This window comes from Megalobrama amblycephala, linkage group LG2, assembly GCF_018812025.1.
Source record: "Megalobrama amblycephala isolate DHTTF-2021 linkage group LG2, ASM1881202v1, whole genome shotgun sequence".
Lineage (NCBI taxonomy): Eukaryota > Metazoa > Chordata > Actinopteri > Cypriniformes > Xenocyprididae > Megalobrama > Megalobrama amblycephala.
The window spans coordinates 15,391,261-15,513,156 of NC_063045.1; the positions used below are offsets into that span (position 1 = coordinate 15,391,261).

The following is a 121,896-nucleotide window of genomic DNA, read 5'->3' on the forward strand; positions in this document are numbered from 1 at the left end:
TATATGATTTTAAAACAAAGGCAAATGTGTTTCTCAGTGCAGCATTTGGTCAAAGCATTTTTACAGTTTAAACAGGTCACTTCCTGAAATCTCTCCAAAATACTTTAAAAATTCACATTCACAATTAATCCGAAAACATTTGAGTCAAATTATTACTCAAATTATGTACACTGTCACTCACCATGTGTATGGCACGTCTCTTATACTGTATCATTTACTCTGATAAACCATTGACATTCTCTGCAAAAGTTTTTTTTCTTTTTGTCACCCTTTATTATATCTTGTGTTTACCTTAAGCAAATATAATAATTTGTAAAAATCGACATGCAGGCAAAGACCCTGTATATTCTGCAATATACGGTTCCAATATCATAAATGTAACGATATGGAATATGAAAACTGACTGTACGATCTTCTCACCAGCAAACGCATCAGCTGTTACTGTGCATCTCTACATTAAACCGCATTCAATTATCCTGTCATAGCAGAGCATGATTTTGTAAATAGCAAGGAACAAATCAATGCAATAATCAATTGTGGTTGTGTCCAGATATATGAGCCAGAAATATCTGAACCCTTTTTGTCGTGTATAGCATACGTCCGCCTCATAACATTATCGTATCACTTAACCCCTTAGTTCATTTATATTTGCAATTAATATACCCTACAATAATACAATAAACATTAAGGCTTAAGTTGCATAAGGTTAAATACCAAACTTAACCTAGAATATATATATATATATATATATATATATATATATATATAATCAAACTTTGAGAGTATGACAACAGAAATAGTGAAAGGACCGTGAATAAAATTCTGCAAAGATGCAGTAAAGATTTGTGAGCGGCCTAATTTATTTTGCAACACTGCTTGCAAGGATCAATAAAGAAACAGTGATCCCAAGGATCAAGGATGTTTTTTCTAATGTCATAGTCCTATTCATCATTATAATACAATTTTAATTATATTATATATTTTATTCCTATATGAATATTTGCAGAGAAGTTAAATGGTGAAGTTAAGTTTTAAACTAAAGGTATTTTCTTGTTGTGTTGTTGCTTTGGGCCTATGTGTACGCAAACCATTTTTTTTTTTTTTTTTTGGCGCATCCAGAGATTAAGATCCAAGGAAATTCGACCAAGAAATGGTCTTTTTTGGTATGGTATATAAATATCTTCCGTTTTATTTATTGACTGCAAATAAATAAGTGGGCCGATGATAGTCAATTATAATGGCAATTCACTCTTTGTGAGCCTATTCTTAAAGAAAACAAATATATTACATTTATTACCCATCCCATTCTGAATGATCAATTTATTGATCAGCGACTGAGGCATTAATAATAGGCGTGAACCGGAAGTGATCATCTGGAATAAAAACAGTAAGCATTGTATTTATTCCTTAAAATTAATTTTAGCAGTGTGAGTTATCTGTTGTTATGCTCAAGTCTAGTGAATTACAAATGGTAGGCCTGTATGTAAATGGATTGAATGTGATACGTTTGCATGTTATCCATGCACAAGCAACACTTAAATACAAAACAAAGCAATATAGGCTACCTTCAACCTTGTCAAATGAAAGTGTTTATTATTTAGGCCTAAAAAACTGTGAATATAAAGTGAATATGAACGTCATTTTCCTTTCTTTGATTTGTTGCCTCACCTTCTTTCTCTGTGTTAATGTTTATATTTTTTCTGCTGTTCAAAGCGTTAATTACATCACAGCAGTTTCTGCCACAACAAAACTGCAATAGCCCATTTGGTTGATAATGACATTTCTTTAAACTTTCAAGCGTTTAACACAAATATGATATGATTAATCATGTGATCTCATGTCGTTCAAAAGGAATTTGACTATCTTATCTACTTGGGTTTGGGAAATCCATTAATATTTAACCATTAAGATGTCGCACACTGGCGCCAAGTTAAGCAAGTTTATCAGGAGAAACCGATGAATCATGTCCATAAAGGAATCCCCAATAATTCACAACAACACTGGTGTCGAAGTGTGCAGATGTGACCCAACATAAGCTTAAAAAACGCTATTTCGGTCTTTTATTTCAAGACAGCAGACAGATGAATTGTGAGAGTAAGTGAATCACCTATACTATAGGTGTCTCTCGATTGTACAACACAAAGTATTGGTGACGTCAGTCCTAGTCTTAAACTGTGTGAGTGTACACCCTTTAAAAGGCATTTGCGTCTTGATTGAAGATATTTTTATTCTCTAGTTCTTTAGAAAACACGTATATTGCCTACTGGTGTTTTAAACCAATCAGAAACCAATAGGCTGAAGAACCTGAAAAATGAAACCAACAAAATTATCTCAAGATCCCTAAATAACAAAAATTAGTTTTGGATAGGAAAAATTGCTTTTTGCTGAATCTAAGAATCACCGAAGAACCTTTATTTTGTGGGGTGCGCGCGGCCGTGCACACATCTTAATATATTGCGCGGTCACGAGACAGACACTCTCACTCGGTCAGCTTCGACTGTCAGTAGTAAGACGCGCGCCACGGCGATAGATACAAGCGTTTAGACACCAGGCGTACGTACATGTGCGTGGTGAAATGCTGGATTGACTAACACTGAAGATCTCGGGGATCAATGGCGCGCGGCTTTGAGATCGTTTAAAATTTATTGGAAAGGAGAGTGTGAGAAAAAAAAAAAGGAAAGAGAGAGAGAGGGGCAAAACAGTGTCTTTCAACAATGGAACTTACAATGGAAAACATTGGGAATCTGCACGGCGTGTCACACTCCCATCAAACGGGGGACTTGATGAACTCTCCTCACGCACGGCAGTCGACGACACATAGGAACTTGGTGTCATCGCACGGGAGGTCAGCGATGGTGTCCAGCATGGCCTCAATACTGGACGGGGCCGGGGAGTATCGCACGGACCATTCGCTGTCCGGTCCTCTCCATCCAGCGATGACCATGTCGTGCGATTCGAGCATGAGTCTGAGCAGCACTTACACCACCCTGACGCCGCTGCAGCACCATTTGCCTCCCATATCTAACGTCTCAGAGAAATTTCACCATCACCCGCACCCTCACGCTCATCACCATCCCGCGCACCAGCGTCTCGCCGCCGGGAATGTCAGCGGCAGCTTCACGCTGATGCGGGATGACCGGGGCCTCGCGTCCATGAGCAATCTATACGGGCACTACTCCAAAGACTTGTCCGGGATGGGACAACCTTTATCGCCTCTTTCCAATGGCCTTGGGTCTTTGCACAACTCTCAACAGACTCTGAGCGCGTACGGTCCGAGTGCTCACCTGGGGAACGACAAGATGATTTCCACGGGAAGCTTCGAGTCCCACGCTGCGATGCTCGGCCGGGGCGAGGAGCACCTGGCGCGGGGTTTAGGCGGGCATGGGGCGGGCATAATGTCTTCTCTCAACGGCATCAACCACCACCACCACCACAGTCACTCGCACTCTCAGGCGAACGTGTCGGTGCTCTCGGAGCGGGATAGGCAGGCAGCAGGAGGTGGCGGACAGGGCGGTGGGTCAGGGCAGGTGGAGGAGATCAACACCAAGGAGGTGGCTCAGCGGATAACGGCGGAGTTAAAGAGGTACAGCATTCCACAGGCCATCTTTGCCCAGAGGATCTTGTGTCGCTCTCAAGGAACTCTCTCGGACCTCCTGCGGAATCCCAAACCCTGGAGTAAACTCAAGTCAGGTCGGGAGACGTTCAGACGGATGTGGAAGTGGCTGCAGGAACCCGAGTTCCAGCGCATGTCAGCCCTTAGGCTTGCAGGTGAGTGAAGGTCACTGAAGTCTCCTCGTGCAAAAAAAAAAAAAAAAGGAAATCAAAACAGTCACACAAAATCTATATATATTTGTTTACCTTTATCTCCTTGCATTATCTTCATTTATGTAATCAATACTTTGTGCATGGACCTAATATTCTTTGTTCCTAATATTTGTGCTTGGTTTCTCACGGTTCATCTAAAGGCATCTGAAAGATAATAAAAATACAGACGATATGAATTAAACATTCAACATAGACAAATAAGCATCCTTAAATGAACTAGAAGAAAATATTTCAGAGGCATCTAAATATTTGCTATAACCTGAAAAGTAAAAATGAAAAACTGCTACTTATTTTTTATTATTATTACTGTTTCACTGTTTTGCACCAACCTGTCATCAAAAGTTTCTCAGCTAAATTTCTTTTCATAAATGTCCTCTTTTCATTTTTACTTCAAATTAAAACAATGTAGTCAACTGTGTAATCTTGACCTTAAAATGTGCCCACAGAAAATGTATACAACTGAATAAAAAACTGTGTGTGTAATGAACATTAGCCTACCTTTGATAATGGTTGGAATAGAGGCCGCTGACCAGTCAAAACCCATCGCCTCACGTCGTATTTCAGTTGTGGGTTCAATTAACCAGGATATAGTGGCATATTTTAGTTCCAGTCAATGCCCCGTTGAAAAGCACTTAATGGAATGTAAATTGTTCCTTTGCGCATTTAAAGTTGTTCTGGTAAATAAAGATTTAAACGCTATTCAATTGTCCTCTTAAGTGCCGTTGCTGTTAAAGCTAATTGGGCATCTTGATTTTTTTTTCTTCCACACCCTATTAAAAGGGAGTTACCCTAAACGGAAGACGAACTCTCCACTGCTACAGGTAGTAACTTAGAGGTATGGTAACTCAATGCCTTTCGGGTAAACTTAGTTTTTGACTTCAGTTCCACAGGCCTTACACTTTACAATGCATCCATATTACAAACAATTCATGACACTATGATTAATTACATGAACACTGTAAAGTGTGACCCTTAAAATAGACTATCTATCTATCTATCTATCTATCTATCTATCTATCTATCTATCTATCTATATATGTTTATAATATTTTAAATATTATAAGTATAAATTATTTATTTAAAAGATTCTTCTACAAACATTTGTTTTTAGTTAAATTACTGTTGTCTTGCTTAAATCCCAGTATTCCTGGAATAAAATAATACCTTTTATAAAATAAAAGCCCTTGCATGTTCCGAATCTATAGTAAATGTATCAATGAGGAATTACTATGCTATGCAAATAACAAAAGCAAGTGCAATTTAAATGAGCCATTATGCACAGCGCGCTTGTAGAAGTTGGGGGGTTGTGTTTCAGAGTCTGGGAATACTCGTTCACTACATCAATCAATAAATTCAAATTACTATTCCAAATTCATCACAGTCACAAAAATCAATGCCGTGGCACTGCTTGGCTAATGTGAAAATGCCCGTGTCTGTGAAATCATTTGGTATTGTTCTTCTGGAGAGCTGAAGAGGGTTTTTTTGACAGTAGACATAGTTCGTGCAAGTAAAAAAAACCAACGAGAATTGTTTTAAATATTTAATAAAAACGACAAATAAAAGCAGCATAGCCAATATAAGGCATATCAGATGGGTCGCTCGTATAATTCTGACAGAAAACGTGCAAACCTCAAATAATACGCAGTGCGCAATGTTTAAAGATTTCATTAACGATGAAAAACAATTCGTCTCAGCATCTGTGCTGTTTTCCACACTCCATCTCAATGTATTTGGCCCAATCAATACAGCGATCAATAAAGATAGCCAGTACATCTATCAATTATACCGGCTCAGCACTCTCTCCCATTGGACTCTGAATTTACCTAGCCTACTGTTTCGTTAGGAGGAATGATGTAGATTTTTCTGTGTATCGTATTCAGTCTCTCTTAGTCATATATGAGTGCAAGAATTAAAGTATAAAACAATATTAAAGTAAATCTGTAATTATAAGCAAATACATCACGACGGGAAGTTTTTTTCCTTAAAAAATTTAAACCAAATGTAATTTTAGGCCTATCCAATAAATTTCTTCAATAGCAAACATGAGAATTATACCCACCACATTGCCCATCTGACAATCAGTTAAACTAAATAGATAAGTTCTCTCGTATGAGCGCAATCAATCAATTTAGGATTGGTAATCCTACTACAAGTTACACACACACACACACACACACACACACACACACACACACACACACACACACATACACACACTTTTTAAGTGGAGTGTTTGCTTTTCACTCAACATCATCATCTTCCTCCTCATCAAAATGACTTCCAGTCTCGCCTCCAGTTCCCAGCCCACGAGGATGGACGCAATTGATTTAGGATTAGCGAATCGAGGCATTTTCAGGGGAGACGGATTTTGACAGGCCAAGAAAATGATCGATGCTGACCTTAATAATTGATAGAGCCAGAAGTGAAAAATGAAGATGCGGTCACCTGTTTTGTAAACACATGGAAGCCGTTTTTTAAAATATGATTATTCAAGGGTGTTCGAAGAGAATCTTTTACTCTCAAGCAAATTCCATGACCACGCCTGCACCCAATCCGATGTGATTTAAAACGGTCTTGCATCAGAGTTGGGGTCTATAACAAGCAGTGAATTTGTATTGATTTCAGTAGCTAGTTTTGCTATTTCAATAGCTTAATTGGAACCAAATTGGAGAAAATTCACTTTCGTCCCTTCCCACCTTGGCCTAGTGCATTATTCTAATTTCAAAGCTGTTTTCTCAATGGCGCGGATTATTTAATAACTTTCAAGGGTTCTAATTTTAAAATAATCTTTATGTTCTGTTGAGGTTCTACCCAGTTTATTTTCTAAAGCGAGCTAAAGATCAACTAGGCTATACTAAATATGTAAAACATAAATCTTAAACACTTATGTTTTTCGTGATATGTAAATCGAAAAATAGTGCTGTCTTGGTAATACTGTCCGATAGGCCTACTGATCCAAACTGAAAACGCTAGAGCAGCGAACTGTTGCTATGGTAACCTCCGTAAGCGAACTCTATATTTTAATCTAACTTTTGTGGTTAGCCTACTTAAAAAAAAATGACTCTAGGCGTACTTATTTATGAAAGAATACATACATGAGAATATAAGATTTTATGTATTATTTGCAAACAACGTGAATGCACACATAGCTTTTGCTAGAGACGTTACTATTCAAATTGATATGTCCACATACAGATATCTATTCTGCTTTACATCGTGATATTACAGTACAACCTTATTTGCCACCTTTTTTAAAATTCTGTAGGCTACAGTAAAGGCCATTATGGCAGTAATGTCTTATGTAAGCCCGTAAGTAGCCTAATTCACGTCCAAGTTCTAAACCACCTCCTTACTCCTGTTCTGTAAAATAACTGAGGACAGAGATGTACGCGCCACCATAAGATCTAACATTGTTGCTCTATAATGCTTGCAGTACTGTCTCCGCGAGCTTAGATTTTCATGATCAATCTCTGTGCTCGCCCGCCAAAATGGATCGATAGGAGAGAGTGACCTTTAAATCAAATTGCTAAGAGACCGTGCCGCCTAGGAGGAGAGCATCAAAGGGTTAAATTGCATTGCGTCACCACTAAATTTTACCAAGGGGGGGATTTAATAATTTTATCACAGCTGATATTCCAGAACAACGCCTCCAAATCGTTTGAGTCACGGCACAAAGCACTTGGGCTTGTTGTAAATATACTTCACTTTCCGCCTTATCTGATGCATATTATACTGACCTGAGAGCTAGTTCCGCTGTATGCAGTAATTTATTTCGCATCAACCCGTGCAAATCTTGCTGGTGCAATATTAAATTTAAATGGAGTGATAAAATTAATTTGCATTAACAATTTGCCATAATTCATGGTAACTGCTAATGGTATAAATATACAAGAATATAATTCTAATGGGCATTTTATATATATTTAAAAAAAAAAAAAAAAAAAAAATATATATATATATATATATATATATATATATATATATATGTGTGTGTGTGTGTGTATGCATTTTACATACAATGAATGCACAGCCTTTTATTGGCAAAACAAATGTAAACATTCAAACTTGCCAGTGTGGTCAGATACAAAACCAACAGGTATCCTCCAGAGGCTGAGAGACCGGCTGGTTTCTGACACATCTTGAGGCATCAAGGGCCATTTAACAGAGCAGTGACTCTATTGGTGTGCCATTACATCATTTACAGACACATTGAGCCCACAACCTGCTAAATTAGTCAATCAAACCATCTTGTAACAGCTGTGAAACCCAGAGCCTAACCACGTTTATTAGCACACCACCATTGATAGTTTTAGTCCGTCAACATTTTGAAATATTCTTGTTACGGTCTTACAAATAAAGATCCTAATAATGATCTTTTAGGACCATCTTCTTAATAACCCTTTAATAACTATTTTTGATGTACATGGTTCTTTGGAGATTAAATGATTATGTTCTTGATGGTTTTTCAGACCAGAATATTTTTGACTGGAATATTTTTTTAAAGAGAGTGCAGTTGTACATGTTCAATGACAGCTTGAGCCCACACAAGAAATGAAACCTATTGATTAATCCTGTGGTATTTTCAGAGGTTTTAAATGTTCTTTCAAGACTTTGTGCAGGGTGTTTAGTCCCCCAACCCTTCAGACCTCTTAAACCCACTTCACTGTAATTGTAGGTCAAGCAGTCTTTACAACCAAACACATTCCATTGTGTCGATATGCCTATAGAGCGGATGTTTGACTAAAACAACAGTTTTATTAGACTGTTCAATTATTGATCTCACCACAATAGTCATGTGTTATGATCATGTCAACATTAACAAGAAAGGCTTAGTTCTTAAAAGAACCTGCTTGTACAGTAGTTAGACCACAGGTTTGGCCCTTTACCTCGCCCACCACCCTCCTCCATGGCTAACTCAGCAGAATCGGCCCCTGTCAAAACATCGACCTTTGAGACGATTAGCACCAAGTCACGCTGATAAAAATGGCAGACATCCAATAAATCAAATCAGAGAAAAAGATCAAATCAATCCATGATAAGTCCTAAAGAAATGGTAGCCTACCAGTGAGTTGTTTAAAAGGTGAGAGACTTTTAAAAGTCATGTGCTTGTTTAGTCAGGCCACCTGATAGAGAGAGCAGCTGGAAAAAGGTGTAACATCATTAGTAATGTTTAAGAGAGACAACAAGCCTCACTCACAGCATAACCTACATATCAGCTGTTTACATTAGTGTTTCCCAACCCAGGCCCCCCAACAGATTATCTATTATTAGTTCTGATTTCCACGTTCTATTGTTAAATATATTTACACAGCACACAGGCATACTCATGCTAATCACACCCCTGCTTATCTACAGCAAAATAGTTGCTGATGATAACAATTCATGTTCATACAAGGGCAATTTCATGACACACTGACTTTTTAAACACCGTTGGATAGGCCTCTATGGGAGCCACTCCGCTCCCAATTTCAGCTCAGCCGCACTCTATGCATCGATCCTAGGCAGACTGGTCGGCTGAGCGGCGCGGCCAGTCATCGATCTCTGCACTCCCTCAGTCCTCCCACTTGAAATCCAAGAGAGCGCGCATACACCTCCAGCTTTCACAGGAGACACCATTTATTTATTTATTTAGAATTTGTGAAGTCAAGAACCCTTGGACTGAACCCTTGGAGTTTGGTTATTTTAGTTCCAATTAGCCGATAATGATGAAACCAAGTTTAACCCTCAAAGACAAGAACCTGCCATGGGCTTATGAAGCTAAATGTAGTCCTGTACTTCAAACATGAATGACTCTCTTTGATGAGTAGTACAATGTTTGCCCCATACATTTCACTGTACCTTCAAAGGCACACACTGTATTCTGCAATATCAATAATTTATCATATGGCAACAACTCCTATCATAAGCTTTGAACATATAAGAATCAGAACCATCTGAAATGCTGAACATAGATTGCTGGTTTAGACAATATATACTGCAGTTTATAAAGCTTATACAGACCTTATGCACCAGAGAAATGGGCATGCAGCCATCTTTAGAAAACTTCAGTTTTTGTGGTAACTCTATGGCATCACTGTCGAATAGTAATTAGCTGGTAAAGTGTATTTACAATGCTCATGATAATTTAGTTAATTACAATAAGTAATGTTTGAAGCAGATGTCATAATGTCAGTTAGACCAAGACGATTTTAAAATGAGCAGTTGATTCATAAATCCGTAAGATCTTACCTTCATGCTGTGGACATACAATCCAAAAGACAGAACACAACGAGCACAGTGCTGAAAAGGGGCGGGTCTTTATATAGTCTATACAGAATGTGAAGAATCACGCCATGTTGAGTTCTGGGTAATGGTCTCGTTTAGACGCCATATTAGGAGGACCGCGCTGCCTTTCTGCTAGTGAGTTCAAGGCAGTGTTTTGATTTTCTGTAGATCGTTCATACTGCATTGATAATTGCCATAACTCACATCATCATTCAGGGAGAAAATTCCCCTCCATGACCATGATAAAGTGAATATGTACAATGACAACAATAAAACTTTAGTTACATTTAAATGTTTCCAACAAAGAAATGGATCAATTTCTTTCAACATTTCTATCTGTACATTTCTACTATGTGACGGCCGAAGCAGCAGTGAGCGCCCAGCGTGTGACACTGTTTTCATGGTAACTGCAAAATTACAGTGAAAACATCAAATTATCATGCAATGCAATAAAATAGCTTCTTTTCCCTGCAAGCGAATGCCATGAAGAATGTTAATATTTAATTTAAAGGCACAAACAAAACATATGTAATAATTTCAGTATCGGTAGCAGAGGGCGATCCTCTTAAGATGGAGGCACCGCCCCAGAATGCAACGGTGTGATGTAGCTTCACATTATCTATCCCATAGATACATATAAATACATAGATGCCTCATAGCAGCTGTTTCTATGTGCGGTTATACGTATGCCGTCTGCCATATTGGAACGCTCAAAGCCAGTCCGTGAACATTCGAGAGCAAATTGACTGAGCGTCTGCAATCATAGTTATATGCATGTATAAATACCTGTATCTGCAATAGACTTTAGTATGATTTTCATAGGATTTAGTTTATCATTAATGAAGGCGTTAGCTAACACGACATTAAAGGTAGGGTAGGCAATTTTTTATAAACACTTTTTGTTATACTGATTGAAGCTTTCTTCACATCCTGATATCAATCAATAATATATGTGTTCTAAATATTAAAACATACATATTTCTTCTGTGGAAGTCTCAGGACCAAAAAATGTTCATTAATATGATTAATATGTCCTTCGTGCCTGTCAACATTTGTATTTCCATACCTCCACGCACCCTTCTAGCACAGACATCACACGACATCTGCGCATTCCATAATACTATGTAGAGCTGTAGACAAACCGAGCACCACAAAAAAAACAACAGACGCCTTTTACAAATGGCAACCAGTGACATTCTACCCGGAGCTGTTCACATCCTCGGACTTGGATTTATGCGTTTGTGTGTCAACACTGTCAACACCGAAATTAATCTGCAGCAGTCAGGTGGTACAAGTAAGAGCTCTGTAAGTTGTTTATGTTCATTATTATTGTAATGTTATGTGCTTTGAGATATGAGGTAATTTAACGCTGTCTTTCTCATGTCGCTTTGTAGAATCTGCTTTGTGTGTTTGTGTTTTGAAAGAGGAGTAGCTTTGGAGAGCACTCTGAAGGGTGATCTCATGCTTTCAAAGCTAGCTTGCTATTGTAAGCCTCTCCGAAATTGCCTACCCTACCTTTAAAAAGTTACCATAGTTTAAATACCTGTAATATTGAGTTAATAAATACATTTTTACAACCAGAAACTGAAAAAACATGTTGACCATTCCAAGATGGTGGATGCGTTGACATGTCTGGAGCAGTCGAATCTGGGGCCCTGTCCCAAATGGCACACTTATGCACTTACGGTCTTGTAGACTTAAATGGCTGCCGTGTGCGCCTTTATGTTCATGAGACCATAGGGTGTCCCATTTGTCATTTTAGGTTTCAGAAGGGTGCTCGCAAGCGGAGTTACGTCACGAAAGTACGGACTTGTAGGAAGACCGTGAGTGTTTAGGGTGCCATTTGGGACAGGGCCTACATACACATCTATGCTCTATCCACCTTTTTCCTAACTTTCCTAAAGCGTTTTAGATGGATTTAGATTTAATACACTGAAATGCACTAAGAATCTCTCGTTTTTCTCCCCAAATCCTCACATCTCTTTCCATGACAATGACGAAAATCACTTTGAATAACTATCAATTATTACTCAATGTTCTAGTTAATTAACATTTTTGATTAAGGCAACGTGTTACATAGGCCTAATACAGAAATATAGGCTAGTGATATTTAATACGTCAGCAATATTGCATATTCAGGAAGACATAATCAGGAGTTATTCGTGGTCTGTGGTAGTAATCTGTTAATGCTTTTACACTTTTAAATGTCCTTTAATGTTTGACGGTGGAAGGGTGAGTAATGTGATCTCATTGTACCCAGTTTTTGAAAATGCTTATTGCGTTCATGGAGCGAACCTTTTGCTAATTGTTTACAGTTTAGCCTAAATTATAATTCGCACAAAGCGTCATGGGGTGTATTGGAAAAAGGTGGATACCTTTCACTGTGGGTCATTATTCGCAAACACCTTGACTATTCACTTACTGCAAACTACATCTTTGTGTGTCTTAGTTCATAACATTTTAGAAGGATGATCAACATTTTCTTTGTTTTAGTAGGCTAATGTCTTTAATATCCTCTTCGTAAACAACACAAAGATTCTGAAGTAAGTTCATGGCTAATGATTTGCGATAATGTCACGGCTTCAATAGGTTGAGCTGTTATTTCAAATTACCTGAATATTAGCATACTGATCTTTCCTTATTGCATTACACTAAATTTAGTCGAGTATTTAGAGAGAGCCTTGAGCACAATCTTGTTTACAACAAGAGCTTACCAATTAACACAAAACTATTCTAGTAGACAAAAAAACAAAAAAACAAACACGGAAGCCTAAAATGCCAACTCAATTTTCTAACTCTAAGATATTCGTAACTGTGGTCTTGTTATTTATTCATTTTTATCAAATATTCAGATAAGCCTATTTTAGACAATGTGCAGGCTAAAGATTAGGCCTAGGCTATATAAAAGTTTTCAAACGTGTTCTTGAAAACAGCCATACAAGCATAAAAAGTGCTAAAAGAAAGATGAGGAATGGTTAGTCTAAATGCTCTCATTACAAAACGCATTTGTATATACACAATCGAATAGCTTAAGCCTAATTTATTAAAAATAAATAAGCATTCTGCAGACATTTGCGGTGAATACGGAGTAATTAAAAGACGTACCTGCGATTGGCTAATGTCTCACATCGAGACTAATTAACGCTATCATAGGTCATACATAAATGGATGCTTGCTGTTGTGATTTTTTTAGTCATTATTCTGAATCATACGGCAGTGTGTCCTCATTTGTCATTCCCCACACTGCACAGCACGCAGTGCTAGGCTATTATTGGTATTATTTCGAATTTAGACTTGGCGCCCCATTGGTACAAGGCAGGCATACCGTAGTTTCTGGCTCATTACCAGAACAATTTTCATGGAACTACAATTAATTAAATGAAATGAATTTCAAAAACGAATTATTTACGGATTTATCGATCGGTAGGGTATTGAACACCACAAGCCAACCCCGCTATCATCGGTGTGTTGCAAGGCATGCAAGTCAGAAACTATACACTGCTAGAGAACGTAACAGTCGTTGAAAAGTATTTTTGAGCATCTCAGAGATTTGCATACATGAACATCTTAGTTCACGAAAATGGTGCGCCTTTAATGTGAAAACAATGAAAAGCTGAAGCCGATGTTATCCGCAAAATTCTTTTTTAGGCTAGTCAACTCATCATAATGTATTTAACTATAATTATTATTTAAAAATGGATATTTGTAGAAACAGCATTAAATGATCTTTCTATGAACAGTGTCATGACCTTGAGTACAGTTTAATTAACTGTAGCCTAAATCTGTCAACCCTATAGCCGTCAAAGGCTTTCTATTTTACATTTAACCTTAAGGCACAACGCAACTTATTAATATTCAAATGGATTTCTTTTTATGACAATGATAAAAACTTTAAAAGATTAAAAATAACATTTTCAAAACACGAATGCACCATTTTTTTGTGGAACGACCGTTACACTCAACTGCTGTACCTGCAACAGCAGAGCCTAATAGATGAAAACCCTTCAATATTTTGTTTTGCGTAATTAATTCAAATATAGGCCTAACTATAAAATGAAGTTTATTTCCTTCTGTTTAAAGAAAGAAAGACTAGCCTACAGTGTGTTCTGTTTAGAATTTGTGAAATTTATCAGACGTGCTAATAACAAGCGAGAGTGTCAAAAAATCCCTCGGAATGCTTCAATTCACTCTTTGTCACTCATTGCCTTATTTTTTTTCTGTACAATATATTTGTGGTTCTGTCCCACACTCTGCTCACTGTAGCTCTAAAGTCTGCAGCTATCGATTTTTTCCTTTTCTACGCCGAGCTTGGTTCAGTAATCAGGGCCCCCTTCCCAACCGATCGATCAATATTGATTACAAAATCTTACGCCTGTAAACCGTTTACACCAGGGAATATCGCCAGCGACACCTGCTGGTTGACTCAGGTTATAACACCAAACACAGCTTTCTAGGTTTGTTGGAGTAGCCTACTGATGGGATGTGTGGTGTTGGAGAACTGAGAACCACTGTCAAAACGCAAATGACTTTCAAAAACAAAAGGCTCCAGTAAATCTTGCTGAAAGGTCGTCTACGTAAGATACGCTGAGGTCTGCTTTTTCAGGCGTAGTTATTTCAGTCGAGCGCCACAGACGACTAATAACAATTTAAAAGGCTTTAAAGCTTCATCATTCACTTTAGACTCGGCGCTCCGAGACACCTTTATGCGATAGGAATAATTTTATGCGAAAACAAATATTATAGGCACGTTAGTACCGTCAACATTTAAACGTTACACTTCAATTGTACAATGCATTTAATGGCGTGCGCGCGCGTGTGTAAACGGAGAGTGGCTGATATAGAATCTGAATATGATGGATGCGGTCCAGGCAGTTAGACGCCTGTAGTAAACAGATTTGACTGCGAGAGGTGACGTGATCAATGGGCCTCAACTCAGTGTAATTAGATACATGGCACCACAGTTTGGCTTCAGTCACTCCACAAACGCACACATATAGATAGATAAAATCGGAGTAAGACGCAAAGAGCTGCTGCTTTTAGATGACTTAGGCGACGGAGGTAAGAAATTAATGATCCATTCAAAAATAACGCTGAGAGAAGCAAAAGTTCTGTGAGTGCATTGGAAAACAAAACAATGTAAATAGGCGTAAATGTAAAATATATGAAATATTATGTTAAAAAAAATACCTAATATAATTGCAATTAAGTCACTTTGGTAAAAAAAAAAAAAAAAAAAAAAAAAGCCATCTGATCATCTTTTTTTTTTTTCACATAATAAAATTTGTACTTTCAAGCATCGTAAAACATTTCTTGGCATACTCATGTTTCCTAATGCTTTGGTACAACACTCGCAATGTTTACTGCCCTCAAGTAGGCAGCCAGAATCTCTCTCTGTGCGTTGCCAGGACAGATACAGGGAGGTGGTGGTGTGAGTTAAAGGGAGTTTGAAAATACCCTGCCTCTCTTAGGTCTGTGCCCTCCAGTGGCCTCTGTTTGAAGTCGCAGACTACAGACCTGCTGGAGGGGCGTTCAGTCCGAACTCTCTGTGGACGACCCCACCTCCAAAAACAGACACATACACACTAAAATAGGATGAGTCAATACCCCCTTGCGTCTTTCTTTTTCATTTCTTTCTCTCTCTCTCGCTCTCTCTTTTTCCTTCATTTTTCTTTCCTTCTTTCTTTCACTCTCTTTTCTTTCTTTCTTTCTCTCACACACACAAAGACCCCTACTTTTGTATAGCAGTCACTCGCTCTCCTACTGTGAGCGCAAACTGCATTAATATTGAATCAAACAGCAGTGTCTCCAACGACCAGGCTGAGGTGCTCACCGCTGGCCTGCTCTGTCTGCTCTCTTTAAAGGGATGATTTTTGACCTCCGGGGAGATAGAATGGATTTGTCTTAAATCACTATTAATCCACAGCCAAACAGGAGAGTCTGAGCATTTCGACTCCCTGCAAAGCCGTTCATCTGTGGAATTTGCTTTGAAATAGGGCATTTCAGTATGTAGAGCAAACATGAGGCTAATTAATTTTTTTCCTCTCCATTTTCTTTGTCTACTTCCCTTTCCCTGAACCTTTCTTATTTATCCTCCTGATCCCCACAGCCTGCAAGCGTAAGGAACAAGAGCAGCACAAGGAACGCAATATGGCACCCAAGAAGCAGCGCTTGGTCTTCACCGATCTGCAGCGTCGCACGCTCATCGCCATTTTCAAGGAGAACAAGCGGCCCTCGAAGGAAATGCAGCTGACCATCTCGCAGCAGCTAGGCCTGGAACTCAGCACCGTCAGCAACTTCTTCATGAATGCACGTCGCCGCTGCGTTGATCGTTGGCATGAGGAACACCATCACGGCCACGTAGCCAGCCCCGGCCAGCCAGGCACCTCCGCCACCACCTTCTCCAAGGCTTAAATCTGAACCCCTTTTTCCCCTGGGCGGCTGAGACTGGATTTTCATTCCTCACATAGTCACCCGTTGCGTGCCAATCAATCCCACTGCTGCCAAAATAAATGGCAAAGTTTCAAGTAAATGCAACCTATTACTTCTTTGGGACTGTTATTAAATCAAGCCAAACATCTCCACATGGAAAAGCACCACATCATATTCACATAAACCACAAAAAAAGTGAGCGGAAGTGATCTGTTAGTGCGCTCTTCATGCAGTTGAGGACAAACGAGCACTTTCACAGCTCACAGCACAGAAGGCTTGTTACTCAAGCGAGGTTGTCAAAGAAAGCCACCACCTGCATCATCACTCTCAGGCCCACAGCGGCACAATTCCCTAATGGCCAGTTGTTTCTCTGAGGCTCTCAGATCATATGCTAAGCTAATGAATTGAGAAACTAATCGATACAGACAGAAAGGCGAAGGACGTCGACCTCTATTGAAGGTGAAATGGAACAAGCTCCCGCAACAAGGACTTGCGCGTTCACCCAGCACAGCTCTCCATACGGTTTATTTTGCACAGATGGAAATGGAGGGCTGCCTGGGCAGCAACGTTTCACTGCACTTGTGGTTAATGCATGTTCACACAATTCAAAATATCCATAATGCAACAAGCGAATCAGTTGAGAACTGGCATCAGGTCTGGAGACAAAATACTGGACCATTTTCATCAATGGTCCACCCTTTCTGATCTCAAAAAACTATGACATTTCAGTTATGAATAGAATATTTTTCATTCCGTATAGATACAAAATAGGCCAAAGGTCAAGACAGGTACAGCCAAACACAACGAGAGGCACATTTTAAACGCGTGTGAAAATATTTGATACAAAATGGTACATTCACACACAAATGAAATATTACTGACAAATCAAATGTTATGTTTATCCTGTGAAGTGGACAAGGGGTAAACACAGTCCAAAATGTTACATAATATAGTGCCAATAATGTTTGCCTTAATATAAAAGTTCACATACCCTCAGCCAGAGTCCACACCCAAACCGGCATTATGTGCCATATAGCAACCAACAATCATCTTTTAAAAAGAATCAGAATCTTTTTTTTTTCTAAACAAAAATTATGAAAAAAAATTAATGCTTTAAATCATTCAGTACATGTGGTCTGTGATAAAACCAACTGAAAAGGTAGAAATATCTTTACAGCAACACAACAGAAACAGAAAACAAATCCTCTTTAATCCCCTATGTTTCTCTTGATCTGTCTCCTACTTCCTTTCTCTTCATAATATTAAAGCGGGTAATTGGTACAAAATATTTCTATTTCTTATTAAACTTGTGATCCATGCATATGTGAGGTATTGATCACTTGGAAAATTAAAAAAAAGAAAAGGAAAAAAAAAGGACTTTCTAAAAGAATAACCGAACTTCGGAGGACTGCAGCTGGACATCTCTGCATTGCATGTGAACTACCACAGGTCATAACGGAAGGAACTTTCACTGACCGTGAAACAGATATTGCTCTCTCGGCTCTGTTGAAGAGTAAACAAAACAAAAACAAGAATTCCACCCGAAATTCCTCCGTAAAACCTCGAAAAACCCTGCCAAAATGGGTGTGAAACAAGGGCACAACCTTACCTCCGTTGGGAGATGTTCAAAATCGAAGAGGAGTTTTTTTTGTGTGTCTTTGAATGCAACAGTAGCATTTCTGGAAATGTTGCAGGACTTGCTGAACAGATAAAAGTCGGCACTGTTAATGCAAAAATGCTCTGAGCATTGGAGTTATAAGCAGGCCCAGATGGAATCTGCTGAACTACGGTAGAAAATTCAGTGGAATTCTGCGGAATGAATTCAAACATGATGCAATGTGTAGCTGAAAGCATAATCAAATTAGCCAAAATATTTAATAAATGAATATTCAAGCAATGGCAGATGTGTAGAATTTTGTGAATGACTGGCAGTCAGATTCTGTGGAAAACTGAGGAAATCCTTCCACAGAATTATGTACGCAGATTCCGTGTGGGCCTGGTTATGAGCATTAAGAGGGAGCAGATTTGAGCTACATGAATCAGCGGGCATCTATATGTACATTAGCTGATAAAACTGACCTTTTGTTTGTAGTGAGAACCAGTGTGGCTACCTCACTGAGCTGGGTGGTTTGTGAAACAGCCACTGATACCAAAGATTCTTTGACCTGCCAATCCTGTGCTGCCAAAGGGAGGAATACACACAAATACCAAAACCCCAAAAGCATAACCAAAGCTGTTATAGGTGCAAACAAACAAACAAAAAGACAAATGGATTTAACACATAAGATGACATATACATACTCTCACAGTGCAGTCAGACTGCATAGCACCACACTGAGGGATGCGGCTGCTATGCAGATTGAGTTGAGTGCCTTTTTCCTTCAACAACGGGTGGGACTGCTCTGGAAGACACACACACACACACACACACACATACACACAGAATCACACGCACACACTTTTGGTCAGTTCACAAACAGAACGCGTTTAAGTTCCATTTCGCTACTTTTTAATTGTTTTTCTGTTTAAACTTGCGCTAGCCTACACTGACGTTTTTGACCGTTAAGCGTTACGAGGGTTTTCAGTGTCTCGCGCGGGACCGCCGCGATTTAAAGGTGCCGCGTCGATTTTAAAAACGCGTTTCGAGATCGTGTGCCATTTTCCATAAACGTAAAAACGCGTATTGTGTGAACAGCACCTTGCACAATTACTCGAACATACAAGTGTACACTATTATTTAGGCATACAGATATTGAAGCACGGGGTGATTTTGACGTTAGTTTAACATAAACTGGTGTTTAAGCACTTTATATTGCCAACTTTATTTATTGTTTCTGCACTATCACTTAACTGAAATTATTTGGGCTAAGAGCCCTGTAAAAACGCCCAGCTTTCTTTCGCGTTAGGCTTGTCTCTATTTTATTTGCCCTGTCATACTCGCAAAATATCTTTCAATGTTAGCATTGTTAGCATTTCTGATGTCATACACTCAGATTTCACTCAAAATGCCTCAGTACTTTACCCTACCCACATATGGTCTATTTTCATGAGCGCTAATATCTTAAATAAACTTTAATCTGTTCAACATGGTTCGCTACAACTAACATTTTACATTGATTTAGGTCTAGGACAGGTTTAAAATAAAATCCTGTTTTATACAGTTTGCTTATCAAAGATTTAAATAGCTGTAAGTGATTCAAGAGAAGAGGCCATTTTAGAAGACACATTGAACCATTTCCCTCTTATATTTCTCCCATTGGAAACCACATGGATTTGGCAGGAAGGTGTTGACAATTGATTCTGAAATACCTCAAATGTTTTGTGTAAAGTTTATGTAATTTAGATTAAACTAATGCTAATTACAATGAGTACACTAACACTGCTAAGACTAATAATAGTTAGTTTTTGAACTTGTGACTTGAAGCTTTATACTGTTAAATTGTGTTTTTGTTGGTGTTGTTGTTTGGTTCACTCATTTGCCAATTTCTTGTTTATTATTATTATTATTATTATTATTTTGATCGATGGTGGTACATAATTCTTTATAAAAGAAAGACATTTGAATGTTTATAATGAAAGACATGATGCGAAGGAAAAGGATTTGAGAGTGAAAGAAAAACAGAACACAGAAAAATGACAGAAAAGAGCAAAATCACAGTACGCTGAATTTCCAATATATGCATCAAGTTTTTTCTGATTTCAATTTCAGCATTTGTCAAACTTTGTTAATTTCTTTTCATTTAAAGCTAACTCGATTGTGTTAAGTGCTCCTAACATTAATTTAAAAGATAATGAAAAAACAAACTCCTCCCATTTAAAGTGGCGGGGACACTTTTTTCTGCATGATTATTGTATACTGTATAGAGTAAAGCTGGATCGACCTGGACCTTGGTGGGAGCGACTAGGACGAATAGACCCCGGGGAGGCTGGAGATGGGTGGGAAGGGTGGTAAAGGTGTTGGAGGGGTCTTTGTTTTGTAGAGTTTTCTGTCACTGTTGTTTTTCACTGGTTGTGTGCATGTATTGTTGCAGCCCTCTCTGCCCTCCTTGTATTTCTTTTATGTATATAACTCTTTAGTGGGGCATGACCGTTTATCCTGGGCAACTGAACTTGGTCATGGACCTAATGTACACACGTCTCCTCTTCTGAAATGTAATCTAGTGTGCATTTGTTTACATGTGGCGTGTTTCTCGATTTGGGTTGCACACCATTTCACGCAAAACTGGAACGCTACCAGCCAGTTTTTTTTTTGCAACAGACCCCTCCAACCAGAAATGGTCTCTCATCGACTGTAAAACAGCATTACGTACATCATGTTTCTCTCCGGGTCTGTCTGCAGATCCAACCCCCCCCAGTCACACTGTGCTCTTCCTCTTCTGTTACCTGTCAATCAATCAGAACCAAGTGTCTTTGTGATGGTAGAAGACAATCAGTTTCAAAACAAGGAGAAAAAAAATGGTAGAGAGAAGACAGGCTGAGAGGAGGAGAAGAGGAGAAAAGGAGGAGGAAAGAGGCTCATTGGTCACAAGTAGGTGACCACTGCCCTGTTTAGCTTGCTGTGGTGCTTACGATGTGCAACATTAGCTAACTTTGCATAGTAAATATATTTAACATCTATAAGAAATTATAGCCACCAAAAATGGACAATAAATGTAAGTTTCATGCTAATCGTGATGCTAACACTAATGTTCACTTTAGCATCTAGCTACATTGTCCTCTCATCTAACTACTCCCACACTACTGGACCAATTGAAAAGAGCTAGCGCAGGCAAGTGCTAACGTTTGCTCCAACAATGCTCTCTAATAACCACAAATCAGTCAATAGAGAGCTGCTGAGGCTGGTTGACTTTGCACAGAGAACTATGCAAAAAGAAAAGCCTTTACCTCAATCTTAATCAATGTCGCTGGTTCAGGCTCTTTTCCAGTTCCTCAAACTCCACTTCAGTTGCCAGGATAACTTGAAATGTTATGTACCTGCTAAACAAACATTTTAAACTAGTCTGAACTGGTTTGCTAGGATTGTTTAATCTGGTTTGTTTTTTGTTTTTTGTTTTTTAAATAGGTGCTTTGGGTGCTCGGCCGGCTGGGAGATTTTAGCAGTTTAGCATATTTGTCAGAATATTTTATACTGGAACACTGTATGTAGGAAAGAGTGTGCGCAAAGTTAAATGAAAACAATTACATGCACACAGACTCTCCTTAGAGCACATCTACCCAAGCCAAAGACTGATCAAAGGGTAAAGACAATCCAAAAAAACAATCAGTGTGTGTTTCTGAAGCTGTCACGTTGCGCTGGCTGACAATGATTCATGACAGGTGCAAGGATTCATGAATCTTAGCATTCTAAACACCTAGTAAAGAAAACATTGAAGGATAAAATACATGTCCCTGTTCAAAATCTTCCGTACAAGGACTTCTCCGTTTTAATATTCTGTTGAAGCTTCACATGCACACACAAACTTGTTCTCAGGCAGCTGTTAAAGGTTAAAGGGCATGTCATCAAGGAGAGCCTCATTCCTCCTCCTGTCCTACAGGGGGAGCCAGAGAGCCTGTGGAGCACTTTTCATTTAGTGCAAGTGGACAGGAGACAAATTGGAGTAATAACTGTTACAGAAAAAAAGAAAAAGAAAAAAAAAAAATCTAAAAAAGGTAAATTGCGTGTTTTGAAATAAAATAAAACCATTGTTGAACATTTTCACGCTATTGTCTGATTATTTATCTAGCCTGGATTTGTTTGCAGCAATAAACAGAAAAAGAGTACATTTTCAATTAAATATATTTATTTGTAAAATCTCTTTATACAAAAAAATACAAGTATATTTTAAAGACCAAATATTACAAAACTAAAGATCATGGGATTTACCCAATCATCTGTTTGGCTCTATCATGCTCACGGTACTAAGACAAAAATGCTTTACAACTTTTTAAAATGTACAAACCCAACCCAAAATGTACAAAAGATGTTATATTGGCAAAATGGTTGCAATCAATTGGATTAGGTATATGCTGGACCTCCATTTTGGAAATGCACCAAAAACCCCATGCTTGTGGACCACAGTACTTTGGTTACAATAATTGCTACTCACATTTCTGTCACATTTTTAGTGTGTGACAAAACACACTGAAGATGCTAGCATGATACATCACCACTATTCATTTCTCTATGTGAACCCTGTGGAGATTCTTTCTTCAGACCATCTGCTATAACTCTCCAGTCTTTTGGGGCGCTGCAGAGGGAAGCCCAACTCCTGTGGTGATTAACTTTCCAAAGCCTTTCCCTTGGGACACTGCATAGGATGAACGACGCTGAAAGGTGCCTCTCTGAAACCACGACTGCAGCTCAACAGACTCATTCTTTGAACTGTGTATCTACATGTGTAAAAAGGAAAATACGGTGAGCATAATCAATAACACGACATGTAATATATGTTAATTAGACAAAGTAAGGATCAACCTTATGTTTGTCAGGGTTTGTTAGCACAACCCCTAAGGCTCTTATGGTTATTGAGGGGAGGACAGCAACAAAGGTGGTCACAAATATGGTCAGCCAAACCTCAGGGGTACTGAAAGCATTTGGTGATGCTCCTGAAAATTCAAGATTCAGGTATTCAATGGGGGTTCAACATTTCAGAAATTCACTATAAAGACTTCTTATATTCTTACATTTTACAACTAAACAGTCTTTTTACACTGCCCTCTGGTGGCCTACATAAATGTGTTTTCATCTAGAATCGTGCAAAAATGTGAGGAAGGGTTCACATGAAAAACATGGAAATTTCAAAGAATTTCGAAACTGATAAAATATTTTAAATAAATTTATAATATAAATAAGGCTAATAATATTTTTTTCTAATATTCATTCTCAGTTAATCTAGAAATAAAATATTAAATCTGTTAAAACTAATATATATATATATATATATATAAGGTAAATAATCATTCATATTCATTTATATAAATATTTTTTAAATTTTCATTAAAAATAATTTTTCTAATATTGATTCTCAGTTCAAAATTATTTAATCAGTTAAAGTTATTTTTAAAATCTATATTATTATTTTTAAAAACCTTTCCAGTCATTTGCAATTACTGGATAAGTCATGGCAACAACTAAAATCATATAGAAATACACATTTTTGTTATTCTAAATTCTACATATATATAAAAAAAAAAAAAAAATATATAATAATATATATATATATATATATATATATATATATATATATATATATATATATATATATATATATATATATATATATATATAAAATGATAAATAAAAATAGCAGCTAAAATGGCTCTTCGCAATTGCTGTTTCCAAAAAAAAAAACCAGATATATAGAAAGTTTACTACTTGATTAAATAGGTATTTTGTCTCTTCATCTAGAGATATGCAATTTATATGAATAATGATCAGTTTACAGACATGATTACCCAGGAAAAAGTAGTCTTTAGGTGAGGCAGTGAAGAGACGAGCGCTATGGAGAGCCAGTGTGGACAAAAAGAACACCGCTAAACTAAAGATGACTGCTGCAATATTCCACTTGGTCCAGAATTTTGTATATAGAATAACCTAAAACCGACAGACACAAAAAAAAAAAAAAAAAAAAAAAAAAAAGAACACAATTTTCACAGGTGTTTTCTCTATAATTGTTTCTAATGCAAATATTGCAGCCTTTGCTTATGCCTTCTAATTACCTCGATGGTGGTGGTGAGCACCACAGACGTTTCCACCGTAATGGCCAAGGTCTGATAATCGAGAGCAGAGTACTGTAATATTCCCATAGGTACGAAGAAGAGGATGATGGAGGTGTAGAAGGAGTAGAGGAGTGTAACGGCCAGAACAAAAGGATTGAAAAGCTGCTTCTTGTGTCCAATCGAGTAGATCTCCGGCCAACGCAGACAGCTCTTGGCACTCACGTCCTATCCCAGAGTCAATGTAAATGGACAGACTGACAGATCAGCTTTTGGATTTGTTGTAATTGGTCAAAATGCTCAGTATTTGGCTTACCTGTTCAAAAAAGCCCATGCACTGTATAGGCAGAGATGTGTACAATGTTGTGTAGAGGCTAATAAACCAGCTCTCGTACATTGGCTGGAAAAGAGAGCAGAAGATGCAGCAAAATAAGCTACTCGTGTCATTTATTATCAGAGAAACAAAACAGCACGCTGATTTAATCTCGAACATATCTCAGTTTGACTGTAATAGCAGATATTTTCTCAGTGCGGTTAGGGTTGGTGGGTGTAAAGTGGATTAAGTGACCTAGTTACTCTATACCTGAGCGCTGAAGCCATTGTAGAAACTGTACCAGATGTGCACCAGAGCAAAAGCAGTGGTTTTGTAGAGGAAATAGCGCAGAAGGATGCAGATGCGATAGTAGGACCAGTGCCCGTGCACCAGCAGCAGCCTGCGGAGGAAGCTGAACTGCGCCAAAGCGAAATCTGCATTCTGCACTGCCTGACTTCCCTCCACACCGCAAAGACCCACGCCAATATGTGCAGCTGATGAATATCAGAGATTATTTATTAGCAATGTGCGAATTTGATTTATTTAGCTGTGAACTAACAAATAATGCATTAAAATAGTTTAAGGATTAATTCACTTTCAAATATAAATTACCTCATGATTCACTCACCCTCAAGCCATCCTAGGTGTATATGACTTTCTTCTTATTGATGAACACAATCAGAGAAATATTAATAATATAATACTCTGACGCATCCAAGCTTTATAATGGCAATGAACAGAGGTCACGGGCATGAGCTGAAGAAAGTTCTTCCATCCACATTCATCCATCATAAACATGTAATTTACACGGCTCCGGGGGGGGGGTTAATAAAGGCCTTCTGAAAGGTAAAAAAAATATATCCATATTTAACAAGTTATGAAGTAAAATATCTAGCTTCCACCAGACCGCCTTCCGTATTCAATGAAGAAAGTGTAAAACTCTTGCAGTTCAAAAAGCTTACGCTACGTTCTACACCTTACCTATTCAACTTACGAAAAAAGCTTAACTGACGTGATGCCAGTTTACACTTTCTTCGTAACTTGAATACAGAAGGTGATCTGGCGGAAGCTAGATATTTTACTTCATAACTAGTTAAATATGTTTTTTTTTTTTTTTTACACAAACGCATTGCTTCACTTCAGAAGGCCTTTATTAACACCCCGGAGCCGTGTGGAGTATGTTTATGATGGATAGATGTGGATGGAAGCACTTTCTTCAGCTCGTACTCTTGAACCCTGTTTACTGCCATTATAAAGCTTGGATACGTCAGGATATTTATTAATATTTCTCTGATTGTGTTCATCAGAAAGAAGAAAGTCATATAGACCTAGGATGGCTTGAGGGTTAGTAAAGCTTGGGGTAATTTTCATTTGAAAGTGAACTAATCCTTTAACTGTTTTGATCAAACAGTGAATTTCTCACTCTTGATCATGTTCACGTCATTGGCGCCATCTCCTATTGCCATGGTAATCGAAGTCGAATGCTTCCTGACCATCTCGACCACTTCGGCCTTTTGTGCCGGTGTCACGCGGCAGCACAGCACAGATTGGCACTGATCGGAGAGAGCAACAAACTTCGCCCCCCATTCTGGCGTTTTGGTCAAATCTAACTGTAATGTACAGAAAACAGATAGTAACACATATTGTGAGATATTATTGCAATTTAAAATAATGGTTTTCTATGTTAATATACGTTAATGAATTTTCTGCATCATTACTCCAGTTTTTAGTGTCACGTGATACTTCAGAAATCATTCTAATATGCTGATTTGATGCTCAAGAAACATTTCATATTTGGATTCTTTGATGAATAAAAATTTACTACTGTCTTCTATCTAGTCCTTTTTTGTCACTTTTGATCAATTTAATGCATTCTTGCTTAACAAAAGTATTAATTTCTTTTTTTGTTTTGATCTCACTGACTTTAAATGCTCACCAGTTCAGGACCCGAGATGACTAGCGCAGCTTTGCTCTTCACTGCTCTCTTGTCTGTGGTCCAAACCTCTGTCTCTTTAGACATGACACGAACATCTGGAGAAGGAGACTCTAGAAGCTGCCTGGAGATGATGACAATAGTCATGTTGTGTTATATACAACGTGTATGTGTATCAGAACATATTCGATGCTTAATAGACAGCTATATTGGCATTATCGTGGACCAAGGAAATGTCACTGTGGGTGTATATCTAGTGTGACGTGACAAAAAAATAGAAAGCAAGCAAAATGGCCAATTGGTTGTAAATCAGTTTGCATACTTCTACTATATGCTTAACTTGTGACAGGTAGCACACACACTTTCAGGCTGCATCCGAAATTGCATTCTTCCCTAATATAATAGTATATGCAATATGTCCGAATTCACAGCATTCATAAAACAGTAGCCGAAAAGTACCTTGATGACTTGCTACTTCAGCCGATATTCTGAAGTGCACCTCCAGAGGACAATTTATTAACCCACAGGAGAGTTGTCAATGAAATGCAGTGAAATTAGACAAATTACGCTGGTTGGCCACATGACAGTGACAACATGGTGAATGTAGTAGGTCTGAATGAAATCATACCACACCAAACATACCTTTTTTTAATTGTTGCAAAGTAATTCAAAAGAAGTACCTACTCCTACAGTATGCGATTTTGGAAACAGCCTGAGTATTGTATTGAGTTTGTATGCTTTGTGTGTCATGTTTTTGAATGAGAGATGGGGGTGGGATTAAATAAGTTTTCTTCTTCCCACTCCGTTTCAAGCTGATATAATATGATTTATTTATTGAAATGATCATAGAAACATGTACCATATTTTGTAAACATGTATGTTATATATATATATATATATATATATATATATATATATATATATATATATATATATATATATATATATAAATCTTGATATATATATTTAAAAATAAATAAATAAATAAAATAAATTTGCATGTATATATATATATCTCTTTGGATACATGCAAATTTATTTTATTAAATGTGTTTTTTTTTAGTTGCTCGAAATAAAGAAAGTATCTACAAAAAGTATGAGTCATAATATTGCGTTAATATTTATATGTTTAATATTTAATGTTATTTCATTTTTAATTATTTGTATTTTTTTAATTATTTATCATTTTTAATAATTATTGTTGTAATATATTTAAATTATTATAATAATAACAACATTTAATTATTACATTTATTAATAAAATTCATTAATACTTATTACTTGATATAATTATACATAAATTAATGATTTTGTTAATTTTATTAGTTAAAATAATAAATTGTATTAATTATTATTATTACCACATTACACATTACACATGGTACAATAAAAAAAAGTTTAGCATACCATTTTCAAAAAATTATGATGTGGGCCAAACTAATACAAATTTTGCTCACTATTTAGCTAGTTTGCAAATTGTGATGTAGCATTTGTCTTGTCGCATGATGCTTGTCACAGTCACAGCTGATTAGGACAAAAGCTCAGTCATATCATTAACATTTCTATTATGCTAATCTATTTTCTGACCTAAGCTCCTCCCCTTGAATCAGGACAGTGTCTGGATCCATCAGTTTGCACGCATATCCCACATTCACAGCCGTTTCTGCTGGTAAGAAGTAGCAGACAACATAAATTTCTTTTCATTTTGCTTCTTCAAACCAACTTATATGTTAAAACACAGCACCTGTTTTGTCTCCGGTCAGCACCCACACCTTCACCCCCGCCCTCCGCAGGGTTGCGATGGTCTCGGGCACACCTTCCTGGAGACGATCCTCAATGGCAGTCACGCCCAACAGCTACATAAAAGGATTGTTTTATAACAGAACGCAACATTCATTTGATCATTTGCCTTAAGTTGACTCCAGGGACAGATTTGTTTCATAATAACTCCCTCTGAGTACCGTTAAGTCTTTTTCCATTTGATCATATATGTCTTCGAGCACGGTCTCCTGGTTACCCATCGATGTGCCCGCCTGACTGAGGGCGCGGCTCCACTCCGTCCACAGGGCTTCAGGAACCGAGCGCACCGCCACACACAGAGTCCTCAGACAGCCCTGAGCAAACAGCTGCCACACATCCAAACACATGAACAACTGCGTCGTACGTAAGCTCTTACTCAACCACGTTTCCTCAAAGTCACCTCACCTCTAGTGCTCTCTCTGTACTCTCCTGAAGTGGCCAGTCCCTCTGAAGCCTCTCCAGAATGACAATATCTGCACCTTTACAGTACAGCTTCAACCGTCCTCCAGGGTCCCGCACTACACACACACCCATACAGTTAAGCCCAAAGAATACTTCGATTTTTAGGTGTACGCAAGGGTATGTGTACTGTGCTCATAATGTAAATTTGCGGATTTTCATCCACCTGTACTGTACACTCAGCTCACATATGTGCCTTGAATTTTTTGGCACCAATTAATTTGTCCACAAGGTGGACCAGACAGTTATTTCACAGTCGAAAAAGAAACAGAAGAGACAGAACAACAGCAAACTACTGGAGACGGCCAACACACTATACTATTTTACAGTTTGGCAAATTGGTGGCAAATTTGTACAATCTCATAGGAACGTTTTTGTATGATCTGCCAACGCCCCACTGACGGTAAGGTTTATGGGTGGACCTTCATGCTCATCTTTTTTCTCGTACTAATTCATATGTAATTGCCAACTCGTAAAATAGTTACGCGTTTTCATGAAGTTGTGTTCAGACAGCAACAATATGCGTTTGTGTTAAAGAGCGCTTGTGTGAAGGGGTTAAGAAAAACACACAACTCCAACTTAAACTAGTACAAAGACATTTTTATCGCTAATACTTTCTGGAGAGAAATAGCTCAGACATTGGACACTGATGAATCTTTCTAGTGCGCATGTGTTCAGCGGACGCTATCAAATGGAGTATACTTTGAAAGGGTACATGTTCGGCTATACAGGTGCTGGTCATATAATTAGAATATCATGAAAAAGTTCATTTTTTTTATTGTAAATTATTTTTAAAAATGAAACTTTCATATATTCTAGATTCCCTACATGTAAAGTAAAACATTTCAAAAGTTTTTTTTTTTTTTAATTTTGATGATTAGAGCGTACAGCTCATGAAAGTCCAAAATCCAGTATCTCAAAATATTAGAATATTTCCTAAGATCAATCAAAAAATGGATTTTCAAAACAGTAAAGTTCAAGTTCTTTAAAGTATGTTCATTTGTACACTCAATACTTGGTCGGCAGCACATATTACAGCAAATGACTTGCTCCTAGCACAAATTACAGCATCAGTGAAGTGTGGCATGGAAGTGATCAGCCTGTGGCACTGCTGAGGCACTATTGACTATTGTTGGATCGACTGTTTCTCATCTTTCTCTTGAAAATATCCCATAGATTCAGGAGTCAGGCATGTTGGCTAGCCAATGAAACACAGTAATATCATGGTCAGCAAACCACTTGGAAGTGGTTTTTGCACTGTGGGCAGGTGCTAAAGTCCTGCTGGAAAAGGAAATCAGCATCTCCATAAAGCTTGTCAGCAGATGGAAGCATAAAGTGCTCCAAAATCTCCTGGAAGATGGCTGCATTGACTTTGCATTTGATCAGACACAATGGACCAACACCAGCAGACGTCACAGCCCCCCAAATCATTACTGACTTCAGAAACTTCACACTAGACTTCAAGCCTCTCCAGGCTTCCTTCAGACTCTGGGACCATGATTTCAACATGAAATGCAAAATTTACTTTTATCTGAAAAGAGGATTTTCGACCACTGTTCACTGTCCAGTTCTTTTTCTCCTTAGCCCAGGTAAGATGCTTCCGACGTTGTTTCTGTTTCAGAAGTGGCTTGGTAGTCCTTTTCCTGAAGATGTCTGAGTGTGGTGACTCTTGATGCGCTGACTCCGGCTTCATTTGACTCATTGTGAAGCTCTCCCAAGTGTTTGAATCGGCTTTACTTGACAGTATTCTCAAGCTTGTGGTCATCCCTGTTGTTTGTGCACCTTTGCCTACCCAATTTCTTCCTTCCAGTCAACTTTGCATTTAATATGCTTTGATACATCACTCTGTAAACAGCCATCCCATTCAGTAATGACCTTCTGTCACGTACTCTCTTTGTGGAGGGTGTCAATGATTGTCTCCTGGACCATTGCCAAGTCAGCAGTCTTCTCCATTAGTGTGGTTTCAAAGAACAAGAGATACCCGGAATTTATACTGTAGGGATGGTCATTTAACGAAACTCAAATGTAAATATTCTAATATTTTGAGATACTGGATTTTGGACTTTCATGAGCTGTATGCTCTAATCATCAAAATTTAAAAAAAAAAAAACTTTTGAAATGTTTTACTTTACATGTAGGGAATCTAGTATAAATGAAAGTTTCATTTTTTTAAAATAATTTACAATAAAAAAAATGAACTTTTTCACAATATTCTAATTATATGACCAGCACCTGTATGTGAACGCTAAGAGTTCACGTCATAACTTAAGTATATTTTGGGTTTTAACTTTAAACTTTTCTTTTTTTTCTTTCTTTTCTTTCTTTTTTTTTTTTTTTTTACAGATATAAAGAAACACAATGTGGTCCAATCAATCAATGTTATTTGGCACTCTACTGGCATTCATTGTAAGGACAAAAACAATTTCTTCTTTTATTTTCCACTGAAGAAAGCAAGTCATACGTTTTTGGAATGAAATGATGACAGAATATTCATTTTAGGGTGAACTATCCATTTAAGAGCAGTTGCTGAAACTCACCCAGCACTGACATGCGTCTCCTCTTGCTGGTAAAGTCCAAAAGGGCCAGGAGCTGATAGTTTCGTGTGAGGCCCATCTCGCTGATGGTTAGAGTCTCACGTGTGCGAGTCAGAAACACCCAACCGAGCTCCCGCGCAGCACAGACCAGAGCTTCCTCATCTGGAGAAGCAGCCTGGTAATGAGGTAAACCTGTATTCACAAAACACAATTGACTTTTTTTGTCATGTCTTTCGATTTTACAATTGTTATAGAGCAATGTAGTAGTCACCTACTGTATTTGTTAATTTTCTTCTTGTTCTTCTTCTGACTGGTTTAAGGTAACAAATAAAAATAAAAAAGGCAGCAGTTTTGAAGTTTTTAAAGCCTCCGGCACCACAACAGCTTGAATGTTACAATACTGTTTAAAAGTTTGGGGTAAGTAAGTTTTGATTTTGAAGCAATTAATATGTTTATTCAGCAAGGACACATTGATTAAAAGTGACAGTAAAGACATATGTAATGTTATGAAAGATTTCTAATTTAAATACTTGCTATTTTGAACTTTCAATTCATCCAAAAAAAAAAAAAAAAAAAAAAAATGCATCATGGTTTCCACAAAAACCATTTTCAACATTGATGATAATAAATGTTTATTAAGCAGCAAAACAGCATATTAGAATGATTTCTTAAGGATCATGTGACACTGAAGACTGGCATAATTATGCTGAAAATTCAGCTTTGCATCACATCACAGGAATAAATTACATTTTAAAACAGTTAGAAAACAGTTCTTTTAAATTGTAAAAATATTTCACAATATTACTGTTTTTACTGTATTTTTGAAGAAAAAAAATAATGCAGCCTTGATGTGCATAAGAGACTTCCACAATGACCCCAAACTTTCAAACAGTAATTATGTTTTTGCTGATAACTTTTAAACTGCATGATCAATAACCAATTCTTTAGACCAAACAGGAAATGAAGCCAAATGTGTGATGCTTTTGCACTGCGACCAATCCTGATGATCTATGTACACTTTGGGGCCCCCAAGTGGTCAAAAGTTGTTTTATTCTAATAAAATCTATTTTATTGCTGCCCCCGTAATTACATCTTGTAGCCATATTTTCATAATTTCACCTTCCTTAACTCTAACAAATACAATGCTGTGATAAATGGTGATAATGGCAGAATAAGTGGCATTTCAACTAACCATCCTTCCATTCGCTCATGACAGTGTGGCAAAGGGCCAGAGCGGTGAAGAACTCCTGGCACTCAGGGCTGCTCCGTTCACGCAGCTTGTCCACCAACCGCTGGTCGGAAAACTTCAGTCCACCACAGGAAAACCGGTTCCAGCTTAAATCTAGCGGCTTGACACAGAAATAAAATAGCTTTAGAAATAAATGCGTGATGTGTTCTATTAGTCTGGATCAGTGGATTAAAACAGGAATAAATTAATGTCTTAAATCCTACCTTTAATTCCCCTGCGATGTCACCTGAACAAACAGACACTTGTCATTATTGACATTTTAAAACACAGAACGCTGAAAAGAGCATCAGAGAAATTGACGGACCGTAAACATGTCCGGCGATGAAGCACTGGCGAAAAAGCAGATGGTTTTGCGTGAGAGTGCCGGTCTTGTCGCTGAGCAGGTGGCCCACCTGACCCAATTCCTCATTCAGGCTGGTTGTGCGGGCCTGAGCAGGGCTGTTATTGTGCTCCCAGTACATCTCAACATCCCAGCCAATCAGGAGACAGTGCACCATGTGGATCAATTCAAATCTGGAGTGGGACAATGAATCAGTGAGCAAACTATTCAGAGATAAAAGGATCTAAATCTCAAAGGAAGGCGTCATGAGAATATGGAGAGCCGCCGTTACGTTATATAGAGAGACATGGGCATAGAAGGACTCAGCAAAATGATGTAGCCCCAGAAGGTGAGGAAGCCCAGGTAGGCAGGAGAGGAGTCACGCTGCAAGGCAGAGACAACTTCGTACCGAGGGGAAACCCTATACTCAAAAACCCCCGCGCCCACAGCCAGCAGGAGAGCCGCTGTCAGCATGAAGAGCAGAATCTGAAACATGATAAACAGTGATTTAGGTAGGGAACTTTTACAGACAGATCCATGATGAGAAACATTTATAAAGAAGACATGTGTGTTAATGTTAAAGTTATGTTTCTTTATTAACTGTACTGACAGAAAATATTAAATAAAAGAAATATTGTATTATTATTAAAAATTAAATAAATAAAATATTATAAATAAAATAAATAAATATATATTATTAAAAAAATAAAACAATTGTTAAAAATAATAATAATAATAATAATAATATTTTTATTCTTCCCCTCTTTCTTTTTCAACAAATGGTCAGTAAAATTCATAAATAATATTGGTTTGTCAATCTCAGGTGGTCAAACTAAATATCAAATATTGCAAAATACTAAAAACATACATAAAAATACAATTTTGCATTCTTGTTATCAAAATTTGTGGCATGTGAAACCCCTAAAACTATGTGTTTTTTAGTTTCTTTCCAGAAACAAACATTTAATTTATTTTAGTATTTGGAATATTAGCATTTAGTAATATTTATACGGTTTATATAAACAGAAAGGGAAACAACATTGCAAATTTAAATTAGAAAATGGAATGGAGATTATTTAAATGTCTTCCCACTTATATTTTTGGTAAATTAGTTTAAGTATTTCTTACTACAATTAATCGAATAACTGATTATGTAAAAATATGATATGATATTTACATCTGATTTTAATTGTTCTATATAGGGGTGATTACATACATTCGATGCACTTAAAGCAAGCTACTATTCACGCTAGGCCAATTTTATGTTAGATAATAGTTGATATAGAAACTTAAATTATAAAATATAGAAACTATATCAACTAAGACCCTCAAAGTTTCTTCCTCTCTCTTACCACCAACACGGTTTTATTTAGTAATATTTCCACCCGAGTTTTCTTCAGTTTCAGACGGCCACAGTTTTGCAGAATTTTACTATCCGAGCCTGTTGAGGTCAAAGAAATACATTTAATTTTTCATCCGTCTTAGGCTATTTCTACGGAATCCCTTAAGGGACATGATGATGGAAAAAATATGAGATGGGAGGAAAAAAAACAAAAACATTTTAAATGCTTTTGCATTCTCTCGCAAAAGTTTGCTTTCACCTAAGAAACTTTGCGTTCACTCGCAAAGAACTCAAAAGTTTTTTGAGCGAAGGTTTCTCAAGGCAATGCAAAATATTGGCGAGAGATTGCAAAAGCATTGACATATTTTTTTACATCACCATGCCCTTTTTAGCGGTTCCATACATTTCCACCAGTAGTCAACATTCATTTTAATATCACAAATTTGACTTACCCGTGTATATAGCCAGTCCATAGGCTGTGTCTGTGTTTCGCAGTACAGTTCCTCGGAGGAGCAGGTGGTCTGTGTCCAGAAGGTGGCGCTCTCCTTTCCAATGTAACTCACCTTTGAAAGAATGCAGGTTACCATTTGGTTCCTCACACCACACAATACCTAAGGTAAGAAAGAGAGAGAACGAAAGTTCCAAGGGTAAAAGAAATGAATAGAAAGCTTATCTTTTGGTCACTACGAATGAATGACTCCAATGTTTGCCCAAAGGGTCCATACAAACCATCAAAAGCTCCCAGGTTTTGCTTAGCTGAATCTCCATTCAGCTCAGTATGGGTTACAGTCAGAGCCTGGCGAAACTTCAAGTTGGTTTCTCTGCAAACAGCAGAATAATACAGTGAAACCATGATGCCACATTTTCCACAACATTTATATATTTGAAGGGTTTTTCACCATAACATACAAGTTCATTACAAACAACAGTTTATAGAACTGCTGAATATCACAGTGACCATTTGTTTATCTTTTTTTTTTTTTGTGATGTCATTTTGAGTAGTTTAGCCCAAACAGCTGAATAATACAGTGAAACCATGCTACATTAGCATTAGAGCTAATTTTCCACAACATGTATCGAGTTTTTTTTCGTTATAATATAAGAATCAACAGTATATAGAACTGCTTTGAATATCACAGTGACCATTTTTGTTTATAATTTTTGTGTGTTATGCCATTCTGAGTAGGTTATCAGTTTAGCTGCTGTGAGAAGTTCTGACGTCTGTCCAGGGTGAGATGCACTTCTTACCCATCAATGTCTGCTGTTTCTACATAGCAAAGGCTGTGTGGCTCAGTGCTGCACAAGAGTAGCAGATCTGCCTGGGATAACCAACAGGAGAAACTTTATGGTTGTCAAATGTAGCTAAACATGTCTGTAGTTAACCTGAGGGTAGGAAATGAATTCGTCCATTCCCTACAAATAACCTAGTGCAAAGAAATTCATATCTAAGTGTGATTTAAGTGTCCAAATACTTTTTATGGGCTGCTGTAGCTGGGTTAGAAACACAGATGCACAGACTCACAGGTATGACCTGGTCCTTATGAATCCGGAGAATGTTACCAACACGTACGTCTTTCCACTTAACAGTTTTGAAGCTGCAAAAGAGAAATTCAAGAGAGGAAGACTATTTCAGCTAAACTCAGATGATGATGATGATGATGCGTTTGTTTTGTTTCTGAGCTTTGTTCTCAACTATCTCAAGGCCAGTATTACTCACCCCTCAGGAGTGAGAATGTCACATGGGCGCTGGTTAATTTGCGCATCACTGCGTCGTCGGCCCTGAGAGACGTAGGAGAGGAGGGAGTATGTTGTATAGATGTGGGAGTGAGGGGAAAATGGCCGAAAACTGAGATACTACTGGTCTTCAAACTTATATATAAAAGTGATAGGAGCTTAAAAGTATCAGTTGAGAGACTGACAAGAATTGAAAGACTCACCACGTCAGTAGCCAGATCTTTAAATCCACGCACAAGCAAAACAAACAGCAAAGGAATCATTGTGCTGTACCAAGGAATGGTTGCAATTATAGGAACACTCTGTAAATGAAACCAAAGATGTTCAAAACAGCTTAAATTTTCATTTGTATTATGAAACTTATTGAAACATATGTATTTATATAATTACATACGATGCATTGTTATTAAGTGTGTATAATTTATATATTATACACATGCATACATACATACACATACATATACACACACACACACACACACACACACACACACACACACAGAAGTCATTAGTCATTAAAACACCAAAATCTTAAATTTTATATTACATTTTAAAACAAAGAAACACATTTTACATCATGTACAATTAATGAGAAATATTTAATATTCTGCACTCAATGAAGAACTGTGGATCTGTTTATAGTCTACAGACATGTGCGTATTTGTAAGCATAAAATATGGGCTCATTTACATATTTTGGGAAGATTAAATAGGTTAAAATTAAAGATATAAGATATTGTGAAGTATGGAGCTAATTCATCATGCCAGTTCCAATACAGTCTCAAATGGGGTCAAGAATAAAGGATATCATTGCCAATAATAAAGTTGTCAAGTACACCAAGATTTATCAATTGAAACTCAAATATTTACTCTTTACAAATTAAGTGATCTTTTTATGATTTCTCATTCATCTAATTTATTGTAAGGGTGTTTGCCATTTTCAGCCATTCCAGTCTTTTTCAAACAGCAGATGTTTTCGACTCACTATTTGCAAAAGAGCATGTGTCATTCATCATGAACTTGAGCGGCCACCTTGAACTCAGTATTCATAGGAAAAATAGTGCTAGTCAAATATTCTTCATGGGTTTAGTATTTAAACGTAACTCAGCTGCATGAATCTTTGTATCACAGAGATGGGTTAAAAACAACTCCACAAACCTGCAAGACCACAATAAGTAGGAAGAAAAGATTCGCCACTCGTTGGAACTGTTCATACAGGTTAAGGGGCAAAAAGGTCAGTGGGGTGTATTTGTAGCTCCGCACCACATTGTCCTGGCAACAAAACCCATTAGGAACTTGTCAAGCAGTGAATAAAACTGGTACTTGCATTCACACCACTAGAAACATCAACATATGAAGCTGAAGGCAGCCCAAAGGTATCAATTGTTGTGTAATGCTTCCATAACTACTTCTCCCTAGCCAATATGAATCAAAAAGCTTTCTCACGTACAGCGTAGCGCCCCCAGCGGAAACAGAGGAAAGATTTGCGGCGACAGGACTGATGAAAATGATGGCCGTTGGCCCGCACCTCCCAACTGACTCCTGAGGGGTTAAAGTAAAGAAAAGATGATTGAACATCACATCATCCAAAGTGTTCTATGTTAGAAAGGAATCATTCTGCAAAAATGCAAATTCTGGGCCTCTTCTTAGCATCAGAGATTTCCAGACCCACTCAACGTACTTGCTTTAATTGTGTGCTTGAAAGGTTACTTCTTTTTTTCCTCTCAGTACTAAACACACAGCCAGATCTAGTTCATCTTCAGCCCAGAGAAGGAAAACGTCACAACTAAACCGGGTTTAGATATTTATTGCAATAATAATAAGAAGAAGAAAAGACCTTTTCTGTTTCTACTGCATGTAAAATAGGCAGGTTAAATCAGGTTCAACCAATCAGGTAATCAAATAATAATTAATAATGCATGTTGTGGACATTTTCTATAAAAAGCATGCATTTAATACATAATTTCCTGGAGTGGTTTACAGAATTTTGTAATTACTATTGTAATTATTTTAGAATGCATCCAAGCTTCTCACAAATGACCCACAAAATATTCTGAGTTTTGTGGAAATGCTCAGATGTTGGTCTGTCTTAACTCTTGCCATTTGTCAAGAAAACCTAAAACTGAATTTTGAATGTGTAGGATATCTATGCCATTGTAGATTATAGAATACTATATAATGCATTTTAGTTTTCAGTTCATTTTGGACAAGTTGAATCTCAGCATATAAAGGAATAATAATATAAGTGGTTTGAAAGATAAAAGCATGTCAGTAATAACCAACCTCTCTCATTCTTGCTACCGGCCATGATGGAGTAATACACAGAGACTGAGACTGTTGTGGAAAGAAGGATGAAAGCCATATTAACAGAGGTCAGTTGACAGTGGCCAGTCTCACAGGCACTTGCATAAAATCTGTTATTCATTAGACTGTTTCCATGCTCACCTGGGACAAATAGACAGTAAGTGTCATCAAACAACTAGCATTCATTTATTTATGTTATAATATATTTATTTAAAAATATATATAATTTAGTTGCATTTAAAAAAAAAAATGTTTGTACATTTTATTTATCAAAATATATAGTTGTTTATAAATATTAAATACAAATATAAAAAAATAATATATAATATAAAAATATTTAAGTTATTATATAATTATAATATACTGACATACTACATAAATTAAATGAATGAAGGAATAAATATAAATTAATAAAATATTTAAAATGTATTATATAAATAATCAAACATACACCATTAAATTGATCAAGGAAATGTATATAAATATAAAATGAAACGGTACTATTTCATCCCCGGTGCATGAAATTAATACCACAGAACCTTTTCCTGGAGTATATGACAAATGCACACGTGATGAATTATGAACAGATTCAGAGGCATGTGAACACTGAGGAATATCTAAATTTGCATCACCTGTCCCATTCCTGACTTTGGGAACTAACTATACTATACAATCCATCAAGAAAAAGAGACACAGTAACACTAAGTGTCATGCCTGATTAATAAAACTAAGTGCTAAACTGTGAACACTGGGGAGTTTCACCCACAAAACACCTCACCTGCTTACTGTTTTTTGTTCCTTGATAACAGATCCCAAAGGGTTCACTTTCCGTGCTCTTCTCCCCAGCGTCTCATCCAGGTAAATCACAGTTCCAGGTGTTCCTCGCGCCAACAAACCCCTGAGTCTCATGTATATGTTACCGCATTTGTTAAATAATGTCTTTTTCGCTCTTCTGTTTATCTCTAGTGTTGTGTTTAAACTCCTCTCAAACCTCATTCTCTCGTGCTCTTTCTCCTCCCTCTCCCTATCTCCTCCCTCTCAAATGCACGACTGGGGAATTTGTGCAAATGCGCTCCACCAGGGAAAGGAGGGGACTGGAACTCGATATGCAGCAGAACAGGTGGGAAAATAAGCGGAGAGAAAAAAGAAGGGAATATAATGGAACATATAAGGGGGCAAATTAGGATGGGAAAGGTAGTTAACTAAGCAATAAGACTTAAGTTCACAACGCTATTTCGTAAAACAAATAGTTGTAAAAATCCGTGTTTGCTGTCAATAAATCCCTTGGTATTTTATTGACACAACCAGTTGTGTAAGCGATGAAGATGTCGTTTTAAATAGCGTTCTAAATGTAAAAGAATAGCAGAGTTCAGACCACAATTATAACGATAACGGCACAGAGAAACGATGTTGTTCGAATCGCTTTTGAGCTGATGAACAACAGCCAATCAGAATCCTCCTGATTTTGAAGAGCTCGAGCATTTAAAGCAGTAAACGACATAACTGCAGCGCGTGCTTAAAATAAACAGAACGTTATCGTGCGTTTGGTGTAGATGCTAATATATTATCGTTTTAGTTATCATTATTGGTGTGCAGGCCTTAACAATAACGAAAACGATATAGTTTACAAAAATAAATGCTAAAGAAATCCAGAGTCCACTATAACGATAGATAGTCTCAGCCTCAGACATCACTCCCACGGACTGTTGGCTGAACGTCTGATACATATGGCACTTATCTGGAAACACTTCAGGAGTTTCGAAGTCGTCGTCTGGTTGGTTGAATTATATAGGATGTCCAGGAGACCCATGTGTCGCGTTGTTTAACAGTCCGTCTGGAAACAAATACTGTGACGCTAACTCCCCCCATGGAAGAAGAAGGTGGTCGTGTTTACAAGCGCTTAGCAGGATCAACTAAACGCTGGATTTTCAAAAGCATGTAAAGTTCACGGCTCCATTGTTGCAGTAAACTTGCACAACATTCTTGAATTAATAATTTATAGGTGCACGTCGGTCTGTTATTGTAGGGACATCGACATTACATTTTCACGCCCCTAAACATGATGCGGAACAAAACAAACTGTTTGTTTGCGTTACATGTCAGTCAAACGTCCTCTTGGTTGGTCCTTGGCCAATGAACGCTGCGATAGAGTCCAGACCTTCTGCCGTCAGTCTGAACTCTGAAGGTCTGGCTATGCGAGACTAGAGAGCAGAAGACTCCATATGCTTTTGAATCAGTACTTCGATGTCACACGCCGATCGGTCTACAAAGCGCCTAAATTAAAATCAGCAGAGAGGAACGATATCGGTGGAATCACTTGAAGGATAAAAACATTGACAGCAAATCAGAATCTACCTGACTTTAAAGAGCTTGAGAATTTAAAGCAGTTGACAACATTATAATAAACAGAACAATAATGGTATACCTTGGTGTGGACTCTAATATAGTTAACATTATAGTTAGGGTAGAGTGTTTATCCCAAAATAACCACTAGATAATGTCAAAATACATTTTTGTTGCAACTATGGACTACATTGACAAGAGTGATGTAGAAGTATTTACAGTGATGCTTACACTGTCTTACTAGTGAAAACATTGATCAATCTTAGTGAAATTCATTCATGCGCATTACTGAAATGAGAAAAGATTTCAGTAGATGATGAGAGCTAATTTCACTAGAAGAGGAAGCTGTGGCTGCACTTCCGTTTAATTTGGCGCGTCTCAACTCTCAACAACTCTTAGGCAATGGCAGATAGTCGTAACGAGTTGTATAGGAAGCCATTCACACTGAAAGTCTTTTTCAGTAATGCGTATGAATGAATTTCACTAAGGTTGATCAATGTTTTTCATTTTACTAGTGTTTATAGGTCTTTTTCAGCTATGCATATGAATGAATTTCACTAAGGTTGATTAATGTTTTTCTGTTTCACTAGTGTTTGTAAGAGGCTTTTCAATACGGCCCCTCATCGTTTTAAAGCTTGTTGTTTTGTAGAGCATCACAGTTATATATGATATGAGAATACTAAGGCCTGTAGATGGGGAGTACATGTTATTTAAGGAAAATATAATTATATTTTCAGAATGACAAAAAAAAAAAAAAATCAAACATAGTCTGTGGGGTAAAACACCCCCCTTCCCACTATCATAATTACTATAGTTACTCTGTTCTGAACATCGAATCCTTTGTTTTTCAATCAAATGTAATCTAACTAGGTGGTTGAAAAATAAAAATTTGGACTTTATATTTAAAAATTACCTCAAGTTAGCATCAGGTAGCTAGTTAGCTAGCCAGTTAGCATCAGCTAATAATATTTTTAAATAAGATATTATAATTTTGTAAATCATAATTACTGATTATATTCTTTTTAATTTTAAAGCTAAAAATGCCTGCACTCTGATTTTGCTGTAAAAGTATAAAGCAACTTGCTTTGTCAGACTGGGGGCATTTTACCCCACCCATAGAGCAAAATGCCCCCTTGATACAAATTTAATTTTTGTTAAAAATCTAAAAACATGAAAACTCTGGACATTCTTCATACTTGGTTTATAATTTATGTCATTGTCACGAAAACTGTGATAGCTAATCTGGACACATTTAACTTTTGTTTCACAGAAAAAAAGAAAGTCCTTAAGGGGGGCGTTTTTGCCTACCCTACCCTATCATTCTTGATGTGAACAGGCTTTAATACGAGAGACTGAGCACCGGTTTCGTTTCAGGTAGGCTACCCAGATAAGTGATGTGACATACAGTGCTGGAATGGTCAACAGCAAATATTAGGAAATATATGACTTGATTTAAAAGAAAAGGAGTTTAGTGAGCTAACAAGTAGCTAAATTTATAAATAAATGTATAAATAGAGAAAATACAAAAAATATGAGAGCATTATGGGGATACAAACAGCAGACATTTATGTTCTATATAGTCATTGGAAAATATCATGTATTTTTCATCAAAACATCCTACAATGGTTGAGTCATTTGTTGTCAAAACAGCATAAAGGGTGTGCTTATATTGAATCAGAGGGATGAAAAAGCATGATGATATGTCTTCAGAATAGCATATCATTAATTTTATATTTCCATATGCAGTGTGCATACTGTCCACAGTTCTGCATGCATGGACTACATTTGCCTAAATATGCACTAGAGAACAAACAATGTAAAGAATACTATTTTCCACAATACAACATGCTCGACTTGACCTTTTGCACTTGTCAGCCTATAGGTAAGTTTGCAAAATGCACTAAAATAATTGTTTTTAAATGGTCAGTAATCAACCACTCTCATTCGGTAGATTTTGAATTAATAGGAGTTCATCTTTCTGGTCATAGTTCTCCTAAATATAACTATTTGAAGTGGCTTTGCTGTTGTTTGGTAAGTCTGATATGAACACTTGCAGTATATAGCCTAATAAAATATAATTGTAGAAAAAAAGGCTTTCATGCAATTTAACCACTATTCATTTCTCTTTGTGAACCCTGTGGAGATTTTTTCTTTAAATTGTCTGCTGTAAAGGCCCATTCACACCAAGAATGATAACTATAAAAATAACTATACTGATAACTATATATTAGCATCCATAGCCAATGATATTGTTCTGTTTATTCTAAGCTTGGACTTCAATTTTGTCATCTGCTACTTTAAATGATCAAGCTCTTAATGAATAATGGTCTGATTTTGATGTTTTTTTTTTATCATTCATCAGCTGTAAAAAATGGCTCTGAAAGTGATTCCAACAATATAATTTCTCTGCCATTTTCAACATAGTTGTGGTATGCTATTCTTTTATATTTAGAATGATTTTTAGAACTATATCATAATTGTTATAGATATTGTCTTTGTTGTGAACAGGCCTTAACTCTCCTGTCCTGTGGGGGCGCTGCAGATGGAAGCCCAACTCTTCTGGTTAACTTTCCAAAACCTTTGCCTTCAGCAAGACACTGCATGCTAAAGCTTTTTGGGAAGACAACTGACTGTTGAGGTTTTCTTAAATGCTTCTGCCAAAATAACCAGTAGAGGTAGGGAATTATGTTCATCAAAAGGATGATAACTATGACGATTTTGAGAAAAAAAGGGTTGGTGAGGCAACACATAGAATAGAGTGTTGACAAAAAGAACAACGCTAAATTAATCATGATTGATATGATGCTAAAATTGTTCCTGCAATGCTAAAAAAAAGATCCAGTATGTACAATAACCTAGAACAAAAAAAAAACAGAAACTAATTTCTACACAGGGATGATACTCTGTTTTTGCATAGGTGCTGCATGTCACCTAATGTAAATACTGTGGCCGTCAGTGATGCTCACTTATAGGCAATGCAATCAAATAAGTTTGTGAATCAAGTTACCTCAACAGTGGAAATCCCCTGAGACATGGGCAAAGATGTATATGCTGTTGCTGTTGTTAGAGGCTAGGCCATCTCATATATACAGTCATGTAAAAAAAAGAAAGTACACCCTTTTGAACTCTTTAGTTTTACATATCAGGACATCCCAGAGGAAAAATGTGCAGTGGTTGCTTTTCCTAAGCTCAAGAGACTTAATTGTGATTCTCATATATCTCTAATTTTAGTAGCAACAGCATTTCAGATGTTTCTCCTAAAATTCCTTAGGGAAAATAAAAGTAGACACAAATGAGACATGAGAAATATGTGAGAAAAAAGGAGTCAAAACTGAGAATAACAGAACATCTCTTTATTGTCTTGTTGCAGTCTCTTTCGAAACTCCATTATAGGAATATTTTATTGCTCAGAGGTTGTTCTGTTTAAGCTCAAGTGACTTAGTTGATTCTTAAATATCTCTCATTTTAGTTTCAACAGTGCCTCCTAAAATTTCTTAGGAAAAATAAGTATATAGGCACAACTGAGACATGAGAAAGTTTTAAGAGAAAGGAATCCAAAATGAGAATGGGCTGTGAGAAACATGTGAGATCTCTTTATTGTCTTGCAGAGGTTACACTCTTTTTATTTATGCCATTGGGGTTATTCATCTTTAAAGGCGCTCTAAGCGATTTGACGCGTTTTTAGGCCCAATTTTTTTTTGTCACATACTGCAAACATCTCCTCACTATGCGCTAGCTGCCTGTCCCCTGAACACACTGTAAAAAAACGCGGTCTCTGTAGTCGCCACAAGCTCCGAAAACTGCAATAAAAACAAACTGGTGCAGCCTGAACCACTTAACATAATAAACATGCTCTAGCCAATAACGAAAAGCAGCGTCAATACGCAAGCTACTTACATTTTAAATGCGCGTTCATGACTGTTTCAGGAAGCACGGAGGGGAGGACCAGAAGGAGTAGGAGGGAGGGTCTAGCTAGCCTCTGTTTTGTTTGACAACACTTCGAACGTCAACAGGAAGTTACTCCGCTCAGAATCGCTTAGAGCGCCTTTAATGGACAGGACAGTAGGAGGAGAGACAGGAAACAGTGGGAGAGGTGAGAAGGGAACAAAAGCAGGAAAGTACCTTCAGCTGGGACTCAAACTCATGATGTCTGAGATGCAGTTGTGTCTCGATGTCGATGTGCTGCCCATGAGGCTATGGTTCTCACACAGCTTTATAAGCTATAAATTCTTTTATATGTCTTATTTAGGTATCAGCTTTGTCTTCAATTTTATTTTAGGAGAAATATACTTTATTTTTATCAAATGTAACACAAGTGTACCAGTGCTTCATGATTGTTGCATAACCTTTTTTTTCTTTGTTTAGCATTGAAAATTTTGTCTTGTACAACCCATTTTGCATGCATGTAAATATAGGTCATGATTTCCTCTATTAAATAATTGTAGAAGAAAACACTATCTACACTATGGACTTCAGTGCATGTATTGTGTTTGATTGAAATTGTGTGGATGAATGAGACTGGAGCTATACCCAGAGTGGAAAAAAAGTGATCTCAAATGTTTCTGCTAGGCATAAATGAGGTTACATTAACACCAAATGGAGACTTTTGCTTGAGTCTCGTGCTTCTCACACTTGTCTCCTGAGACAAAAAAATTCTAACACTCTCACAATGGTCTCCTTTACATTTTTAGAAGAGATCTCAACAACATCACACATTGTGCTCATATTTTTCTCCTTAGCTTGAGACATTGGATTGTTCAAATTTGTCTCCTTTAAAGATTTAGAAGAGATCTCAGCAATATCACACACTGCTCAGATTTTTCTCCTTTTTAGAAGAGATCTCAACAACTTTACAAATCAAATGTCTCAGTATGAACTCAAACTTTTCTACCATATAGGCCTATTAATAATCAAAGTGGTCAAGGATTGAGTCATAAGCCATTTAATGTGTCTTTCAGCAAAGAACGCTCCAGGGTTACTGTTCCTGTAGTAAGATTTCTGCAAGATAGTTTTGATAAAAGCATCGGGTACTTTACTATTTCCAAGAACAAATGATGTGCACAAACTGTACAGCTCTATTATCTTATTTTGTGTCAGCAATTAAGATTGTGAACCGTATTTCTGCATAACTTGCCTCTTAATATAGTCTTAAACTGTGGTTTTATAGATTGAAAGACACTAAAGTAAAAAACAAGTAGGCTCCATGGTGCACAATTTGTAAAGTTGTCGAGGTTTCTTCTAAACTTTAAAAGAGACGAATGTGAGCACAGAGCTCCAGTGGTTCAAACTGAGGAGAAAAATCTGAGCACAGTGTGTGATGTTGTTGAGATCTTGTCTGAAAATTTGGAGGAGCCGCATTTCCATCAGTGCTTGAAGTGGAAAAATACAGGTGCCGGTACTCCCGATGCTCGGTTCAAAAAGGGAGGGCGCGGCGGGCTTCCATACCTGCAACATGTCGGCAGTGCCGGACCGATACGCTATAAAGGTAAAAACAGAGAAGAAGGAGAGGTACTGTGTACCGGCCCATTTCAAGCACTGGTTTCCACCAAAATTATTCGGAACAATTTGTCCCAGAAATTTGCGCGCGTTGGAGTTCCAGTTCCCGCCACTGGATTTCGTCCATTTTTCATAGACTAATTTTTCTCAGTGTGTTCCGCACCGTCGGCTGAAGTTGGTCCTCGTCGGCTTTTTTTCGGCCGATTCGAAATGTTGAAACGCTGTCGGAGATCGTTGGTCCATCTGATCATTCTGATTGGCTGTTCAGATACTGCCACCTGCTGGTTCGGAAAGGCTTTTTATCTCACGCAGGCGCAGAACTGACGTGCTACTTGGCCGTCGGCTGTTTAGCGTTGGTTTGGTGTGTCAGGCCAACTTTGGACACAGACGCTGCCGACGTGAGCCAACCCCACAGTCTGCTTTCATCTCCACTAGTTTGTCGGCGTCGGCTTGGTGTGTTCTGGCCTTAATAAAGCCTGAATCTCATCGTCGGTCCTTCGGTTGAATTTTTTAAACTCCATTGTTGATTCGAATTGTACACAACTCTTACTGCACTCACCACAACAGACTTTTAAAAATAGTGGTTGAAATAAAATGCTGAGTGGAGTCAACCAATAAAAATGCTGCGTGAACTCAACCAATCAGCATGTTCACCGGGACTTTCTGAGGGGAACATTTTTACCTGAAACTTCATTTAGACCCTGGTCCCTGCGGTTAAAACACACTGAGTACCAAAGTCCCTAGTTCCTGGGGAAAGTTCCTGTGGTGGAAACAAGGCTAAATATGAGACCACCAGAGTCTTTAGTTTAGTATATTGTGTGATATTGTTGAGGTCTCTTCTAAACTTTATAAGACACAAATGTGAGCGATCAAGTCTCAAGCTGAGGAGAAAAGTCTGAGCACAGTGTGTGATGTTGTTAAGATCTTGTCTAAAACTTTGGATGAGACAAATATGAGAACATCAGAGTATTTAGTTTCATGAGTTCACACTTACAAATAATCAGATAGAGTAAAGTAGTATGCGTATTTGGCATGCTGTCCAAGGAGAAGGCTCAGAGCTTGGTTATTTTGGCCTGAACCCAGAGTACTCCCTCGTATTTCTGGTTAGGAAAGTAACCAGGCAAGTATGAAGAGTCTGGGTGGTGGAGAGATGCTGAAAACTGTTAAGGAACATAGGTGAGTCGACTGGATATATATAGGCCTCCACTCATGCTGATTGGGTATGTTGATTGCTGATTGCTGACTTCTGATTGGAATGATGTGATGACTGGATAGATCATTTAAACGTGTTCCTCCCGCACTTTAATAAAACATAATTTAGGAGAAAAATCTCAGCGCAGTGTGAGATGTTGTTGAGGTCTCTTATGAATCTTTAGAGGAGACAAATGTGAGTGATCCAGAGTCTCTAGCTAAGGAGAAAAATATGAGCACAGTGTGTGATGTTGTTGAGATCTTGTCTGAAACTTTGATTGAGACAAATACGAGACCATCTGAGTCTTTAGTTTAGGAGAACAATCTGAGCACAGTGTGATGTTTAAATCTTGTCTGAAACTTTGGATGAGACCATTGTGAGAGTGTTTTTGTCTCTGGAGACAAGCGTGAGAAGCAGGAGATTCAAGCAAAAGTCTCTATTTGATGTTAAAGTAACCTAATTTTTGTCTAGGAGAAACATTTGAGATGTTAAAGAGATCCCCTTTTTTGTTTTTCTTTCCTCTGGGATAATAAAAAAAAAATCATCTGGTCATTAGCAGGTCTTAAAATTAGATAAATACAACCTCAGATGAACAACAATGCATTATATATTACACTGTGTCATTATTTATTTAACAAAAATAAAGCCAAAAGGGAGAAGCCATGTGTGACAAACTAAGCACACCCCATGATTCAATAGCTTGTAGAACCACCTTTAGCAGCAATAATTTGAAGTAATAATTTTCTATTTGAATTTATCAGTCTCTCACATCATTGTGGAAGAATTTTGGCCCACTCTTCTTTACAGCGTTGTTTCAGTTCATTGAGGTTTGTGGGTATCTGTTTATGCACAGCTCTCTTAGGGTCCCACCGCAACATTTCATTATCTCTTTGAGGTCTGAACTTTGACTGGGCCATTGAAACACCTTGATTCTCTTCTTTTTCAGCCATTCTGTTGTAGATTTGCTGGTGTGCTTGTGATCATTGTCCTGTTGTATGACCCAATTTCTAGCTAAGCTTTAGCTGTCGGACAGATGGCTTCACATTTGACTCAAGGTGCTCAAGTCCCGTGGTTGCAAAACAAGCCCAAAATCATCACGCCTACACCGTGCTTGACAGTTGGTATGAGGTGTTTGTGCTGAAATGATATTTAGTTTTCACCTAACTTGGTGCTGTGTATTATGGCCAAACATCTCCACTTTGGTCTCGTCTGTCCAAAGGACTTTGTTCCAGAAATCCTGTCATTTGTTCAGATGCAAAAAGCTAAGCCATGTTGCCATGTTCTTTTTAGAGAGAAGAAGCTTTCTCCTGGCTACCCTTCCAAACATGCCATAGGCTACTTGTTAAGTTTTTGTAAACTTGTTAAGTTTTTGTAATTGTACCATCATGAACTTTAACATTTAACTTGATAACTGAGGCCTGTAGAGTCTGAGGTGTAGCTCTTGGGTTTTTTGCAGTTTCTCTGAGCATTGTACGGTCTGACCTTGAGGTGAATTGCTTTTCAAAGATCATTACTGATGTCTTTCCGCCAACCTGCCAAAACTTCTGCTTTTATAGAGATGATCACACTTGGCATTTGATTAGCTGCACCTGACTCCTGCTTACCCTCTTCATTCCTTTGGAAACAGTAAGAGTGTACTTAGTTTGTCATCCATGGCTTCTCCATTTTGGCGTAGTTTTCTTCTTCTTCTTCTTCTTCTTCTTTTTTTTAAGTAATGAAACAGTGTAATATGTCATGTTGTTGTTCATCTGAGGTTGTATTTGCCTAATTTTAAGAGGCACCAAATAATTTGTTATTATGTCCTGATATGTAAAAACATAAGTTCAAAAGGGTGTACTTTCTTTTACACATGACTGTAGACTAGAGGGGAAAAAATGATAGAACCAAAAATGTGTCAGATGGTTTTTTGTGCAAACGTAAGAACACTTACTGACAATTATCAGGGTCAATGACATATAAAACTGTCCACGTCCAAACCACACGTGCTAAGTTCTTAGAAATGTACTCGTTGTATTGATGTTGGTTTTATACAGTTTTGAAAATGTTTTTATACCAAAGAAAGATTTTAAATTTTCCTAATAATTTACTCACCCCCAATGTCATCCAAGATGTTCATGTCTTTCTTTCTTCAGTCGAAAAGAAATTAAGGTTTTTGACTAAAACTTTCCAGGATTTTTCTCCATATAGTGAACTTCAATGGAGCCCAAACGGTTGAAGGTCAAAATTACAGTTTCATTGCAGCTTCAAAGCGACTTTTATGCCCCCCCCCCCCCCCCCCCCCCAAAAAAAAAAACAACAAATAAATTTTAATACAGAAATTAAAAACATGCTTATTATAGAAAAGTATACATTGCGTTCTGTGTGTAAATTGCAGATTTTAATGTACTTTTTAAATATATCGTAATAATAGTAATAATATTAGCAATAGTAAAAATTATTAACATCAATAATGAAAACAAAATAATAATTAACATCATTTAATTGAATCACTACAGCTTATCAAATAAAATCATCTTTATGTCCATAAAACTTACAACTAGACACATTTGCTTATAACAGACATTATTGCATAAAACTTATCCTGACTGAGTTGTCACACTTTGATGATTCTTAACTTCTTTTACTTACTGTTAATGGATAATCTGACTTTTCTCAAACATGTTACAGTACATCTCAAACATATCTCAGTTTGACTGTAATAGCAGATATTTTCTCAGTGCGGTTAGGGTTGGTGGGTGTAAAGTGGATTAAGTGACCTAGTTGCTCTATACCGGAGCGCTGAAGCCATTGTAGAAACTTTACCAGACATGAACTAGAGCAAAAGCAGTGGTTTTGTAGAGGAAATAGCACAGAAGGATGCAGATGCGGTAGTAGGACCAGTGCCCCTGCACCAGCAGCAGCCTGTGGAGGAAGCTGAAATATGCATTGTGGAAATTTAAATTTAGAAATTTGAGAATTTTAGATTAGTCTTTGCTTACCCATGTTTCACAGTTTGATCTCCATTCAGCTCATGAGCCCGATGGAACTTGGTGTCTCTGCAATTGAAAGAATAATAACGATGTTGAGACATTTAGACAATAATCTCTCCACAGTCTGATATAATTAAAAAAAAAAAAAAAAAAATCTGTAATGACTGAAATTATAATTTCAAGTAAATATGTATATAAAAACTTAAACTGCAAAAACATTTTCTTGGTATTTTTATTTTTTGTTTGTTTTGTTTCCTATTAAAATATGACAATTAGTAGAATTATATAATAATTAGTAGAATTATTATTATTATTATTATAGTTAGTAGAATTTCAAAAGTGGACTATAGAAATAAAATGTAACCTAAGTTTATTTTATTTATATTATTTTATTTATATATAAAGTACATTACAAATTACATTATTTTGTCTTATTTTTGGGATTGTCTTAATATTTTGACATTTGATTTTTTTTTCCTTTAAATTGACTGTTTTAGGTACATGACACATTACATTTGCATGTGTAATAAATGTATTTTATAAAAAATACATCAATTGCATTCAATATATATATATATATATATATATATATATATAATAAACCTAACAAAAAAGCATATGTAATAGCATAAGAAAATGTTGCAATTTTCCTTCTCACTTAAATGTATCTTTTGAGACTTGGATATTTTACTGCGAGCATTCTGCAGCTTTATTTATTCATTTTATTTTTAATCCAATTCTGTGTGAAGGATCAGTGAGTTGAAGTCCATCAGTTCTGGTGTTTGGCCAGAGGGAGATGCTCTTACCCATCAATGTTTCTACCTAGCAAAGACTGTGTGGTTCAGAGAGTACAATATTGCATCTTTTATTATAAGTGAAAACAGCGTTGGTTGAGATTGTGACTAGTGAAATGTCTTTAATTCCACTTGCTACGTCAGCGGCCAGATCTCTACACCCACACTCAAACAGCATTCAGGGGTGGCTCAACTGTGATAAACCATGGCATATATAGGAGCACAGTGAATGAAACAGCCAAGATGCACAAAGCAGCATATTTTACACCCCTCAGCAACCGTACACTAACCACTAGGCAATACACAGATGATTCATAAGGACAAACTTGGTTTTAACTTGCCATTAGTGTGTGATGACATGCCATGGTGGTTGTGTGGATAGAAAGTACTGACTAAAATTTTCCTTTGTATTTCTAATTAATGCTTAATGAAAGCTTGTCAACATCCCAAAAATATTTTTTATGAATAATAATGATAAAATAATGATAAAAAAGTATGATCCTTAAAATGGGTATTTAGGGGTTTTTGTTACTCTTAGGTGTGTACAATGTCTATAGAAAATCATCACACCCCTTTGAAATAGTTACTTTATTTGTTGTACAGCCTAAAATCAAAACCCATTCCAAAAAAAAAAAAAAAAAAAAAAAACTTTTCCAGCTTTATTTACAAATTGTGCCTTACAACATCAGTAATGGTGAATGGCGAAAAGCAAACACAGCACACCACCCAAAACGCACCATACCTACTGTGAAGCATGGGGGTGGCAGCATTATCTTGTGGGGGTGTTTCTCTGTTTCAGCGGGGACTGGGCAATAGGTCAGGACTGAAGAGAAAATGAATGTTGCCAAGTATACATCCAAATTCTTGAGAAAAATCTGCATCCCGCTGCTTGACAGTTGAAGATAGGCAGGTCATTCACTTTCCAACACGACAATGATCCTAAACATACTGCCAAAAGAACAACGCCATGGCTTAAAGCAAAGTCCCTTTAAGACAAGTCATTTCACTCGGCGGCCATCTTTGGACGCCTCTCGGGCATCCTGGGCATCATGCAATCTCTTTGAATGGGGAAACATCAAATTCTCCAACTTTCTGTTTCGCCAACCTTACGATTAAATTTCATATTTGAAATCTAACAACAACCGGCTCATAAATTTAGTCATTACATAATCATTACAAAAAAACTGTATTTTTCAGGCTGGATCAAGCTAATGCGCATGCGCAGACCTAAATGGCGTCTTTTCGGAGGCGCGCGTCTGACTGTTTCTATAGAAACCGGTGATTCTAACGGCCGCTGAAGTGACGCGATGACTTTACCAGTCGGCGATTGGCTCTTATTTAGAAGGCGGGACTTATTCCGCCATATTGCGCGTTACACTTTCTCCCATTCAAAACAATACGAGTGACACGTCTTGTATTATTCTATAGTCTTTGCTTAAAGTCCCCCTGAAATCAAAAATTAAGTTTTTTAGCTTTTAGTATAAATATGTTAGCCTTAAGGTTATGAATAAGCTGGTGTGTTCCAAAACAATGACAAAATTTGCATTTAGGAGATATAAGCATTCAAAACTTACAATCACTCACTTCCGTTAAAATGGATCCCAGATTTTCATGATATCAAATATGCTTTCCATTGATGCGAATTAAGTCCGTTTTCGCATTAGTGTCATGTGAACCGCCGCAACGCGAGCAGTCTGCTTCAGTCCAGAGACATGAGAGCACAGAGCGGATCATATGTGCTAGTCAGCGCAGACCACACACAGAATGCACAGAATGCTATATCTTAAAGTGATATGGAGGAGATTATGAGGAGAAATGGTTAGAGATTAGAAGGAAACCAAAGCTTTACCGAGCTCAGAGGCTCTGGCTGAGCTGTGATATAAACTAAACGCTATTTGCTATTTTTTAAAGGGGGGCGGAGCTATTCAATATATCCCGCTCTGTCTTCCTGTTTCGGTTGAAATTACGTGAACACATTGAATAATGCTGCGCGCTCCAAGACACTTCAGTGGGCCTTTAAGGATAGGAAGGTGAATGTCTAAAAGTGGCAAAGAGAACCCTGACTTGAAGAGAGCAGTCCATTTCTGCCCACCGCAGAATTTGACTAAACTTGAGCAATTCTGCAAGAAAAAATGGGCAAATATTCCCCAATCTAGGTGTGCAAAGCTAGTACAGACATATCCACAAAGATTAATGGCTGTAAATAAAGCAAAAGGTGACTCTATGAAGTATTAAATTTAAAATTAAATTTAAGTAGTACATTTTTATTAATTTTCACAACTGTTGCTTTTTCTTTCATGACTTTGATGTTGTAAAGCAAAGTTTGTAAATACAGCTTTTTTTTAATGGGTTCTGATTTCAGGCTGTGCGACAAAGTAACCATTTCAAAGGGGTATGATGATTTTCTATAGGCACTGTATAGTTAAATGTGTTAACAAACGGTAAGCAGAGTTGATAGGTTTATGTTTTTTATACATAAAAGCCTTTCTATGGGCTTGAGATGCTACATAACAGTCAAATTTACTAAATGAAACTAGTTAATTTTACTCAAATATTATTTAAGAGTTCATTGTACTTAATAGAAAAAAGTTATGCAAACTCAACTGATTATACTTAGCTGAACTTAAACTAAATGAGTTAAAGTAGATTTCCTATTATAACATGATTACAATTAAATGTTTGCAATATAAAGCAGTATAATGGACTGTTTTTGTACAGGTAAAATAACTGGAAGCCAATGCCACCGAAAGCCGGACACATTCAAGTTACAAATGACCGCGCCCACTCTTTCGTGGAGGGTGTCATAATCCAGACAGCCATCATGAAAACAACAATGATAGGAAACATACCATCATATATCGCATTTAGACATGTTTAAGCATTAGCTGTATAAAACTTCCTATAACAGTAAAGGAAACCCACAAATCTGCATGACCACAGCAAGAATGAAGAAAGTATTTGCCACTCGCTGGAACAGTTAACAAGTTATGGTGAAGAAAGGTCAGGTCAGGGGGTGTATATTTGTAGCTCTGCACCAAGTTGCTCTGGAAACAGCCCATTAGGAATGTGTTAAGAAATATTATTCGATAAACATTATTCAGTGCTTCCATGACTACTTTCCCAAGTCAGTATGATAAAAAAAAAAAAAAGTTTCTAACCGCACAAATAACGGCTCCGGCGGAAACATTGGAAAGATTTGCAGTGTAACGACTCATGAAAACGACCGTTGACCTTAAATTCCCAAATGTCATCATCAAAAGGTTTAAAGAGACGGTTTAAGCTCTCACTACATGCATTAAGTTTCATTTTCCTGATAAATGATTCATGTTTTGGCCACGCAATTGACAATGAAGTATCTCACATGCAGTTTGTAAAGTGAAAAGTTTCAAAAGTTGGACATTTAAGTTAAAATGTCCATCCATTTGCATTAGAGGTAGAAACACTTTAAAGATCAGGAGAACACACAGGAACATTTGAATTAGCATGTCACCACCCATTCTGGTCTTTAGTACACAATTTATGTATCCCTGTCCCATTTCAGCGCTGCGCTCATTCTGTTCTTTCTTGGTTTGTATTTCCACAGCATGAAGGTTAGATCTTACGGATTTATATATGAACAGCTCGTTTTAAATTCTTCCCGGTCTACTGACATGTGTTATGACATCCGCTTCAAACATTACAGTGCTCATGATAACTTCCTTTAGCTAATTACTCTTCAACAGCAACGCCATAGAAATATACAGAGTTACTACAAAAACGTTAGTTCAAACACAAAATTATAAAGATGGCTGTTTTTTGAAAAGTTAAATAAAGTTTTGGTTGATTGTTAATTGATAGCTATTATTTACGGTTTGTCATTTTACAAATGAAAGGTTAAGTTGAGTGCATTCAATCCTCCAGCCTTTCAGTTCTGACTCAGGTTGTTTTTCTAACCAGCACACTGTTTTAGCTTAGCACACCATTAAAAATCCACCTAAAAATTATATTTGTAGCTCCTCCTTCATTTTATTAACCATATTGTCTCATTGCTTTAAGTCCGAAGGCCTTAGGTCAGAGGTTTAGTGACTGAATGGATTTATTTATGTTCATTCATTATGACTTTGCTCCTTAGTACTCTTTTCTGTTTAATTTTCTATTACAGATTAAATAGTTCTTATCACGTTTAGGTTTGTAGAGAGCACTTCACCTGTTGTGTAACTGCTTGAAATAGCACAAGAAGCAAGGGGAAAAGGTTATAAGTGCTTAAAGTGTGGAAATATACATAAACACACAATTCCAAAGGGATTTCCCCCAGATTTTACCCACGGACGTTTCTCTTTCGTCTGCATATATAAATATATATATAATATATATATATATATATACACTGCCCTCCAAAAGTTTATGATACATAAGTATTATGATATATAAATCCTTATCATTTTTTGGTGCAAATACATTAAAGTAACTTGACATTATCATTGAAGACCAGCAATAATAATTTTCATTTTGATTACATAATAATGGCAATATATACATGTCAAAGTCAGACATGCCCCTTTGCCAGCTGCCATGCCTGGTTACTGGTTTAAACTTGGCCCAGGTTTGTAAAAGATTTTTGGGTCAGCACACCTTAATAGCTTCAACAATTGATTGCTAATTAAGTTTAGAATGCAATGAACCAATTAGAACCCAGTTTAGGTCAGATAGCTGCTAATGGTGGATATTTTGATGTATCGAAAATTTAATTTTCATAAAATTATTTTTATAAACTGTTTATGAAATAAAACATGTTTTCATAGTTTGTGTTGTCCCTTATCAGTGCAAAATGATCACAAATTAAAAAGGATTCATGCCAATTTTGTCCAAATTTTGGAGGGCAGTGTATATATATAACGATACAGAAAGCCATTGTTGGTAGTTAGAATGGTCTCTTTTTTTTTTTTTAATATGTAATTTTGGCGTTTTTGCCTTTATTATGATAGGCCATTGTTTAGATGGGAAGCGAAGTGGGAGAGAGAGCCGGGGATGACCCATGAGGCCATCGGCGCCGACAGTTCGAATGGCCTTTTGCGTTGTAGAAATTACTTCTCAAGTAAGATGTCTGGGAAGAAAAGAGTAAATATATCTATTATATTTTATATGCATCTATATGTATCATGTATGTATATTCAAAATATTGTCCTCAGGTATCCTATAGTCTGATATTTTTTATTTTCTTAGTTAAGCAGACTGAAAAGTTGAGCAGTTGTTATGCCTTTATCTCATTATTGTTGTCATCTATCATTTTCACTTCTCCTTTTTGTTTCATGGAAACAGATATAACTTTACACATTAGCGAAAATGCCACAACAATCTAACCTAAGCCAGGAAGTTTACTAGCACTAAAAGTGTCTGAGAACAGCATTAGGTGTGAAAAAGACTAGTGTGTTAGCATGTATATGGTGCAAAGAATGACATATTTATCAGATAACTACACTGAGGACATCTATGGTACCTAATGTTTAATTTTATTCTGATAAATGCCAGATAAGTGGATGGTTAAAGGAAATAACACCTCTATGTTTTAGGCCGACTCAATACTCTTCACCTAGTGCTCCATCTAGTGGCCTCCAAAGACACTGCAGCTAAATTAGCATCCATTCACCTGCTGCAAGACCATATAAAAGGGCCCAAATGAAGATGCTCATCTTCCTCATTTCATATCATGACCTGTCTCATTTCAAATCAAAGGATTTCCCTCACGGTGGCCCCTGTGTGCGTGCTATCAAAACTGGGTGGGCAGCGCTGAAGGCGTGTAGGAGGTTTGACAGCACGTACGTGTGTGTGTGTGAGATAACACGTCTCAAGTCCTATCAAGCTCATCTATTTTTACATGTGGCCCCTCTCAGATGGAGAGTGGTTTGCGAGATGAGAGGAGAGCCAGACCTGCAGAGCCGTTGTGACCGGTTGACCAGGTTGCTATTGGCAATGCTCCATTACAGTTTAACTGTTGGCCCATGCCTGTCAAACCGCAGCTCAGTGCTCATATCTCGCTCTCAAAGCCTCACCGCATGCGGTTCCACAGGTGCTGATGGAGGCCTACTAAAGGGTCTGTCGATGCCCATTATCAAGCACTGGAAATGATCTCAATATCAATCAGAACAAAGTAAATATATTTAGATCGTACATATGTGGCCTTGTGGGAAATCATGAGAGTGAAAAATGGTATTGTACTAGTAGTGTGTTATATTTATGTGCGAGTACAGTAGTTTGAAGCTCAGATATGTATTAATGAAAATGAAAAATCTTCAAAATATCTTATTTTGACAATTACGTACACTACAAGTCTAAAGTTTGGACAGATTTGACTGAATTTGTGTTTGTGGTGTAAAGGCTTATTCTTGAAATTAGTTTTGTAGACAAAAATATAAATCATGGGCATATATCAATTTCTGTATAGCACTGAAGTGCAATGCACAGAGCTGAAATCTAGAGAAAGGCCGGCAACTTTAAATAAGTTCAAATAAAAGACATTTTGACTCATATATTTCTTATTGTATATAAAATATAAGATTTAACATTGGTTTGTTATATAATTTCCAGGCTTTCATTAGTGTGATGTTATAGTTTTGCTGAATTTACTAGCATCCAAACGTCACATTCATGTAGCCCATGTGACTTTTGTGCATTTTGTTTGATAGTTGCTGAAAAAGGGTGTCAATCACTCATAGAGGTCAAAGGTCAAAAGAAATCGTTCAAAAGTTTGGGGTCGGTACAAAAGTGTTTTTGAAAGAAGTCTCACCATGGCTACATTTATTTAATCCAAAATAGCAAAAACAGTAATGTTGTAAAATATTATTGCAATTTAAAATAAATATTGTAATATTTAATTTTTTCCTGTGATGCAAAGCTGAATTTTCAGCATCATTACTCCAGTCTTCAGTGTCATCCTTCAGAAATCATTCCAATATTGCTGATTTGTTGCTCAAGAAACATTTATTATTACTATCAATGTTGAAAACAGTTGTGCTGCTTATTTTGGAGAAACTGTGATACATTTCTTTCAGGATTCTTTAATGAATAGAAAGTTCAAAAGAACAGCATTTATTCAAAACAGACTCTTTTTTAACATTATAAATGTCTTTACTGTCACTTTTGATCAATTTAATGCATCCTCGCTGAATAAGTATTAATTTCTTTAAGAAACTCTTATTGACCCCATACTTTTAAACGTATATAGCTATGCCAGGCAGGCTCTATAAAAGTCTGTATCAGCTCTTTTCCAAATTTTAAACATCTCTTGCATTACTTTTCTTTGAGAATCCTTTACTTAAAACACATATGAATACAGTTTTATCACGATGGATACCTTTCTTGTGAAAAAGCCTCAGATCTTACTTGAAGAAGTTAAAGTCTCAGCATCACCATTTCCAGGGCCTTTCCAGCCACCCTAAACAATTTTTTGAACTACTTATGCTATAGAATGAAAGTGCACAGAAAACATCAAGACTCCAAAAGTAATGTAAAATATCAGCAAAATCATTTGTATTCTGGGAAGTGAGTAGGTGGCTATGAATGAGGTTTGCGGGGTATACCCCAGACTACTGCTCTGCAGACGCTGCTTTGGTTTCTGTTCCGACGAACGAGTCAAAAACGGGAGAGGGGCTAGTTAAAATGAGGTCGTTGTGAGGAGAAAACACTGACGACTCAGAGACAGGAAGTGGTTTGAATTCATTTGAGAAACAGGGGGTGACTGAAGTTACTGTACAGACAAACAATGCAGCTGATCTGTATGCAAAAGGTGACAGCCCTGTCAGTACAAACTTCGTCTCGCGAAGGCTGCGGCGAGCGTTCGTCCTCGTTTACACGTGCACTTGAAGCATACCAGAAACGTGGTATTTTTTTTACATTTTCAACAAAGACATCGATTACCTGGTTGAACTGGGACGTGTATGCGCGCATGTGACTATGCGCACCGTGTGAGGGGGCTGCGTGCGGTAAACAAAACAGTACATCTGAACTAAGGGTTATGTCCCACGTTAAAACATTTGAGTTCTGTGGAGCTTTGAGGTGGCGTTATGAGTCACCAGGCACCAGAAGAAGAAAAATCACAGAGAGATCCAACAGCTATTCGATGAGTCACCGGTACACACCAACAGGTAGGCCTATGTCACCGTTCGCTACCACCGCGACCCCAAGCCCTGAGAATGATCCAACACGCGTTAAACACTCCAACAACATCTTGTGCTTGAGTGAATTATGTACGCCCAATTTTCATCTTGAAAACACAAACTGTCTTCAAATGTGGCTTATTCTTCAAACCTTGTAACCACAAATGATGCATAGCACTAATTAACTCTCATAAGTTAAATGAAAGCAAAACGTGCATCGAATATCTCATTCATCAGTTGATTTGCATTATGCATTTAATATCTCAGTTTTTTTTTTTTTTTTTTTTTTTTTTTTTGCATCTTATTTAGAGTGATGTCAACCTAATGGTGGTTGGAAGTAGAGCTGCGGCAAATCGAACATCAGAAAGTTGCTGTAACCCTGTGGCGCAAGCTTCAAACCGGCATTATGTTTCACACAGACACAGATTTAGTCATAATCTAGAACACAAAAACATTTTCTGTGGAAATTTGGAAGGACAGTCCCAGATGACAACCGTAAACTGTGCAAAACCCTCTATTTTTTCATGCAAGTCATTCTCAGTAATCTGTTCTTTTTAACCACAAGAAACAAAGTTTTACATGATCTTACCATCAGGAGTTTCAGTTTTTATTGAGCTTCAACTTCTTTGTTTGACTGACATTCTAACCCTTTCTGAAGAATTTGGTTTACTAAGAAATGATGAATACTTGCGTATATAAAGCAGAATATAATAAATAAATAAATACACAACAACGCACATATGCCCATACTAGCACGCTATTTGAATTGTGAAGTAAGGCCTCAACATGAATATCGGCTTTATATGCACATACATCCAGACTGACAGGCTAGTGATATAGTCTAATTAATGTGCCATCTTTGGTTGAAGTGCAGGACTCTTACATAATAGTGCATCCATGACATAAAAAAAAATACATTTAAATAAAATGTAAATTAAAATCCATGACTTTAAAAATAAATAATATTGAAAAAAGAATAGAAAATAATCTGTTATAACCAGATAATGGTGCATGACATATGTAATTCAATAAACAAAAAAGTTTTAGTTTCGACCTAAATGGAGAAAACTAAACAGTAACTGGGAGAAATGCAAAATGTAAACATAGAAATGTAAAATGTAAACAAAATATCAAAATGATGAGTGTGCCAGCAATAATTTCTTTTTTCATTCTTTTAAAAGTAGAACAAACAAAAGAGTGAGTCATAACTTAAGCCACTGGTTTGAGATACTTGTTTGCAAGTCTCCGCCTCCATATCTAAGGAAGGAAGATGTGGTCCTCACCTACTACTCATGCAATAGGCATGTGTGTGCATATCACATGTGCCACCTTGTCTGTTATTGGTTGGTGACTCTTCGAATGTTTCCAGCCAAAGAGTTTTACTTTTAAGCTCATGTCCTTTAATTCATTTACACTTTCTAGCATCATTCCTGTGGCAGCAGCGTAAGGTAAGATAAAGCGAATGTTTCTCGCCACGGTTCTTTTCAGTTACTGTATTTGTATACTGTATGCAGACTTAAAAATATTGAATTCATTAAATAATTGAAATGTCAGTCTTGCAGTAATTTAATTCTAGATTGTTGCAGGAAGCAGAGGCAGCTTTCATATTCACCAAACCAAAATATATTGCTTTAGAAAACAAAATTAGTCACAAAATGAATAGTCGCTATTTGATGCTATGTCAATTTTGCAGATATGCAATGGTTTCAAATGACCTATAAACAGTCTTCCTTTTAGCAAAGTGAAAATTAAGATCTTTATCCATGGTTAACCCTCACCAAAATTGGTCTTATCAAGGTTGTATGCATCAGATCATCATTAATTCACCATGATGCATTTCTCACAAACTACGTATATCATTATTTTGAACATTTAAATTCATGATTTGCCCAGTATGTTTCCTTGGTAGGCTAACAAACTTCACATGTCTATATTTATCCTCTTTCTAACAGGAAACTGCAGTATGTACACTAATAAGTGATAATGAATTAAGTTGCATTGTATAATGCAGGCGTATTCTTATACGGAAGAGGGAAAATCAAGAGCTTTTGAAGTCATACAGCAAAACCAATGATTGTTATTATTCTATTGTTCTCTAAACAAACAAACAAACAAAATATATATATATATATATATATATATATATATATATATATATATATATATATATATATATACTTTTTTGCTAAAGTATTGGATTGAAACTGGGGCCTTCTGATCATCAAGCTCTTTGTCTTTCCAGAACAATGAGCACCATAAGAAGTCCCGAGCATCTAGCAGACACTTGTCTTCCCTCCTCCACGGGCGAGATCTCGACAAGCAAAGATGAACCTGGAAGTCTAAGCAGGCTTCTGCCACTCACTGGCTCATCGTCACTGGCACGACGACTGTTTCACCTCCAGTCGTATCGCAACCCACTCGTACCCAGTAGACGACGTAAACGCGAGATGACCCCTGCTGAGAAAAAGGATGCATCGTATTGGGTCAAGCGGCGGAAGAATAACGAGGCTGCCAAGCGTTCCCGCGAGAAGCGACGACTCAACGACTTCATGCTGGAGGGACAGCTTCTGGCGCTGAGTGAGGAGAACGCCCAACTCAGGGCAGAGGTGCTGAGTTTGCAGTATCACATGGGAATTGGGCGAGGTCTGGACGTCAATCATCCCATGATGCCATTCCACTATCCTGTTGCGTCCCATCTCAAGCCTTCCCTGTGGGGTTTGGGTACCGGTGCCGCTGCCGCTGCTCTTTCAGCAAAAGTTCCAGAGCGGTACCCCTCTTGGCCAGAGCATAGCTCTGCTCCATTCATCTCACCTTTGAGGGTGCCTCCTAAAAGTGCCGACCTACCTTCGCAGGTTAGCCACTTAGATGACAACACTGACCGAGTAGAGTCAGATACAGCATCTCACCCGCAGGTCTCTTCCAGCAATGACCCACCGAGTCACCCACAACTGTTTCCGGCCCAGAGAGCACCTGCAGCCTCACCGCCCCCTCCTCAGCTGCTGCCTGGGTTGAGCCACTCTGCCACCCAGCACAACAACCAGATGTTACCTTGGGACTTGTCGTCTTTGCGTCCATCTCCCCTTCATCCCAACTGGCCGTTGTCCTTGCCTCTGTCACTACGAGACACAGACGGATCTCGTAATGGAGGAAGGTCCCTCTGGAACTTCAACAGCAGGTACAGCATGCTGTCTGCTGAGATCTCAGGACAGCTCAGAAGAATATTTTGCCCGGAGAACTCTTAATCAGCAATAATGCTGCCTGAACAGTACTTTTATTATGATAATAAACTGCTTAAAGGGATCGTTCACCCAAAAATGAACATTCTGTCAACATTTACTCACCCTCGTCCTTCCAAACCTGTATGAATCTCTTTCATCTGTTTGAAAATTGTCTCAGTGTTCAAACCAGTGTTGTTGTTTTTTGGACCCCATTGACTTTCATTGTATAGACAAAAACAGTCCTTCAAAGTATTTTCTTTTGTGTTCTGCAGAAGAAAGAAGTCAGATAGGTTAAGAACAGCATGGGTGAACTATCCCTTTAAGGCATCAGCTGTGCTTAATGTAGTGATGCGCAAGCCAACTCCTCTATATACGGCCTGCTAAACGATAGACATAACTTGAAATGTTAATTCTGCAAATATGTGGATTGCAATTAAAAGTAATTAATCCTTTGCTTAATCCTCTTGGTTATTTGCTTATTGCATATAACTCTGATTCAAGTTTGGGACTCTCCACTATATATTCTCACAGCCACATCATTTATTGGAAATTATTATTAGTATTCACATTGCTTGTGTGAAATACCAGTTCTAACTGATTATGACACTGAAAACAACCTTTCATTGAAGCCGTTATGCAATAGTGATGTTCCACGTAAAGGAAAAACAGAATAATGAGAAAAAAAAATTACGTGGCTACCGCAACACAGACAGTAACAGCAAAACTAAAAATGGTTTCATTTGCTGTTCATCGCTGAACTCTCAACTATTTCATATTAATTAAGTGGAATGTGGAATGAGAACAACTATGCTAGACATTGTGTAGTTAATTCTTTAACTAAATTTATTCTCTACTAATAAATATGGGGTAGGCTACATGTAAAGTAAATTATTAAAGTGATCATGATTAAATATGAAGCATGGTCACAATGTAGATGGTTTTAAGCTGGGGTAAATTTGTCTGATATCTGATTGAACTCAGGCTTGTCAAACCGCATGTTCACACTTCTGGTGTGTGGATGTACATGTACTTGAGTGTGTGAAGTAGAATAAAGACAAATTTACAGGCGCAAATAGACCAGTTTAGCTCAAAAGAGTATTTAATTTAAAGTATTTGGTATGATCTTATCTTATTTTCTTTGCCTATGGTGTAAAAGTCTCTCTCTCTCTCTCTCTCGCTATATAGCCTATATATATATATATATATATATATATATATATATATATATATATATTACATGGTAAAAAATATAACGATAATTGAGGTACCATTTGGTGTTCCTCAGATCAACAGTGGCCAAAAGTTTTGGCGGTATATTTTTGAAGGTGCCTTTATCCTTGTGTAATCAAGGAACTTCTACAGGCCTATAACTGCCTAAAATCCACAAGCTCTTGAAGAAACTTTTTAGAGAAGAGTCCTTTTTGAAACGATGTCTAGATGTTCTCCAATAGGATCTACCACTGTTACGATATGAGGAAATGGTGATCAAAAATCAAAAATATTATCTTATTGATAACTGAGAGATTGTTTCGCATATGTAAGTTGACGAACAAAGAAAAACGTTAGCATTTAAGTTAATAACTAGCATTACATAGCATGCACTGAGGCGCAATTAATCTAACGTTACAAACACCACAGAAAACTTGACTTCACTATACCATTATCAAGATCACGTTCAAAAAAGTCAACAAAGCAGTTAACAAAATGAAACAAAACAGCAACAAAAATCATCACACAAACACATTAAACACGACCGTCGATGTGTAAAAGTGTGCGTAGAGTCGTTAAAAAAAGGAATACTTCCCATAAAACATGCCTACATTCATGGATTTATAATAAGTGTATATAGTAATTCATCAATATTAAACTTCATAGAAAATGTGAAAATGGTAGGCTATTTTTCTACCTACCGTTGTTTACAACTGCACGTTCTTGGTCGGTAAAATGTTTATGAGTTTTTGTATGAGTGTTGATGGATAAAAAAAAACTTAAATTAGACTACGTAGCTTCTATTAAAATTCACATGAATGATATGTGAACAGCTAAGTGGATATAACCAGTAGGGGGCGCGCTGTCCTTGACAATAGACACGAATTGCACACTAGCCACCACAGTCACTCGCACTTGCCATCTGACGACAGCTATTATTGTGTATGTTCTTCTAATTATTAGGAAAAATACATTATTTTTTTGTTATATGTGTGGTAAAAACACAAAAAAAGAGCAAAACAGATTTATCAAAACAACATTTATGTAGTTATTCGTCTGAAAGTAGGAACTAGCAATGATGTTACAAAATATTCTCAGCTGGTGGGAACAAATTAAGAATTTAAGAATAATTTGGGGTGGGGTGGGGTATGAATTTAACATTATTATTAATATATATAGAATTTACCATTATTATTTTTATTAATATTGGAGGAGAATATGGTGGTTACAGCCTTGAGAATGGGTAGGCTAGATAGATAAGTGCCTTATTTTGAAGGTGGCTGTGTATTTACATCTTTCCAAAACAGCACACTCTTCTGTGGTTCCTTAATCTTCAATTTATTACTTTCATATTTTTAGTTAATGGCTGAAGATCAAGTTGAACAGCAAGGACCTGGTCAAGAGTAAGAGAAGACAAGTATCTGGCCATCGGAAAAGCTCAATCAGTAAGAGTGGTTTTCCATATCTGACCTTTTTTTTTTTCATAAATACACACACACCCACCCACTGATGCACGTATGTGAGGGACATGTGGGCCATGGTGTAGACCCATCAGCTTTGTGTTAAAAGAAGTAGTCACAGACAGGGGCTTGTGGGCTGATCTCATAAAGCAGCAAACAGGCAGCCTCTAACTTTTAATCACACTTCACACCAAAGAAAAGCCACGAGTCAGAGAGGAGAGCGTTTAATCAACACTGCACGGTAGATGAGACGCTCAGGTCATACACAGACAAGACAAGGGTTTGATGTGCGGAAAGTCGGCTGGTTCCAGTATTGAGGAGCATCCTCAGTGATGTCAACGCTGGGTGACCTGACGAGGCTCTAGGAACTGTGAGAAGCTGTGAAGGTAAGAAAAGGGTGACTTTTGTGTGTCTGTCAGTCCAACTATGAACACAGTTATGAAAGTGTGATGTAATGACAAAAAATAAGCAAACTTCCTTTGACTGACTACAGAATTTGAGGTGTCACACCATCAAGCAAAATAAAAAAACATGGCGTTGGCCTTACTTTAACAAACATCTCGCTATCTTAAAAGCTTTTTTTCAATAAATAATGCAATTAAAAGGAGAACTACAAGAAAAGACACATCAAGATACGCAGACTGAAGTGAAAATGCTTCATTTCGTTTGAAAGCAGTAACTGATGTGCAAAATTAAACGTAACTAAAACTCATTTCAGGTGTAACCTTTGGTTTACTGGCATTGCACGCATCAGATTTCCCAATCTCAGAACGAAAACAGTTTATTATATAAATCAGTACACAAATTAATTAAGCTGTCCAATATTGTGTTAATATAGTAAATGTTTGTAACCTTTTGCATTTCTTAGTATTGGAGAATTTTTAACCCTTTAGATAGTGTTGAATACAATAGTAATATTTCATATTATGTTATATTAAATAATTAATGCAAAATATAAAATGAAAATATAAGATTAGACTGGATTTGACTTGAAATCGCATTTGTAAATGTACTTTTTTTTTGGAAGCTTCAGTCTTTGAAAGCTTCAAAAATGAGTGATGGATCTTGTGCGGCTGGTAAATGTGGGTAATTCTGAAAGGGTGTGTGGTGTGGCATCTTGACGATTACATCTAAATGATTTCAAGGGAAGATTAAAAAAGACAATTGCTGCAAAACACATTAAAAGTCATAAAAGGCACCTCTGATGTAACAGCAGCTTGAATTATGTACCTTTCTATCTGGAAACAACGCTAAAAAAATTATATTGCTATTCCCATTCAAATTACAATGGGGTACACCAGTGCATTTTTATTACAAAATTTTAATTTGTAAATTATATTACCAGCATAACAATGCATGAACTCCACTAAAACGTGAAGATCATGTTCTCCAGCATGATTTGAGATCATCTTGTGCTTCAGTGAAAACATCTGACCATCCATACTAAGGAGTTTCTCTTGATCAAGGCCACAAATTTGAATAGAAATAATGCAGAATCTTACATATTTATTATTAATTTTATGTCAAAAAGACATTTTATGTCAATGTCAATTTTGAAATCCTAAAACTTTTATAGGTTTAAATTTGATTTTGAATCCCAGATTTTCAACGTGGTCTCAGATTTTTTGACCCCACAATATTGGCTGATACAAAAATAAATGTTATAACACTGGAATAAATTAACAGCACTGAACATCTGCAATGCAACAATACACTTTCAAGGAAAAAAAAAATATGGAAAATATTTTTTTACAGAAATACGTTATTTTCTATGTAGACATCTCATTTTATTTCAAAACAACCGAGGGGGAAAAAACATAAAAAAAAAAAAAACATAGTCCAGGAAACAAAGATGTACAAGAGAAGCAGGTGGTGGGGGCAAAAAGCAACAGATAGGTTGTCAAAAAGGAGAAGTTTACAAGTTTGTTACTGAAAAGCTCCATCTAAACTTAGCAACAGGTGCAGACCTGTGGCCTGAGGCCTCTGGGGGCCTTGAGACCATCAACTACAGTCATCGAAAGCTGTATTTGATGCCCATTAAACAAATGCTACTGGTGACAAAAATGACATTGGACATTTTGACCGTTATTTCACTGGAAAAACAATACAGTACAGAAAAACAGCAATCGGAAGAAGCAATATTAGACTTCAAAAGGCGCAGGTTTCAAAGTAAAAACGCGACGCTGTTGCTCACTCATTAGGCTCGTGCTTTCAAAGAAGTTCATGATCAACAAACACCGATTCGTTATGCCAAGCGATTGCTTATAAATTATATCAATGTTCACATTATAGTGTTTATATCAGACCCCTGCAAACTCACTGCATTACTAAAAGGCAAATTGTGTTTCTGCTGTTCCATAAATGCCACCTACTGTCAGAGAATGAAATTGCATTTTCATTCAATAGATAAATCAGACATAAGTTAGTGCATTCATTAAATCTCACTTAGGATAATAATAAGATAATCACATTTGTAAAGAATATGATAAACATACTTATATATAGACATTATAAATGTATACTTATATATAAATATAACTATAATAGCCTAATTTACAATTTGACATCTCTTTTCTTAGTTTAAAGGCTGAAATGTGATTTTTATCATTTGATAAAACGCTTTGTTTTTGTCAAACCCTACCTTATTTGAACTTGTATTAAGTACAACTTGTATTGCTCATATGGTAGTAATTTTATTCGTGCAGGTCTTAAAAAGGTCTTAAATTTGTGTTATGTAATGACAAAAAAAAAGAAAAAAGCAAACGTCCTTTGACTTACTACTGAATTTGAGGAGTCACACCATCAAGCAAAAAAAAAAAAAAAAAAAAACAATCAAAAAAAACATGGTGTTGACCTTACTTTAACAAACATCTTACTATCTTAAAACTTTTTTTGCATCAAAATAATGCATTTAAAAGGAGAACTATAAGATAAGACACATCAGATTTGCAGACATTCATAGTTCCAGGTTAAAGTACTTCACGTTGTTTGAAAGCAGTAGCTGATGTGCAAACTATAACTAAATTCAGATGTAACCTTTGGTTTAAAAACTGTAGATACCCAGGACATGCACCCCCCCACCCCCCACCCCCCAAACACACACACTATTTGCGGTATGTCACCATTGAATGGTCTGTGATAGGCAAGAGAGACATGCATGAAGTGTTTATGTATTGTATATATTGTTTATATATTGTATTTCAAGAGCTTTTCTAGGTTTCCTGACTAACTTCTGTTCAATGTATACTTGACACAGGAAGAGGGAAAGCATGTGAACAGCCACTTTTGACTTTCTCTTTGTGTATGCATCTGTGTGTATGTGGCACAGCGACAAAGCAGGCAGAGGGTATATTTAGATACACAGCGTGTGTCACCATCACCACACCTAAACTGTTAGCCTATCCTATGAGTGCATGTCCGCATTAGCAGGCTGGCAGACAACAAAAAAATCATCTCACAATTAGCAAGCAAAGCCTTTCACAAATTTACATTTCCCCAGAGGATGGTTTTCAAAATCTGTTAGACATTTAGCAACAAACAGATTTTGTCGAAACTGACTGCAAGATGCCAAGTTAGCAACTTATGTAAAATGCACGACAGTTTCACGTTCCAGTAACTGGCTGAAAATAAACAGGGTGGTATTACTGGCTATAAACAGATGTCTTGGATGTCATCAGTAGGTACAACTATAGTGATGAAACCAAACATGAAATATCGGAAACACAAGGTGAGAATTTAGACTGCAAATCGATGCTATGTCTTTACAAGGGAGCAGCAAAGCTGTCAATGTGGAGCGGCTCATTTGAGCGACTTTCAAAGTGCACTGCTAAAAACCCACCAGCCCTTCAACACATTAACACCTAAATGTCTTTTATTTTGACACATCACTAAGAAATGTTGACTGATAAAGAGAATTAGGTTAGTCTTGGAGTAGAACCGCATGTCAGTGTGGTTAGCGTACCACTGTGGCCCACACAATTATTTAAAAAAAAAAGCCTGTTTGCAAGCTAACAGTGGTTAAATTGGTGTTAGGTGCAAGAATTCCATTGGCCAGTGGGAAAAAGAGAATTTGCTGAAGGCTAAAATTGATTTTACATATCAAGGATCTACATCTATAAAATTATGTAGCATTCTGATGCATTATATAATATGTATAAACAACGTTTGGCTTTCAAAATCTAACCGACAATGATGACAATATAATATTTGCATACTGAAAAGTGATGGACGAACTTTCTATCTGTAGAGCACTGATGACGTATTTTTGCAGGCTAACCTCAGAAGTTAGCATCACCCTGGTCAGGGTTAGGGTTTAAAAAAAGTATTTTTCCATTAGTTTTCGTTCATCATGATAATCTTCACAAATCACACAACTTTTATGAATTTTGAAATACAATCAGCAGAATTAAAAATCTAAAGGTAAGCTATAAACGAACAACACTGTGGTCGCATTACTTCAACGTCATATCATTAAGCTTCTGACAACTCTTTAAGTCTTTATTTATCAAACATTTTCCCTGAAAGTTCAAGTTATAATAGTTTATAAAAGCGAACTAGTGAGTAGTTGAGTTTACCGCTTCGGCTGATGATGTTTAATATTCCTGAAAACCTCTATAGTCCCATTTAGCCACTTCTTAGCCTTTTTCAAGACATGTAAACAAGGGGGTATTACTGATGTCTTGATAAATAAAGACTTAAAGGGTTGTCAGAAACTTAATGTTGTAGAATAAAACGTGAAATCTTGAGCTTGTGTTGACCACAGACCTTATTTCAGACATTTAACCCAAAACCCATTCAAGAATTTAAGATGATGAAACTGGAAGCGCTAAATGCTAACTCGTTTCCAGGTTTTAAATCAATTTACAAAAATGTCATCCCTGGAGAACTCTATTTGAATACCAACTTTCCATTGATCTTTTCTTTCTTGCATTGGCATCTATTTAAAGATGTGCTCAGTTGTCCTGGACTTAGACTAACATCTAATTTCTAGTGCAAGCGAAAATGCAGGGGTGTTTACCAAGGTAAAACAAACAGTATTTAACTGATCATGTAATCCCAACATTTCTCCCTCGACCCTCCTCATGTAAAATAAATACACTTTATTGGGCTTGTATAACTTGATTTTGAGAGTGTACATGATTTTGAGCATATATTAATGCTATTCATTCTTTAATGTGTAAGATGACAATGCTGCTACGATTTTAGCCCTGATTTTCACTCGTTGACAGTTTAATGGAAATCGCAGATAAATGCGACAAAATCTGAGGCAATCGGTGCTTTCATATGCGAGTGACAATAACAACAGCAAGCTAAATATGCTCAATGCTAAAAATATGGACCTTTCTGCGACTCCGAGTCATGCAGTGTGAAATGTGTCTTGACTAGAAATTACATCTGTGATGACCTACAGCCAATGAGAGCTAAAATACAGGGCAAGGGAAGCACCGACAACTTGGATTGCAAGCTTCTTGCAGGCTACCATTTTTGACAGGAATAAATCCAGTCTTGCGCGAGAACTCCTGTCTCACTTGTGATCTTATTTCCTGTATCATTTCTCGCGTGTTTGGTTGTTTATAGACCCGTTAGAGTTGTCAGCGATTCCTCGTGTTGAAAGGTTGTGTAACGTGTGACCCCCTGACGCCGATCTGTTGTGTAATGGGCACAGAATTAATTGTGAATGTGATGACGAAGACAAAGCAGTTCTGGTTCTCCATCAAAATTTTAAACTTATAAGCACTATTCCTTTTTTTCCTTGAAGGACTGGTATTTCCTTCTGGTAGCCTAATACAAATCTAGCCTATCGCTTTCAAATCTGCAAATGACCTGCAAATCTGTTTTTACACTATAGTAAAGCTAAATTACTGTGCACAAATACACACGCTAATACTGGTCAGCGTAGCACCACATTGCAGGCTTGGTCTCATAGCTGTGGTATGAGCGAGCATCCACAATTCATATCCTCCACACCAAGACAATGCACTGCTTGCGCTGCGTTCAACAAACACGCAATGTTTCATTGGCTCGTGGCTTGGCCTAACAGTCTGTTTTTTTGTTTTGTTTTTTTTGCTCTGTGGTGAGCATACACGTACCTCGCTGTCACGCTCTGAAGCCCAGATTCCAAGCTCATAAAAAGGCAGAGCAGATGAAAGAAAGGGATGAACAGGATGTGGTTAGCCTACATGAAAACTCACACACTCTGTTAACTTGGAGAAAGGTTCTGAGGAGAGAAAAAAGAAACCACAGTGAGCGTGGGGTTAGCTGTACAAAACGCAAGGTGCACAAGACTAGAAGATCTGCGCATACTCTCATGCTACTGTTGAGATTTTGATAATATGCATTCTGTGGATCCAAAATTATTGAAACTGTTAAGGTATGAATTTGGCATTACATATAGCAGGGTTAATATGGTTAACTAAATATATAAACCATAAAAAAACTTGATGTAGGCTACTAAGATAACTAAAACTGAAACTAAAAATGAAATAAAAATAATAAAAAATGAATACAAGCTATATAGACATTTAAAAAAAAAAAAAAATCTAATAAAAATAGCAAACATTTACAAAATCGAAAATATAAAAAACTCATTCAAAATATTAATAAAAACTATAATAGTATCTCAATGATACTAAAATAACACTGACAGGCATATATCAAATTAAGTAGCATTTAATTTTAAATAAATATAGCACATAAAAGTTTTAAGTTAAACTTCTCACAAAAGGTTGTTAGGTTCTATGTTATTAAATAATCAATACACTAATTAAAGTTCACATTTTGGGGTTTCTGTTTTAAAAAAAATAAAATAAATGATAAAAAAAATAATACAAGTCAGAAATTTGTGCTTAATATATCCACAAATCATTTTGTTTGCGTATGACACTTGCTTTGATATTGAGTTATCTAATGCAGTGACATTCAGACATTTGTAAATGTGACTACAAGAAGTATTTAGAAAACTAAATAAACTAATTAAAAGACCCATATGATTGAGTGGAAGAAAATTATGTTTTATCTGACCTTTTGTCTGGAAAGGAAGCTAAAATTAACATTATCGGCATAGCGCCAATACAATGTGTTAATGACATCAGAGGGGAAGTAGGGCTAGGTCTTAGATCTAATGTACAGTTGTTAGCATGGCATTTGTTCTCACTATATCTCTCTGTCCTTCACAATAAATCATTCTTCCACTGGTAACCCACAAAATGACGGCTTATCAGACAGTGTGTGGGTTCTTGGAACCCTCAGTGGGAAGTCTCAGGTTCCGATCTTGTCTGAATCACCCCAGTGGTCACACTCATGTCCTGGATGCTGCACACGCCCCCAACACTTCATAGTCACTTCATAATCAGCCTGTTGGTATTAGCATTGCTCATGTGTTGAATGTGTTTGAACTGACAATGGTATTGCAATTGCTAATAGGCAGAGAGCTGAAACTGAAAGTCCTTGACATAGACTTTGATGTTTCTACAGGTATTAGTAATAATCTGCAACAATTGTTAATTTTAAATTAGCTAGTCAACTGACTAGCGCAACTGCAACAACAACAACAACAACAATCACCACAAGGGGATTTTTTTGTCTTATTACCTCATCTACAACCCTACTGACAAAAACATTACACAGTTTCAGCTGTGTGGCACCTGTAACCAAACTGGTCTCTAGCAGGTAAAGGTCAAGACGTTTAACAGAAATTGATTTGCTATGACACTCATAACCTATTGCAGATTGTATCAATGACTGTAATCTGACACATAAATGAACCAGTAAGACCACCTGCAAAGGAAATAACTCTGCTCTTTTGTCATAGGTAAAGCTCCTGGTGACAGCATGACTGAGAAGTGGGTCTAACATCTGACTAACTCCAGACACCACATACAGAAAGAGAGCAGGTGCATCTTGCGTGAAACCAATCAGAAAGTTCCTACCCGGTGAAAATGGAGTCTGCTTTCTCACAGATGAGGTGGGAACCTGATGAAGAGGCTGAAGAGACCTCCTTGAGAGGTCTGGGATTGCGTCGCAAACGGGAGTTCATCCCCGAGGAAAAGAAAGATGCGACTTACTGGGAGAAACGGCGCAAGAACAACGAAGCGGCGAAGCGCTCGCGAGAGAAGCGAAGGGTCAATGACTACGTATTGGAGACTCGTTTGGTTTCATTAAGCGAGGAAAATGCCCGTCTACGAGCTGAGCTGTTGACTCTAAAGCTTCGGTATGGTTTGCTCAACTCTGGAGCCCCCTTCTCTTCATCTCAAAGGGCTCTATCTCAGCTTCACTCTTTGGCCCCACAACCCCTGGTTTCTTGCCCAGACAAAGATCTCTACTGGGGTAGAAGGCAAGAGAGAGAGGCTTCCAATCTTTTGGGGAACCAACAAGCACCCGTCTGTCTGGGTACCCACCCTGGGTCGGCATTCCTTCCCACGCAGCCTATGGCCATGAGAAGAAATCAACCGTACTTCCTAGACTTCCCCACCCTCCATTCTCATACAGCCGCACCTTTACTCTTTTCACCACACCTCACCCCAGCAACAGCACCTTGGGCAGGACGGCCCCTGCTCCAGCCAGGGAGTCAGAGGATCTTGTCGGACGACGAGGGGGAGCAGCAAGTGCCGGCGGATTCCAGCACTGCCCTGCCCCATAAACTAAGACTGAAGTCGCAAAACTCACAGCGCAAAGACAATGGAACTAAATCTACATCTCCTATTCCTGCATACATTTCAGATTGAAATCAAACTGTCTAAAATGACTCAGCAGATATGAGTCATCCTTAATTACCACATTTGTGGTATTTAAACTTGGCTATTTTCCAGGAAGTTTGTTGTAAACCATTTGATATAAGAAATATTTCTTTGATCAAAAGGTCAGACATACAGATAAAGTTTCCGAAATTCATTTTGAAGAGTCAGTATTTCCAGTACTGAGGTGGAAAGAGGCCAACTTGAACTGGGATAATGACTCACGTTTTTTAGTACTTGAAATGTTCCACCTCTTTTTTACCTTTAGCATAGACAGGAAAGTAGAGATGAAAGAAGGAGAATAGGATCAGGACTTGACCCAGGTCAGACTCAAACCGGAGTCATTTTGAGCCTACAGCTTTGATGTCACGTTGGCATTTTCGCATTTGACAGATGCTTTAAGCGAGTTACGTTGCATTCAAAATATGAATTTTATCATTTTATGCATTCCATATTACAACAGAAATGTTGTAATGTTCATGTTGGGGTGGGGGTGGGGTTGGATCTCAAAGAGGTTGGATCTGATGCTGATAGCATCCATTTGCAATTTCTTTGGGAACATCGATATATGTTTCTGAGTGGCCTAAAGTATTTGGTTAACCACCAATCAGATGCATGTAAATTTTAGGGAAACCCACCACACCTCAAACAGTCTGAAAGGGGGAGCTAAGAGGATCTTTCTGGAATCCTTTAATTGTTCTGGTGAAGGCTGCATGTTTGTTTTGTTTTTTATTTCACTTTTCATTTTGTTGTGCCGCTGGCTGTGTCATGTGACATCTCAGTCATGAGACTTTTTTTGATATGGCTCCTGTTTTTGGAAAGGTGTTCATGCACAAACTATGGTCATCTGTGACATCCAAAACAGTTGCTTGCTTGCTACACAAAGTTGTCATCACACAGTATGTGGCCTGTAATTTTTGTCATCATACCTTTTAACATGTTTTGAGTTCTTGTTTTAGTTTAAACTGCATATGAACCAGTGCTACACATGAACATACAGTGCCTTTGCACAATATACCTGCTGTAAACTAGCCTTAATTCAATTTCATGTAATTTTTCAATACACAATACATTATGTATAATTTTGAAAGACTTGGAATTATAAAGCGCTGATCTTTGATGATGCCGTAACTCTTTTGTTTGATTTATAACGTATAATTTTAGACTAATGCATGATCATTGTTATCTTTTAGAGACAAATTCCTCAAACATAGACTGACTGACCAACAAAACCAACTTCCAAATCTCAGGCATTTTGTTTCTGTTGATGTTAAAACATGCACAGGGGCTGCTAAGAGCCTTTTTGATAGCCTTGCAACACATTTGAACTTGCTTATAAAATCTTATCAGTCTTCTTTTTTCTTTTCAGCCGCTTTATTCAAATGACATGCTAAGTTCCTGGTAAGCGCTTGAAGACCGATCTTCATTTTATAAAATAATTTACAAACTTTGTTTTGTCTATAATGTATTCTTTTTATTTTTTGGTACATTCTTGAATGACAAAATGGCTAATGCAGTTAGCATCGGCATGCTAACTGCATTAGCCATGTTAGCAACAACAGTGGCTGACAAACCATGGAAGGAGGATATCTAAAACCATGTGTCACTGACTGACCAGCTCATTTTCATTTAGAAATACAGTTTATGAATGTAAATCACTTTTGCTTATATGCTATTTTAGGTTTACAACTCAATAATGAAATATTGAATATAGAAAGACATACAGTCAAAATAATGATTAGTCTAGTTCAAAAATGGATTACCTTAAGTCTTCTCTTAAGGTGCATTCAGTCCATGTTGCAATTACCGTAATTACAAGATTTCAGCTTGTAAAGGGCATTCACATCCTTGTAGAGCTTGTGATTACAGCTTGTAAGAATGGGTCTGTTTGACTTGAAAAGGCACTGCACAGGGGTGCGTTTCCCAAAGCGAACTATGGTCGCAAGTTCCGTCGTTACCAATAGAGTTCAATGGGACTAACGACCATGGTTCACTAACGATGCTTTCGGGAAACTCACCCCAGATTGATCAGTGTATGACATCAAAGTACTGCGAGAGTGATTAAAGAGCAGACATAGTGTTGTGCTAATAGTTGAGCTACAGGAGCAGTACAGTTTTTTTTTTTTACACATTTTTACAAAGATTCATATTTTATACATTTTGTCATGTTGCATTAAGATGTAAGATCTTCAGAGTTTTTTTCATTTTTACAATAAAGTGCAAATGAAAATCTCGGCTTTTTGACTTCATTTATTTATTGTAAGCAACATAGCACAGTTCAGTCATGTTAAAGCACTGAACACAAAATAAATTATTATAATACACTTTGAGAATTACTTTTATCTTGATGCTTTTCCTTACGGCGGTGAGACAAGGTGTATGTGAGTTGTGCTGCTTGCTTCTGGTGACAGGCTGAAGGACTTCACAGGGGCTGCTGCGGTTAAAGAGTGTGAAAGGGGGGCTGCAAACAAAGTTTCAGTGGCGTGTAGGGGTGGGAAAGGTGGAGAGGGGGTTTCTCAGCACTAATGAGTCACCGTTAATGATCAGTCGCGTTGTCTACAGGATATACGCCGCAAACACACTGCACAAGGTGAGGAGAGCAAGCAGCAACAATCCGATTGTTACCACCAAAGCAAGCAAGTGATTCAGTGACTTGCATAACAAGCCTGACACAAAGTAATCTTGCATAACTATGGCATTTCTTCATGAACCAAAGTAGTTTTTAGCATTTTTGTTGTTTAAAACTGGATTTGCATACACTTCACTTTCACTTTACTGTTAAAAGTTCTTCATTTCCTTTTTTATGCTCTAACCACCTGAGAGATGAAGGGAGAGAAGTACAATGAAGAAATAGGAAGTTAAAAGTATATTGTCTTTTACATCTTTGAACCACATCCTCTAGAGCAAATTAATTCAGTTGCAAGAGTACAGGATCTAATTGTTTTCATGCATTTATCATTGTTGAAAATCTATTTTAGACAGCTCCTTGACCCAACAGTACCTCGTACAGATGAGGCTAGCATAAGCTACAAGCTAGCAGACTTGCTAATCCTAAAGGATTAGTTCACTTTCAAATACAATTTTCCTGATAATTTACTCACCCCCATGTCATCCAAGATGTCCATGTCCTTCTTTCTTCAGTCGAAAAGAAATTAAGGTTTTTGATGAAAACATTCCAGGATTATTCTCCTTATAGTGGACTTCAATGGCCTCCAAACGGTTGAAGGTCAAAATGACAGTTTCAGTGCAGCTTCAAAGGGCTTTAAACGATACCAGACGAGGAATAAGGGTCTCATCTAGGGAAACGATCGGTCATTTTCAAAAAAAAATGTAAAAGTATATGCTTTATATAAACAAATGATCGCCTTCCAAGTGCTTCCTCCAAAACCGCACTTTCGTATTCTTCAAAAAGCTTACACTTAATGTCCTACGCCTTCCCTATTCTACTTACGGAACGAACGTGGCGCCAGTTCCTTTTTTTCCGTAAGTAGAATAGGGAAGGCATAGGAAGTACAGCGTACAGTTTTTTAAGATGCACTGAAACTGTAATTTTGACCTTCAACCGTTTGGAGGCCATTGAAGTCCACAATAAGGAGAATAATCCTGGAATGTTTTCATCAAAAACCTTAATTTCTTTTTGACTGAAGAAAGAAAGACATGAACATCTTGGATGACCTGGGGATGAGTAATTATCAGGAAAATTTTATTTGAAAGTGAACTAATCATTAACAAATTACGTGGCACAGCTTTATAATTTTGGATTCTGACTAGTCAATCCCAGCATTCTGCGGTCAAATATTTTTGTATAATAACTGCTATATTTGTCAATGGCGACCAGTTTCCTAAATAACAATGCTGCTGTCAATTGACAATTGTCTCTTGTAGCACTCAACAGTCTTTCTTCTCATATATTAAAACAATTCATCTTAAATCCATATTTCAGTGTTTAGACCTACTCTGTCACCTCTTTTCTGCCATTCACCAAAAGATATAAAAAGAGTGTCATTTATATATTTTATCCACAAGCTGATTTATATAAACTTAGCCTACCAATGCTAGCTCTAACAGAAGATAAGATTGCTTAAAGAAATATACACTGTATTCTTAAACATCTTTCCTTAATGACAGCCATGATTCATCAATCACACATTTTTCTTTCAGTTTGAGTCACTGCCCGCCATAAGCACACTCTTTGTGCAATTACATCATACAGTAGGTTAGCAAAAGAACAAATGTATTGCATGAATATGAATATCAGATACAACTACTAGACATTTTGTAGGCATAATAATGGATCAGTCCTTCCATAACAAATCAATCAGTTGCAAAGTACAGATGTGTAGTACACCTAATAAACACACAGAATAATAGCTGCACAGAGACCTGCATTATCTTTTTTTGTACAATGTGCTAATCTCCATAATGGGTAAATGCATATTAATATTGCATAGACAGATCTTGCATCTTTGGTGTGAAAGTGAAACATGACACTTCTCTTTTTTCATTTTATTTATAGACTGTTAAGTACAAAATTCCTGGCCACACACAACTAAATCTACAACATCATTAAGACATCAGATCACTCTTATTTTGTGTTATGATTACATTTATTTACTTTAGATAGGCCTATACTATATAAATAAGAGGGTTGTTGTGTGAGAATCACAACCAGTGTGATATTGCCTAAATTTATGTCACTAATTTAGAGACAATATCATTTATTTAATCCAGTGGTTCTCCACTATGTTCCTGGAGCCCCCTAAAGGCAGGAACACACCAAGCCGACGCTGACGAACTAGTGGAGATGAAAGCAGACTGTGGGGTTGGCTCACGTCGGCAGCGCCTGGGTCCAAAGTTGCCCTGACACACCAAACCAACACTCGACAGCCGACGGCCAAGTAGCACGTCAGTTCTGCGCCTGCGTAAGATTAAATGCCTTTCCGTACCAGCAGGTGGCAGTAGCTGAACAGCCAATCAGAATGATCAGATGGCCCGACGAGCTCCGACGCCAATTCAACATGTCGAATCGGCTGAAAAAAGCAGACGAGGACCAACTTAAAGGCAGGAACACACCAAGCCGACGGTCGGCCGTCGGGCAGTTTTTCTTCGTCGGCCGACTAAGTTTTCTCAGTGTGTTCTGCACCGTCGGCTGAAGTTGGTCCTCGTCGGCCTTTTTTTGGCCGATTCGAAATGTTGAATCGGCGCTGGAGCTCGTCGGGCCATCTGATCATTCTGATTGGCTGTTCAGCTACTGCCGCCTGCTGTTTCGGAAAGGCATTTCATATCACGCAGGCGCAGAACTGACGTGCTGCTTGGCCGTCGGCTGTTTAGCTTTGGCTTGGTGTGTCAGGGCAACTTTGGACACAGACGCTGCCGACGTGAGCCAACCCCGCAGTCTGCTTTCGTCGCCACTAGTTCGTCGGCGTCAGCTTGGTGTGTTCTGGCCTTAAGCCGACGGTGCGGAACACACTGAAGGCAAAACACACAAAGCTGACGCAGACGAACTAGTGGCTACGAAAGCAGACTGCGGGGTTGGCTCACGTCGGCAGCGTCTGTATCCAAAGTTGCCCTGACACACCAAGCCAAAGCTAAACAGCCGACGGCTAAGTAGCACGTCAGTTCTGCGCCTGCGTGAGATGAAATGCCTTTCTATCTGAACAGCCAATCAGAATGATCAGATGGCCAAAAAAAGCAGACGAGGACCAACTGCAGCCGACGGTGCGGAACACACTGAGAAAACTTAGTCGGCCGATGAAGAAAAACTGTCTGACGGCCGACCGTCGGCTTGGTGTGTAACTGCACTGCAAATATTGCATGTCTACTTTGTCTGACACACCAATTTCAGGTTTTTGAGGGGCCGCTTACAGGATACCGTTTTCAACACAAAAAAACGGACAACTTTATGCGTTTTTTGCCGTTCATTAACATGACAACAGCATTTTGGAGGCCTAAAAACGCAAATGTTTGAAAACGGATTTCAAAGTGCAAGTTTTTGAAAAAGGTACTGTTATCATTTCTGTGTAAACTACATAAACGCAAACCTGTGGAAAAGGTGATGGCATGCACATGCATATAACGTGTTTAGTCGCATGTGCGTTTGGCGCGAGTGCTCTGTAAAAGAATGCGTATGTGCGCAGGCGTGTAGTCTTTATGAAATAAACAGTTATGGAAATGTAGAAATTAAAATTAAAACTCCAGTCACCTTGTGAAGATCCAGAAAAAAGTCCGTTGGCACCTCAGTGACTACTTCACTCAGAGAAGCTGTCAAACTCAGCTGTCAATCATGACGTAAAACGTCCGTTTCTATAGCATCAAATAACTAACTAAAACCAAACTTTTTTAAAGAACGAACACTTGAACTAACACCAGCGTGATAAAAAACTGCCTAAAACAACAGAAACAGTTTTTTGTAAAAAAAAATATTTGAAGCGTAATTAAATTGTTTGTCTAACGTCCCATTAGAATACATGGAGAGGGCGGGGTTTATGACCTATACTGCATCCCGCCAGCTGGGGACGATCGAGACGCTTTGGTTTCACTTTTCAGGACTCGCGTGGCAAGCTTGAGATGAACATGCATCTTTTTGACAATATTGTCATAGACAAAATAAATAAATAAATAAATAATTTTTTGGTACATCGTTTAAATTGTGTAAACGAACCTTGAGTCAAGTGTGTTTAAGAAGACATGCAAATTGTGTAGTACTCGGGGGGCTCCAGGAACATAAAATTTTACTTGTTTTGAATGTTTATATATATATATATATATATATATATATATATATATATATATATATATATATATATATATAATCATTATTTGCCTTCATGCCTGTGCTTTTTGAGTCCTGCAGTAAACAACTTTGTTTTGTGTGGTTTTGTTTTAGAAAGCAGATGGTACAGTAGAAAAAAATAATTGACATTTTCTTGTGCAGACATGCTTGAGATGACTATACCAGATGCTTATGGCCAACAATTGCTCACTTGTCATGTCATTTTATTCCAAGTTTGTAGGACCGAATTGAAGTATGCTGACAAGGCTGTCCTTATTGAAAGTTTTTAGGCAAAAATAGTCACACTTTTTAGAGAATCAGGGCTGGTGGTTTGTAAGTTGGTTGTTAACCTGAAGACAATTACACGGCTATTCCCCTCTGATTTATTGTGCTGGTTTTAAAAATGAAAGCATCAAACATTAGTTTAGCATGTCAGTTTTATCAAAAATTGCTGTGAAAAGTTTATTTTGAACTTCCTCTTCACATCTGAGAAAATGTAAAAAAAAAAAAAAAAAAAAAAAAAAAAATTTGAGAACCTTTATCTGTCTTTTGAGATATTTTCATTAGACTACATAAATTAGAAAAAGAAAAAAAAAAGATTCATTTATAACCTTGCTTATGATATAGACAAAGAATCAGAAAAAGAAGTAATTCCAACACAGGTACTTAGATACATGCTTTTATAAACAGCATATTTGTCAGTAGTACAATATAAGAACAATATTCTTAACATATTTAAGAATAAAACTATCTAGAACATAAAAATGTTGTGGATCCCCTTTTTTTTCATTAAATAAAACTGTAAAATGACTTTTTTTCTTTTTACAAAAATATCAAAAAGCTTTGTTTAATTATCGTTTGATTTACAGTAGTTGATGACAAATGATGGCAGTTTGCAATGTACATACAATGCTGCTTAAAATAAGACATCAAGGGAGCATTTGATCTGCTCAAACAGAGCTGATAATCTAATGAATTTAAACTTTGTGTTAAATAGAGATTGACCAATAGAAGGCAGTAAGGTTGAGCCTGATACCCTGTGTTCTTTAAACATATATGTCATATTTTAACATTAGGGGGCAGCAGAACAGCTTTGTAAAGTGCCTTCCTGTTTCATTTTAAGCGGCAGCACTTGAGCAGGGAAAATTTAGTGTCCAACGCCTCATTTATAAACAGACAATATAAGCAAAAGAACTCCATAACAAATCAAAGGATCAGTGACTTGTGCACAAAAAGCTATCTTTGTATTCGGTTTCCTGCTTTGTACTTGTATACTCATGCAAATGAACATGAAACAATTCATGAGGAGACATTCCCTTTTACACACTTTACATAGAAGAGGCATAAAGACATAAGGTATATGGTCACCAGTAATAAAATGCTCAGATTTTTTTTTTTTTTTTAAAGCAGTAACCTTTTAAGAGTTTTCACACATCATCTTTGATTAATTTAAGAACATGTTATATTGAATAAAAGTATTTCACATTAATTTAACATTAATTAAAACAGGGCACCAAAATGTACACACAAAACAGCCATATATACAATAAGATACAAAATGTCTTCAACCCAATGTAAATACTGGGGCTATTGGTGTTTAGCTGATAAATATGTAATGCTTTATAAAGACAATGTGCTTTTGATGTTGTTACTACAGTACCTTTGTATGTGTGTGTGCGTTTACTTTATGCAGGCATGACTCAGAAGTAGGTGGCAGTGTAATATAGGAGCACTCATTATCAGGCCTCATTATCCAGAGCAAATAAAATCAACTTTTTAAGTAAGATATAATTAAAGTTTTAATTCTTTAAACAGTCTTCTAGCAACCCAGTGGTTAACAGGTTCAGATTTGAAGCTAATCCAACAACAAATCCTTGTTTAATTGGCAGTGTGAAATGTATGCCCATGCCTACAAACCATTGGGCACTTAATTTGAATTGCTTAGGCAAAATGCAATAATGTACCTTTATTAACTTTTGAGGGAATTGGCAATTTCTTGGCAAGCAGAAAGCACCCATTTAATAATTATAACTATAACTAAATTAAAAATGACTAAATCCCACAATGACCTCCAAAATATTAACAGTATACTTGAAATTTCTTTTTATTCCATAGGAAATTACAGGGTAATATTTTTTTAATAGTCATTATGCATCACTACAAGCTTGGCCTTCTCACATGAGAAAGTTCAAATGGGTACCTAATGCCAGCCAGCCCTGCAGATGTAGATGTGTAAAATGTCCCAAGACACCAAAAGTAAGGTTAAATTATAAATAACTGCTGATGGAATGTACCTCTCAGTAACTACATTACTCCCTCTGTGTCTTAAAATCTGGACCTATAGCTATATGCAGGACTGGTATTCAAAATAACAATATAGTGTGCTTTACCCCTTTAAACTGTGAGTCCATTTTATATCATCTTCATGTTAAACTTTCGTGCTCCTCCTTGACCCCCGCTGGCAGCAGGTCCATCTACCTTTCTGAATGAATACTCTACTGAGAAATTGTTCTTGTGTTGTCCTCGTCCTCGGCTCCACACAAACAAGAGAATGAAACAGAAAAGCACGACACCCAAAAACATAATACAACCCATTGCTGTGGACACCAGGATGGTCTTGAGGTCCAATGTGAACTTCAGGAAGACACGTGTGTCGTTTAAGTTAGTGTCATTAAGATCACCCACGTAGTAGGTGCGATTCGCTGCCAAAGCACCATCCAGTGGCAATCCACTGACTGTGAGGGTGGCAAAGTAGGTATCGTTGCCACCAGCATTGCTTGCTATGCAGATGTAAGTGCCGCTGTCTGTTACTTGGGCATAACGGATCTCCAACGTACCTTCAGGCAGGACAATGACTCTCCCAGTACTCTTGGTGGTGATACGTCGGCGTTGAGGTGAAATCCAAAAGATGACCGGAGTTGGGTCTCCTTCCGCTCTACATATAAACGACACTACCTGGCCTTCACGTGCCGTCAGTTGTTGCAGCTTGCGGTTACGAATTTTGGGCCTCTGACAGGTGAAGTGGTCAAAGAGCGCAGAGTCCGAAAAGGTACTAAGTGCTTTTCCTCGCACTTCCAAGGGTGTGGCGCAAACGGGCGACTTTCCGTTGAAGTTGAGGGTCTTACGGCGCTGCAGGATCCACAGTAGGCGGCAGTCACAGGACAAAGGGTTGCCATCTACACGCAGTGTCTCCAGCGTATTGACCGAGTGGAAGGATCCCTCCTCCAAGGTCACCAACCCATTGTTTGACAAGTTGAGCAGTCGTATCTGTTGCAGGCCTCCAAGACCATAGGGCTGCACTGATATCAGGTTGGTACCAACTAGGTGCAGTTCTTTCAAACGGACAAGGTCCCGTAAGGCCCAGGACTCGAGAACCGAGATGGGGTTGTAAGACAAATTGAGGCTAGCCAAGTGAATTAGGTTGCGAAGAGCACCCGTAGGCACGGTGGAAATGTTGGTGTTGGTAATCGAGAGCCAAGAAAGGTTGAGGCCTTGGAAGCTGTGCGGAGAAATATACTCAAGGAAGGGCCAATGGTCAATCTCAAGTCCCCGCAGTCCACCTAGTTTGCGGAAGTTCTGCTCTTCCAATGAAGCGATACTGAGGTAGCGTAATCGAAGAGTCACCAAGCCTCGAAGGTAGGAAAGAGACTGTCCAGTTATAGAAGTCAGATTGCACCTCTCGATGGTTAGCTCCCGGAGTCCCACCAATCCCAGGAAAGCCTTGTTTGAAATGTACACCAGGTCATTATCACCAACTTCCAAGTTGCGGAGGTTCCTCAAATCCTGGAAGGTGAAGTCTAATAAGATGACCAGTTTATTCCCACTTAGGTCCAGGGTGGTGAGGTTGCTGAGACGAGAAAAGGCACCCATGGGCACGAGTTTAAGCTGGTTGGCTCGAAGACGCAACACTCTAAGATTAAGCAAGCTGGAGAAGGCGTTAGGCTCCAATACACTGATGAGATTCTCACTCAAGTCTAGCTCCTCAAGTCTCGAGAGAGTCGACAATTCATTGTATTCCACCCAGCGCAAACTGTTGCAGCTCAGATCCAGCAGCCGTGTGTCAGCCGGGATGCCTGCAGGAATAGATCCCAGGCGCTTGTTCTGGCACATCACAGCTCTCTGATACGAGATACAGTCACAGCGCTGTGGGCAGCTCTGACCATGTGTTATGGATGCAGCGATTAGGAGCACAAGCAGCCCCGGTAAGCTCAGGCATGGACAACCCGCCATGCCCCTTCCCTACCTTACAGGGGCTGAATCACTGCACCTCACACCTAGAGACAAGAACACAAAAAACAGGTATTCATTAATCATGACTTTTGCAACTCTCAGCTATAATCACTTCTACAGCACCATAAAATAAGCCAATCCATTACTCACCAACATTTATGTTTGAGCATGTATAACTATTTCTAAAGTTGTCCGTAAACGTAGACCGAAGTGGTGCTAGATGCAACACATTTTCAGACCAGTACAGATAAACAATTTTGCAGTCAAGTTAGTGTCTTTACAAGCAGTAAAACTGCCATTTTAATGAATTTAAACTCTTAATTAAATGAATAAGGCTTACTTTGCATACAGGGGTAACTGGGGTATTTCTGCTTTTCTATAAGCACCATCTACTGTCAGGGAGTGAATTTGCATTTTCATTCACCCCATCTAACATTGTGTTCACATATAACAACAAGTTGGATGATGATGTTGTTCCATTTTTATAGATTTGGCTGAGAACAGGCCTTTATACTGTAATATTATGTGGCAGTTTAAACTGAAACATCAAGTGGTTAAGTTTAAATGCAATATGAAACAGAAACTTGCAACACATTTTCAGTGAAAATCATTATGGTAAAAAAGAAAAAAAGTATGTCATCTTTAGTATGTCATGAGCACTTTACACATGAACTTTCAGAAATCCCAGATGGCTTAATCCCCTCTTTAACATCTTTTTTATCTTTATAAGCCAAGAAATAAATGTACTGTATCAAGCTTTTAGCTAGGCATGGCTTCAGAGTCACTATGATTATCCCCAATTTCTGTTAGTTAGCATTTCAATAAAAAGACTAAAAAAAAGGATAAATATTTTAATGTTAACTTGATCCTTATAAATGTACAATCGAAGACATCCCAGTCAGTGCATTTTCATTTAAATTTAGAACATTTTAGGCCCATTTAGAACATTTTAGGCCCATACTAGTGCTAAAGCTTAACATAATGAGACTCACCTTGGGTTCAGAAGTTTATTAATCCCCTCTCTGAGCACCAGGTTATTGAACATTTGACAGTGACATTTCAAGATGTACCCCAGTACAAATCTTCTTCTCCCTCCCCCATCATCTCTGGTAACTCAAACACATGACCAGCCCCTGGTTCAAACCCATATCAGTTGACACTAAGAAGGTGTCCAATCAGTAGACAACTGCTTCAAACAATCAGCAGTGACGTGAGTGAGGTGAATAGAAAACTGCACCTGACTATGACTCAGGTGTCATGGGTCATGATGTCAGAAAATCATGAATACTAATATTATAGTCAATGATTAATACCCTGCCACTTTTCTTTCCACCCCCAATATCTCTCCCCCTCATGAGATGTCAACAAAGCATATTTCAACAGCTTATTAAATTTAATTGTCTTCAGGAAAGTGCTCCCATATGAATTTACGTGCCACACTGATGTGCAATAACTCCAGATTGCTGGAATAGAGGTACCCTAACTATATCATTGCATAGTTAGAGATACATTAAAAAAATATTGCCCCCTAAAAAGGATCTTTTACACCAAAATGTACATTGTCAACATTTATTCACCCTCATGTCATTCCAAACCTGTATGACTTTTATTTTCTTTTAACGGACACAAAAGATATTTTGAAAAAAGATTCTTGTCCATACAATCAATATTAATAGAGCCCAAAACCAGCATTGGACCCCATTAGACTTTCATTATGTGGACCCCCAAAAAAATTTAAAATATCTTTCCAGTGTTCCACTGAAGTCATGAGAGTGAGTAAAAATGAATCTGTAATGATTTTGAAATAGATTTTAGTTCCAATTTTAGGTTCATCTGCAATGGAATTTAAATGGATCTGGCCTTGACCCGAAAGTTGTCAGGAGTAAATGAGAGACACGGCTACCTCTTTGCTCTGTTGTTCACCTCAGCAAGGTAGAATGTCACCTGAGAATTACCTAACAGCTGGCAGTCGATACGTGAAGGGCAAATCAAGCAATTAGTGTTTTTTTCCCATAACAGCTGTTGAGAGGTAGCCTGGTAATACCAGACTCTGCTACTTCACTTTGCTTCGTAGACAGAGTCTGGAATGGCATAATAGAGAAGTGTTTTCTCTCTCGCTAGGGGACGCTTGTCTGAAGTTTAAAATCATTGGTTACCCGTAAGCCAATCAGATACGTTTAGTTATGACGTATGTTATCCGCCTGTACAGCCGCATCGAAGCACAGACATCATGCATCGAACTCAAATCTATGATTGAACTTCCACTGTAAACCTGTTGTAAACACATGATGATGTGAGCGAAATACCGGAGTGAACATGGCTGTAAACGACTTTTGCAGATTATGCGAAGTTAATGCATCCCGAAGTTTGCATCCCGTGTCTCGTTTCCCATTTCCGCGGTCGTTTCGGTTTTCGATTTCTCTAACCTACAATGTAAAACTCGGCGCTTAGCATCTACGTCACGGCTCTCAGCCCGCCCTCTGTTCGTTGATTGGCCCGGCTGTTTCCAGACCGGTGGCAAACACAAAGCTCTGACGCTGTATCAGACTGAGTACAGAAGCGAAATGAAATTGAGCGGAAGTAGGAAGTCTGACGTAGTCAGGCTAGTTGAGAGGCTGGTTATACATAAAATATCAACAAAAGAGAACATCAATGTTCTCAAAATATATCAAGAAAAGGAAAAACACTGCTGCAAAATCTACAATAGATGCCAAAAAGTGCATTTACATTTGACTTTTTACAGTGCATTTTAATCACACTTACAAATCTCTAAATTGCATTAAAAGCTATCAAATCAATTGGTCTGAAGGTGGTTTTTAGTGTGTAGTTAATCACATTAATCATGTTCTGTTCACATTTGACAACCACAAATATGTTTTGTCATTTAAAGTAAATTTAAAGTAAACTGAAGTACATTTTTTGGGGGGAGTGCTTTGGTTGAGAAGTATGTTATATTTCTTTAAAATAAATCCCAGTGTTATTGTTAACTAAAAAAAAAAAGATATATATATATATATATATAAAAATATTTTTCATATATTCAAATAAAGCTGAAAAAATATAAATATTAGACAAGAAACAAACTTAAATGAACATTTAAAATGTTGCCTTGCCAACCAAGCGGATCTCTCCCGCCATTGACTGCCATAGTATTTTTCCTACTATGGTAGTCAATGGGGGGACGAGATCCTGCTTGGTTACAAACATTCTTCCAAATAATTTTCTTTGTGTTCAGCAGAACAAAGAAATTTATACAGGTTTGGAACAACTTGAGGGGGAGTAAATTATGACAGAATTTTCATTTTTGGGTGAACTGAGTGTCACCACTACTTTAAGATAAGTATACTTTTTGGGTACTTTTATTGCAACTATAAGAAACCCAAAATTAATGCATCCTGTGGAGCCACACTATTTAGAGGAAGATGAAGTGAAAAGGAAATGAAAAACATTCTACATTTTTGAACGAGTACTTGTCATGAGAGGGGAAAATGCGTAACTAGGTGGTGCTTGATGTTTCTGTCGAATTCAGATATAAACAAGACCAGGTTTAATGATGAGAATGAAAAAATAGCAGCATAAGCACAGACTGAAATCGCACAAACATCAGAGAGAAAAGTCTATCTGGGATGGAAAAAAACAATTAAACAGATGATACAGACCGGGAGCAATTAAGGCAACCTAGTACCTTAATTAGAGAGAAAGCACATAAAAAGGAATAATGAATACACTGGAAGAAAAAAAAAAACTCTAGGGCAGGTGCGAGAACTCATGGAGGGGCCGTAAGCTGAAGGGAAGTGTGTGGAGGCGTCAACTTTCCCATATATCACCACTGGATCTGCACTAGTTTAGTGCTGCTGATGGCACTCTTCAACTCACATCGATTTCAAATGCTGCCCACACATCTCTTTACATAACCGTACATATCCTCCTCATTCTGTCTCTTGCTGCTCCGCAAGCCCATCTATCATCTGCAGCTCGGGGGAAAACCTTACAGTAGCCCGTGAGGAGACAGTCAGACAGGATGAAGCAGAGCGAGGATGAGGAAGGGGCAAATGACGGATGCTCAGGGTGAATGTGGACTCCCTGGAGGTGCCATCTCAAGGGGAAGTCGTACTTCAGAGAGGCAACAGTACCCTTGGCCAAACAAAAACTGACAAGGGCATTAGCGTGCTGCTGGAGAACAGAAGCCAACTGAGACCAGGGATGTTCTCGGATTCAGCAGACGTTTGGGAGTTCAAGGAGATGACAAACAAGGAGCAGCGACTGAGAAATGCTGACATCATGCTGGCTGTGTGAAGAGCAAATGATTACGGCTTCAAGAATTTTGACCTCAAAATGACTAATGTCATTCCAAGCCTGAACAACTGGAACACAGAAGAAGATATTTTGAACAGTCAATGGGGTCCAAATGTTGTTGTTTTGGACCCCGTTGACTTCCATTGTTTTGACAAAAACATTATTCAAAATATGTTTTATCTTTTATGTTCCACAGAAGAAATAGTCATACAAGTATGGAACAGCATGAGGATAAGTAAATTATAAAGATAAGGACTGGAAAGTAATCGAAAATTTTGACTTTAGATGTTAGAAGTCATGTTTCAACAGAACCCAACGTTCCCGACCTCGGCGCTGAAAAAAATCAGTCCCACCCAAAAAACGCACCTCATTATTTTAAGCTGATGTTTGGAAAGCATGTTTAAACCAAATTTACACTCTAAAGGCCCATTCACACAAATAACAATAACTATAAAAATAACAATAAAGATATAGTTCTAAAAATCGTTCTGAATATAAAAGAATAGCACTGTCCACACCACAGATATAACGATAACGATATCATTTGGATCACTTTCAGAACGTTTTTTTTTTTTTCCCAGCTGTTAAACGATAAAACTCTGACAGCCAATCAGAATCCATTCTAATTTAAGGGCTCTCGCATTTAAAATGGCAGACGACATTGCGGTTGCAGAGAAGTTAATCGCCGAGGTCCAGAAAAAGCTTCCACTTTTTGACAAGTCAAACCTCCTTTTCAAGGATCCTTTAATGAAAATGGATATATGGAAAACAATCGAAATAAATGGTGAGAAGTATTAACAATGAGATCATTTTGCCAGGCTAGCAAACAGTGTAAAATAAAATGACCTCAAGTAAGTTAAGCCATCCAACGCTAGTTTCGAAACATAGCATGCTGAGGACATCTGCTGGGTAAAGCCGTGTAAATGCAACAAGAACAGCAAAAACATGTTGTACACACTTTAAAACTGCAGTGCGTGAACAGACCATTATCGTTCGTCGGTGTAGACACAAATAGTTAGCGTTATAGTTATTCTTGGACGGGCCTTAAACCTATGAATAGTTTAGTTGTAAATAAAAATGAATGAAATCACAATATGTGATATAAATATTAGTATGGCAATTTTTAGTTGAATTGCAAAATAAAATATTTTTTTCTTAAATACTCTTTATTTTACAGTGAAATATGTGACCCTGGACCACAAAACCAGTCATATTTCGAAATTGCATATCCACTCACAAAAATAAATTTTTTATATATTTACGTTAGGAAATTTACAAAATATCTTCATGGAACATGATCTTTAATTAATATCCTAATGATTTTTGGCATAAAAGAAAAATCGATCATTTTGCTACAAATATACCCATGTGACTTGTTTTGTGGTCCAGGGTCACATATTACAACAGTAATATTTCTTATTTAGAATAGGAATATTACAATAGTAATTTAATAGTAATATTTCTTACAAACAAGAACAAACCTGAAGCTTGATCACAATTCGACTATCCACGCGTACTGCCCTACTTGCAGTCTCTGCACGACGTTAACAGAAAAAAATCATATCACCTATCAACAAAAGAAGGTTAAAAGCATTCATGAAACTTCACCTGATCTGGTTCATGAGCAGTCATGCTAATCAGCTAAAAGCTATGAGAGATGACATGCTATTGTAGAAGCGGCGCAGAACAATCACACACAACTCTTGAGGGGATAGAGTATCAATTGTGTTTCAGGGAAGAAAGACAATGGTTCACTGCAGGCTGGGAACATGACTTGTTTAACATGCATATTTAATACAGGTGAGAACAGAAAGGCTCTCTATGCTACCATCGATTGGCATTGCTCAGTTTCCTGATGGGATGAATTATTCAGATTATCATGGTCCATGAACATGACCTACCAGCACAAAGACACTGACCACGGCTCCCTGATGGACCATCTCCAACAAGAATGATATACATTCGCTCTTTTATTGGATTACATTCCTGTGAATAAATTGATTGATGCTCTATTTGACAGCTGCTTGGCAAGGCGCTTACAGTAATGCTGATTTTATCTTGGCTCATTGAAGTCGGGTTAGGTGACCCGATCCTTGGCTCCAGCTATGATGTAGGATCTAGACAATTAGGTCAAAAACAGGGCTGGTACTGACTAAACGTGGCAATCAAGAGTGTAGAACGTTAACAGACAACCATTGCTGACATTATCTTCATGGTGTTGTTTTCACTAATCAAAACTACTTTGCATTGACATAGCCTGTAGTGGTTAGTTCATGTCTCAGGCTAAGCATGAATTTATATATATTATAGACTCATTGAAAAACATTCTGAAAATGTTTGCATAAATATGTAACAAAGGCCAAAAGTTCTTGACCTTGAGAGAATATCTCAGTATAGAATATCAGTTCTCGATTAAGAAAAGAGCCATTTGGTTTCATTACCAGATGAACAAATGCTACTTACAGCCAATTTCCATCGACATATGGAGAGCACAGTTTCTCCACAGGATGTTGATAATGACATTGAAAACAATGGCTCTTGGCCAAAAAGTCACATGAATGTAGCTGAAGAGAAAAAAATGGTGAGAAACCAATGACGCAAGTCTTGCCATACGTACAGTTATGTCTGACTCACAGCCTTCAGGCAGCGTCTGACTCATTTACACCAGTATAATTGAAAGTCTTTAATATACACCAGTATTAAAGTGCAACTTTGAGATGCAATCTAATGATTTTGTCATTAAAGGGCCATTTGCCTTCACTAAACAATGATCAAACGGGCCTTTATCACAAACTGCAAGCATATTTATTTTGGCGCTCATATTAAAATGTTAGACCATTCACACTGTTTGCATAGGCATATTATAGGATTTTTTAAATTCATCATTAAGTTGAATTTGATTAGCCGTGAGGTGAGCAAATATTGCTGATATTTACTCCAATAGCACTGGGATTAGCAGGTGGGAATTTAGCAATTCTTTCTGCAAATTACATCGCTAATCCAGATGATACCGACAAGTGAGTGAGTCAATGAATTTACAACTGAATCATTAAAAAACAAATTAATTCAGGGAAGAAACAAGATTGTTTATTATTAATAAGTCACTGAATCATTCACTGAAACCCAAAAAGATTGCAACAACTGCCAGCAAACACAGAACATTTCCTTAATGTTTCTATATGGTTCCCATTTGTATATTCTTTTGGGAACCAAATAAGAACATTCTGATCTAACCTTCCAAGAACATTGCAGGGAGGTTTGTTTTGGGATAACCTAAAGAGAACCTATACAGAATGTTCAGTAATGGTTATTTTTAGCTTATATTTTTGCAAACCTAAAAAGAACATTCATTTCCGTAAAGAAAACCTTTCTGGCAATAGTGGCTTACAAAAAATTAATCTTAAAGGGTTAGTTCACCCAAAAATGAAAATTCTGTCATTTATTACTTACCCTCATGCCGTTCCACACCTGTAAGATCTTCGTTAATCTTCGGAACACAAATTAAGATATTTTAGTTGAAATCCGATGGCTCCGTGAGGCCTCCATAGGGAGCATTGACATTTCCTCTCTCAAGATCCATAAAGGTACTAAAAACATATTTAAATCAGTTCATGTGAGTACAGTGGCTCAAAATTAACATTATAAAGCGACGAGAATATTTTTGGAGCGCCAAAAATAACAAAATAACTACTTATTTAGTGATGGCAGATTTCAAAACAATGCTTCAAGAAGCATCGGGGCACAAATGAATCAGTGTATCGAATCAGCTGTTCGGAGCACCAAAGTCACGTGATTTCAGCAGTTTTTAGTACCTTTATGGATCTTGAGAGAGGAAGTGTCCATTGCTCCCTATGGAGGCCTCACGGAGCTATCGGATTTCAACTAAAATATCCTAATTTGTGTTCTGAAGATTAACGAAGGTCTTACGGGTGTGGAACGGCATGAGGGTGAGTGATAAATGACAGAATTTTCATTTTTGGGTGAACTAACCCTTTAAGTACTCACCCTCATGTCGTTCTACACCCATAAGACCTTCATTCATCTTCAGAACACAAATTAAGATATTTGATGAAATCCGAGAGGTATATGACTCATCCATAGACAGCAATATAATCAACACTTTCAAGGTCCAGAAAGGTACTAAAGACATCATTAAAACTGTCGACGTGACTGCAGTGGTTCAACCTTAATTTTGTGAAGTGACGAGAACAGTTTATGTGCGCAAAAACATAACAAAAATAACGACTTTATTCAACAATATCATCTCTTCTGTGTCATTCTCATACGTTGTTTATGTCCAGCGCTTCCGGTTACTACGTCAGAACGGCAGTTCATTATTGTCCGCATGCGTCGTGCTGCTCATGCGCGCAGCTTTGGCCAATGCTGAGCCGGCGTTCGGACGTAAACACGGAAGCCTTTACTGTGCTTACTGCGTCACCTGCATAAGGATAATGACAGGGAAGGGAAGAGATTGTTGAATAAAGTTGTTATTTTTTGTTTTGTTTTTGTGCACAAAAAGTATTCTCGTCTCTTATTAAAATTAAGGTTGAACCACTGCAGTCACGTCGACTGTTTCAACAATGTCTTTAGTACCTTTCTTGAACTTCAAAGTGTTGATTATATAGCTTCATATACCTCTCAGATTTCATCAAAAAGACCTTAATTTGTGTTCTGAAGATGAACGAAGGTCTTGTGAGTGTGGAATGACATGAGGGTGATTGAGTAATTAATGAGTCAATTAATTATTTACTAGAAATAATTTATTCAAAACAGGTTTATTTAGGAAGTAAACAAGTTGCTGTCTTTAATATTAAGAAATTGAATCACTTAGTGGATTTGTTCAAAAACACATTAGCATTCATTTAATTCAAGAATGAAACATCACTTCTGTGCCTTGGAGATGCGCAACGAATGATTCGTTTGGAGCTATTTTCATTTGCAGAGTTAAAATAGTAACTGGAAATATTTAGTCTAAAATGTAAGTTATTCATTATCAACATCTTGTTGTTTTGTTTTTCAGCATTCACAAGTCACTGGAGTGTGTTCACTGAAGTAGCTCAGATTACAATGATGGTGAATGTCATACTCCATTATGGCATGACTCATCAAATTGAACGCAGAACAACACGTCCCAGACAGCCAAAATCCTGAATCTCCAAATTTATTCTCTCCAGCAAATAAATTAATTTTTGCCTATGGTATCATCTTTAAAATGTAAAAATGCACACCTCACAATATTTTCCACCATAAATAAATGACCTTCCGCTTCTTCGGTATTTCACTAGATCAGTTCTCCTTGTAGTTATGCGGCAGCTAATGAGTTCCACTGGGTAGTACAAGTCCTAGCAGCACTGCAGTCAGCATGCATGCGGACAGGGCAATAGTAAAGTAGGTCAGCCATGTATGGCACCCCTGGCATTTGGGCACAGCCAGCATTACCCGTAAATTAACATCCTCTCCGTAAGCCCGTCCAAATTGAGACACGGCACTGACAGGAGTGCCGCCAGTCACCGGACGTGTTAGGGATCCTCAGAGCTGAGGAAATAAATTAAGAGGATTACAGAAGTGGTATAAAGATTGTGATTACACATGAGTGAGGTGTCATAAATTGCAAGCATTTATTACCATGACTCGATGAAACGCCATCCACTTGCATGTATGTAATAAAATTATGTAAAACTATACGGAATATGGAAACATACTCCAAAGTAACTAGTTAGGCGTGTCATAATATCACTGCTTAATAATAATTTAAACTTTTTTGTTTTTATGTCGGATGTCATTTTTTATTCATCCACACCGCTTGCTAATTACAAACATAAACACTTCAATAAATGCAAGTGTTAAATATTAGATCAATTAATTATAATATTGATAATTAAAATAAAAATAAAAACAGTTCTAATACATATCACTCATAAATACTTCACTTGTTTCATTACTAGATTTTCGAATGAATCTCTTAAATGAATGATTCAATGACAAATACATTTTTTAACAGTCGCCACCTACTGGCATCACAATGTAATCAATACAACCTTTAATTGAGGTGTCAAGTTATTTTCAAAAAGTCATTTACTCTATTTTGATTGCTACAGTATCAGTGTTTATATCTGAACTATAACCTTTTATATTGATTAAAATATTACAAAATGAAAAAGGAGACACCCTTACCAAAATACCCAGAGATTAATTATCGTATATGCAAATTAGGCCTACTTTTTAAAAGTCAAGGGGGAAAAAATGCCAAGAACAAATTAAAAAACCATACTCATGCAACAAAGGACGCATCTAATTATGATGCCTTCCACCATGACTCTCTCGAGATACTTATCCTAACTGCCAATTCATTGCCGCAATTGACTCTTGGGGCCAATTACACATAAACACAGCGCGATAAAATTACAACGCATTCCATTATGGCGAATATAACACTGAAGTTGCATAAGGTTTTAATTAGAACGATGAGAGAGCTGAAGAAGCGTGAAGCCTGGTATTGCATGAGAAATGTCTTTGGGCAGTGTCGGAAAAGGCCGTGGCCTAGCTAGGTCACATTGCGGAGGTTGGATGCTGTCCTGCGGTCGTCTCTTTGGCTTGAATGGATCAGAAGACACCCTTCACTGACTGGCATTCTAACCCTGTCAAAACGAATCACTTCAAACTGCCTTGCCACTGCCAAGCAAGTTAGCTTAGCCTTCCATGAGAGTGGATTTGGATTTATAGCATGTGATTTTGGAAATCACTGTTACACATCCATGTACAAAATCTGAGAGAGAAATAGTACTTCTGATTGTTTTGAAGAATAACTTTAGTGCTATTTAGCTCTTTAGAAGGCCAGGACACGATTAGCATTTATTTGCATTTACAAATGCAAATAGCTACATGTGTTTTTGACTACCTTTGGTTCACACTTACACTCGTTGGATCACCTGAAACTAATCTTCCTTGCACAGGATCTTAGTGCAGCACTGAGCTAATGGGCTAATAGTTGAGCTAAATGTTCATTCAGTCAAAGCGTGACCTTTGGTTGAGATTTGCAATGCTTTACTGCAAGATGCAGCAGCTGCAATGACAAAAAGACCCTTAGGCTGTTGGCAAGCCCTGTGTATGACTTTTAATTCGCCTTTAATCAATGTTCTCCCTGCTTACAAATCAGCAAGAGCAATTAGGCACTATTAGCTGGAGTTTTTAAGCACCAGTAAGAGCCGTTTCTTATTCTCCTGCTGTGTGAAAGCTGATGCTCAGTCTTTACCTCAGTAATTTATCCCGTTCCTCACAATTATCAGAAGCCTTTGGCAAAACCCCACAAATTCGCCTCTGACATAGTGGCTCAGTTTCAAAAACTAAAGAGCTGCCTCGCTGTCCACAAAGGCAGCATCCTAACCATTATGGAACTTCATATGTGACTGATTCAGAGCCCACTATGTAGTCAGCAACTCACAAAATAGCATTTCTCACTGGAGAATTTGACACATTATTAGTTAGCATGTTGCTAAGCTAACAGCATGCTACTCTAATAAGCAAATTCTTTACAGAATGAAATGCAACAACTTAGAGTCAACATTTCCTTGTCCACCATCCAACTTATTTTTTTTTTTTACAGAGCTTTTTGCATTAGCATTACCTTAAGCATCATAATGAAATTGCCTACCTTCATGTTGAGGGTATGCCTGTGATCCCTTGAATTACTGCCTCTGTAGGCAGCTCACTAGGCTTTAGAACAGAGCATGTATGGGAGATGGAAACCAAAAAAGGCTAGAAATTCATAAACTGGCAGTGAGAATAAAACAGCATCTATAAAATTGCAGTTTAACTGTCAAAGTCCCACTAGCGGGATGCTTGACGTCTTTTTAATTGCCTTTTTTTTTTCTATCACATATTTTAGTAATCATCATAAATTAGGTATCATTCGAAAACTTAATTCAAAACTCATCCTGTGAAAACCATTTTGGAATCAGACATTGAGTTACCATGGAAACTGTACTTTAAAATCTTTTAGTAGGTTTCATTGTACAGAATTTATTTTAACATTTTATAATCAAATGTTTTTCTAATGTTGACAAAACGCATATGGTCAGAAAGGTCTGAGACTCAAACTTCCATATTTGGCCAATGTTTTGTGAATTTGTCACAGGAGAACACATAAAATAAAATAAAAATTCAATGTAAAATGGGTGTCACCCAGTGGCTATTTTTGGTATAGCACCTAAAAATCTCATAAGAACTTCCATTTTTGTGGTGATAACTACAAATTTGGAACACTTCTTGGTTAGACATATGGCTTTGATTGTATATCAATTTTAGAGTAAAAATTATTTTGTTAAACATATTTTGTACAAAATAAATGTTTTATACAGTACATCTGTTTTACAGTAAACTTAAACTTCTATAACTTTTGTACACTTTCATTTTTTGAAGTGATTTCACTTCTGCTGAGTGCCTTCTTTAAAAAGAGACCAACCTTAGGTCTGTACTCCAAAGCATTCATGAATTACAGCCATTTAAGTTTGGATAGTGCATTTTCACATCCTTGCTCAAAAAGAGGGGTGACAGTTAAGGGGTTAAGCGTTGAGGTTTCACTGTTGAAATGCATGTCAAAGAATAAACTGCTTTTAAAGTGTCTCAAAATCAATGGTTGCTCTAATCTCTGTCTGACACTAGTGTAGTTCAACTGCCTTGAGAAGTCGAACTCAATGACTGAATGGCAAAGTCGAAGCCTGGGAAATGCACATTGATCAAATCAAACGCTCTTGGCTCACTTGAGTGAATTAAAAAGAAAGGTTGTAACTTCTCCTTGACTAGTTTTTATGCTTCTTTTAGAGTGTATATAGTAGATATAATTCCACTAAAATTTAAGCTTTTGAGTAAAAAGTTTTTTTTTTAAAGGGCTTTTGATTTACAATGCATACTAGAACATGACTCCATCTATTTATCACTGCATTCAGTCAACCAGTAAAATTTGAGAACGCAGTGACAACCATTTGACACCAGCAGCTGTTGCAGAATAATGAGCCCGAGGTTAAGTTTGGAGTGACTCGAGTCAAACTGGGTTCCTTGAAAATACAGGTCTATATAGGCTCCAGTTTCAGTTACAGACAAAACACGGTGCAACCATTATAACACGCAAGAGGAAAAATGCCTCATGGAAAAGGGATGTAGTCAGGCTTTTGACTGGTAGCAATTGATTACACATTTTGAGATTTGTAGTACCAATTATGAGAAAAGTTATAATTGTGAGATATAAAGTTCCAATTACGAGAAAAATACACAACTGTGAGATAAAAAGTTGCAAATACAAGAGTCGCAATGATGAGAAATAAAGTTGCAATTGTGAGAATGTCACACTGTGAGATATAAAAGTCCCAATTATGAGGAAAAAGCTGTAATTAAGAGATAGTTACAATTGTCAGAAATAGTCACATTAAGAGATACAGCAGCAAACACAAGAAAAAAGTCAGAATTGTCAAATATATATTTGCAATTGCGAGAAATAAAGTTGCAAATTGTTAGAGGGTCGCATTAAGACATAAAAGTAGTTGCAATTGTGAAATACAAAGTTGTATCTCCATCTCCAACTCCATCTGTAGGAGTTTCCCTTACAGACACAAAATTTATGGGAGGAGACTATTTAAATGAATCACGCAACGCGATTTACTAAAGTTTGCGCTCATCAATTTACTGGTATTTGAGTCATTATTTAACCCTTAAATGACTGTTTCGCCAATCATTTTTACATATTCGGGTCTTTATCGACCCGGATCTATATCTAACACGGAAGGATCTCTACCTGTCGCGATAATATAAAACTCCTCTGATATTACAATAACAATTACAGAAGAATAAAATAAATCGTATTTTGTTACCTTTTGGAGCTTGAAAGGGCTCCGTTTGAGCAGATGTTTTATGTCATCATCACTGTCCTCGTCAGAGCTCATTTCCCAGTAAATTCAGCAAATAATAGGCTAGTTTTATGTTTGAGGTCACAAATATAAGCCCATTCAAGATTTCAAACGTATTCTCGAAACTATATAATTTTCAACATCAATATTTAGATCGCTAACCGCTTCACCAGATTCATCCAGTAACAGTTACAGTCATATTTGATTGCGTTCAGTACTTGTTCTGCAGTAAATTGCTGAGCCGTTTCATGTTTTTCTTATTATTTCGTTTTCTGTTGAATGAGTCGTCACTTCAGCATTTTGTATCAGACATTGCCATCTTGTGGAATAAAGATGAATTGCACGTATTCCGTCATCTAAGATTCAATTATTTCTGTGCAGAAAAAATATACCTACACTCATACACACCTCGGGTCGTTTGCGACCCTATACCATTTTTATAAAAAATGAATACAAAAATAGGCATTCTTTTATAATTTTATGATTTTTTTCTTGTTATATTCTTTATAATGAATTGATTGAGGAATACCAAGAAGGTTGATGTCTAATTTTAAAAAATGAACGAGGAGGAGGGTAGTGAATGACGTCCCGGGTCACTAAAGACCCGAGGTATGCATTTAAGGGTTAAAAAAAGCATTAACCCATTTTGCATCATGGCAGCAATTGTTGCTGCTAGGATGAGACACCGCAGAGAACAGACTCAGAGAGCGCGTGGTAGAAGGGAGAAAATATTTTCCACCCGTATTAATTTTGTTGGAATGCCAGAGGAAGACGTTATCCGTATATTACATATAACAAGTTGTGCCTGTGTCGACCAGCACCAGATGAGCATCAGCTGCTTATTTGTGACCCAACGCTAATTTGGTAGATTGCGTTGGTCATTATGTAAATGATTTGACTGCGTCTGTGGTCTTGAATTTGTGTTTTAGCTGTACATCATGTGCAAAACTTGCCATCTGCGCATTTGTGGAATTGTGCTCTCACAATAATTTTCCCCGTTTTGTAAATCTGTCATAGTTGTAAAAATATAAAGTTGCAATTAAAAGAAAAAAATGGCTATTATGAGAAAAAAAAACATCAATTATGAGAGCATTAAGATATAAAAGTCCCAATTACAAGAAAACAGTTGCAATTAAAAAAACTATAATGGTTGCACTTTATTTTACAGCATGTGCACTTTCAATGTACTTACAGTGTACTTACCAAGAAAGTACTGAATAATATAATGGGTTAAGATTAGGTTTAGGGGTAGGTTCAGGACTAGTATCTAGTTATTATCCAGTTATTGTAATTACTACAATAAGTATATACATGCGAAATAGGACTCTAAAATAAAGTGCTACAGCTATAACTATGAGATATAAAGTCGTAATTGTCAGAAAAAGTCACATTGCAAGATATAGTTGTAAATACAACAGCAAAAAAAGTCACAATTATGAAATACAGTCGCAACTGCAAGAAAAAAAAGTGCAATTATGAGAATAAGTCATATTGTGAGATATAGTGGCAGTTGCGAGAATATAGTTACAGCTCTGAAATATAAAGTCACAATTACAAGAAAAAGTGGCTATTATAAGAAAAAAGTCACAATTGTGAAAAATAATGTCATAATTATCTTTGAATTTGTCTGAAACAGGCTTCATTAGAGAAATGTGTGCAGAGCCTTCAACAAATAGGCATCAAGCAATATGTGCCTGATTTTATTAAACAAGAGAGAGGTAATTCAAACCTTGAATGAGTTTCCTCAAGCGTGCTGGATAATAAGCTTCTCGTATCTCATTGTAAACCTGATTACTAACAATGACGAAAACGCGAAAACACCCAGCAGCATCCAAAAGTAATGCTGTTTACCACCCACTCTGTGTCAAACTAGAAGTATGAATATAACCTCAAATGAAAGGAAAACCATGCAGTCTACACTTATTTTTGTCACAACGGCAGCATACCGCATAATGTCCAACCTAGACAGAAATATGACAGGCATGTGCCGGTGTAAAATAGAAGGATTAACCGTTATTACGCGGCCGATGTTCTGGGACAGTGGCCCCAGTATTTATGTTCTGAATGCGAGCCTGGCCTACTTCAGCATCTTCCTTAATCCTGTGGCACACTGCCTGCTTTTGCTTTTTCCAATAACCAGCTCTAATCTCTGCACTGGCTAGACAACAGTGGTCTAGCGATGACAGCTGGCAGACTTATACTGTCTCTAGGAAAGAGACCACACGACAGCAGGCTAACCAGCAGCAGAGGATGTCCCGTGTGAAACCTGTTGCATCGCTAACGTTTTCACACTTTGTGGGATTTATCGCAGTTGTGCTATTGTAAATCCCTTCTGGCCCAGAAAACACATCAGGAAGTGTTTGCTGCACACCAACAAAACTGAACTAGATTATCTTGTGCCTAGAAATGGTTTGGAATTTGTCTGTTTAATCCATAGCTTTCTATTTATTGTATGAAAAGTCTATGCAAATTTCAACTTTAAGTAAATAAATCCAACATTTTAAGATTGTAAAGGAGCACTCTAGTAAATAATGCTGAAAATAGCCAAAGAGATGAAGATTCCATATTAGAATATTGTACTTATAATTTTTTTTTTCAAATAAGATTCTCTCAGTTGTGAGATATGTATGTTTAGAACTTTAGAAATAGTAACAATTGTGACAACAGCTGAGATATAAAGTCAGACTGTGAGAAATAAAAGTCCAGATTATGAGAAAGAAGTTGAAATTACAAGCAATATAGACGTAATATGATATAAAGTCACATTGTGAGCGACAATCGCAAGAAAAAAAAAAATTTGTGAAATAAATTCACAGCTGGGAGAAAAACATTGCAATTGTGAAAAAGTCACAATTATGAGATGTCACATTGTGAAATACAGTCACAATTACGAAAAATGATATAAAGTCACATTGTGAGATAAAAAAATTCCAATTACAGGAAAAAGAAAAAAAAAAAAGTTGCATTTAGAACAAAATAAAGCTGCACTGAAAGTAAATAAATCCAAAATCTTAGGCTCTAAAATGAGCACTCTCGTAAATAATGCTGAAAAATAACCTAAGACATGTAGATTCCATATTAAAATATTGTATTATTGCTTTTTTTATTCAAATAAAGAGCTTTTGTAGTTGAGTCGCATTCGCCCTCTTCCTAGCATGCACTGAGGCATGATTGTTTAATTCTTGCGAAGCTGTCATTTTGTGACTATTTAAAGCCTTAAATAAATGAGTAATTTGGATACAAGTCTTAATTGGACACTAGTGGTGAGGATTTTAATTAATCCCATTAGAATTATTTGAATCTGTTCACTAAAAAGACTCGTTCGCTAATTCGTTCAGTGACAGGTTCCATTGTTATGCCAGTGGGTGGCCAAAAGCGGGTGTGTTTTTAATGAGTCATTGAATCATTGAGTAAATGATTCAATGACTCATTCAACTGATACATAAAAACATCCGCCAAAATGGTTATAAAAATTCCTACAATATTTTTTATAATACCTACAAATCAACTAAGAGACTCACTAATCGAAAATGAATGAAAAAGAGACATTGCATTGAAAAAGAGACATGCATTGAAGTGAAGGCTTTGTTTTGTTTACACAACAGCAATATACTATAAAAACGTAAACGTTTTTCCTTTGTGTGTTTTCTTTTGTTTGTTTGTTTTTGTAGTTGTTGTTTTTGCGTACAGACGACAACCTTGTCAAATGATCCCCATTCACACGGATCTGCGAAAACGACTAAAATCGTTGTATTATTCAGTAGTTGGCGATGTCACTTTGTAAAGAAACACTACGTGCCTATAAACTGAACAGGTTATATGCATGCATCACCTTTTCCACAAATTTGCATTTTTGTTGTTTACACAGAGACAATAATGGTATTGTTTTCAAAAGTTTAAAAAGGTGTCATGTAAATGGCCCGTTAGTTCAGTTTTTTTTTTTTTTTTTTACCTTATTTTATCACAAGAACAGTGATGAATATTTTTGTGAAACTACGTTTATGGTAATTATACGGCATGACAGAACCAGGTTTGGTGAAAGATGGGAAGAAAGAGGGGATTGGGGGAGTGTTTGGAACTTGCTGGGTGCTCCCTTTTTACTCCGCCAAGAGCTCAAGCTTCCCCTTTTGGCTGTCACCATATAAATCCAGTGGGTGGGAGCACCGTCAATGCTCCAGCGTTCGCCGGGAATTAACGCTGAGCCACTGCAAATGACTGACAATCCTAAGGCCTCTTTGAGAACAGGCTTAAGAGGGAAGAGAGGAAGGAGGATGAAAAGAGATATGAGGAACGAAGAAAGTACTGAGAATATCCAGCGCTCGGTACTTTTTTCCAGCAAGCTCTGCAAATTCAAAAGGACTTGCCGTTCTTTTTTCATTATTGCTAAGCATGACAGCCTTTATGAGGACATTATTTAACAACATAAATCACAAAAAAAGTTGACAATTTGTCAAAAGCTGAATAATTTAAGTTGATTAATTGAGATATATCTTCAAATTTAAAGAATTGTGGCTGTTAAACCACATACAAGAAAGCTGTGAAGAGTGTACAAGATACAATAAACACATGCCTGAATACAATGAAAATCTTTTTTTTTTTTTTTTTTTTCTAAACAGATTTTATGTTCGAATTATCAATATTATAATTGCATCATAAAATGTTACCATGGTCAGCAGGGTTTAACTTAAGCAGGGTTTGAGGCAAAAATAAAAATATTTAGCAAAAAAAATATAAGTGTACAGATTTTGTTCAATGTTATTATATTTTCTTAGTATTACAGTAATCAGACAGATTTTTCACATTACTATACTGATAATTGTGGGTGAAAATGTGCTTTAATAGTAATGAAAATAATCACAATGCCAATTAAATTAATATTTCAGAAAAAGCCAAATATTTTCTTTTTTTTTTTTTTTTTTTGTAGATTAACATGATCAAACAGATCTCCTAATTAAAATCTCTCTTCTGGCATACATTTTTCATTCTTCTTTTGCAGTAAAAGCAGACAGCAAACTAAACAGCTGGCCTTACTTGAGAAATGATGTGCATGTGACAAAAAAGATGGATTATCCAATTACAATCTTGCTTCCTTTCTTGCGTGACAGTTTTGAGCTTTGACAGTGTTGCAATTTTACGTTACCCCTGATCGAAGACAGACAGTGAAGAACCTGATTGTGTCCTTGACAAATGTCCTTTCAGACAAACCCCACAATGACAGTCTGAAACCTTCAAAAGCACTAGTCAAAGAGTTCAACAGAATGAATCAACATTGAGAATAAATTAGCAATATTTTGTGAATAAAATTTGTTGAGAATAAATTAGAAATATTTTTTAAATAAAGGTGAATAAAACTGAAAAAAGTAGTAATATTTTGTGAATAGTCAAAATAATGAAAATAAAGCAGTAATATTTTGAGAAAAGTAGTAAAACATTATGAAAATGAAGCAGTGATATTTTGTGAACAAAAGTCAAAAAAAAAAAAAAAATAAAGTAATATTTTGGGAATAAAGTGAAAAATATGCAAATAAAGTTGTAATATTTTGAGAAAAAACAGTAATATTTTGAGATGTAAATTTATGAGAATAAATGAGTAATATTTTTAGAAAAGTAGGAATATTTTGTAAACATTTTTCATAAAAAATATGAAAATATAGTAATATTTTGAGAGTAAAGCAAAATTATTAGTAATATTTTGAGAATAGTATTTTGTAAACAATAGCCAAAATTATGAAAATAAAGTAGTATTTGAGAAGAAAGTGCAAAGTATGAGAATAAAGGAGTAATATTTTGAGAAAAGTAGCAATATTTTGAGAATAAAGTGAAAATTATGAGAATGAAGGTGTAATATTTTCAGAATATAAATATTTTGTGAACAAAAGTCAAAATTATGAAAATAAAGTAGTAATATTTGAGAATAAAGTGAAACTTGAGAATAAAGGAGTAATCTTTTGAGAAAGTAGCAATATTTTGAGAATAAAGTAAAAATGATGAGAAAAGTATTATTTTGAGAATAGTAATATTTTGTCAAGTCAAAATTTTAAAAAATACTAACATTTGAGAATAAAGTGAAATTTATGACAATAAAAGAGTAATATTTTGAGAAAAGTAGTAATATTTTGAGAGTAAAGTGACAATAATAGTAGTTAAGGTCAAAACTATAAGAATAAAGGCGTAGCGTTGTGAGATTAAATTAGTAAAATCAAACGAATGAACTGTCCACCACATTCCAATGTAACAGAAAGAAAATCGAAACATAAAAAGAAAGAAACAGACAGATGGAGACAAAATGAGAATTTGTAGTTGCAAGAATTGCTGCTATGAAACTGCCACATGTGGCTCTATGATCAGTGTGTTTTCCATTATAGCTGAATAATTCATCAATGCCTGGCAACAGGCTTGAGATGTTCAAGCTTGTCTGTACTTTCTATTTTAAGTCACATGAGAAATTCATGGCAGGTCCTCCGAGGTCCCATCAGCACTGTCTATTCTGAATTCGGCCTTGCCTAAATGGATGCATTGACATGGGGGTCATTTTACTGCCTCCACGAAGCCCTGCAAACAGCTAAACGACAGGAAGTTAAGGGTACGGAGGGTGTCGCACAGAAAAGATAAGCTCTGCCCAGCTTGGTTGGGAAACAAGCTTTATAGAGCATCCAATAGGAATGAACTGGAGCCCTGGAGCCATACCGTCCATCACCGACAAACAAAATCAATTGCCTTTAGTCATTCTTTCTACATCCTTCATCCATTTGACATCTAGTAAAACGACATCTGGCAAACTCTCAACAGAGTGGATCCATTTCCACAAGGCACAAGAGAATTTTTTTGGACGCCGCCCCAGTGCCGCTTGCTGAACGCCAGCTTGAAGACACCTTGATATGCCGTGTAAACAAACTCTCTTGCTGATTCCACTTTGGTGTGTATTGGAGCGTCATTATAAAATCCATCTGATGAAATGATCCAGGTCTTTCTGACAGCTACCGCAGGGACGGGAAGCAAAAGGGTGTGGGTTTAAAAACGATCTCTCTCTCACCATCTGTCGCCATATTGTCAAGAACGATCCAGTAAAGGAACGTGAACAATTAAACCATCCTTGGGGAATGGCTGTTTTGCTCACGATCGACATCAAAGCCTCTTCAAGTCCAAAAGTTTCTGGAACAACTATGGCACGGTTTCGTCTACAGAAAAAAATGAAAAGATCAACCAGGGCTGTTTACACAGAGGAGACAGGCTGTGAATCTTCAAAAAACTGAAAAACTGGGACGAGAAAAAAAAAAACCAAACTACTAAATACTTGATGAAACAGTGTGCAAACCATTAATGTTTCTAAAGCAGCATTGTCCAACAGTTAAACCAACAAAAAAAGAGAGGCAGCAAATAATGAAAATATAGTAATATTGTGAGAATAAAGTGAAAATTAGCAGACATATTTTGAGAAAAGTAATATTTTGAAAATAGAGTGAATATTATGAGAATAAAGTGAAAATTATGGGATTGACAGAAGAATTGAGAAAAAAGTCAAAATTAGGAGATGCAGCTATATTTAAAAAAAAAAAAAAAAACTATAGCAATACATTAACAATATTCAAAATTATGTAAATAAAATAGTTATTCTGAGAAAGGTCAAAATGGAGAATTTTATCTTGTAAATAGCATTACAAGATTAAGTTAGTGACCATTTAATTCCCATAATTTTAACTTTCTTAAAACGTTTTTTTAACTTAGGGTACGTTTACACGAAAATGATATGGTTAAAACAGAGAAGCTTTTCCTTTGAGTTTTCAATTGATTTCAGTTGATTGTCAAAACGATCCCCATTCACACGAATCCGCAAAAACGACTAAAAACGCTAAAATCTGCTGGCAGGCAGAATGAAACACTATAGACTGAACGTGTAATGCACATGTGCATGAAACCCGTCTTCAAAAGTCTGCGTTTTCAGGCACCCAAAACGCCATTGTCGTGTAAATGAACAGGCAAAACGCATTAAAAGTTTTACGTTTTTAGTTGAAAATGGTGTCGTGTAAACGGCCCCTTTATCTAGCAATGCTACAACTTAGGGTACGTTTACACAACAACGATATGGTTAAAATGGAGAAGTTTTTCCTTTGAGTTTTCTGCGTACAGACTGCACCATTGTCAAAACGATCCCCATTCACACGAATCCACGAAAGCGATTAAAAATGCTGTATTCTGCTGGCAGGACATTAGATGGCGATGAATCACCATAGACTGAACATGTAATGTGCATGTGCATGATGTCATTGTTTCCACAGATTTGCGTATTTGTTGTTTACACAGAGACCGTTTTCAAAAACTTGCACTTTGAAACCCGTTTTCAAAAGTTTTTCAGGCCACCAAAATGCTGTGTCGTGTAAAGGAACGGCCTTTAAACGTTTTTTAGTTGAAAACGATGTCGTGTAAACAGCCCCTTAGAAAAAGTTTTGCTGTTTCATATGCTTTTAACTCAGAAACCATGTAAAAGTCAAGCAAATGAACCTTCTACCAAACTTCCAATGTGACACAAAAAAGAAAAAAGAAAACGAAAGCACTACAAATTCACTTCCTGTCATTATCACACTCATTCCTCCAGCGAATGGATTTGAATTATATGTTGAAGTAACACCAGGCTGAACGGCTTTCTCTCCATCTCAGCCAGTAAAATTGGCTGATGAAATGAGTCATGACTTTAATGCAGAACAGAGGGGAGATAGAAGTCTTTAAATTGATACTATGAGTATCATGCGTGAAAATGAGCGGAATAGAGTTATTAGTCTCCATACATCATTACCCTTCATGACACCGAGCTCCGGGTTGTCTGGCAGAAACTTTGAGGCGCTGCGTTCAAAACGTGGCCTTAATATGTCATCGCTCGGGATTTATCAGATATGGCCAATTGTAGAGCGCAATGAATAATTGATTAAACGTCAACAACATGGAAGCAGTCAGGAAACGTCTACTAATGCCATCTAGCTTGAGATATCTGCCTCTTGTGTAACCTGTGGGTGGACTTCCAACCCAGAGGGGCTATTTTGGGGAATAACATTTAAAAAATTAATCAACCTCCATCTGCCAGCAACTGATGAGTGGAAATTAAGGGGACGGCTTATCAAATACCTTCCCATCAAATCAATCTCATCTTGATAGAAGAGGACAAACAGCTTTAGGGCTTGTTTGATGCGTAGGTTGTTAATCCAATTACATAATTAAAGAGCTGGCAGAAATGAAGGCCCAATGCAGGGCGACACCGAAGACATGCAACCTGAGCCTCACCCCGAACATTAGAAAGTAGCCAAGGACAGTGAAAAGGTAATTCTAGTGCATGACCGAGCAGAGGAAAAGCGCTACAAGCCGTCCTCTGAACCACCTGGAAGAAAGTCGGATATCAAAGGTTGGAAGAATCCGTCATGTTAAAAGCGAAGATATCGGGAAATGCATTATCTGCGTCACATTTCCCCACAGTGCGATTAAGCGGCACAAGCTGACCTGCCTCAAGCAATAACAGCAACTACAGTAACAAAAAAAGGACAATTACAGTAAACGCTGCCAGTACAGAGTGAACCGGGGACCATTGTTATACCCTAGTGTTCTTGTTTATCATGTAAATACCACAATACTTGAATTTAGCACCATAGTACTTTTTCTTCTGTGAAACACAAAAGGAGATATTTAAAGAATTGAACTGGGTGCTGTTTTCAATGCAGTTACAACTAGTGTGGAATGCTTTGCAGCTTTACAAAAGCACCATAAAAGTGGTCCACATGACTAATCTTCTTTATATTCAAAGCCTTCTGAAGCCATATAAAGGCCCCGAAATACTCCACATGAAATCAAAGAACAAACTGATGTGACATCATTTTGAACAATATCAGGCCAAAACGAAGCTCAAGAAAAGCTGCCAAACACCTTCGTAGTACCACTGGTCCGTGATGATAATGTAATAGGAAGTGTGCGCTGAGGCTTCGCCTTCTTTCACGCAGAACTCTTCTCTGACTCATTTCATCTGTTGAGTCCGTCGAGGGAAGATCTCCGCAGGTGAAAACATGAACACACTGGATAGCCACTTTATAGCAGAAAATTAAGTCGTGCTTCTGAAGAAATTAGGCACTGACACTGTTTTTCATGTTTGATACTGTAAAGCTGCTTGCTTTCTAAGCAATATATTGAATAAAATGCCATATAAATAAACGTGACATGACGTTTACTGGAATGCTAATTTGCAGAGCTCATGCTAACATACCCATGTTGTTATGATCAGATGCTTTTCTTATGCTTTCTATAAAAAATGCTTGCTGTTATCTCATTTTTGTTGTGCTAATTATACTCTGCATTCACATGGGGTGTCGGCATTGACACTTCTCTTTTACTTTGAATGGGTGACGTTACGCATTGCTGAACTGATCCGTTGCTCCACTCGCGTTGCTCATTGCAGAAGTTGAAAATTTCTCAACTTTTCAAGCCCCAACGCAGGCGTCAGCCAATCAGATTGCCTTATGCAAATAACCTCGAGCAGTCGCTGCCATTTGCATTCATGCAACACCGGAAAGTAATGTGATTGGCTGTTGTCACTATGATGTTCGCGTCAGCACCAAGCTTCAGACACGCCCTCCGTCAAGTGTTGAACCTGACACCCTGTGTGAATGCAGCACTCATCTAAACGTCGGAGTCAGATGTTCGATCACAGTATATCGCTGCTCACGTATTTCGAACTTCGTTTTACTCCTAAATGAAGAACTTTGCCGTTAGTATATGAGGTCCTTAACTCTTTTTTGTGAACAATCTTGACATCCACCCTCACTTTTCTCAGAGCATTCATGGGCAAAATGACTGAAGTAACAATGTCTGATACATGAACAAATCCTTCTGTTGAGTCGGATCTTCAGTTAATCTAAATGATTCATTTACAAATCTGACTGATTTGCTTCTCGAGTGATGAAATGGTGTGTAAACCATTGCTAAAATAAAATCGTCCAAGTTTCCAAGAGAGACAATATTTTTTTAAAAAAATAAAAAATGAGAACAAAGTTGTAATGTTCAGAAATAAAAGTTTTAATAATATTTTGAGAATAAAGTAAAAATTATAAGAGTGATATCAATAAAATATTAGGAAAAAAATTAATACTTTGAGAACAAATAAAAAATATGAAAATAAAAAACCCAAATGAAATAACATAAAATACTAAATAAAACAAATAATGAAAATATATACTCCATTCGGCTGTACACGACATGAAAAATCCTTTCCTTTGAATATTTTTGTCTTTTATCAATAAATAGCAACTTAAACTGGGCCTGTTCTTCAAAGCTAGATGATTCAGAAAACTAGGAATGTAGTGCATGAGTCGTATGGACTACTTTTATGGTGCTTTGTGATGTTTGAAAGCATCAGTCGCATTCATTGTAACTGCATGGAAAAGAGCAACCACAACATTCTTCAAAACATTTCCTTTTGTGCTCCTCAAAAAAAAATAGTCATACATGTTTGGAACAGCACAAGGGTGAATAACCGAGTGGGAAATGGTGAACTAGTCTTTTAATCTGGAGACTGAGTTTTTAAAAGCCTCACATGCAGTGATCTTTGAAGTTTACATGCAAACCATAACAGACTCATCATATGCGCTGCATGTAAAATCTCATTTTTTGTACTCCATCGGGAGCCTCGGATATGCAAAATAAAGCCTTGTTTCAAAGCAATGAATAAAACATTAACGATTGGCTCAAAACTGTTTTTGTCCCCTTTTCATGATGTTTTCAATAGTCCAATTACTGTACTTTGGCTTGAAGGAGGCCCAGTCCTGCAAAGAAACAGAGGAATCTCGAGCTCATTAAATGAGATACCAAAGAAACTTGGCAGTAGTTTACAAGAGCTCAACAGAGAACACAAGTGACTGGAAAAAGTAACACTAATGGGGACTTAAGTAAAGGAGTATGTGCAGTATTAAAGTCACCATGAAATCAAAATCGACCATTCTTATTTTATTATGGAATATTGCAGTATTTATTTTAAATTATTTATCTGTGCACATCATTAATTTTTTAAAACTCATGTGCCCTCAAAATTTTTAATAACTTCTCCCTTTTGTAGTAACATCTCTTCTTTTCTCTGATGATGCATTTACTGGCGTGAGGGCGGGACAACCTGTCACTCACTGACCAATAGCAAAACACAACCATCAAACGATCCAATCAATTCCCGATGGACAAAATCGATCCTGCATTTTTTCTTGTTCGAGAAACCGTTTCACTCGGATATATGTCACAATAGAGAAGAAAAGACTATCGCAACTTGTACAGGAATTATTCCTTCCCAGCTGAAAGCCTGATCTTTATTGTCTGCACTGATTCGAACACAACATCTGCAATGTTTTTTCCTCCTCTTCCACTGCCCACACGCAGAGTGATCCTCTCTGCTCATCATGCTTTCATCAGGAGCTCTTTGTATCTTACTGTTGTCATAAAGGCAACAATGAAACCCTATGCTGCTGATCCAGTAAAGACAGAGCTTGTCACTTACAGTAAGAGGGGGGCTGAATAACCCAGGTTCAATAATGCCCTCAACACCTGAGACGGCAAAATGAAATTGCTTCACACATTTTATTGCCATCAGAGTTTGTGTTCAATATGGTTTTGATGTTAAAGCTTTGAGCAGAGACACTATAATGAAAATATGACGCCTGAATAGTGACAAGCAAAAACACACCTGATGTGCAATCTTTATTCATCATTAAAAAAGCCTTGCTGTATTTTTCGCCATCTTGCATTGACCGTAGTGATTTGAATGCACCAGACATCATAAGGTGCCTTCACGCCATGTCATAATTACCATAACAATTCTGAACTGTAAAAAGCCTTCACACACTTAAAGAACTTGTAATTACAACGTGTAAACTGAATTTTCGGAGAGATACGAGTTGTACCACATGGCCGCTGTACCACCTGACCACCGCAGATTTAAGGTGCGTTCGACTTGAAGCAGTGCTGTGCACGCCGATCGGTTTATGACATCAAAGTATCAAATATACAAGTCCGTCAAAGCTTTATATACGGTAATTACATGTTGTGAAAGCAGCAATATTCATGATTTCCTAACTCGTAAATATGAACTTCCCAGGAGGACTTGAACACACTGTTAATGGTGTTAATGGTGCAAGCTAATGCTGCATTTGTACATTTTAGTACAAAAGAATTAAAGTTCACAAAATTCACACAAAAATGAAAATTGTCATTGCGCTCTAGTTTTTTCAAATCCGTATGCAAAATTTGTGCATCTCTCTTCTATACGAGTGTTTATACTAACCACAAAACCCACTTGACTCATGAACTACATTTTGAGTCTTTTTAAAGTCAGATGAACAGGTTTATATGAGGAACAGATGCAAATTTACAACACTATTCACTGATATTTGTGCCACTTTTGGTTGCGACACATACTGCAAACCAGTATGGATTACCGTCAATGACAAAGATGGACATCTTTGAACATTGCGCTCATATATTGTGCTCAAATTCGTTTAGTTCAACTTTTAAAAATGCATCTTCGAGACTTGTTTCACTGCCCTGCATCTCATGTTCAAAAACGTTTCTTTGAATCAACTTTTGTGGTGTTTTTTTGTCCTCTTGGACAGATGTGGTCACTGTAACCTTAAAAGGATAGTTCACCCAAAAATGAAAATTATTCCATGAAATATCCCAGATGGATGTTTGTCGGAAGCTGGTTATTATAGTTTATAATGTTTTAAATATGGATATTTTTCTTACAAAAATGCATTGCTTCGCTTCAGAAGGCCTTTATTAAAGCCATGGAGTCGTATGAATTACATTTATGACGGATGTATGCGCTTTTTTAGGCTTCAAAATCATGAGCGCCATTCACTACTATTATAAAGCTTGGAAGAGCCAGGATATTTTTTAATATAACTCCAGTCGTGACCCTGGAACACAAAACCAGTCATAAGTCACACGGGTATATTTGTAGCAATAGCCAGCAATACATTGTATGGGTCAAAGTTGTCGATTTTTCTTTTATGCCAAAAATCTTTAGGATATTAAGTAAAGATCATGTTCCATGAAGATATTTTGTAAATTTCCTACCATAAATATATAAAAAAATATTTTTGTGAGTGAATCTGCATTGCTAAGGACTTCATTTGGACAACTTTAAATGTGATTTTCTCAACATTTCAAATAGTTGTATCTCATATTGTCCTATCCTAACAAATCTCAAATCTCAATTTCAAAAAAATGACCCTATGACTGTTTTTGTGGTCCAGGGTCACAATTGTGTTCGTCTAAAAGAAGAAAGTCATATACGCCTAGGATGCCTTGAGTAAATCATGGGATAATTTTCATTTTTGATCAACACTCAAACTAAACTTAGATCAACCTTTAAAAAATATGGGAATCGAGTAATATTGCGGGGGGGGGGGTTCCTTCTTTTCTCATTTCACTGCCCTGCGACTCACGTTTTTAAATGCAAAAACACGTGTGTGAATTTTGTGGTGTTTTCTGTCCTTTTTGGACAGACATAGTCACTAAAAATGGAAAAGTACATACCAACTCTTCAAGGTATCTTCTGTTGTTCCATTTCACAGAATAATGTCACATGGGTTTGTAAGCAGCATAAGTGTGAGTAAATGACAGAATCTCATTTTTGAATGAACTATCCCTTTAAAACCACCTTGAAGAGGACATCCAAAGAAGACAGACCAGCCGTATTTAAATGATGAGGCTCGTTATTTGCATGCACAAACACCACAGAGGTAATTAAGCTGGGCACAGGCTGCATTGTTGCATTAGATTGAGTATAAATGCTTTTGAAGCTCCTAAAGCAATAGCAACTGATTTAAATTAACAATACGGTATCCACCGGGATCCTTGTCAACCCAACGGCAAAGATGACAAGTTACAGGTCTGACTTCCCCAATCAGCCCCCTATATTTGAGCCCTAATTACAGGTGGGACACTGCCAATTTGCCATACTAAATGACCCCTTTCTGTAGAAGATGAAAGTGCTCACCCAGGGCTAGAACTTGACAGGTTGTAGGTCCACATCAGCAGCCCTGTCAGCCCGTTGTACTCGTCTGTCCTCGGTTTCGGCTGTCCCTCTCAGCTTCGGCGTGTGGGCTGTGCACAGCTGCTTGGGTTGAGTCGCCCAATTAAGCTTGCAGATGCTCCTTGCTGCAGCATCGGATTCCAAGATCCCAACCAGATCGTCCCTCTTCTCGCCACTGGATCGTTCTTTTGTCTTCTACTGTTGCCAGCCGGTAGTCATCAGGTTCTCCATACACATTGCTCCAGTGACAGAAGAGATGATGTGTGGTTTTCTGCACAAGTGTGTGAGGGAAAAGAGAGAGTGTGTGTGAGCGTATCAGGCGGAATGAGTTGTACTCTGTGAAGCGGTGATATGTGAGCGAGCCTGCCTCTCTTCTACTCTCCACTACTGCTGTATGGCTTCAAAACTCACACTGCCAGCGAACTGATCGCTTAGGGACCGTCTCAAAAGTGCAAACTAACTGAAAACAATCAAAAGCAATCCGCTAGAAACAGATCCACTTGGTGTCCCTCTGGGTGATACCTAAAGGGCTCGGTGGCTCTTGTAAAAAGTTGAATGTGAATCGACTCTTCTGTGCTGGCTAGTTGTGTTTGTAATATTTTCATACTCACGCTTGACTTCACAACTCAGTCCCTCAACGAAAGCTCCCCATGTCCACGAGGGCTTGAATACTCAAGCAAAGACCAACATCTGGAATTGTATAATTTTAGCAGACATGTGACCCTCTTAATGCGTAATCCTTTTATCTTTTGTCCTGTTTTCAGTTTTCAGTTTTTTCATCTGTTTACCTCCGGAGACCCCTTAGCAGGAGATTGGTGGATTCTGAAAGAGAGAGAGAGAGAGAGAGATGAGAAAGAAAGAGAGAGAGAGATAATATTTTATCATTGTTGAGGAGTAGCTTATGGAAGACCATATATAAATTTTCTTTAAATTTTTTAAAATCTTGCTTTGATAAATCATAATTGACAATTCAAAATTATGAAATACTACAATAAATAATTATGAGATAAAAGTCAATAATATAATAGTCGAAAATGAGAATTTATGTCATAATTAAAAATTTAAGTCATAATTATGAGAGTCATAACTATAAACAAGAATAACTTTTTCCCCCGGTTTCACAGAAAAGCTTAAGCTAGTCCTAGATTAAAATGCATTTTTGAGCTGTTTTAACTGAAAGCAATTGTTTTGTCTCAAGATGCACACCAGTAATGTTTTTTTCTTGTGTATGGTTATAAAAGTTACTTAAATATCATAATTGAACTAAGGCCTAATCCTGGCTTAGGCTAAGCCCTGTCTGTGAAACCGGGCCTTTATGTCATAAAATATGATTTATCTTGGTTTTGTCATAATAATTGACTTATATCATAATTCATAATTATGACAAGTCAAAATCGACAAAAAATTAAAAATCATGAAATAAAAGTCTCTTTTTTTTAATCGATAAAAAGTCCTTGTGAGAAAGTCAATTATGAGATACGTCGAAACTGAGATGCTACATATAATTATAAGATTTTTTGTTATAGTTATGACTATCCTACAAAGCCCTGCACATGACATGCAGGGAAAAAATAGCAAATTGAGGGAACAAATCAGTAAATTGTGCGCACGATTTAGCAAAACAAGGGAATGAATTAGTAAATTGTGCGCACGATTTAGCAAAACGAGGGAACAAATTAGTAAATTGTGCGCACAATTTAGCAAAACGAGGGAACATTAGTAAATTGTGCGCACGATTTAGCAAAACGAGGGAACGAAATAGTAAATCGTGCACACAATTTAGCAAATCAAGGGAACGAAATAGTAAATCGTGCACACAATTTAGCAAATCAAGGGAACGAAATAGTAAATCGTGCACACAATTTAGCAAATCAAGGGAACGGAATAGTAAATCGTGCGCACGATTTAGCAAATTCGAGGGAACGAAATAGTAAATCGTGTGCACGATTTAGCAAAACGAGGGAACGAAATAGTAAATCGTGCGCGCGATTTAGCAAAACGAGGGAACGAAATAGTAAATCGTGTGCACGATTTAGCAAAACGAGGGAACAAATTAGTAAATCGTGCGCACGATTTAGCAAAACGAGGGAACGAAATAGTAAATCGTGCGAACGATTTAGCAAATCGAGGGAACGAAATAGTAAATCGTGCACACGATTTAGCAAAACGAGGGAACAAATTAGTAAATCGTGCGCACGATTTAGCAAATCGAGGGAACGAAATAGTAAAACGTGTGCACGATTTAGTAAATCAAAGGAACGAATTAGTAAATCGCGCGGTTTAGCAAAACGAGGGAACGAATTAGTAAATCATGCGCACAATTTAGTAAATCAAGGGAACAATTCGTAAATTGTGCACATGATTTAGTAAAATGAGGAAACAAAATGGTAAATCATGCGCACAATTTTCTTTTCTTTCTTGCATGTCATGTGCGGGGCTCTATACTATCCTACTTGTGTCTTTTTATCAAATTATTCTGATGTATTATCAAATCTCAATTTTGACTTTCTTTCAATTATGACTTTTTAATCTCATAATTTTTACTTTTTTATGTCATAATTAGGATTTACCAAGGCATTTTTATAAAGTGGAAATGGGTGTTCATAGTAGCTAGCTACATGTAGCTAGACTGCTAAAGATATTTTAGCCACTGGGCCAAAACTCTTACCACTGCAGCTGCTCAAAATAACAGCTAAGTATTTTTATTGGTGAAGGAGTTAGACATGCACTGGACTATAAATGTGAGAGGCCCTTCATCCCTGTTCTCTTCCTATCTGTCCTAAATAGTATAAGAGATAAGAATTAGATCACTCAAAATCATAGTACGCTGAAAATAGCGACGGATATATGCATCCATATGCTTAAGCCAAATTTCTAAAATGTAAAAACTATAACTTTTAAATTGAATTAATCCAATGTAAAATACAAAAGATTTCTATTCTATATCCTGTTCTTTTGAATTTTCTATTTCGAGTTTCCACAAAAATATTAAGCAGCACAACTGTTTTCAACATTGATTTCTGAAGGATCATGTGACACTGAAGACCTGAGTAATGGTGCTGAAAATTCAGCTTTGCATTGCAGAAATAAATTACATTTAAAAATCTATTCAAGTACAAACAGTTATTTTCGTTTTTAATAATATTTCACAATATTACTGTTTTTATTGTATTTTTGGTCAAATAAGTCAAAAACATTTTCCAAAAAACTTAACTGACCCTCGACTACATAACTAAGAATAATGAATTATCCAGTATACTGCATTGAGACACCTTGGAATGCTGACTCCAAAGGATTTGGCACCTTCTCTAAAAACATCCAAGATGACAATACACACATTGCAGTGCTGTCTCTGCTCCTAATGGCCTCAGCCAGCCTTAGATGTGGGTGTTTGAAATGCACTTCAACACCCTCACACAACTCAGCTTGAGCATTAAAACCTTTAAGATGGCTTCGTTTGAGTGGCAGCTGTGAAAAATGGTTAGAGAACAGTGAAGAGACAGGGGAATACTGGGGCAACAGAAGAAAAACATCCTTTGTCTTCTTTTTCAAGGAAAAGAAAAAGGTTGACTGACCTTTCCGAGATCTAGAAGTGCCTGAGTGCGTCACGCTTTATTTGAAGCAACAAACCCTGGTGGAGGGCAGCAAAAGGGCACCTGGAGGTGTTTGAGCTCCGTCCGGTGAGACCATCTGCATTACTGAGAACAGTGAGAACAGCCCACAAGCAAAATAAACTTATGATAGGGACACTGGATGTGGCGAAGGCAAGGGTCTTCCCATGGCACTTGGAGGAGGTCACCTTGACGCGTGTGTGTTTTCCCTCCGGTTGCTAAACCCTGTTAAAATGCTTTCAAGGTGGCACAGAACATTGCGAAGCTGAGTAACATTAGCACGTTTTCAAGCCTGTCAGGACACTAACCATGTGCAATGCTAGATGGCTTGTTGCATATGGTGGCTATTGTGTTGAGTAATCTGAGTCACTTGGGGGGAACTGTGTGTTAATTAACCTTAATATAAAGAGATCATTTAGTTCCAGTCAGAAGCTACTGTACTTTGAAACTGCTGGGTTGGGTGAAATACGGACAAACACAACCGTTGGTTTAAAATTTTGGTTGGGTTTGCATATTTTTTTTCCCAGTTTAAGCATCCAATCGATTTTAAATGATTCGTTTTACTCTGTGCATATACCAAAGTGCATGCAGAGAGCTGCATCTAGACAGTTCTTTTTTGTGTCTCATATGTTCACGCCTCATTTCTTTACAGAGAATGATAATTTGGTTCCCTCCTGTCTCACTGCCATCACACTATAGCAGGGCAGAAATGTCATCAAAATGAGTAAAAATAAATCCATTAAATGAGTTCCAGTTATTTATATTTATAACAGGTCTATGATATATGAGTTATCACACAAGCAAGAGTGCTAATTTTCTTAACATCTGCAAGAGCGCAAATGTGGCATTGATTTAATACACCAGTTCAATAAACAAGTAAATTTCATAGACATTCTGTATTTGCTCCAAACAGAACAAACAGCAGCGCTGGCCAACTGCTACTCAAAACTAACCCAATTGTGTTTCGGGGGAGGGGGGTCCCACCGGTAAAAAAAAAATGCGTTTTTGCTGGGGTCCCCCTGGTAAAATTTGCACTCCAGGGGCTAAATATCATGTTATTTGGGGTCGCTTCAACCCACGGACATAAAAAACAACCTGCGGCAAGAGTGTTAAAGTAGCCCAATTCTGCTGGAAAACCACAGACTTGGCAACATTACGAAAATGGCGGAGGGAAGCAAAACACAAAAGCGCATAATAAAAAATTCACCATTTTAACATTTACTGCGTGCGAGCGTGTGTGCATTTGTGTGTGCGTGTGAGAGTGTGTGTGTGTGTGCGTTATTGTAACTTAAAGAGATAGTTCACCCAAAAATGAAAATTTGATGTTTATCTGCATACCCCCAGCGCATCCAAGATGTAGGTGTCTTTGTTTCTTCAGTAGAACACAAATGATGATTTTTAACTGCAACCGCTGCCATCTGTCAGTGGTATAATGCATGTCAGTGGGAACTTGGACTATAAGAGTAAATAAAACACGACAGACAAATCCAAATTAAACCCTGCGGCTCGTGACGACACTTTGATGTCTTAAGACACGAAACGATCGGTTTGTGCGAGAAACCGAACAGTATTTATATCATTTTTTACCTCTAATACACCACTATGTCCAACGGCATTCATCACTCGATTCGTTTGGTCTGATCGCGCTCTGACAGCGGCAGTGATGTCTCGCTCTCATTGAAGTATATGCGCGAGACATCACTGCCGTTGTCAGAGCGCGATCAGATGTATGCGCAATTTAAAGGGGCCGCAGCCTGAATTGGTACATAGTTAATGATGTCCCAAAACAGGCAGTTAAAAAAATTAATTAAAAAAAATCTATGGGGTATTTTGAGCTGAAACTTCACAGACACACTCATGGGACACCTTAGACTTATATTACATCTTGTAAAAACTGTTTCTAGGGCACCTTTAAAGCAGGAATTTGACGTAAACAGTAAGTCTACATAATATTCACATATGCAGTTCATAGGAAACATACATACAGTAGCAGTTACAGCATGAAATAATATTTAAACCTCTAACATTTTACATAGACATTACACATTTTTATTTTTTCTTGCATTTGCGTGTTTGTATCTCTTTTATAACTCACAATTTTGAGTTTATATCACAATTCTGATGGGTAAAAAGTCAGAATTGTGGGATATAAAGATGCAATTCTGAGGGGAAAAACAGAATAACGAGTATATCTCACAATTCTGTTTTTCCTTCTAAGAATTGTGAGACATAAATTCTAATTTGTGAGAAACAAAGTCATTATTATATTATTTTATTCCGTGGCTTCCACAGACTGCTACTACAGAACTGTCATTTTCTGCCACCAGGCTCTGCCCACAAAAACATCACAAATCCTCCAGGTCCTGCACATTCTTTGGTTTTCCAGCATCTTCTGCATATTTGAACCCTTTTCAGCTGTGGCTATATGATTCTGAGATCCATCTTTTACAATGAGGATGACTAAGGGACTCAAACACAACTATTAAAAAGGTTCAAACATTCACTGATGCTTAAGAAGTAAACACAATGCATTAAGGAGTGGAGTGTAAACATTCTGAATTGGATGATCAGGATAAATTGTACTTTTTTTGTCTTCTTGGAAACATGTATTTTCTGTAGATTCTGGGGGGCAGTACTAAATGAAAAAATATATGATCTTTAAACAAAATAAGAAAAACATCTTCATCCTGTTCAAGTGTTTACACCCCCGGTTCTTAATGCATCATGTTTTTTTTTTCGTGAGCATCAGTGAATGTTTAAACCTTCTTGGATAGTTGTGTTTGAGTCCTTCAGTTGTCCTCAGTGTGAAAAGATGGTCCTCAAAATCATACAGTCACTGCTGGAAAGGATGCTGAAAAACCAAAGAATATGCAGGACGTGGAGGATTTTTCTGAAGAACAAAGCTTAGTTTAACTGCTCAGGACAAACAAGAGACTCATGAACATCCATCACAAAACAAAACAACAACAACAAAAACAGTCACGGATCATTCAGGTAATGACTGTGTAGTAAGAATCAAGGGTATGTTAACTTTTGAACAGGGTCATTTTTATAAATTAAGCTATTATTTTGTCTTGTGGACTATATGTAAACCTCTGTTATGTGAAATGGCTTATTCAGGACAGTACTAAATAAAAAATAACATACAATTTTTATGATCCCTCTTATTTTGTTAAAATTAACATTTTTGCTAGTCTGGGTAAACCCAGCCTGATCTGCCGGCGATTTGATTTCGCTCGGCAACTCAGTCTGGAAACCCGTGCATTCATTTCTGCTGCGCTGTTACACTTTTGCGGGAACCAATCACAGACTGGCTTATCCACCATGCTCGCTATTGGCGGGTATAACACGATGACGATAGAGAAGCGACGGCAAGCAGCTTTTACCCGTCTCTCCAAAATAACAATGCACAATCACAGTGACGCCAATTGTGTTAAGCATTTACCTTATCTGAGAGAAATGTAGCAGAGCGTTGATCCAACAGTCTCTTCATAGGAAGATTACAAACGGCGATTAATGACACACGACGATTCTCTGCTGTTATTTTGGTGGTTTGCTTCACGATGTGAGTACAGGACTCTTTTACTTCAATGCCCCTTGATGGTAGACAATATTTTTATTATTTGCTCTATATGTTTCGTCTCCCTGCTTCTTGAATCTCGTGCCGCCTGAGCTGACTGGAATTCTTTTTGGTTGTCATGACAATGACGTAGTTTAGGGCGGCTATATACCACGTTCATTTACACTGAACCAGAACAGTATCAGAGTCGCCTTTTAAGCTCTCGACGATGCTGAATGACTTCTTTAGTTTAGCAAACAAATCGCTCGAGTGGGTGTAAATACCGATCACTTTCATGTTTTTTTGCACAACCTGCAAAAATCGCTCGATGCCATTGCTGCTTCTGCAAACCGCGGATCAATGCTACAAACTAAACCTGCGTCTCAATCAGCTCCCTAGTTCCCTAGGTCGTGAATCAGTATATCATGCAAGTGAATGTGGCTGATTCCCTGATCAGTGCCCTGTCTACTGAACTAGGGAGCTGATTGAGACACACGGTAAAGTCTAGAGTTTTCGCATCGCTCTCATGATCGCTCTGCAAAGTACGTCACCCGGATCGTTGATCTGATTGGTTGAAGGACTATCCAATTGCGTGACTAATGCTCGTTGATCACGCCTCTTGTGCAGTAGGAAATACATAGCAAACTCCGGTCCGTGTACGTTTTGATAGTTTGTTTTCCAATTTGAAATGAAATAAGCAGAAACGAGAAAACGGTCGTTTCCCGTTTTTTCG

At 37.3% G+C, this 121,896-nt stretch overlaps 5 protein-coding genes and 2 long non-coding RNA genes across 19 annotated transcripts; 3 read left to right on the top strand and 4 right to left on the bottom strand.

Annotated features, from left to right (window-relative positions):
- The first annotated feature begins 1,764 nt into the window (after nucleotides 1-1,764).
- On the top strand, nucleotides 1,765-22,169 carry onecut3a (one cut homeobox 3a). Its single transcript, XM_048183008.1, has 2 exons — nucleotides 1,765-3,768; nucleotides 16,196-22,169. The coding sequence occupies exons 1-2, from the start codon at nucleotides 2,715-2,717 to the stop codon at nucleotides 16,498-16,500; spliced, it is 1,359 nt and encodes a 452-aa protein (XP_048038965.1). The 5' UTR covers nucleotides 1,765-2,714; the 3' UTR covers nucleotides 16,501-22,169.
- Nucleotides 22,170-22,280: 111 nt separating this feature from the next.
- Nucleotides 22,281-39,204, bottom strand: atp8b3 (ATPase phospholipid transporting 8B3). 2 transcript variants are annotated; one of them, XM_048183007.1, is made up of 28 exons: nucleotides 38,978-39,204; nucleotides 38,179-38,229; nucleotides 37,346-37,437; nucleotides 37,054-37,167; nucleotides 36,100-36,198; nucleotides 35,880-35,941; nucleotides 35,685-35,757; nucleotides 35,411-35,481; nucleotides 34,892-34,983; nucleotides 34,615-34,773; nucleotides 34,173-34,261; nucleotides 33,113-33,306; nucleotides 32,806-33,014; nucleotides 32,705-32,727; nucleotides 32,445-32,601; nucleotides 31,256-31,444; nucleotides 28,665-28,777; nucleotides 28,421-28,585; nucleotides 28,204-28,315; nucleotides 28,047-28,122; nucleotides 26,463-26,583; nucleotides 25,950-26,136; nucleotides 24,797-25,020; nucleotides 24,530-24,613; nucleotides 24,217-24,441; nucleotides 23,953-24,091; nucleotides 22,973-23,103; nucleotides 22,281-22,887 (listed from the first exon to the last, which is right to left on the bottom strand). In XM_048183007.1, exons 2-28 carry the CDS (start codon nucleotides 38,201-38,203, stop codon nucleotides 22,720-22,722), a joined length of 3,393 nt encoding a protein of 1,130 aa, XP_048038964.1. In that variant the 5' UTR covers nucleotides 38,204-38,229; nucleotides 38,978-39,204; the 3' UTR covers nucleotides 22,281-22,719. The 2 variants fall into 2 exon arrangements, with proteins under 2 accessions (XP_048038964.1, XP_048038963.1); XM_048183006.1 differs by having other exon boundaries at nucleotides 28,047-28,125.
- A 3,499-nt stretch (nucleotides 39,205-42,703) lies between these two features.
- Nucleotides 42,704-63,416, top strand: si:dkey-172o19.2 (nuclear factor interleukin-3-regulated protein). 3 transcript variants are annotated; one of them, XM_048183012.1, is made up of 2 exons: nucleotides 42,704-43,217; nucleotides 61,368-63,416. In XM_048183012.1, exon 2 carries the CDS (start codon nucleotides 61,372-61,374, stop codon nucleotides 62,365-62,367), a length of 996 nt encoding a protein of 331 aa, XP_048038969.1. In that variant the 5' UTR covers nucleotides 42,704-43,217; nucleotides 61,368-61,371; the 3' UTR covers nucleotides 62,368-63,416. The 3 variants fall into 3 exon arrangements, with proteins under 3 accessions (XP_048038969.1, XP_048038968.1, XP_048038967.1); XM_048183011.1 differs by lacking the exon at nucleotides 42,704-43,217 and adding an exon at nucleotides 58,226-59,113; XM_048183010.1 differs by lacking the exon at nucleotides 42,704-43,217 and adding an exon at nucleotides 59,476-60,573.
- Nucleotides 49,730-64,384, bottom strand: LOC125263792. Of its 2 annotated transcripts, none has more exons than XR_007183896.1 (4): nucleotides 64,254-64,384; nucleotides 62,467-62,609; nucleotides 50,209-50,265; nucleotides 49,730-50,131 (listed from the first exon to the last, which is right to left on the bottom strand). It is a non-coding gene; the product is annotated as an uncharacterized LOC125263792 (long non-coding RNA). The 2 variants fall into 2 exon arrangements; XR_007183897.1 differs by having other exon boundaries at nucleotides 49,730-50,143.
- Nucleotides 64,385-65,220: 836 nt separating this feature from the next.
- On the bottom strand, nucleotides 65,221-80,196 carry LOC125263793. Of its 2 annotated transcripts, none has more exons than XR_007183899.1 (3): nucleotides 79,947-80,196; nucleotides 71,102-71,229; nucleotides 65,221-65,390 (listed from the first exon to the last, which is right to left on the bottom strand). It is a non-coding gene; the product is annotated as an uncharacterized LOC125263793 (long non-coding RNA). The 2 variants fall into 2 exon arrangements; XR_007183898.1 differs by lacking the exon at nucleotides 79,947-80,196 and adding an exon at nucleotides 75,508-75,636.
- Nucleotides 65,269-75,518, top strand: nfil3-4 (nuclear factor, interleukin 3 regulated, member 4). 2 transcript variants are annotated; one of them, XM_048183013.1, is made up of 2 exons: nucleotides 65,269-65,398; nucleotides 72,823-75,518. In XM_048183013.1, exon 2 carries the CDS (start codon nucleotides 72,950-72,952, stop codon nucleotides 73,733-73,735), a length of 786 nt encoding a protein of 261 aa, XP_048038970.1. In that variant the 5' UTR covers nucleotides 65,269-65,398; nucleotides 72,823-72,949; the 3' UTR covers nucleotides 73,736-75,518. The 2 variants fall into 2 exon arrangements, with proteins under 2 accessions (XP_048038970.1, XP_048038971.1); XM_048183014.1 differs by lacking the exon at nucleotides 65,269-65,398 and adding an exon at nucleotides 72,527-72,680.
- A 986-nt stretch (nucleotides 80,197-81,182) lies between the features above and the next one.
- On the bottom strand, nucleotides 81,183-121,110 carry lingo3a (leucine rich repeat and Ig domain containing 3a). Of its 7 annotated transcripts, XM_048183019.1 has the most exons (7): nucleotides 121,050-121,110; nucleotides 117,569-117,691; nucleotides 117,266-117,461; nucleotides 116,662-116,772; nucleotides 114,605-114,815; nucleotides 113,958-114,264; nucleotides 81,183-84,790 (listed from the first exon to the last, which is right to left on the bottom strand). In XM_048183019.1, exon 7 carries the CDS (start codon nucleotides 84,744-84,746, stop codon nucleotides 82,929-82,931), a length of 1,818 nt encoding a protein of 605 aa, XP_048038976.1. In that variant the 5' UTR covers nucleotides 84,747-84,790; nucleotides 113,958-114,264; nucleotides 114,605-114,815; nucleotides 116,662-116,772; nucleotides 117,266-117,461; nucleotides 117,569-117,691; nucleotides 121,050-121,110; the 3' UTR covers nucleotides 81,183-82,928. The 7 variants fall into 7 exon arrangements, 6 of the variants coding, with proteins under 6 accessions (XP_048038976.1, XP_048038974.1, XP_048038972.1 ...); XM_048183017.1 differs by having other exon boundaries at nucleotides 117,266-117,691; XM_048183015.1 differs by lacking the exon at nucleotides 121,050-121,110 and having other exon boundaries at nucleotides 117,569-118,928.
- Between the last annotated feature and the right edge of the window lie 786 nt (nucleotides 121,111-121,896).

Bases quoted from the DNA above. Each gene is read 5' to 3' on its own strand.
- onecut3a (XM_048183008.1), top strand. From the start codon at position 2,715: ATGGAACTTACAATGGAAAACATTGGGAATCTGCACGGCGTGTCACAC. The intron at 3,769-16,195 runs GTGAGTGAAGGT...TGATCCCCACAG, and splicing joins GTCAGCCCTTAGGCTTGCAG to CCTGCAAGCGTAAGGAACAA.
- atp8b3 (XM_048183006.1), bottom strand. From the start codon at position 38,203: ATGGCCGGTAGCAAGAATGAGAGAG. The intron at 37,168-37,345 runs GTACGTGAGAAA...TTTTGTTGCCAG, and splicing joins TCCGCTGGGGGCGCTACGCT to GACAATGTGGTGCGGAGCTA. The intron at 36,199-37,053 runs GTTTGTGGAGTT...TTTCATTTACAG, and splicing joins TACTTATTGTGGTCTTGCAG to AGTGTTCCTATAATTGCAAC.
- si:dkey-172o19.2 (XM_048183012.1), top strand. From the start codon at position 61,372: ATGAGCACCATAAGAAGTCCCGAGCATCTAGCAGACACTTGTCTTCCC.
- nfil3-4 (XM_048183013.1), top strand. From the start codon at position 72,950: ATGGAGTCTGCTTTCTCACAGATGAGGTGGGAACCTGATGAAGAGGCT.
- lingo3a (XM_048183019.1), bottom strand. From the start codon at position 84,746: ATGGCGGGTTGTCCATGCCTGAGCTTACCGGGGCTGCTTGTGCTCCTA.